The sequence below is a fragment of the Rhinoderma darwinii genome, chromosome 3, assembly GCF_050947455.1.
Source record: "Rhinoderma darwinii isolate aRhiDar2 chromosome 3, aRhiDar2.hap1, whole genome shotgun sequence".
In the NCBI taxonomy this organism is placed as follows: Eukaryota; Metazoa; Chordata; class Amphibia; order Anura; family Rhinodermatidae; genus Rhinoderma; species Rhinoderma darwinii.
In genome coordinates this window covers 314,513,780-314,657,958 of record NC_134689.1, presented here as the reverse complement: position 1 = coordinate 314,657,958, position 144,179 = coordinate 314,513,780, and the positions used below count along the sequence as shown (strand labels likewise).

At 42.4% G+C, this 144,179-nt stretch overlaps 1 long non-coding RNA gene across 1 annotated transcript; it reads left to right on the top strand.

Annotated features, from left to right (window-relative positions):
* The first annotated feature begins 39,944 nt into the window (after window positions 1-39,944).
* Window positions 39,945-136,213, top strand: LOC142748152 (uncharacterized). The gene is made up of 3 exons (XR_012882154.1): window positions 39,945-40,208; window positions 45,153-45,253; window positions 135,696-136,213. It is a non-coding gene; the product is annotated as an uncharacterized LOC142748152 (long non-coding RNA).
* The last annotated feature ends 7,966 nt before the right edge of the window (window positions 136,214-144,179 follow it).

Genomic DNA, 144,179 nt, shown 5'->3' with positions numbered 1-144,179 from the left:
GAGGCATTATACTGTGTAGCAGCTATGGAGGCATTATATTGTGTAGCAGCTATGGGGGCATTATACTGTGTTGCAGCTATGGAGGCATTATACTGTGTCGCAGCTATGGGGGTATTATACTGTGTCGCAGCTATGGGGGCATTATACTGTGTAGGGTCAGCTAAGGGGAAAATTATACTGTGTAGAGGCAGCTATGGAGGGCATTATACTGTATGGGGCAGCTATGGGTGGCAATATACTGTGGAGGCAGCTATGGGGACATTATACTGTATGGGGGCAGCTATGGGTGGCAATATACTGTGGGGGCAGCTATGGGGGACATCATATTGAGCAATTACAAGAGCTGCAGGTCCAAGGGGGGAGACGCTGTGTAGCACTATATACAAGGGGGGATTGTTGTATAGCACTATATAGAAGGGAGCGCTGTGTATCACTATATCTAAGGGGGATTGCTGTGTAGCACTATATACAAGAGGGGGAGGGCTATGTGACGCTATTTACAGAGGGAGAGGACTGTGTAGCGCTATTTACAGGGGTCAGTGTGTAGCGCTATCTACAGGGGGCCGTGTGTGGTGCTATCTAAAGTGTTTGACACAATTATGTGCCTCCCATATTCCCAAAGATAACAACATCTATCGGGAATTCACGTTCCAGGAACAAATGACAATTATCAACCTAGAGGAACTAACAGATAATACAGAGCCAAAGTCAATCACCAGACTGGAAGAATTCCCAACTTCCAATCGATCATACTATCCCATTCAATCGAGAACAGAGTCCATGGACAGATTCCAGGCTATCGTGGAAAGAGAACTTCAACAGTTACAGGAGTCCAACAGGAGGAGCTACAGCAAACAGAATATGTCTATTGCCCAGAAAAAAGCTATGAAATCACTCCAAGAGAATAGAGACATTGTAATTTGCATGTCTGAAAAGGGGGGTAGTGTTACAGTTCTAGATACAGATACATATGTAAAACAAATTATGGAGTTACTCACAGATACCGAAACATACCTAAAATTAGAGCATAATCCCACCCAAACCTATCGCTCAATTCTAAGAGATCTACTAAATACTGGTCTAGAGAGTGGCGTCCTATTCAAAAGAGAATATGATTACTTATTAATTGAATACCCTATTATCCCAATCTTTCATGCATTACCGAAAACCCACAAGGGCTTAGATCCACCGCCCATGCGCCCAATTCTCTCTGGTATTGGGTCTCTTACCGAGAGACTCTCAGAATGGCTGGATCTTTTGCTCCAACCATTGGTACAGAGGGTCCCTGGCCACCTCAGGGACACCAAAGATGTCCTCTGTATATTTCAAGACAAGATATGGGCAAACAATTTTCATGGCTCAGTTGTGACGTCATTGCACTGTATACGAGCATACCCCATACAGTAGCAGTTAAGGCCCTGGGATTTCATTTGCAGAAATATGGAAAATATGACCAAACGTTACAGAATTTCGCCACCGATGTTCTTATATTCCTCATGACCCATAACTATTTCAAGTTTAATGGCTGTTTCTATCTACAAAAACGGCGAGTATCAATGGGGGCTAAATTTTCTCCCTCATTGGCCAACTTGGTCATGGCCTGGTGGGAGGAAATCACCCTCTTTTTCAACACCAATCCCTTTGCAAATTATATACATTGGTATGGCAGATACATCGACGACCTCCTCTTTATATGGGAGGGAGATGTATCTGCCATACCTGATTTCCTCATTTATCTCAACAATAATGACTTCAACCTTAGATATACTTATATCAGTCAAGAGAGCAACATCAACTTTCTAGATTTAAAACTTACTGCCACAACAGACAAAATAATACATTCTGAAATTTACCAGAAACCAATATCTGGTAACACCATATTACATGCCAGTTCCAATCATCCAATACATACTATCGCATCAATTCTCATAGGAGAATTTACACGAGCAAAGAGGAATTGCAGCTCAAGCCAAAGCTTTGACAGGGAACAATCTAAAATGTGTAAAAAGTTAAATAAAAGGGGCTATAAGAATTGGATGCTCAACAGGGCTAAATCAATAGTAAATACTAAAGATAGACAGGATTTACTAACAGAGAAAAATACCAATAAAAAGACAAATACCGCAAATAACGACATTCCAACATTAAGTTTACAATTTAGTAACCAATTTTCTGCTATCAAAAATATGATTTATAGATACATCCCATTATTATATGAGGATACCAAACTAGAAAACATTCTGAAATCAGGGTGTAGGATAGTAGCACGCAGAGCACCGACGATAGGTAACATCTTATCTCCTTCACTACTGCCAACTAATACAACCAGTACTACCTGGCTTGAACAGCAAGGTTTTTTCAAGTGTGGATCTCACCCCTGTAAGGTGTGTAATTACACCAAAATAATTAGAAAATGTGAAGATTCCAATGGCCAACACAGTTTTCCTATTAAATCATATATTAATTGTAACAGTGAGTTCGTAGTTTACATCATAGAATGCACTAGTTGTGACTTAAAATATGTAGGCTGTACTACTAGAAAATTTAAAATCAGAATTCTAGAGCACTTGAGTTATGTCAGAAATCCCGCAATCACCAACATATCAAATGCCGCGCGGCATTTCATTACCTGTCATGATAGGAATATAACTTCTCTAAAAACCTATGCTATTGAAAAAATTAAAAGCTCTATCAGAGGAGGGGACCTCAAGAAAATGCTTCTAACTCGAGAAGCATTTTGGATATACAATTTGAAAACAAGGTTTCCACAGGGTTTAAATCTACGGAAAGAGCTCATGTTTCTATACTGAGCCATTCAGGCAATCCTATTTTCTCCTCACTCAGCTATCCAGACAACTAAATTCTCCTTCCTACATGATAAACTTGTTATGAATATATTATAACTGTATTACTTTCAATCTCTCCAAAAAGGATTTCTGTAACAAGTTGTAATCGGAGTCCAGATATATCTTACATTTGAATGACTAGTATACTTCGGTTTCCATATATCTGAAGCTGTAACATTAAATACTTTAAGCCATGTGCACATTTACCACCATTTCTGTATCTGATATATATATACCCAACGAAGTTGATATACGGAGATAGTTCTCTCCATATATACACCTATGTATAACAAAAGAATATACCAAACAACTATATACAATACTTTAGGAGTAAATGTTTCCACTCTAACCACACGAATACTCTTTGTTTTTATAAAACAACATAGAATTCATTATGTTGATACCTACGTCTACATTTGTTTTTAACATTTCTTCACGTTTTTTCATTGGGATTATTCATGTCCTCTTTAAAATTACCTTTTAAAATTCTTTCCATGTTTTCCAACTTGTTGCAATACCGGTATTTATCTATATTTCACTGATTCACAGACACACAAGTCCAAAATAGGTTTAAACTTTTCCTCAAATCGGCATGGTTAGTGCACCTTCACACTTGGTGCGGCCCAAACGCGATAACAGTCGATTTTTATATTATAGAACGGTATCAATCAATTCCACATTAATAAAAGACATACATTGGAGTTATGATGCATACCATTCTCAAGATATAAACAAAAATATACTCACAGATTGATCGATCTTGGTTAGTACCTCCCGTGCACACTCTCTGTGTTTCTAGAGGAGAGATAAAATTATTTAACCCATAAACAACAAAGGGTTAACAGTATACTCTATACTCCCAAGCAACACAGAAGTTGCCCTAACTAATTAATTAATTAAGAAACATTTCAAGCTCTACCCATGGAGCGGGTCTCAGTGAATGAATGATAGCCATGATTAAGAGCACTCGATGTGCTTGAAACGCGTAGGCTCACTATACCTACCTGTTGCTGCCTTGCCACCAAGTCTGCTTGTTATACTTTTTTAACATTTTCTGACTTTAATAAATTTGGGAATACGTTCCTTTTTAAAATACACTCCTGCAGCGCTGGATCAATCTTTCTATTTTTTCTAGGAAGAAAGACCTTAACCTAGTAAATATAATTCTTATCGGTTAGGCTGGGTTCACACTATGTGTTTTTGTTGCATTTTTTTTTTTAACATACTTTTTTGGGATTGGGGTTATAAACTTCCATAAAGGGACATAAAAGTTTAGCAACCAAAACAAAAAACACATGCTAAAAATGCAACAAAAACGTACAGTGTGAACCCAGTCTTAAATTTTTTGGATATGGATAACATACTAATTGCTGAAAATGTGCACTTTATTTTTGCATAATTTTCTTTCACCTTCCTAACGGATCATATTATTCAGTCTGTATAAAATGTTAAAGAGTGCTGCCACCTTGTGGATAGACAGAGAGAGGATCTTTTTTTTTTTTTTTCATTCCTCTCCTCTGTTGGCCGTTTATAAAGAAGAACCATGCTAAAAAAAAAGTGTCATGGAACATTAGGGGGGCTTCTGCAAGACAAAAGAGGTATGCTATCCTTAATTTAATTAGTAATTACCTTCCCGCCATTATATGTCTTCAGAAGACCCACTTGGTCCAAGATAAAAATATCAGCTTTTAGAGAGGCTAGATAGTCCAGTCTTACCATCCGGTATACACATCTTTTTCCAGGTGAGTTTCCATATTAATAAGTAGACGCTCAGATTTATGACACCCTTATCTATACAGAAGGAAGGTATATCATCTTTTATGGATATTTTGAATGGAGTAAACTGTGTTCTTGCAGTGGTATACACACTCCCCTTTTTCGTCATGTGTGATCAAGGTGGTCTTGCAATATTTGATATCGAAACCAAAATACCCCTTTTCAATAATTGGAGATTTCAATGAAGTCATGGATGTAGAGTTAGACCGATTTAGAAAAAATCCAATAATATCACATTGGTCAGCAACTTAGTTAATAGGTTTAACATCTGAATTGGGCTGGCTTGATATATAGCTATGAGGAACCCCCATGATAAAAGATTTTCATGCTTTACAAGTTCTAGGGAGGTGATGTCAAGAATTGATGTTACCTTATTAATGAACTAATGTTGAAGTATATAGAGAATGTGTCCTATGAACCACGTGGGGGTCTCAGACCACACACCTCTTATGGTCGAGCTTGATCTGAGCCCGAGACGGGTTAGTAAGCTATATAATTTTTCCAATGTTAGAGGTAGGCTTCCTGAATCTATGGAGGCCACAGAAATTATTGTGATTCCTAAGAAAGATAAGGACCCTCTATTGCCGGAATCGTACCGGTATATTGTTCCAAGGGGCCTTAGGATTTCCCTTATCCCGGTGGTGAGGGTTCGCTCCCCGGAGCTTCTTAAAAAGTGGGAGAAAGAATCAATCGAATCCTCGCTGAGGTTTATGGGAATCCTCTTGGAGGAAGAACAGAGTAGCCTGGCACGGAGTAGTCAAGAATTAAAAGAGTGTATTACTGCAGTTAAAAAATTTAACAACAATTCAGAATATGAAAGAAAAGAGGCGGTGTTACAACAAACAATAGAGAAGTTCACGTGTCACATAAAAGAAAGGAAGCATTTCCAATTTGTACGTGACACGGTGGACTTCAAAGAAGGAAGGATTTTTGACTACAGTGCCAGGTCTGGTGCATCTCATGAACCTGACACCGATCCTTCCTCATCTGAACAGGAACAATCAGACTCTGAGTTTGGTAGGATTCCACCCAGAAGAGGTCAGGGAGGGAATGAGACTGGTAGATACCAGACTCGTCAAAACTTTAGAGGCAGAAGCAGAGGAAAGGGTCAGCATCGGGGTGGTTTTTTAGCCAAGAACCACCCGATTTCAGACTACCTTCTGCGAGACAGAAGGGAGCTATAGGCACCTCATTGGGGAATAGTGACAGACTTCGGATAGTGAACCTCTCCACACGTAATCTGACAGTAGAAGAGGTGGAGGTGCTGAGTAGGGGTCTTTCATTTGTCCCGACCAATAAATGTAATCTCTTTACGTGGGTTAAGGACCTCAACCTCTTTGCCAAAAAACTCAAGTGGAAAAAGTTCTTTAAGATGCATAACAAGCGACAATGCCTGGAACTGGGTATCATGGAAGAGGATCTTCCACACTTCAGACTATTAGAGGATCTTTGGGAGGAGGGTCACAGGGAGGAGGGCAAGGGCCCATTCACTGAGTTAAGGGTCCCATCAACCAAATATGCACCCCTTAGTGACAATACCCCCATTGATGTTTTTGTGAAGGTAGTGGAGGATCAACTTAAATTGATCAATCATAAGGAGCACGGCTCCAACTTTTCCAGTAGAGAGATGGCAGCCCTGTTATCTCTAGAGAGGGATGATAATATTATTATTAAACCCTCGGATAAAGGGGGGAATATAGTGGTGCTAAATCGCTCACAATACAGCAAGATGTGCCATGACATCCTGGATGATCGAGACTGCTATGGGGTCCTGGCCAGCAACCCAATGATCATATTTAAGGAAAAATTAAAAAATATCCTTGGCCCAGCAAAATCGGATAACCTCATAAATGATAGGGAAATGAACTTCATGTTGAAAGAGTTCCCATTAACGGCAACATTTTACAGCTTACCCAAGGTACACAAGGGCTTGTACCCTCTCAAGGGTCGCCCCATAGTATCCGGGATTGACAGCCTCACCCAAAATGCGAGCGTATACCTTGATCAGGTCCTTAGGCCATTTGTGGTGTCCCTGCCATCATACGTGAGGGACACCATGGATGTGCTGAGAATTCTTGAGGGTATACGGTGTGATGGTCAGACACTATTGGCATCTCTTGATGTAGAGTCCTTATATAGCTCTATTCCACATAGTCAGGGGTGTAGAGCTATCGAACACTTTTTGATGGATAAAGGGGTACAATACCAGGCCCCCAATAAATTCGTGATTGAACTATTGAGGTTTGTCCTAGAACACAACTTCTTTTTATTTGATCAAAAGATCTACCACCAACTCAGAAGAGTGGCCATGGGCAGTCCATGTGCACGCACTTTTGCTAATCTATATCTGGGTTGGTGGGAAAAGGAAGTTGTGTTCAGTGAGCTCATGGACAAATGGTCATCATGTATTCTGCTCTGGATGAGATTCATAGATGATGTCCTCATCCTATGGACAGGGACCAGGGAGGAATTTAAGGAATTTGTGGAGATCTTGAATACCAATGAACTAGGCCTTTTTTTCACATCCGAAATTCAAGATACTAGAATCACCTTCCTGGACATCACGATATCCAAGACGGACACAGGGTTGTTAGAAACCAACATGTATCGCAAAGAAACGGCGACCAATAGCCTACTACAATGGGAAAGTTGGCACCCAATTAATCTTAAGAGAGGTATACCGAAGGGCCAATATCTCAGGGCACGGAGAAATTGTTCGACCATCACGGACTTTAGGATATCCGCACGTGACCTTGAGAATAGGTTCAGACATAGGGGTTACCCTAGGGAGGTGCTGAGAGGTGCATATCAGAATGCATTAGGTTGTAATAGAGACGACCTGCTCAACCCTAAACCAAAGGATATGCATGAAGAACCTATTAGAGTTATTGGTACTTTTGACTCGGCGAATAGAGAGGTGAGGGAGGTCCTCAAACGTTTTTGGGGCATCCTAAAGGCAGATCCTGATGTGGGGACCCTGGTTGGGGACGCCCCGCTCATTACCTATAGGAGGGGACGCAATCTCAGGGATCGATTGGTCCATAGCCACCTACAACCGGTTACACAATGTGGCACCTGGCTGGAGAATAGTGCTAGAGGGACATACAGATGTGGAACATGCAGGGCCTGTGTATCCATACTATGCAGTAAGAATTTTACGAGTACCCATACTGACAAAACCTTTGACAACAGGTCATTCATAAATTGTAAAACAAAGGGTATTGTCTATCTCATGACATGTAAATGTGGCCTACAATATGTGGGAAAGACCAAAAGGGAATTCAGGAGAAGGATACGGGACCACATTGGGGATGTCAGAAGGAAAGTGGATACCCCAGTAGCAAGACATGTGTGGTCCTGCCATGACGGGGATGCTACATCCCTGGTTTTCCAGGGTATAGAACATGTGAGACCCCTCCCTAGAGGGGGGGACCTGGATAGGAAAGTACTCCAAAAAGAGGCTGAATGGATATTCAGATTGCAGACTGTTAACCCGCATGGCATTAATGAACAAATCTCCTATTCGTGTTTCCTCTAACCGCACCACTTTACCTGATGTTTAGTCTGAGCAGTTATACAGTGTACCATATATTTCATTTTAACACACCTAGGCTTGCAATTTTCTATTAACACCTCTGTCCTCATGCACACCATGCGGTTCCCACCGCGTTTTTTGTGTCGCGTTTTTCATACAGGGTCTGTTGTTGGTCATTGACACTATATGATATATACCCCACTATCTTACATACGGCATAGGCATTATATTGTCTTATTTGCCAATAGTGTGCTATTGAACATTTGACCATTAATCGCGAACTCATCTGGCGTTGCGCCCTCCCTAGGTCTATTTACTACGGGATGGCCGCAATCTTTTTACCTACTCCTGCTTGTGATGCGGTGGGATACTACCCACTTTGATCTCGGACGGATATAGGTTGAATTAGGATACCTTTGGTATCATATTTTGGGAGTTAGTCTCGGAATGAGACGGTTCCCCCTACAAGTGAGCTCCTCCCCATGTATTGACACGGCCTTGTTTTCTTACAGGGCCGTATGTTACCATTATATCCACACGATGTATTTTTGTCTATTGACAACTCAGGAGCCGCGTCTAGCGTCCCCTAGTTACCATGGACGCTTTGGTCGTCCAGGAACCCCCATCGGTAGCCAGGTCCCCGGGACGCCGCCTCCGGCACGTCACTGGTTGCCGTGTAATATGCGGATTGGCGGCTCACTCAGGGGACTACCTTTGGAGGGCGGGCTCTCAGCCTTTTTAAGCCCTTAGTTTCTCCGGCGCGTGTACGGCCAATGCATCAGAGCCGTGCATGCGTATGGAGGCTATGAATCAGCACAAAAACAGTGCTATCCAGTGCTGTAACATTGTTATCACCTCACTACTTTTGAATTTAACGATATTTGAAACAAATCAAAATCTATCAATCCCTGAGGAAGCATCACATTACATGTGATGATGAAACGCGTAGGATTTAGATAGACAATTACCAATGGCAAAGATATAGCGTTATTATACCATAAACAGATAGGTGGTTTTTGGGTTAAGGGTATGTGCACATACACTAATTACGTCCGTAATTGACGGACGTATTTCGGCCGCAAGTAGTGGACCGAACTCAGTGCAGGGAGCCGGGCTCCTAGCATCATAGTTATATACGATGCTAGGAGTCCCTGCCTCTCCGTTGAACTACTGTCCCGTACTGAAAACATGATTACAGTACGGGACAGTTGTCCTGCAGCGAGGCAGGGACTCCTAGCATCGTACATAAGTATGATGCTAGGAGCCCGGCTCAATGCACTGTGTTCGGTCCGGGACTTGCGGCCGAAATACGTCCGTCAATTACGGACGTAATTAGTGTGTGTGCACATACCCTAAAGGAGACATCAATTACTCCACACCACCTGTCTTGTCACAAATCTCTTGCTTTAGCCTGGTCTGGCATCAACGGCTAGTAGAGCCACAATTTTATGAATTTAACCAATAAACTTATTTTTAATCGTTCTTCTAGGCGGTGAATCAATTCAATACTGAACGACATTCATTATCTAATTTCAGTGAATCTGAATTGGGCTGGCTTGATATATAGCTATGAGGAACCCCCATGATAAAAGATTTTCATGCTTTACAAGTTCTAGGGAGGTGATGTCAAGAATTGATGTTACCTTATTAATGAACTAATGTTGAAGTATATAGAGAATGTGTCCTATGAACCACGTGGGGGTCTCAGACCACGCACCTCTTATGGTCGAGCTTGATCTGAGCCCGAGACGGGTTAGTAAGCTATATAATTTTTCCAATGTTAGAGGTAGGCTTCCTGAATCTATGGAGGCCACAGAAATTATTGTGATTCCTAAGAAAGATAAGGACCCTCTATTGCCGGAATCGTACCGGTATATTTCACTGTTTACTGACGTCAAGCTGTTGGCCAAGGTTCTTTCCGGCAGACTGATGAAGGTAACGAATGGTATAATTTACCCGGACCAGACCGGGTTTATTCCGGGCAGGGTTAGGGTGAAGAACGTCCGCAGAGTCTTTGCTAATTTACAATATGGGAAACTGTACGCTAAGAAGGGTGCTATCCTCTCAATCGATGCTATGAAAGCTTTTGATACAGTTGAATGGCGTTTTCTTTTTAGGATTTTGGCTTGTTTTGGTATCGGGGAAAAATTCATAAATTGGATTAAATTACTGTATAGACAACTACAGGCCAGAGTAGGCATGAACGGTCAGAAATCAGCATACGTTAACTTGTCCTCTATCCCCTCTCTTATTTACTTTAGTAATTGAGGTTTTGGCAATGAAGATAAGAACCTCTAAGAATATAGTCGTTCTTCAAATGGGTAGTAAGGTCGATAAAATCTCGTTATACGCAGACGATGTTCTTCTGTTTATAGGGGATTTATCTACGGTCGACCATGTAATTCGGTTATACCAAGAGTTTGGTGAGCATGCTGACCTTCAAATTAATTGAACAGAAAAAGACTTTAGGGCTTGTTTAAAATGTGTTAGTAGTGGTTTGAGGAGTAATGTTTTTTTTTTCTTTCTCTCTCCCCTCCCCACGCAATATTTTCCAGGATTTTAGGGGGTGATTGTTGATTTTCCAGCATTGACTTTTTGGATAGTGCCTGTACTACATAAAATTTTTTTTTAAGATAATGTTAACTCTGAACATTTTCTTAGTTTTTTTGTTATGTGGTATGGAATATTTTGTTATATAATTGAATAACAATAAAAAATTATATAATAAAAAAAAAAAAAAAGAAGTTCAGCGTAATATGGTGGGCGCCTTGCTAGTACTTTTTTTTTTATAAAATGATGTGGTCACAGATTGTACTGCCTCCCACCCTCTCTCATGCTGCAGCCTCTCTTATTCATTCAAATAGCATAGCATAGAACAAACGGATAAATGGTAGACAGGTGGGCTCTGTGCGCAGCACCCCGGCTGTTTCCGTCAGCCCCATAGACTTTGAATGGAGCGGTATCACACATACCCAGCCTAGGCTCAATTCAAACTCTTACTAGCTGCTGTCTTGCCATCAATGGGGGTCCCATCAGTCGGACCCCTACCGACCTAGCATTTATCACCTATCCAGTGGATAGAGGAAAAATGCTATAAACTGTAAATCCCCCTTTAAGTCACACTAGTTTAAGAACAGATAATAGAAGTAAGAGTCTTAGAAAATATGACTTATAGGGAAAGGCTGTTTTGTTGACTCAGTTACACTACAAATACTGTAGGTGACTGGAGAGGGATTAAACATTGCTATTCATGATAATGTATTCTGACTGCAAGAGGTGATTTTACTTTTGGAGAACAGGAGCTTAGTCCTTGAAATTAAGATGAGTTTTGCAAGGAACAAAGCAATGTATTCGGTAAATTGTTTTAGTAGTCTAAGCAGTTCAGTAATGAAATCAGAGGAGGAAAATCAAAGGAAATAATGAGGAGCAGAGGAGCAAATAAAAAGCTATTAAAAAAATTATTTTAAAAAACACCCACTGTCCATATTCCCTACACTTTATCTGTAAGAGCAGCTCCCGTACAGGGAGACCTGACCCATCCATGAATTAAATGGCCGGTCAGGCCACTGCAGTGGACTTGTATAGCTAGACGTAGGTTTACCCGACAGTTTATCTTTTAAAAGGGGTTAATAATGTTGTCAACTATGAATTGGACCAACAGGCTGATGTAGAAGCCGAGGGGGTCCCCCTATGTCATCTATGGGGCACTGTTACAGGAGCTGGGCTGGGAGGAAGTGTGGAGGATTACAAATCCCCAGAGATTGGTATTTTCTTGTCATTCTAGAACTCATGAATGTCTGTCAAGAATAGATCTAGCAGTATCAAAGCTAAAAAAGATTGTGAAGGTCTCATATGAAACAAGGGGCATTTCTGATCACTCTCCTTTTCTTGTGGAAATTATGGACAATAGAAAGCGAAGTATAAGACCCTTTAAAATCAATTCTCAATAGATTAAAATCCTGATGGGGATGGATAAATTAGAACTAGAAATGCTGTTCTTTTTTTTTAAAGAAAATAACTATACAGCTCCCAATGAAGTGGTCTGGGATTCGGCAAAAGCATTCTCCGGGGACTATTTATTAAAGGCATAGCTATTCTTAACTCTAGTAAAAAAAATTTAGAGAACAGGAATTGAATTTATCTCTTAGTAAGTTGGAAACTGAACTAATTAATAACAAAAATCAAATGTTATACTAACAATTGAGCGACGCTCAAGATCAATATGCCGACTTTTTATATTTAAAAACCCCTCAGGAATATGATCTTTTAAACCAGACAAAATCATATGCAGAGTCTGGCAAACCGGGTTCCTGTGTCGCTAAAATTATTAGGGACCAAAATCCACTTTTTTATGTTGCGTCACTATATTCTTCAAAAGGATCAATTTGTGATCCAGAACTCATAATATTAGAATTTAAGAATTTTCTTCAGAACTTGTATACTTCTAGATCTATTGGAAACACAGATTCCTTAAACAAATTTTTGGATAAAATTAATTTCCCTACTTTAAACATAGATCAATCTGATATCCTGGCAGCACCAATACAACTATCGGAATTAGAAAATGCTTTAAAAAAAGTTTCTAACAAAAAATCCCCAGGCCCAGATGGGATCCCTAATGAAGTATATATATCCATGAGAGAGACTCTGCTCCCAAATTTACTTGATACATATAAACATGTCTTTTGAAACAGGTATTCCACCTATATCCTGGACAGAGGCACTTATCACCTTGATTTTAAAATCGGGGAAGGACCCTGCACTAGTTGAATCATACCGACCCATGTCCTTGATTAATTGTAATGCAAAATTGCTGGCGAAAATACTGGCCGATCGACTTTCTTCTGTAATTCTGTCATTAATCAATGAAAACCAGACTGGCTTCATGCCAGGTAAAAATACTTCCAGTAATCTTGGTAGATTATTCTCTAATCTCCAGGATTTGGGGGAGGGAGGTAGACTAGGGTCTGTTCACATACAAGCTGCACTATTCTTTTCGTCAGTACTACGTAAACCTTGACAGAACCCCAACAGACTCCATTGTAAAGTAATGGGGCCGTTGAGGCATCATGTAGCGCCGGTGGCCACGGGTCTCACTCATCCCAGCAGCCGCCAGCCTCCCTGTCCTCTGCGCCGGCGTCCCTCTTCTCTGGGATGCCGGCACGCTCTGCTCTCTCCACCCCTTGTGCCCGTAGGGAGCACACGCGCCCGTCCCTGTTTTTATAGGGCCAGTGCGCGCACCAGGAATATTGCTCTCAACCTATCCCAGCACATCCTAGACTTTTTAAGGAACTCTGCCCACTTCCTCAGTGCCTGAGCAATGTTGCTGCTAACCTAGTTTTAGTCTGCAAACGTTCCATAGTCTCTTCCTGATTTCAGTATCCGTGTCCGGTGTCCGTGTCAAGTCCAGTCTCCGTGGCAACTTCAGTATCTGTGTCCGTATCAAGTCTAGTGTCCGTGACGACTTCAATATCCAAGTCCGGTGTGCCCCCCCTGTAGATAGTACCCCCACCTCCCCCTCTGATCATGGTGTCCAGTTCACATCCAAATTCCAGATAGGTCTGTGTAAACTCCTGGACATAAAACAGGATTTCGCATATGTGTGCTATCCGCAGTCCAACGGTCAAATTGAACGATTTAACCAAGTACTCAAAAACTATTTCCACCATTTTGTATCGGCTCAACATGACGACTGGGCACGTCTACTCCCGTGGGCCGAATTTTCATATAATAATCATACGAGTGAATCCACGGCTACTTCACAGTTTTTTTTATAGTTAACAGCCAACATCCTCATGTGCCTCTCCCGGTGTCTGCAACCTCCGAAGTTCCTGCAACTAATGTTTTCTATAGAAGTTTCCTTCAGGGCTGGCAACAAACCAAGTCAGCGATCTTGCAGGCGGTGACAGGAAGAGAAGGCTGTCTCATCAATTCTCTACTGGAGTTAAAGTCGGGTTATCATCTAAACATATTCATCTAAAAAATCCCTTCCTACAAATTCACTCCCAGATTTCATGGTCCCCTTGAAATCTTACGACAAATCAATCCTGTGTCTTACAAACTGTCTCCTACTCTCAAGATTCCCAACTCCTTCCATTTTCCTCCCAACCTATCCCAGCACATTCTGGACTTTATAAGGAACACTACCCACTTCCTCAGTGCCTTAGCAATGTTGTCGCTAACCTAGTGTTATTCTGCAAGGGTTCCGTAGTCTGTTCCTGCTTTCAATAGCCATGTACGGTGTCCTTGTCAAGTCCAGTTTCCGTGTCAAGTACAATGTCCGTGACGACTTCAATATCGGTGTCCGTGTCAAGTCTATTATCTGCGTCCAGTGTCTGAGACCAGTTCTGTTTCCGATAATCCAGCACAAACCAGCTTCCAATAATCCAGCACAGACCAGCTACCGATAATCCAGCACAAACCAGCTTCTCATAATCCAGCACCAGCATTCCATCCAGGTAACACCAACCAGTGACTGTCCTATATTGTTTGACCAGCTGCTACTCTGTTACAGCGGAGTGGCCCAGTGAGTCCACAACCCCGGTGGAAATTGCAGTTTGCTCACGTCATGGATCCTGCTGGTCAACCCAAGATGGCAGTTCAATCCATACAAGTGGACATGCGATCTCTCCGATCACGCCAGGATCAGCTGCTGCAGGCTGTCAATTCCATCGCCAGTCGCCTCGATATCGCTCTTGTTTCTACTATGGCAGCTCCACAAGTGGTAGCCCCAGCTACTCCTCAGCCTTCAATTGCCACTTCCACCCCGCTATGATGGGGACCCAAAAACCTGTCGAGACTTCCTCAATCTATGTAAGATCCACTTTCACTGGCATTCCAATCTGTTTCTGTTTTACCAGACGAAAATAGCCTTCATCATCACCCTGTTGTCTGGCAAGGCCTTGGCATGGGCGAATCCCCTCTGGATACGTGAAGGACCGGTGTCCACTAATCTGCAGTGCTTCCTGGACATCTTCCGCAACGTCTTCAAGGAACCAGGCCATACATCTTCTGTTGCCTCTTCCCTTCTGTCCCCTCGTCAAGGAGGTTCAACGGTAGGAGAATATGCCATGCAATTTCAGACTCTTGCAGTGGAACTTGCTTGTAACAACGAGGCCCTAGTAGCAACCCTCTGGCAAGGAATAGCCAGTAGGATTAAAGATGAGCTGGCAGGTTGTGATCTCCCTTCCACTCTGGATGCCCTGATTCACTAAGCTACCTGCATAGACCTGAGGTTCCAGGAACGCTCTCAGGAAGCCCTCTGAGAGAGAAAGCCCCGTAGACCGGCGCTTAATTTTCAGAGACCCCTGCTTTTTCCTGCTGCTACTATCTCTAAAGAACCGATGCAGTTTGATCAGGTCAGATTATCTGGTCAAGTGCGGCAGCATAGACTTGCATCTTACCTATGCCTGTACTGTGGAAGAAAGGGTCATTTTGTGTGGCAGTGTCCTCTGAAGCCAAGAAACTCCTGCATGTAGTGTTTATAGGAGAGACTACCCTAGGTGAACCTATGCATTCTGTCAAATTCTCTCCTAAAATCTCGATTATGGTCTCTATATTCGCTGGTGAGGCCTCACATTCTGTCCCAGCCTATTTGGATTCTGGAGCGGCTGGGAACTTCATACACCAGGCCTTACTAGACCATCTCCACTTGCCCACGACTCCTGTAAAGAAACCTCTAACATTGTCTTCCGTAAATGGTCATCCGTTGCCAGATCCAATCCTGTTCATCACTGACTATTGAAGTTACAAGTGGGTGCTCTGCACTCAGAACAAATGGCCTTCTACGTCTTGCCCGTGGCTATTGTTCAGGAAGTTATGGCTCAAAATACATTAGACTGAAATTTTAAACGAGCGCTCCAACAGACACTCCGGGAATTTATCTAGATTCAGACCATATACTATATACAGTATATATATATATATATATATATATATATACATATATATATATATATATATATATATATATATATTGAAGAGAAGTAAGAGACACGTACATTGCTAGTATGCTCAAAAATACTCCTCTGAGATTTATTGTCAAAAACAATTACAATAATATCTTTCGAAAGAGGAATAGGCTTGATTTCAGCTAATCATTTACAATATGACAATAACTCTGATTCAGCCAATAGCATACTATCACAATCTAGTGGTATGTGGACCCACTAGGCCACCATGAAGCGGAGGGGCAGCTGGCCAAATCACAGTCTATACAAAGTCTATGCAAAGTCCTTAGCACAAGGGTACCTGAGTCCAGACAGTAGCAGAGGCTTTGGCACAGATGGAACTTGACGTGGCAAGTGGCGCCAGACCTGGCGGATGATACCAGGAGTGACAGATGACACCAGATATGGTGTATGACAGAAGGGATAGCAAATGACACCAGACGTGGTATATGACAGTAGGCGTGGCAGATGGCACAACACGACTCCAACACTAGATAAGGCTCAGGAACAAACACAGCACGGGGTACATGATACAGGTAGCAGAGCACAGGAACACTGGGAGCAGGATACAGCTAAGGGACCATTTGCAATACGAACATGGGTAGACAACAACGCTCAGGCAAGGAATGAAAGGGCAGGGCCCTTCTTATAGTCCAGGGTGAACTGGGGCTAATTAGACATAATTTGCATGTGCGCGCGCTTGTCCTTTAAGTGGTAGTCCGGGGATTGAGACGTCGGCCAGAAGACAGGAGTCCGCGGTCTCGACCACCAGGAGGTAAGAAGAGGTGTACGCTCCATTACCCCTCCCTTACGCCCCCTCTTCTTGGATCCAGAGCGTAGGAGGACGTTTTTTAAGGAGAGTAGGGGCATTAAGGTTCTCTCCTGGCTACCAGGACCTCTCCTCAGGAACAAACCCTCTCCAGTCCACCAAATAGAACATTCTTCCTCCTACTTTTTTATAGTCAAGGATCTCCTTCACCTCGAACACATCTGAAGAACCACTGGGAGTAACTGCAGAACTAAGGGCTTTACTGTAGCAGTTCAGAACCACAGATTTAACCCCTTTCCGACATTTGACTTATGGCTACGTCATGGCCGGGTAGGGGAAGTATGGAGCGGGCTCGCTCCATACAATGCGGGTGTCGGCTGTATGTTACAGCCGACACTTCACAGTAACGACCGGGATTGTTATGACGAAAGACGAAGATAATTCTCTAAAATTTGATTGGTCCCCTCCACTTGACCATTGGACTGTGGGTGGTAGGAAGAAGAGAAGTCCAGCTTTACGTCTAGCAGGTTGCACAGGGTTCTCCAGAACTTGGATGTAAACGAAACACCCCGGTCTGAGACAATATGCATAGGAAGTCCGTGCAGACGGAAGAGGTGCAGATTAAACAGATTTGCCAGACGAGGAACAGATGGGAGCCCGGTCAACGGAATATAATGTGCCATTTTAGAGAAACAATCCACTTCTACCCAGATTGTAGTACATCCAGCTGAGGGGGGAAGGTCAGTAATAAAGTCCATAGCTATATGCTGCCAAGGAGTATCAGGGACAGGCATGGGTAGTACCAGCAGGTTTGGAGTGGGTAAACTTGTTCTAGGCACAGTTCATGCATGAGGAGACATAGTCCGCAACATCTGTAGGCAGAGTGGGCCACCAATAGTGAAGAGCGATCAAGTCCTGTGTCTTACGGATACCAGAGTGCCCAGCCAGTTTATTGTTGTGTCCCCAGCGGAGAATTATCTTCCCGTCTGCAAGACGAACAAAAGTTTTCCCAGGAGGAATGTCTCTAATTTGCATAGGGTTAACGGCAATAATCCTAGAAGGATCTATGATATATTGAGGAGTTTCATCAGAGTCATTGGTTTCAAACTAGCGAGACAGAGCATCAGCCTTCACATTCTTGACTGCAGGACGGAAGTGAAGCAAAAATTGAAATCGGGCGAAGAACAGCGACCATCTGGCTTGGCGAGGATTTAGTCGTTGTGCCAACTGTAGGTATGTGAGGTTCTTGTGATCTGTATAGATAATAGGATGGATAGCACCCTCCAGCAAGTGCAAGTGTCTCCACTCCTCTAAGCCCAACTTGACGGCCAGCAACTCCCGATCCCTGATGGAATATGTAGTTGCGTTCCGCTGGAGAGAATTATTTTGAAAAGAAGCCGCAAGCCACCATCTTGCCTTTAGAGTTCTTTTGGCATAGTAGTGCTCCAGCACCAAAGGAAGATGCGTCCACCTCCAGAAAGAATTGCCGAGAAGCATCAGGGTGACGGAGAATGGAGGCTGAAGTGAAAGCGCTCTTGAGGCTAGTAAACGCTGATTCTGCGTCTGGAGACCAAACTTTGACGATCACCCCTTCTTGGTGAGGGCTGAGATTGTAGCAGTCAGAGACGAGAATTTTGGGATAAATTGCCAATAGAAGTTTGCGAATCACAGAAATCCCAGTCTATACAAAGGCTATTAGCACAAGGGTACCTGCGAGAGTTCAGACAGTAGCAGAAGCTTTTGAACAGATGGAACTAGACGTGGCAGGTGGCACCAGGTGTGGTGGATGATACCAGGAGTGGCAGATGACACCAGACTGCAGGATCAGCTAGTAAACGCTGATTCTGCGTCTGGAGACCAAACTTTGACGATCACCCCTTCTTGGTGAGGGCTGAGATTGTAGCAGTCAGAGACGAGAATTTTGGGATAAATTGCCAATAGAAGTTTGCGAATCACAGAAATCCCAGTCTATACAAAGTCCTTAGCACAAGGGTACCTGCGAGAGTTCAGACAGTAGCAGAAGCTTTTGAACAGATGGAACTAGACGTGGCAGGTGGCACCAGGTGTGGTGGATGATACCAGGAGTGGCAGATGACACCAGACGTGGTGTATGACAGCAGGCGTGGCAGATGACACCAGACATGGTGTATGACAGTAGACATGACAGATGGCACAACATTATTCCAACACTAGATAAGGCTCAGGAACAAACACAGCACGGGATACAGGTAGCAGGGCACGGGAACACTGGGAGCAGGATACAACTAAGGGACCATTTGCAAAACGAACATTGGTAGGCAACAACGTTCAGGCAAGGAATGAAAGGGCAGGGCCCTTCTTATAGTCCAGGATGAACTGGGGCTATAATAGATCAGTTCTGCTTCCAATAATCCACCCCAGACGAAGGCATCTGCCGAAACGCGCATCGGGTCTTGGCGTCTTCCTTCAGCAGGAGTATGAACCCTGGTATGTACATCTCCTTGTACATGTGTATGGTGTTTATTTTTTAGGTTTGTGGACACCATTGTTTGTGTCTCTTTACCTTGTACCTCGCTGCATGTGCTCTACAAAATTCTCTTTACCTATGCACATTGCAGTGGCTGACATTTTTTCAACATGTCTTTCTACCTGTATCTAGCACTTTACATTATATTGCCATTGGCATATTACATGTATTAATTTCACATAATCCAGACACAGCGAGTGTCGTTACTATACATATACTAGGGTGACCCTAGCAGTTGGCAGATATGTATTAGATATAGAGAGAACCAAATGTGCCTGAGGCACACTGAAAATCGATTTCCCAACTGCTAATCAGTGTAATTAAAATATAACTTTTAATATTTTTGCCATTAAAAATGTCCAAGAGGACATAACATTCAGCACGAACAGTTAAAATTAGTAGCCAGTATTGCTCTAGCACACGCTTGTTTCCACTCGATCTGCATGTGTTGCCAGACGGAGTGTAAGGTACTCAGATTGCAGAGTATCAGGTCGGCGGCTGCAGACTGCCGAGCTTTAGTGGATAGGATATGGTATGGTATGCGTGCTTAGAATTGCCACGCAAGCTAGGCTTTTTAAAATTGTAAATTTAGCCCCCCCGACATGTTTCGCTGTCAACACAGCGTCCTCAGGGGATCAAAACGGGGCTAGCCGTTGGGAAATCGATTTTCAGTGTGCCTCAGGCACATTTGGTTCTCTCTATATCGTTACTATACATGTGTCATACATAAGCGCACACATCCATATTTATGGGTGTTCATGCCCTGGTCATATGTTATCTTATCCTGAACAGGTTGACGCATCTCTTCATTGTGTGGCTCATCTTTTTTTAATGTGTTTGTTTCGATTAATTAATAAAATATATATTTTTTATATTCATTATCTTTGTGCTAGTATTGATCTTTTTTTTGTTTAGGTCATACTTGGTTTAATATGGGGGATGTCTCTAAGTGATATAGATGTGGAATAATTGGGTTTTGAACATGTATTTTTATATTATATAATACACTATATCACTATATACACATACAGCCATTCCCTGTAGCCCCTCATGTGTACAATTGGTTATGTTCCAATAATCCAGCACAAGCAAGCTACCGATAATCCAGCACAAGCCATAGGATACATAGATGTATAGAAGAATTTTAAAAGTCTTTGTATGATCAACAGTAAATTAACAATTCTTTTCCACCCACTACATCTATAAAAAAATGTTTTGCCGTTTGTTGTTGTCATGGTTTTCGTTTTCAGCATTATCTGCATTATACAGTTGTACAGAAATGTCTTGTGATTGACCGCTAGAGCTGATTCAGGGGTGGACAACTTGTGGCCCCTGTAGGAACTTGTGAAGAAGAAGGAGGGAGCAGAAGAAAGCCAGGAAGAGGAGGAGATTAGTGGTAAGTATTCCCAATGTGAAAGGGGGACATGTGACTGACTTTGCAATGTAGATAGAAGGCAAATTGTTGGCTTGCCACTATATAAAGGAAGCATTTGGCTAGCTTGAAACTGTGTATAAAAAGCATGTATCTGTCTAGCACTGTATATAGGAGGCATGTTGCTGCACTGTGTATTTCCTCATAATATAGATTTGTTATTTGGGCTATAAAGTAGAGTTGTTTGGATGCTGCATAGTGTTGTTACTTTTTTACTTTATGGTAGTTTTTCGAAAGATAATTGTTGAGGATGTCCTGCTGTTTATAAACTATTTCTATATTGCAGCTGCAGAATTTTCATCTGTAGCCTGGCTTCCCTGAACTAGTCTTACTGACAAAAAAGTAAATGGGCCTCGGCACCATATTTATTTTACTTGTATGCCTAATAAAGTTGATTAATTGAAAAAATGTGTGACAAAATATGTTTATTTATTTATAACTTTGATTTTTGTTTGCTTTTTTTCTTAAATCTCTTTTTATTGAAAGGAGCAATATACTACATATTACAACAAAGTGTAGCATGCAATGTGCAGTTGTTAATAAACAAAGGCTGGTACATAGGCCTTAGAAATTATATATAGGTAGCAAGTACATTTAGATTCTAGTATTTTTGTCAAAACTGGAAAAGATAAGATTAGACACCTACTGTATTAAAGAGGGTGCTATATAAATTTTAGTTAATAATTAATTAACCGGACCTGTCTAAGGCTATGTTGACACAGAGGAATTTTTGCGACGGATTCCGCCTCAAAATTCAGCCTCTCATTCACTTCAATGGGAGGCAGACACTTCTTTTTCCTGCTAGTTGATTTTTTTCAAACAAAATAAGCGCTCTGCTTGATTTTCGGGCAGATTCCACCCAAACCTCCCATTGAAGTACATGGGAGTAGGAATTTTCCTGCTGACGGCAGGAATAATTTTGTGGCGGATTTTGCGGTGGGACCTGCCAAGCAAAATCCGTCATGTGAACATAGCCTAATAGTGGAATTTTCACTTACTTCGTTCCTGCGGCTCCCTCGGTCTCCAGAACTTCGAGAGTTACTAGCTCGGGCGTACCCGGCCTGGCAGACTGAGGCAGTCTGCAGCCAATAGGAGCTCAGGAGCATCAGGCCAATAAAAGCATGGCTGATGTTCCTGAGCTCCCACCCTCTCCTTATTTAGTTCAGCCTGGGGTAGTAGGCCTTTGCCTGTAATTAGAGTTGTCTAGCCTGGTGCTTTCGCTTGTTTCAGACTCCCCTGAGTGATTTGCATTTTGACTCCTTTGTGACCCCTGACCCCGGCTGGACTCATGACTTTTCTTTGCCTTCTGACGTTTTGTTTTTCCGCACTCTCCCGGTTTTGACCCTGCCTGACTCCGCCTTTTGCGCCCGGACTTGTCCGTGGTGCAATTGCCCTGCCTCTCCCTCCGTGTACTTCCCAGGTGAGCGTTTGTTATTTCATACTGTCTCTGTCTTGTCCGTTTGTCAGTTTCACTTGTACTAGTATAAATAACGCCTCCCAGTTGTGCGCCGTCGCTTAGGTCGGGTTGTACAAGTAGGTAGGGACAGAGGTTTGGGAAGAACAGGGACTTCACTGTTTACAGTGTATTTGTTCGTGACAGAATTACGGGCCCTTTACCTGCTCTTCCTTTTTATCTGGCTTTGTTTGCCATGGACCCCTTGGTAGGGTCAACAGAGCAAATGCAGGGTCTCACCCAATTGGTGCAGGATCTGGCCCAGAGAGTCTAACAGCATGAGCATGCGCCGCAGGTGGCCGTCCCTGTGTTACCCGTGGCAGCCTACCCTCCCGCACCTGTGCTGGAACCCTAAATCCAGTTACCCGATCGTTTCTCTGGCAATCAAAGACCTGCGTGCTTTATTTTTAGTTACGGCCCCATTCTTCTGTCTCGGAGTCTCAACGTGTGGGGATCATCATATCCCATCTGCTGGGGGATCCCCAGGATTGGCCATTTTCCTTATCTCCCACTAGACCCCAACGCTCCTCTGTTGATGCTTTTTTTTTCTCCCTGGGATATGTCTATGACGAACCTGACAGGACAGCGTTTGCTGAAACTCAGTTAGGGGGACTTCGTCAGGGTAGGAGGCCGGTAGAGGAGTACTGCTCTGAGTTTAGGAAGTGGTCAGTGGAATCTACCTGGGGTGACTCAGCCCTGAAGTACCACTTCAGGCTAGGACTGACTGACAGCCTGAAAGACCTGCTAGTAAGTTACCCCCGACTCCCTAGATCAGCTCATGAATCTCGCTGTCCGTCTCGACCGACGCATCCGGAAGCGTCGGCAGGAACGGTCCAGTCCTCCTACTCCAGTAGCTCCTCTTAGGTCTCGAGCTGTCCCAGTGTCATCTTCTTCAGCTGACTGCCAGGAGGAACAGATGGAGATAGGGATCACAGGCGATCCAAAAGTTCGCAGGGAGTTGTGCCAAAAAATGCCTTTAACACCCCCGAAGGGCACTTTGAGTACCTGGTTATGCCCTTCGGTCTATGTAATGCGCCAGCTGTGTTCCAGACTTTCGTAAATTATATTTTTAGAGACTATCTGGGGCTCTTCTTGGTGGTATACTTGGATGACATTTTGGTGTTTTCCAAAGACTTGGACTCGCATGTCAAACATGTCAGGACTGTCCTCCACATTCCCAGGGAGAATAATTTGTTCGCTAAATTTGAAAAATTTATTTTTGGTACTCAAGAGATGCCTTTCTTAGGACAAATCCTTACCCCTGAGGATTTCCGCATGGATTCTGCCAAGGTCCAGGCGTATCTGAATGGGTCCGGCCTGCTTCCATGAAAGCCCTCCAAAGGTTTTTAGGGTTTGAAAATTACTACAGACGTTTTATCCAAAATTTTTCAGTAATCGCCAAACCCCTTACCGACCTCACCCGCAAAGGTGCGGATCTCCTCCACTGATCTCTGGAGGCGGTCCGAGCCTTCGAGCTCCTTAAGGGGCGCTTTTCCTCTGCCCCGGTACTAATCCAACCGGATCAAACTAAACCCTTTATTGTGGAGGTGGATGCTTCCGAGGTGGGTGTGGGAGCAGTATTGTCTCAGGGTCCCACTTCTCACACTCACCTCCGACCCTGTGCCTTCTTTTCCCATAAGTTCTCTCCCACTGAGCAAAATTAGGATGTGGGTAATCGGAAACTGCTGGCCATCAAATGGGCTTTGGAGGAATGGCACAATTTTCTCAAAGGGGCAAGACATCGGGTCACGGTCCTCACTGACCATAAAAATTTGGTCTTTTTAGAATCAGCCAGGAGACTCAACTCTAGACAGGCTAGATGGGCTCTATTTTTTACCAGGTTCAATTTTGTTGTTACCTACAGGCCTGGTTCAAAGAATATTAAAGCAGATGCTCTGTCCAGTAGTTTTCTGGCCACCCCTACACCTGAGACCAAACCCGAAGGAGTATTGCTTCCTGGTGCGGTAGTGGCAACCGTAGACTCTGACCTGACCGTCGCCCGGCCTGGCAGACTGAGGCAGTCTGCAGCCAATAGGAGCTCAGGAGCATCAGGCCAATCAAAGCTTGGCTGATGTTCCTGAGCTCCTGCCCTCTCATTATTTAGTTCAGCCTGGGGTAGTAGGCCTTTGCCTGTAATTAGAGTTACCTAGTCTGGTGCTTTCCCTTGTTTCAGACTCCCCTGAACGACTTGCAGTTTGACTCCTTTGTGACCCCTGACCCTGGCTGGACTCATGGACTTTTCTTTGCCTTCTGACTTTTTGTTTTTCCGCACTTTCCTGGTTTTGACCCTGCCTGACTCCGCCTTTTGCGCCTGGACTTGTCCGTGGCGCAATTGCCCTGCCTCTCCCTCCGTGTACTTCCCAGGTGACCCTTTGTTATTTCATACTGTCTCTGTCTTATCCGTTTGTCAGTTTCACTTGTACTAGTATAGGGAATGCCGCCCAGTTGTGTGCTGTCGTTTAGGTTGGGTCGTTTAAGTAGGTAGGGACAGAGGTTTGGGAAGAACAGGGACCTCACTGTTTACCGTGTATTTGTTCGTGACAGGAATTCTGTACTTATTTTAAGTATCACACCGTGTTTTCCATAAAATGCAATGTTGTTTTGTTTACTGTAGCAAAATAATTAGTTGTACAATGAAGTCAATATAATGGTCTAACTGTAAGCTTTCCACATCTCTGAAACATACACTGACATTCTAATGTTGCGTGTAATCAGGATAATTATGTAGTGTACTAATAAATTCAGGGTAAGTCTTGTAAAACAGGTTTAAGAACCAATGTCAAAAGAATGTTCAGTATCAAACCATGAAAATAATAAGAATTGTCACAACTGCCAGCTAAGATAAATGTAATCATCATGTATTCACATGCATGGCATACCTAAATAACAGATCATCATGATATAACTGATGAGTAAAATGGAAAGACAGAAGACTATGTAATGAATGTGGGTTTTAATGATGGCTTAACATATACAGATGATAATAACCCAAAATTACATTTTTAAAGATTATTAGGTAAGACTAGACATAAAGTTTGTCTGAACTTTGTTCTAGATTTTCTTCACCCAGGGGGCACCCAATGCCTTAAATTTTAAAGAATTTTGCCTCTTTACTGAGAGATCCGTTATAGTTCTTATTCACATTAGGTCTCTTTCAATGTGTTCTGCCATAATCATATGTGTATATGGATTGCTGAAACACCAAAGATTCTGCACTGCGGAAAATAAATCATACAATGCATTCTGAAAGTCTTTAGACCCTTTAAATCTTTTTACATTTTGTTATGTAGAGTCCTTGTACTAAAATAAAAGAAAAAAATCAAGTTTTTCCCCATTATTCTGAACTCAATACCCCATAATGACAAAGTGTAAACAGTATGTTAGTAATCTTTGCTAATTTATTGAAAAGGAAAAACTAAAATATTGCATTACATAAGTTTTCAGACCCTTTACTCAGTACTTAGTTGAAACACCTTTGGCCGTGCTAACAGTCTCCAGTCATCTTGGGTATGGTGCCACAAGATTTGCACACCTGGATTTAGGGATTTTCTGCCATTCTTCTCTGCAGATCCTCTCAAGCACTGTCAGGATCGATAGGGAACAGTCGGTGGACAGACATTTTCAGGTCTCTCCAGAGATGTTCGATTGGGTTCAAGTCAGGGCTTTGGCTGGGTGACTCACAGACATTCACAGAGTTGTCCCTAAGCCACTCCTGTGTTGTCTTGGCTGTGTGCTTAGGGTCATTGTTGTGTTGGAAGGTGACCCTTCAGCCCAGTCTGAGGTCCAGACCACTCTGGATCAGGTTTTCATTAAGAATATCTCTGTACTTTGTTCCATTCATCCTTCCCACAACCCTGACCAGTCTCCCGGTCCCAGTCGCTGAAAAACACCCCCATAATCATGATGCTGCCACCACCATGCATCACTTTAGGGATCGTATTGGGCAGGTTAAGAGCAGTACCTGGTTTCCTCCAGACATGATGATTAGAATTGAGGCCAAAAAGTTCAATCTTTGTTTCATCACACAACAGAATCTTGTTTCTCACAGTTTGAAAGTCCTTTAAGAGCTTTTTTGCAAACTCCAGGTGGGTTTTCATAGGTCTTTTACTGAGGAGAGGTTTCATTCTAGCCACTGTGCCATAAAGCCCAGTTTGGTGGAGTGCTGCAGTGATGGTTGACCTTCTGTAAGTTTCTCCCATCTGCACACAGGATCTTTGGAGCTCAGCCAGAGTAACCATTGGGTTCTTGGTCACCTCTCTTACCAAGGCCCTTCTCCCCCAATTATTTAGTTTGGTGGGGCGGCCAGCTCTAGGAAGAGTCCTCGTTGTTCCAAACTTCTTCCATTTAAGAAATATGGAGGCCACTGTGCTCTTGGGAACTTTCAGTGCAGCAGAATTTTTTTGTACCATTCTCTAAATCTGTGCCTCCACACAATCCTGTCTCTGAGCTCTACAGGCAGTTCTTTCCTCCTCATGGCTTGGTTTTTGCTCTGATATGCATTGTCAGCTGTGAGACCTTATATAGACAGGGGTGTGTCTTTCCAAATCATGTCCAATCAAATAAATTTACTACAAGTAGACTCCAATCAAGATGTAGAAACATTTCAAAGATGATCTAGAGAAATGGGAGGCTCCCAGAGATAAATTTCAAGTGTCATAGCAAAGGGTCTGAATTCTTATGTCCATGCAAAATTAGATTTTTAATACATTTACAAACATTTCTAAAATTCTGTTTTCACTGTTTCTCATTATGGGATATTGAGTGCAGAATGATGGGGAAAAACTAGATTTTTTTAATTTTAGTACAGGGCTTCAACATAACAAAATGTGAAAAAAGTAAGAGGATCTCAAGACTTTCCGAATGTACTGTAGGTTGAAGTCTACCTTCCTGATTTAATTATATTGCCCAAAGACAAGTGGTGCTTTTGGAGAAAATTAATAAATGGTGACACCAAAGTAACAAAAGATTATTGTCTACAGCCATTGGTCTAGCATAGTGGAAGTTAGGGCAAGTTGGGAAAGTACAAACAAATTTTAATACATCATGCAATATTCTCTAGAAAATGTTTGATTGGGGGAATTCTATAGCATATTAAAAATATTTAAAGTAAAAAATGTGAAGGTATTTTAGGGCTGAACTGTAAAACTTTATAGCAGAAAATAAGACTTGTATTACCTGAATATATAGTGCTGTACAAAAGTTTTAGGCAGTTGTGGAAAAATGCTGCAAAGTAAGAATGTGTTAATAGATTTTTTTAATCAATTAACAAAATACAAAGTGAATGAACAGAAGAGAAATCTAAATCAAATCAATATTTGGTGTGACCAACATTTGCCTGAAAAAAAAAGAATCAATTATTTTAGGTACACTTGCACAAAGTCATGGATTTTGTAGGTGTAATAGCCGCGGTCATGGACCACATACCCCTCTCATCCTGCCGACATCTCCCTCCCCGGAGACGCCAGCACATGTGGCTGTCCAGCTCGGCAGTGACCACTAGGGTGCGCGCGCGAGCTCATTCCCGGCCTTAAAGGGCCTGCGCGCACACATGTAAAGAATTTACTAATTACTTCCAGATCACCCTGGACTATAAAAAGGACCCTGCCCTTTCACTCCTTGCCTGAGCGTTGTTTGTATTCCTATGTTAGTCTTGCAAATAGTCCCTTAGTCGTATCCTGTTCCCAGTGTTCCCGTGCCCTGATACCTGTATCCTGTAATCCGTTTTGTATTTGTTCCTGTGCCCTTTCTAGTGTTGGAGTCGTGTTGTGCGGTCTGCTATGCCTGAGGTCATACACCACATCTGGTGTCATTTGCCACGCCTGGTACCTCCAGGCAACATTTTCCATCTTCAGCCGTCAAAGTGTGTCATCTGTGCCTAGCCTTGCTACTGTCTGAACTATTACAGGTACCCTTGTGCTTGGACTTTGTAGAGACTTGGTACACTGTTGTTTGACCAGCTGCTACTCCGCTACGGTGGTGCGGCCTAGTGGGTCCACACACCCACAGATCGTGACAGTAGGATTATAGTCAGGTGTATGATTAACAAATTATCCAAACATGTGCTACAGATCATCATTTTCATATCAGATTAAAACCCAGTCATCAACTGTAACAAAAACAGCTGTGTAGGAGGCTTAAAACTGGGTGAGAAACAGCCAAACTCTGCTACAAAGGTGAGGTTGTGGAAGATAGTTTCATGTCACAGGTCCACTATGGCAAGTCTGAGCGCAGCAACAAGACACAAGGTAGTTATACTGCATCAGCAAGGTCTCTGCCAGTCAAAGACTTCAAAGCAAACTGGGGTTTCAAGATGTGCTGTTCAAACTCTTTTGATAAAGCACAAAGAAATGGGCAATGTTGAGGGTCGTAGATGCAGTGGTCGGCCAAGGAAACTTAGGACAGTAGATTAAAGACAAGTCATGCTTACTTCCCTTCTAAATCATAAGATGTCCAGCAGTGCCATCAGCTCAGAACTGGCAGAAACCAGTGGGACCCAGTTACACCCATCTACTGTTTGGAGAAGTCTGGCCAGAAGTGGTCTGCATGGAAAAATTGTGGCCAAAAAGCCATACTTTTGATGTGGAAACAAGGCCAAGCGACTCAATTGTGCACAAAAACATAGGAACTGGTGTGCAGAAAATAGCAGCAGGTGCTCTGGAAGGATGAGTCAAAATTTTAGAGCAGTACAGTGTCTGGAGGAAATAGTGGATCGTCTCTACCATGCTTCACTGTTTCCTGTAGATACTTATTACTGTACAGCTCTCCATCCCTTAGGCAAACAAAGTGTTTGTTTCTTGCAAATTTGGGGCTGCATTTTAGCAAGTAAAGTTGGGGATTTGGTCAGGAGTAATGGTGTCCTCATTGCTGAAAGAAACACGCAGATACTTGTCCGTCATGCAATACCATCAGGGAGACATTTGATTGGCTCCAAATTTATTCTGCAGCAGGACAATGACCCCAAACATACAGCAATTGTCATTAAAAACTATCTTCAGCTTAAAGAAGAACAACGAGCCCCGGAAGTGATTATATGGCCCCCACAGAGCCCTGATCTCAACATCATTGAGTCTGTCTGGTATTACATGAAGAAACAGAAGGATTTGAGGAAGCCTACATCCACAGAAGATCTGTGGTTAGTTCTTCAAGATGTTTGAAACAACCTCTATGCCGAGTTCCTTCAAAAACTATGTGCAAGTGTACCTAGAAGAACTGATGCTGTTTTGAAGGCAAAGGGTGATGACATCAAATATTAATTTGATTTAGATTTCTCTTCTGTTCATTCACTTTGTATTTTGTTAATTGCTTAAAAAAACTATTAACATTTCTAATTTTGAAAGCATTCTTACTTTGCAGCATTTTTCCACAACTGCCTAAAAGTTTTGCACAGTACTGTATATATACAACAAAATCCTCCACAAAATGCTAATAAATACTGCCATGCAGTGCCCAGACAATACTCCCAGTCAGTGCCTAAATAATACAGCAAAACAGTAATTGAATAATACTACTATAGAGTTCCCACATTTTACTACCTTACATTACCCAAATAATACTATCATATAGTGCCCATACATACTCCTATGCAGTATCCATATACTGTAATACTGCCATAAGCAGCACAGATAGTGCAGCCATACAGCATTCATATGGCAATAAAGTAAGAAAATAAAGCTACTATATAGTGCCAATCTAGTATTTCCATATTTTGCCCAAATAATATGCAGTACCCAAGCAATTCTTTCATAAAGCACATTAATTATTCCAAGGACTGTGCAGCAGACTACAGGGCATTCTTTACGAGTAAAGGAAACAGGGTTTTTTTTTCTTATTAATTTAGGATTGTGTTATTTACAGTTTGAGTAATACAATAAAAGCCTTTGTGCATTTTACAGGAACTAGACATTTATCACACAACTAATGGTGAGTAATAGTTAACAATAATGTTTAAATTGATCCAGAGAAATTATCCGACTGACTTGTGGGGTCAGGAAGAATTTTTTTTTCTAAATTGGCTACAATAGCGCAGCGAGTGAGAGCAGCAAGATCATTGGTTAAAATTGATGAACATGTGTCTTCTTTTCAACCTATGTATGTAACTGAGATAATGACCCCAATGGCACACATTGCTGTGAAGATCAAGAATTACTTATCATACAATGAATCTGCTGGTGTTATCAGAATCAGTCACTGACCACCCCAGTGGCCACCCCTTAATATCATTGAATGTGTTTAGGATTTCCATAATTTTGAGAAGCAGTCCCAATGTGCATTGACACTGAAAGTATGTATGTAATAATCAAACGGGTCTTATGCCAGGACTTTTTGCTCATAAAATTTGATGTTGTCACATGTTGTTTTGGCACTTATGTATAATATATAAGTCACATTTTTCTCATTGTGGTCTCCCTCTGGCTTCATAACAGCTTGATATCTTTGTGAGTCAGATTAAAAAAAATGTTAGCCAGTTATTATATGAGCCAATATAGTTATGATAATAAATCGTGGAGAAAGAAATACTTAAAGGAGTTTTCCCGATAGCTATAATTTTTTTTTTTTAACCTTGCACCTATTATTATTTTCTATATTAAAACCCCCTGAATATAGTTTTTGAAATATTTTTAATTTTCTTTTAGTATTACTCTTCTTTCTTTACATTCAGAGGTTTATTTACCTCTGTGTGTTTTTTCTGGTCATTCTGCTCCCGGAATGCACTGCTTGTCTACCACAAATAGAAGCTAGGGGCTGTGCATGCGCAATGTATTTTCATTTAGTGTGCATGCCTGATTCAATACACCTTTTTGAAAACGCGCATGAGTTGGCTTACTAAAAAGACATTCAGCCCAATACAAGATCCTCACTGATGACGCGCCGTTCGTGGAGAAGACCGGAAGAGGAGCTCGTCCAGAAGTGAAGAAAATAGAAGACCGGTTGGCACATTAGCGGAAGAGAAAACTTGAGATGCTTGCAGAGTCACGTGACACTACTCGCGAATAGAAGACATCAATGTCTTTGCATCGATGAGTATATTAGAAAGTTAATTTAATACGTATTTAAAATGTTTTGTAACATAGTTTTACAAAGGTGGGAAACCCCTTTAACATAAATAAAAGACTGTGGTTAAATCATCTTAATTCAAAATGATGGGGTGTCTGTGGAGGAAATGGAGGTTTAACAAAATGGTAGAATCGATTTGGGAGATTGGAGATCTGAAATATTCGTATTTTGAAAAATCAATAAAGATGAGACTTTTTAACGATACAACAGTTTTACAAATGAAGATTTCAGTCACATTTCAGTCTTCATAAACTACCAATAAGGTTCAAACATATCTGCTCTGCACAGTTTTTCTCATTACAAACCAAAATAAACTCCTATTTCTTAGAATTAAGGTTATTGCTTTGATCTAAACTGTCAGCCAGACAAACTATTTTACTTCTACGCACTGCACATTGATTTGATATTTAGGCAAGGTTTGATACGTCATTTAATGTGGTTTTCAAAGAGATCCATTTTCTTGGTGCAGGCATATATGGCAGTGGATTTTTCACAATGATTGGAAAGCAAAGATGTTATGTCTTGCCTTGATATCATGGATTTATCTTACACTGTTAGTCAACTAAATTAAAAATAAGTGTGAAAATTGTCCTTACATGAGGATCATTTCTTAATGAGCTAACACACCTCGATATCATGTACAAATCACATCTAGTAATGGGTAAAAATAATGCAGCAGATAATTTTTGTGTATTTTGATCCTTCTAGACATGTTTATTCTGCAAAGAACGTTTAAAGACTATGGACACATTTGTACTGATTTTTTTTTTTTATGTCCATTTGCTTCCTAAATGCAAAATAAAGCAACTTTCTAAATAGTCTTCATTAAAAAATCCATACCATATTGCTGTAGTGTCTGTATAACTCCTGCACATTGTGGGTTTTCCAGAAAATTTGAATATAAATTCAACATCACACTGCTTCCGGAGCTGATGTCATATCCTCCCTCGGCTCTCCCCTCTCTTTTTTAACATAGCAGCAGGGAGGGGAGGAGATTGGTGATCAGAATGTAGAGTGGGAGGAAAGCATCTAAGTGTTCAGGGAAGGCAGGTCACACAGGCTGAATTGTATCAAAGTGAAGATTGGGAGGAAAGCAAAGGGAAGGGGTCAATCACATAGTCTATCAGTGTAGAGAAAAAAAGACAGAACCCATGGCAGTCTGCAGCGGGGGGAGGATCACACATAGCTCAGTATCAGTTTCTGTCAGGACAAAAGAAAAGAGATCCTCATGGACTGTAGAAGGAGAAAGCAGTACAGGAATAAACATGTGTTAGTGCATAAGAGCTAGTGATGGCAGCAGCATCCTGATGTCACAAACTTCACATTCAGCATGTATTACTGGGAGGGACATGCCCACTTAAGAGAAGACTGAAACTAGGAGCTGGATGTAAACTGAACATTAGGGGGTCTCTAAATGAATGAATGATTGGAGACTGCAGCCTGCAATTTTTTTTACTTTCAGGTAACCATACTCTAGGTGTTCACAGTGTTATATATATATATATATATATATATATATATATATATATATATATATATATTGTAAAGGATCTGCCAGGCACAGCTTCTGTGTCAACGCCCATAGGTAATCAGTCTGCACCTGCTTCTATGTCTGTGAGACTGACTCCATCTTCCACCACTCAGGATGGCAGGCTTAGGAGTGGGAGAGCCTATCACAGCTTGGCCAGACGGAGCTAGCTCCCGCCCTCTGTCTATTTATACCTGCCTTTCCTGTTCCTCCTTGCTTGTGATTCTTCTCGTTTGGTTTCCTGGCCCTGCTGCAGCTTCTTGAACTATTTGTCCCTGCTTCATACTGACCCTGGCTTACTGACTACTCTCCTGCTCTGCGTTTGGTACCTCGTACACTCCTGGTTTGACCCGGCTCGTTCACCTCTCTTGTTGCTCACGGTGTTGCCGTGGGCAACTGCCCCATTTACCTTAGCTTCTGTGTCCCTTGTCTGTTTGTCTGTCGTGCACTTATTGAGCGTAGGGACCGTCGCCCAGTTGTACCCCGTCGCCTAGGGCGGGTCGTTGCAAGTAGGCAGGGACTGAGTGGCGGGTAGATTAGGGCTCACTTGTCTGTTTCCCTACCCCCATCATTACATAATCACAAGCCCATATGCCTAGTCTACCCTGGTCCCTGACTCTACTATGGACCCCCTTGAGACCCTGGCTCAGCAAATGCAGGGTCTCTCCCTACAGGTCCAGGCCCTGGCTCAGAGGGACAACCAGCCTGATGCTACCATGGTAGTGCCCCTCACCTCACCTCTTGAACCCCACCTCAAGTTGCCTGACCGGTTCTCAGGGGACCGGAAGACTTTTCTCTCCTTTTAGGAGAGTTGTAGGCTCTATTTTCGCTTAAAGCTCCACTCCTCAGGTTCTGAGAGCCAGCGGGTGGGTATAATTATGTCCCGGCTCCAGGAAGGGCCCCAAGAATGGGCCTTCTCCTTGGCTCCTGACGCCCCTGAACTTTCCTCCGTTGATCTTTTCTTTTCTGCTCTCGGACTCATTTATGACGAGACTGACAAGACTGCCTTTGCCGAGACTCAGCTGGTGACCTTACGTCAGGGTAAGAGACCTGTTGAGGAGTATTGTTCTGACTTTAGGAAGTGGTGCGTAGCTTCTCGGTGGAATGACCCTGCCTTAAGGTGCCAGTTTAGGTTGGGCCTGTCGAACGCCCTGATAGACCTGCTAGTTAGCTATCCCTCTTCTGACTCCCTAGACCAGGTTATGGCTTTAGCGGTACGACTTGACCGACGTCTCAGGGAACGACAACTTGAACGTTTTTGTGTTTTCTCCTCTGACTCCCCCATGATGCCTCCCGAGGTTCTGTTGCTTCGTTGTTCCACGGAAGACTCGGAGGTACCTATGCAACTCGGGACCTCCGTGTCCCCCCAACAACGTAGAGAGTTCCGCAGGAAGAATGGTCTTTGCTTCTATTGTGGGGATGACAAGCATCAAGTGAACACCTGTCCTAGGCGTAAGAATAAGCAGCCGGAAAATTTCTGCGCCTAAGTGATCATCGGGGAGGTCACTTAGGCGCACAGGTATTTCCCGTAAATATGAAACGTAATAAAATCTTGCTTCCCTTTCAGGTCTCTTTTGGTGGTAGGTCTGCTACTGGCAGTGCCTTCGTGGATTCAGGGTCTTCTGCTAATATCATGTCTGTGGAATTTGCTATGTCTCTATCTATGCCTTTGATTGATTTAACTAAACCTGTCCCGGTAGTGGGTATCGACTCCACTCCTCTTGCTAATGGTTATTTTACACAGCATACCCCTGTTTTTTAACTCCTTGTTGGCTCCATGCATTTGGAGCAGAGCTCTGTACTGTTGATGCAGGGATTATCGTCGGATTTGGTTTTAGGCCTTCCCTGGTTGCAGTTGCATAATCCCACGTTTGACTGGAATACTGGGGATCTTACCAAATGGGGTAATGAACACATGACGTCATGTTTTTCTGTTAATTCTATTTCTCCCCCTGAGGAGGTGAACACGCTACCTGAGTTTGTTCAGGACTTCGCTGATGTTTTTTCTAAGGAGGCCTCCGAAGTGTTACCTCCTCATAGAGAATACGATTGCGCTATCGATTTGGTACCAGGAGCTAAGCTCCCTAAGGGTAGGATATTTAATCTCTCTTGTCCCGAACTTGAAGCCATGAGAGAGTATATCCAGGAATGCTTGGCCAAGGATTACATTTGCCCCTCTACTTCTCCGGTAGGTACTGGCTTCTTCTTCGTAGGGAAGAAGGATGGTGGTCTTAGGCCATTCATCGACTACCGTAACTTGAATAAGGTCACTGTAAGGAACCAGTATCCCCTTCCTTTGATTCCTGATCTCTTTAATCAGGTTCAGGGGGCCCAATGGTTCTCTAAGTTTGATCTACGGGGGGCGTATAACCTTATCCGCATCAAAGAGGGTGATGAGTGGAAGACTGCGTTTAACACGCCCGAAGGTCATTTCGAATACCTCGTCATGCCCTTTGGGTTGTGTAATGCTCCCGCGGTCTTCCAGAATTTCATAAATGAGATTTTAAGAGATTACCTGGGGGTATTTCTTGTAGTGTACCTTGATGACATACTTGTGTTTTCCAAGGACTGGTCCTCCCACATTGAGCATGTCAGGAAGGTGCTCCAGGTCCTTCGGGAAAACAAACTGTTTGCGAAGACCGAAAAATGTGTGTTTGGGGTGCAGGAGATACAATTTTTGGGTCAAATCCTCACTCCTCATGAATTCCGCATGGACCCCGCCAAGGTCCAGGCTGTGGCGGAATGGGTCCAACCTGCCTCCCTGAAGGCGTTACAGTGCTTCCTGGGGTTCGCTAATTATTACAGGAGATTTATCGCTAACTTCTCGGTCATCGCTAAGCCTCTTACGGATCTCACTCGCAAAGGTGCTGATCTCCTCCACTGGCCTCCTGAGGCTGTCCAGGCTTTTGAGATCCTTAAGAAGTGCTTTATCTCGGCCCCGGTGTTGGTTCAGCCCAACCAAATGGAGTCATTTATCGTGGAGGTTGACGCGTCCGAGGTGGAAGTGGGGGCTGTCTTGTCCCAGGGTACCAGGTCCCTCACCCATCTCCGTCCCTGTGCCTACTTCTCCAGGAAGTTTTCGCCCACTGAGAGTAACTATGATATTGGCAACCGCAAACTCTTAGCCATTAAATGGGCATTTGAAGAGTGGTGCCACTTCCTGGAGGGGGCTAGGCACCAGGTAACGGTCCTTACCGACCACAAGAATCTGGTTTTCCTAGAATCTGCCCGGAGGCTAAACCCGAGACAAGCTCGATGGGCGTTATTTTTTACCAGATTCAACTTTTTGGTTACCTATAGGGCTGGGTCTAAAAATGTTAAGGCTGATGCACTGTCGCGTAGCTTCATGGCCAGCCCTCCTTCGGAGGAAGATCCTGCTTGTATTTTGCCTCCAGGTATAATCATTTCCTCTATTGATTCTGATTTAGTCTCTGAAATTGCGGCTGATCAAGGTTCAGCTCCCGGGAACCTTCCTGAGAACAAGCTGTTCACCTCATTGCCAGAAACTATTGGTGGCCTGGGTTGCCTAAAGACATTAAGGCCTACGTCGCCACTTGTGAAGTTTGTGCTAGGTCCAAGACTCCCAGGTCCTGACCAGTGGGCTTACTATGTTCTTTGCCCATTCCCCAGAGACCTTGGACCCATATCTCCATGGATTTTATCACCGATTTGCCTCCATCTCAAGGCAAGTCGGTGGTGTGGGTTGTAGTAGACCGCTTCAGTAAGATGTGCCACTTTGTGCCCCTCAAGAAACTACCCAATGCTAAGACGTTAGCTACCTTGTTTGTCAAACACATCCTGCGTCTCCATGGGGTCCCTGTCAATATTGTTTCTGACAGAGGGGTGCAATTTGTTTCATTGTTTTGGAGAGCCTTCTGTAAAAAGTTGGAGATTGATCTGTCCTTCTCCTCTGCCTTCCATCCTGAAACTAATGGCAAAACTGAGAGGACTAATCAGTCTCTAGAACAATATTTAAGGTGTTTTATCTCTTACTGTCAATATGATTGGGTCTCCTTCATTCCCCTCGCCGAATTTTCCCTTAATAACCGGGTCAGTAACTCGTCAGGGGTCTCCCCCTTTTTCTGTAATTTTGGGTTTAATCCACGGTTCTCCTCCGTTTCACCTGGTAGTTCCAACAATCCCGAGGTAGAGGTCGTTCATCGGGAACTGTGCACAGTCTGGGCCCAGGTTCAGAAGACCCTAGAGGCGTCCCAGAGCATACAAAAAAACTCAGGCAGATAGAAGACGTTCTGCTAACCCCTTGTTTATGGTCGGCGATCTGGTGTGGCTATCGTCTAAGAACTTGCGCCTTAAAGTCCCGTCCAAGAAGTTTGCTCCCCGGTTTATAGGGCCATACAAGGTCATTGAAGTCCTCAATCCTGTCTCCTTCCGACTGGAGTTGCCCCCATCTTTTCGAGTACACGACGTGTTTCATGCCTCCCTCCTTAAACGCTGCTCCCCGTCCTTTGCTCCCTCGAGGAAACCTCCTGTCCCCGTTCTCACCCCTGAGGGGGTAGAATTTGAGGTGGCCAAGATTGTGGACAGCAAGATGGTCCAAGGCTCCCTCCAGTACCTGGTCCATTGGAGAGGATACGGGCCTGAGGAGAGGACTTGGGTACCCGCCCGGGATGTTCACGCTGGGGTATTGGTCAGGAGGTTCCACCTTAGTTTCCCCAATAAACCAGGTCCACCTAGAAAGGGTCCGGTGGCCCCTCATAAAAGGGGGGGTACTGTAAAGGATCTGCCAGGCACAGCTTCTGTGTCAACGCCCATAGGTAATCGGTCTGCACCTGCTTCTATGTCTGTGAGACTGACTCCATCTTCCACCACTCAGGATGGCAGGCTTAGGAGTGGGAGAGTCTATCACAGCCTGGCCTGACGGAGCTAGCTCCCGCCCTCTGTCTATTTATACCTGCCTTTCCTGTTCCTCCTTGCTTGTGATTCTTCTTGTTTGGTTTCCTGGCCCTGCTGCAGCTTCTTGAACTATTTGTCCCTGCTTCATACTGACCCTGGCTTACTGACTACTCTCCTGCTCTGCGTTTGGTACCTCGTACACTCCTGGTTTGACTCGGCTCGTTCACCTCTCTTGTTGCTCACGGTGTTGCCGTGGGCAACTGCCCCATTTACCTTAGCTTCTGTGTCCCTTGTCTGTTTGTCTGTCGTGCACTTATTGAGCGTAGGGACCGTCGCCCAGTTGTACCCCGTCGCCTAGGGCGGGTCGTTGCAAGTAGGCAAGGACTGAGTGGCGGGTAGATTAGGGCTCACTTGTCTGTTTCCCTACCCCCATCATTACATATATATATATATATATATATATATATACATACACACACACACACTCCTCAACATTGAAATTGCAGCACCAAGAACGAAAAGTTTTGGAATTGTAGAAATCACAGGATTGCTAGACATGTTAATGATATACAAATGATAAAAAAACGGGAACAAAATGTTGATTTATTCAGTATCGATTATGAGCGCCACGCGCAGAAATACACGCACTTACGCACTTTGGCATGTTGCCAATGAGGTTATTAATGGTTGTCTGAGGAATGTTATGCCACGCTGAATGCACGTGGGCACGCAAATCATCAATATTGGCGGCTGGCAGCTCCCTTTGCATTTGCCGACCAATGACTTCCCAGATGTGCTTGACAGGAGACAAGTCCGGAGATGCTGCAGGCCATAGTAGCACGTTTAGGCCACACAGGCTGCTCACCGTAGCACAAGCAACATGCAGTCTGACATTGACCTGTTGAAAAATGGCTTCTGGGACACTTTGGAGAAATGATCATACCACTGGTTCCACAACCAAATCAATGTAACGCTAAGCTGTTAGTGTACCTGAACTGAAGACTGGAAGGGTCCGACTACTGTACAATATGCCACCCCACACTATAATCTTGTGAAGGCCTCTACATTGCGTTGCCTTTGTTTGTCTCCAGACCAATCTCCAGCTATCATTGCGTCCAAGTCAAAAGCGGGACTGATTGCTGAAGGGGATAGACCTCCATTCCAGCCCCCATTGCCTTCTTGCTGTGCATCATGATAGTCTTTAGAGCTGTGGCGTGTGGTCAATAGACATCTTGCTCGTAGCTCGTAAAAAGGAAAGTGAGGCAGCACTACCAGATTTGTGAAAATAATGATCCGTTTATTCCACTCGTGTGCGACGTTTCACCTCAGTGTGAGCCTTTCTCAAGCATGTAGATGTTGTTCGTAGCTCAATGTTGTGCAAATGCATTCTGATGGATTATGTTGACACTGGTTGCCGCCCTAGGCTTGGGGTGTGACATCCAATTTCAGTACCGAATGGATCACACCGCCCTATTCTTTCAATCAGATGATCCGTTCGTGCAGAGGTTCGTCTCCAAACACATCTTGTTGTCATTCCCGTTCGTTGCTGTTCCCCCAACCTCCGGGACACGCAGTGCAGAACAGTGCTGAAATGTCGGCCTAGTCCCGTAGCAATCTGCCGCAGTGATAAACCAAGGTCTCTCAGTTCAAAGATTCTGTCCCTCTCAGTTTGCGATAAGTAGCAATAACTGGCTTGTCGAGGAACAGAAGGTATCGCACAATCATCCTACACAACTTGATCCGATTTTTGGGGTTTCATGTGGCTAAAAAACTTTGCTTTCAATCTGGGTCTAATGCCTGTGCCACATGCCACAGATTTTATGAATAAAAAAGCTCTGTGGCATCTTGCCTATCTTCAAAAGTTGTGAGGAGTGTGTGTATATTTATGCATGTGTGCTTGCTTAAAGAGAACCTTTCACCTCCCCATACATGTGCAGCTGAGTGCAGCATGTAATGGGGAGGGCTGAACAAACCCTGGGGCACTTTACATTTTTTTCCTACCTCGCTCCGTTATTTAGATATCGGTGCCGTTATATTTGGCGCCCAATATTTAAATAACCCCCTGAACAGTCAAAGGGGCGTGTACTGGCAAGGGGGCGTGTTACTATGGCTGTGACACTGTTCAATCAGATATGGACAGTGTTACAGCAAGAGCGAGGAATGAGAGTGTGTGTGCGCGCACACGCTCTCACTCTTCAGCTTTCAAGATTAGTCTTCTGCCAAACTGGCAAGGGGGCATGTCACTGCTATGGACAGTGCAAGAGCTGTGGAGAGGAGAGCGCGCTCAGTGCCGAACCTGCCATGAGGCCAGGTGAGCCGACGGCCTCAGGCGGCACCACCTACCCAAACGGGGGGGGGCGGCATTTTCAGCCCGGGACTGGACCGGCCATGCAGACTCGCCGAACGTCTGTAATACTCCTCCTCCTCTCTGACGCTGTACACAGTACATACAGCCAGAGAGGAGCAAGTCTGCAGGAGGAGCGACGAGCAGCACCAGCACCACGAGGTAAGTGCCTGCCTTGCTGGGACCGGGACGTGAGTATACTGCAGGGTAGGCATTTTACCGACAGCAGAGGGCTCTATGGGGCTGGAATGATCCACCCCATAGAGCCCTCACATCACTATAATGGAACGATTAGTGTGGGTGGGGGAGGGTCTGAGCGTCTGACTGTCTGACTTACTGCAGAGAGCTCTATAGGGGGGATTCTGCCCCCACTTTAGAGCAGTCAGTCAGATGCTCAGACCCCCCTAACCTTCCAGTATAGTAACTAGTCAGGGCTCTATGGTGGGGGGATAATTCCCCCCTATAGAGCCCTCTGCTGTCAGTAAAACGACCCCCCCCCCTGCAGTATACTCCTGGCTTTGTAGCTTTCCTGTGCTTAATCAGCGTGGGAAAGCTACAATCAGGGCAGTGACTGGTGAGCCTCACAGTCACTCACAGTGAAGACTGCATGCAGCAGCTGCGGCAGCCAGTCTGACTGTGAGTCTCTGACCAGTCACCACCCACACGCAGCAGAGAGACAGGATAGAGTGATAGTGCCTGTCATTCAATAAACCCTCAAGTACTACAGTTTCACAGGCATTGACTGCAGCTTTCTATAGTGTACTGGTTAGCTTGTCTGCCTTACATATGGAGGTTGCTGGTTCAAATCCCAGTTGGGTTTTTTTTTTTAAATTTATTTATTTATTAATATCTTACTTGTATTGGGCTTTGTTCACACTAGCATTAATATACATTTACCTCTCTTCCGTCAGAGGAAGAGAGGATCAATACGTTAAACGGAAAGCAACGGCTCCATTAGAATTACCATTGCTTTCAATGGTAATTCTTTTGTATCCGTTGCTTTCCGTTTATCTCCATTCGCTAGGTTTCCGTTCTTTTGAACGGAAATAAAAGTTCTGCAGACTTCACTTTTGTTTCCTTTAAAAAAAACGGAAACTTAGCGAACGGAGGCAAACGGAAAGCAACTGATACAAAAGAATTACCATTGAAAGCAATGGTAATTCTAATGGAGCCGTTGCTTTCCGTTTAACGTATTGATCCTCTCTTCCTCTGACGGAAGAGAGGTAAACGTATATTAATGCTAGTGTGAAAGAAGCCTTAGGGCCTGTTCACATCAGCGTTGGCTTTCCGTTCTGGGGTTCCGTCGGAGGTAACCCCGCAACGGAAAGTCAAACTGAAACCACAGCTTCAGTTTCCGTCACCATTAGCGCAGTCGACTGCGCTATTGATTCCGTCACAAAAACTGAAACCTGCCGGAATGGTGATGAACGGAAACCATTAGCAATGTTTCCGTCACCATTGATTTCAATTGTGACTGAAACGGAAGCTGTGGTTTCAGTTTGACTTTCCGTTGCAGGGGGTTCACCCGACGGAAACCTCCCACGGAACCCCGGAACGGAAAGCCAACGCTGATGTGAACAGGCACTAATCCTTCCCCATAAAGCTGCCCCCGCTAATTAAAATAAATATATTATATAATGTATATAGCGCTGTATCCCGTATCCGTCAGGTCAGCGGGACTGACTGATTCAGAATCAGCGAGTCCTGCAGGATCAAGCTGTTACCGATCACATCTAAGTTCATAACTTAGATGTCATCGGTAATGGGCGACCTAATGGATTCAGGTCTCAGCGCAATATACAGCTGCTCTGTATACAGGATACAAAGCAGCTGTATCTCAAAAAGTGCAAATCATTTTCAATAAAAAGTAATTAAAGCTTGCACCAATCGCAGTAATAGATATCTTTATATATCATAGTGACATGTCCGAAGTTTTCATCGGTGGGGGACTGAGCACTGAGGCCCCCACCGATCGCTAAAATGAAGCAGCAGAAGTGCTCGGGTGAGCGCTGTGCCGCTTCATTTATGATCGACTTTCAGCCGAGTGAGCGGTGTACGGACTCCTAGACTTTCTATTGAGCCTGTACACTGCTCCAAGGTAAGCCAAACAGAATTGAAGCGGCACACGCTCACCCGAGCACTTCTGCTGCTTAGTTTTAGCGACTAGTGGAGGTGTCTCAGTGCTCGGCCCCCACTGATCAAAACTTCTGACATGTCAACATTTTTTAAAAAAGTTGTTACACTTTAAAGAGAATCTTTCACCTGCCCACAGATTTGCATTTGAGTGCAGCATGTAATGGTCAGGGCTGCACAAACTCTGGGGCACTTTACATTTTTTTTCCTACCCTCTTTCCATACTTAGATATCGGTGCTGTAATATTTGGCGCCCGATATTTAAATAACCCCATGAACTGCCAATGGGGCGGTAATTGGCAAGGGGACGTGTAACATCGCTGTGACACTGCCCAATCCGCTGCGGACAATGTCAACAGCAAGAGCTGGAGAGAGGAGATCATGTGCACACGCACGCTCTCACTCTTCAGCTCTCGGCAGGCAAGTACAAGACTGTGATCTCAGGTGAGAGATCAGTCTTGTCGTCCTTGTCTGCCGAGAGCTAAAGAGTGAGAGCGTGCGTGCGCGCACAGCTCCGATGCCATGAAACAGAAGAAGAAGAATTCACACTCTTCTTCTCCTCTTGTGTTCCTTAGTGGTGGCGGAGCTGCGCGCACGCGCTCTCTCTCCAGCTCTTGCTGTAACGCTGACCGTAGCTGATTGGACAGTGTCACAGCGATGTTACACGCCCCCTTGCCAATTGCCTCCCCATTGACAGTTCAGGGGGTTATTTAAATATCGGGCGCCAAATATTACAGCACCGATATCTAAATAACGAAGGAGGCCAGGAAAAAAATGTAAAGTGCCCCAGAGTTTGTGCAGCCCTCCCCATTACATGCTGCACTCAGCTGCACATGGATGGGGAGGTGAAAGGTTCTCTTTAAAAGAAAGGTGTTATAATTTTTTATTTTTTTATTTGATATGTTTTATTTTATTGGCCTAATTTTTCTAAGTATTTTAATATGTTTCCGAAGGTAGCTATTTATTCATATGTTTGTACGTCTGTGGGGGCAGCCAGCTTTATGTTTATTTTTCATACTGCTAATTTTTGTTTTGCAGGTTCCGCTGGACCATTTGGACTACGTCGTAGATTCGTTGGACTACTTCGCTGATTTAAGCTTTATTTCTTTTTTTAAATAAAATGGTTAAAGTGGATTGTGTGGAAGAGTTGTCATTTCAATAAAATAAATGTCTTTATGTCTCTGTTTTTAATACTTCATTACCGCCTTAGTAATGGCAGCTGTCTGATTGAGAGCGTCCATTACTAAGAAGGGGCTTAGTGTTAGCCAGTAATAAGGCTATCTATCACTAACCCCTATTATTACCCCGGTACCCACCGCCACCAGGAGTACCGGGAAGAGCTGGGTACGATCCAGCACCCGACCGTCTGAAGAGAAGGGCGGGTACTGGGGTGGCCGCAGGCTGGGAATGGCCAAAAACCATGGCCCTTCCCACCCTGGTAATGCTAGGCTGCTGCTGCTTTATTGTATCTGGCTGGTTATGAAAAATGGAGGGGATCTCACGTAATTTTTTTCTATTATTTTTTTTTTTTAAAAGACCCCACGTTCCTGCTATTTTTCATAACCAGCCAGATACAATGAAGCAGCAGCAGCCTAGCATCACCAGCGTGGGAAGGGCCACGTTTTTTTATCCCTTCCCAGCCTGTGACCGCCCTGCTGCCTTACCGTCGCTTCAGATGGTCGGGTACTGGATCGTACTCCTCTCGCGGCAGTGAGAACTGGGGTAATAATAGGGGTTAGTGATAGCCTTTTTACTGGCTAACACTAAGCCCCTTAGTAATGGACGCTCTCAATCAGACAGCAGCCATTACTAAGGCCATAATAAAGTATTAAAAATAACAGACATAAGAAAAACTTTTTTATTGAAATCTAAACTCCCCCATGCAACCCTCTTTCACCATTTTTTTTTTTTTTTAAAACTAGATCATCAAAGTAGTCCAATGAATCTACGACGTAGTCCAAACGCTCTTGCGGAACCTACCAAAAAAAAGCAGTATAAAAATTTTAAAAACTTACATTTGCCACAATAGAAACTAGAGGTCAAGGAAAAATAATTCCCCTTCATGTAACTCTGCTTCCTGTCAACTGAAAAGTCATCCGCCAGCGGGAAATATGTTTCCCCATGGCGGAGTACAAAAAAGTCTAATTCCCAGGTGAGGCTTTCTTGTACTCCGCTATCAAGAAACATTTTTCCTACTGGCGGATGATTTTTCTGTTGACAGGTAGCAGAGTTCTTCCGCAGCCTTGTTAGGAGGGCAAACTCGCCAATTGCCCAGTGCCCCCAGAATGGGCCGCTACTCTTGGGCCAGTGCTGTGTGCTTGCCCCGCAGACTAAAATTTGCCAGCCAACCCCTGGCCATTGGCTCCCTGCTCCGCCGATTGCTCTTGTAGGCCACAGCCTGGATTAGACCTGAGGCCTACAAGAGATCGGGAGCATGCTGATGACGTCAACTGCCCGGCACGATGACATCACTGCATCATGCCATCCACGCCGGGCCACGGAACTCAGTTAAAATTCATAAGTCTATTAGGTAATAAAAAGGGGGCATAAAAAGTGGCATACAAAAGGGGGCATCCTTATTGTGGGGTCATAAAGCAGGCATTTGAGTGTGGCAGAAAAAGTAGCATTAGTACTGAATGGGGGCATAAAAGGCTGCATTACTACTGAGTGGAGACATTATTTCTGTGGGGACATAAAGGGGTATTAGTACTGAGTGGGAATTCTATTACTGGGTGAGGGCCCTAAAAGTGGCTCTATCACTGAGTAAGTTATAAAGGGGACACTAACACTGTGTAGGGGAACAAAAGTAGCACTTACTGTGTGGGGCCTTTGGGGGAACAAAAGGGTGTGTGTACTATTACTGTATGGGGCACCTAGTATAGTATGTATAGGGAGTTTGTGTAGAGGTAGGGAATAGTTAGGGAGTGCGCTAGAAAAGCAAGGAGTCAAAGATATCTGTGTCATATTCTGCAGGGCTTAGGAAATCGTGTACGGGAGAAGTTGTCATTGCGGTCTTGGCTGGATAAAGAAGAAAAGGTGAAAGTGAGCGACTTCAATCTGAGAAGAGGTTACCTGTGAGTCACTCGATATAACTATACTGTAAACACTTATATGGTCTGCAGATATCTTGTGTATAACTGGCATCTACCGCTATAAGGTCACTGTATGGTGGTAATATTGGTCTATATATAGTGTTTTATTCACTAACAGTATGGTGGGTATTTTCTGACACTATGTTGTAGTAATATGTGATCATGGTTTGGTAGTTTTATTCAGTAACAGTATGGGGGTATTATTCAGTAACTGTATGGGGGTATTATTCAGTAACAGTATGGGGGGTATTATTCAGTAACAGTATGGGGATATTATTCAGTAACAGTATGGGGGTAGTATTCAGTGACAGTATGGGGGTATTATTCAGTAACTGTATGGAGGTATTATTCAGTAACAGTATGGGATATTATTCAGTAACAGTATGGGGGTATTATTCAGTAACAGTATGGGGGTATTATTCAGTAACTGTATGGAGGTATTATTCAGTAACAGTATGGGATATTATTCAGTAACAGTATGGGGGTATTATTCAGTAACAGTATGGGGGTATTATTCAGTAACAGTATGGGGTATTATTCAGTTACAGTATGGGGGTATTATTCAGTAACAGTATGAGGTATTATTCAGTAACAGTATGGAGGTATTATTCAGTAACAGTATGGAGGTATTATTCAGTAACAGTATGGGGGTATTATTTGTAATGTTGGTTTTACAATCTATGTAAATTACTGTGGTGTGGGCTGTGGGGAAGTGAGTGTGGCAGCAGATGATCAGGCTAAGAGACAGTCTGCAGCGTGGCATGTGATGCACTTTGACATGTAGGTGATACTTACGTGTGGTATGTGGGCCCATAACTTGTGTACAACCCAGGGCCAAAGATCATATGAATCCACCACTGGCATCAAGTCATCACAGGCAGACCACTACAATACAGCAGGTAGAGCAAAGAAACCAGCCCAGGACGTGCCGCTTCAAAACAGTGCTAAGCGCGATCTGTCCTGGACTGGCCTGAATGTAATTGCAGAGAGTGATGCCACAAATGAGACTGGCTGCCGAGGAGAGATATGGGGCCGTGCAGGGCAGACTGTACTATTTGCACTGCACTGATTGCCAGTAAGAATAAGGGTATGTTCACACGAGGGCGTCCGTAACGGCTGAAATTACGGGGATGTTTCAGCCTGAAAACATCCCCATAATTTCAGCCGTAACGGCATGTGCTGGCGCTTGAACGCCGCGTCCATTACGGACGTAATTGGCGCTGCTATTCATTGAAGTCAATGAATAACGGCTCCAATTACGGCCAAAGAAGTGACAGGTCACTTCTTTGACGCGGGCGTCTATTTACGCGCCGTCATTTGACAGCGGCGCGTAAATTACGCCTCGTGTGAACAGACAAACGTCTGCCCATTGCTTTCAATGGGCAGATGTTTGTCAGCGCTATTGAGGCGCTATTTTCAGACGTAATTCGGGGCAAAAACGCCCGATTTACGTCCGTAAATAGGCCGTGTGAACATACCCTAAATCTTTAAATATTTTCCATACTTCAAACAGCACTTTAAGGCTGTGTTCACACTGAGTTTTTTGCAGGAGGAAAATTCTGCCTCAAAATTCTGTTTGGGATTTCGAGGCAAATTTTGTCCTTCCTGCACGTCGTTTGCCGCGATTTTCACTGCGTTTTTCGCTCGCGGCCATTGAGTGCTACGGGCAAAAAACTCAGTGAAATACACTTTCTCTTCCTCCCATTGATGTCAATGGGAGGTCAGAGGCGTAAACGCGCGAAGATATGGCATGTCCCTTCTTTCTCGGGAGGCATTTTCGGCTGGTATTTGGGTAGCGGTTTCCGCGCCCAAAAAATCGTCAAAATACTCCATGTGAACAGGGCCTAACAAATAAACATCAAATGCTTTCCTATTTAAAAAATGTATATATTGCGTGTTCGATGTGTAAAGCTAGGAATGAGAAAACTCCGATAGATTTGGGGGGGGGGGCGCCTTTTTATAGTTCGCCTCAGGCGGCAGACAGGCTAGGTTCACCCCTGAGCGCGCTCTCATCTCTTTAGCTCTTGCGAGAGATCAGTCTTGTATTGTCTGCCGAACTGGTCTGGTCTGCTACGGACGGTGTAAGCGCTCTCCTCTCCACAGCACTATCCATAGCAGAGACACGCCCCCTTGCCAATCTTGAAAGCTGAAGAGTGAGAGCGTGTGCATGTGCACACACTCTCATTCCTCGCTCTTGCTGTAACACTGTCCATATCTGATTGGACAGTGTCACAGCCATAGTAACACGCCCCCTTGCCAGTACACGCCCCGTTCACTGTTCAGGGGGTTATTTAAATATCGGGCGCCAAATATAACGGCACCGATATCTAAATAACGGAGCGAGGTAGAATATTTTTTAAAGTGCCCCAGGGTTTGTGCAGCCCTCCCCATTACATGCTGCACTCAACTGTACATGTATTGGGAGGTGAAAGGTTCTCTGTAAGTATATTTGGATAAATATTAGCTTATTTATATTACTGAATTTGCAATATGTGTTCCCTCCATATGTGTTTTGGCAAAAACAACAGATCTCGGAAAACCTGTTTTAGGAAAGTTTTTTTTTGCCTTTCAGATCTGAATTATAATATAGACTGTAACTAATTAATAAAAAGTACTTAAAACGGATAAATTGATTAATTCTTTGTAATAAAAAAAAGTGTTCAAAGGTAGACGTATACTTTAATACAGGACTTCTTAAACTTTTTTTTGCTTGGACCTCACGAGCCAATCCATGATGATGCCGGGGCTGCACAGCACCGATATTATCCCCTAGCAGCACTAAACACCAGAGTGCAGCGCCATACAAACATCACAGTGCAGCACAAAACACCTACCAAGCAGTGCCAAACAAATACCACAGTGCAGCACAACATACCTCCCCAGCAGTGCCAAACAAATACCACAGATCTTTTCCACCTGTCCTTGTCCTGTCTGTAGTTATGGTGAGTAAGATTTAACCACATTTATGAAGGTTTAAAGTTTGTTTTTATCTCAAATATTTTGCGCAAATTATACCTTAACCTATTTGGTTTAAACTGAGACCATCACATATTTGGTTTAAACTGAGACCATCACATAAGATGGTGTTCTGACGCAGGTTGGCACATTTACCAATACGCTAAAATTATATACTCCCGTGCGCCAAATGAATGACTTATTCAAAAATAAAATCACAGAATTAGCAAGCTTTAAAAAAAGACAGAAATTGTAAATCTGCCCTATTTTATTTTGTTTCTGACTACGTCATTTGCATGGTGTCCACCAGAGGGCACAATAGGATCATACAAATGTAAATAAGATATGACCAGTCTCTATGTAAACTTGTGTGTGGTGCCTTATAAAATTGAGTTAATACACAACTCAAAACATACATTCTGCAGCAATTCCGTTGAAAGTAGCAGATTTTCTGCTGTGTCAAAAACGCACCACTTCCTGCGTTTTTAATTTCAGAAAATGGTGCGAATTTTGCGGCGTTTTTCAAACTGCTGGTAGATGGTAACATCTCCTCTGAAAAATGCAGCAATTCAGTCCACTTTGCGCCGCAGGAATTGACATGCCGCGGTCTGAATAATACGCACTGCAGGTCAATTTGTGCTCGGAATATTTACGCAGCATGTGGATGAGATTTGTTAAATCTCACCCACTTTGCTGCTTCTGTATTCTGCAGCGTATTTTCCATCCGCAATTCCGGACGGAAAATACGCAGCAATTTCTGCTACGTGTGGATGAGCTCTAACTGATGAGCTGATTTATCAACTGTTTGCAATGACAACCAGCAGAACTGTGAATGCAGCTCTGGAGTATGATACAGGATGCAAGGGTTAAGTGCCTATTACTAGAAATCGGCAGCAGAAGATAGAAATTAGGAGTAGAGATGAGCGAATTGATTCTATACAAATCAAATCAAAAGATTTGGATATGTGAAATCGTAAACTTTTGCGGTTCACGGTGCACGAATTGCGGCAAAATGGCTGCCACAATAATACTGTCTTACCGTTAAAGCAGTTTTCCCACTTTATTTTCACTAATGTGCAGGTATCAGCATTATGTGCCACTAACTAATACATAGTTATTAGAAGATCAGTGCCAATGTCTGCCTCTGGGAATCACCACCTCTTGGTAGTACAGCCTTCTCTACATACTGTAAGGTGCCCCCTATCTGAGCATAGCACATAATGGAAGTAATTTAGTAAGTGGCACATAATGCTGTTTCTCACACATTAGTGAAAACAGGAGTGGCCAACCCCTTCAGTCCTAGAACACATCAGAAAGTCAGACATGGGGAATGTGGGCACTTGAGATTTGAAGCAAATTTATTTGGACCGAATCAAATCGGACCATTGATTAAAATGGTTCGGACTTCAAATTAATTTCAGGAAATTCGCTCGTTTCTAGTAAGGAAAGTGCCACAGCTTGTAGGCAACACTCTCCACGGGTCTGCTCTGGCAGGATGTCCGCAGGTGTGGAGCCCAGTTGAGATTGCTACCTCTGTAACCGCTACTCCACATGTGAACCTACAATTTGTATTAAATGCAACTAAGACTCAAATGCAAGTTTCCTATCCATAAACTATAAATGTCCATATTGACTGTATATCTTTAGTTCTCTTTAGCTGATTTTGCTTTCCTTGCTATTGATCTATTTATGAGCCTTTGAGGATGCTTCAGTCATCAAACTCATGTTTGATACGTCCAATAGAACTACACTTATTTACCATCAAACACATAAATACGATCATGTATCAAGTCTGCCCGTCTGACAGCCCAGACGGGCAGACTTGATACATGATCGTATTTATGTGTTTGATGGTAAATAAGTGTAGTTCTATTGGACGTATCAAACATGAGTTTGTTTTGTGTCTCAGAGACTTTTCCCAATGGGCAATGCGGAAACTGATTTGGTTTACTAGTATAGATGAAGCTCACCACAGCATTACAAATAGAGATGAGCGAACTTATGAAAAGTTTGGTTCGGCTGATTCGCCGAATTTCACGAAAAAGTTCGATTCGGACCGAACTAGTTCTGACCGAACCTGTAATTTCCGTGCGCCGAGCATGGTACTGTCCAGGGTGCTGAAAGTGTTAATGGGCTGCACTAACTCTTTCAGCAACCTTGACAGTACCATGCTCGGCGCGCGGAAAATAAAATTTTAATGTAATAAAAAAAACTTACATTCCTCTTGTCCGGCCTCCAGCGATGACATTTCATCCATGTCGCCTCTGTAGCCAATCACAGGCTGCCGCGGCCGCTGCAGCCAATCACAGGCTGCCGCGGCCGCTGCAGCCAATCACAGGAGGAGGAGAGGTAACAGACTGAGAGCTGCGTAATGGTAAGAGCAGAGTTCACAGCAGCACAGAATATTTCAGGAGAGGAGCGTGCAGATGTTGAGGAGTGTATGACGCTGACTGGTCACTGATTGATCAGCGTCATACACATAAACACGCCCAGTTAAAAACACAATACACGCCCAGTTGGACATAACGAAAAAAAAACGCCCAGTTGTCCATTTCAAAGCTCATCTGCATATATGCACACGACCGTAAAAACTCCAGTTATTACGGGTCGTATTTACGACCCGTAATAACAGGCTCATAGACTTCTATTGGCCACGGGTACCTTCCCGTTTTCTTACGGGAAGGTGCCCGTGCCGTTGAAAAAGATAGAACATGTCCGGCACGGGCAGCCCATAGAAGTCTATGGAGCTGCCGTAATGACGGGTGGCTACATGTGTGCACCCGTCATTACGGCAGCGTTGCTAGGCGACGTCAGTAAATAGTCACTGTCCAGGGTGCTGAAAGAGTTAACTGATCGGCAGTAACTGTTTCAGCACCCTGGACAGTGAATTCCGATCAGAATATAGAGTAACCTGTAAAAAAAAAAAGACGCTCATACTTACCGAGAACTTCCTGCTTCCTCCAGTCCGGTCTCCCGGCCATTGCCTTGGTGACGCGTCCCTCTCAACATCCGGCCCGACATTCCTGGATGACGATTCAGTCCATGTGACCGCTGCAGCCAATCACAGGCCAATCACAGGCTGCAGCCAATCACAGGCCAGCGGTCTGTGATTGGCTGCAGCGGTCACTTGGACTGAATCATCATCCCGGGAGGTCGGACTGGATGTCAAGAGGGGGACGCGTCACCAAGGCAACGGTGACGCGTCCCTCTCTTGACATCCAGCCTGATTGTGATTGGCTGCAGCCTGATATGAAGGTAACCTGTAATAGTACACGGAGTGCCTATAGCTACATAGTACAGAGGTACAAGGACGATGTCTGCCTCTGTATAGGCTCAATGCTCATGGCGGAGCTGTGTGCAGTAAGACATTTTTAACAATGACTGACAAATGTTTAGCTTGTGTATAGACACATGTAAAATAAAGCTGTTAACAATAAGGTGTTTTCATGGTTGCACCACGAGAAGTAATTACGGTTTTATCCTTCAATTTTCTGTTTTACTATTACTTCTGTTATTGCCTTTTCTCATTATGCTTTTATTAACTTATTCTAAAGAATTGGAGGGACATTGCAGCGGTTTCATTGTCAGGTGGTTGACCTCAATATCTCACAAGAAGGTCATCTGTTTCTGCAGCCAATCACAATCGGGCTGGATGTCAAGAGAGGGACGCGTCACCGTTGCCTTGGTGACGCGTCCCTCTCGACATCCAGTCCGACCTCCCCGGATGACGCGGCAGTCCATGTGACCGCTGCAACCTTGGATTGGCCTGTGATTGGCTGCAGCAGTCACTTGGACTGAATCGTCATCCCGGGAGGTCGGACTGGAGGAAGAAGCAGGGAGTTATCGGTAAGTAGGAACTTCTATTTTTTTTACACGTTGATGTATATTGTGATCGTAAGTCCCTGTCCAGGGTACTGAAACAGTTACTGCCGATCGTTTAACTCTTTCAGCACCCTGGACAGTGACTATATCCGCCGGGTTCGGTCAAAACGTTTTCGGCCGAACCCGGTGAAGTTCGGATTCGCTGCGAACCGAACTTTTCCCGATGTTCGGACCGAAACCGGGTTCGGTTGTCCCGGTTTGCTCATCTCTAATTACAAATACTGAATTATCTTCAGAAAATAACGGTGCAGTTTTATGACTTTTATAGATTTTTTTTATTAGCAGAATTTTGAAAGAATAACTCACACAAACTTTAAGGCTTATCCTCATAGTTATATTACAGCGCATACAAGTTTCAAGCTGTGTGGAGGTATAATAAGGTGCTCATAGAATTCTAAGGGGCTATGCTCTACTTCCTTATGCCTGCGATTTTATACAGAGGTATATGGACATTTATATGTTAGATTCATAAAGAACCCTGAAAAAATAAAATCAAGTCTTGTTCTATTGGATGCTATGTTATGAAGGTTTTCTTCCCTAGAAGCATTGCTTCTAGAGGAGATTATCTCCGGAATATGGTGCCGTCCCGTCCCCCCCCGGACTGCCATACAGCGGTACATTGAGTGCCGACTAATCTGTAGTAAGAAGCCATAGGGACTCGCTTGGAGTCATATAAGCTCCATGCACACTGGTCTGCTAAATATAAGAACATGAGTGAAAGTTTTGAGAGTCGATGCAATATTGGATGCAGGAAAGACCTTCGCCTATTTAGTAAATCTGCTTTTGGACATCAAAGGAAAAATTACATTTGTACCCAGTTAGTTAGCAGATAGAAAAGATGAAATTTGAGAGTCCTCAGTACTTGATACCTTTTATAGATTTATGTAATTCTACATTACTTAAGGAATGTGCCCGTCAGGTCTTGTTGGGGCATCACAACCATGGACCAGAGCTCAGAGGACAATACAACTTTCACACTCCAGTCCTTATCTATGAGCATCTTCAACTATTTTCAGGGACAACTGTTTACTCACCAACCAACAGTATATAGATGGTTCTGCTTTATATCATTTGTCTCATTTATCACACAATTTCTCTGTCCGTTTGTGTATATATATGTGACTTCAGATTTTGTGATAAACCATTTCTAATGAAGAGACCTATGTAGTCAGCAAAGCTTGCTATGTGTCATTATATTTTCAGATAGCCATTAAAAAGTATTAACTACTGAGGACCTTTCAATTTTAATGATTTTTTGTATTAGAAAGTTGAATTCTCTCATATATACTTACCCCCTTCCCACCGCAGCCAGTTTTTATTTTCATTTTTTTTAATACTCGCCTTCCAAGCGCCATAACTTTTTTATTTTTCTGTGGACAGCCATATGAGGGCTTGTTTTTTGCGAGACTAATTTTATTTTTCAGTTGCACCATATATTGTACTATATAATGTACGGAAACACTTTAAAAGAAATATGTTCTGTAGAATAGAAAATGACAAAAACGACAATTCGATCATTGATTTTTTAGGTTTTGATTTTATGTGTTTTTATTTTATTTTTTCATGTTTTACTATGTTTACAAATAAAAAAAACTTGTGGTACCATTTTGGGGTGCATATGGCTTTTTGATCACTTTTTATTCCATGTTTTTGGGAGGCAAGATGACTAAAAAAACAGCAATTCCAACATTTTTTCTTTCTTACAGCCTTCACCATGTAGGGTTTAATACCGTTACAATTTTATAGTTCGTATCGCTATAGACACAGCAATATTACAAAATGGAAAAAGATCATTGTTCTACTTTTAATGTTTAAATGTATATATATATATATATATATATATATATATATATATATATATATATATATATATATATATATATAATCTTCCAAAACATGAGACAGCACTCCTTGGTTTGTGAAAAATAGGGGTTTATTCACCACATGCAATGTTTCAGACCTACTCCATGGGGCCTTTCTCAAGCATAACAATCAGTGAACAGTGCACATATAAATACACAGACCATAATGATCCACAATCAAGTGATTAAGTTCGATGACTTTAGAAGAGCAATCGTGATCTGCCCAAAATATGGGATATTAAATGTATAAATTAATGAACATTTGCAAGTATGTATGTTGAATAAATGTTTGGGATCGTCCCACCACTCCTGGTAGTCTCAAACAAGGAAACCATATACCTGAATAGGGGACATCGGAATCCCACATTTAATATATCCCCCTCCTATAAAATAGGTCACGATTGCTCTTCTAAAGTTATCGAAAATACTATAAATAATAAAACCCTATAGATATTGAATATTACTTATCAGGTTTGGAGTAATAGTCTACTGAGCATGTGCCAGATGAATCGTAGTACAATGGACGTGTGGGTCATGCCGTGCGTTCCACGACTCAGTTGCATAGCGGAGTTTCAAACAGACATGCGCAGAACTTTTGAGTCCCCGCATGCGCTGTAAAGAATAATAGATGCCGAGGGTGAGAAAAACGTGTAAAAAATATGAGGGTATCCGAAATCGGTGAGTCTATTTCCGATGTGATATAATTATGATTTTAAACACCTGCACTTTATTTATATGTATTTAGCACCTGATTAAATATATACAGCCAATGGTTGACAACTTATGATATTTGTCCAAAAGAATATAAAGTCTGTATATTCATGTAATGCACTTTTGTCTACTTTTCACTGTTAACTATTGATATCAAAAGTTATTTGAAAATGTTTGTTAATTAATCACTTGATTGTGGATCATTATGGTCTTTGTATTTATATGTGCACGGTTCACTGATTGTTATTCTTGAGAAAGGCCCCACGGAGTAGGGCTGAAACGTGGCATCTGGTGAATAAACCCCCATTTTTCACAAACCAAGGAGTTCTGTCTCGTGTTTGGGAGGATTTGATTAATTTCTAGGGACACTGGTCACGTGCCCCGATGAGAATATTGCACCCAGACTTTACGGATTTGGAAGAACTGTGAAGGTTAGTATATGTATATACTGTATATATATGATTTAAAATTTGATCCAACTTTTTTAATTTGATCGCTTAGATAATATACTGCAATACTTCTGTATTGCAGAGTATTGTCCTTTTAGATTTCTCCTAAGATGGCAGACCTTGGCCCCTGGCTGCTGTGACACCCCAATGGAACCCCAGTATCGCATTGCTTGGGGGCCGATAGAGTGACAGAGTGGGCTTAGATGCTGTTGTCGCTATTAACTGCGGCATTTAAGTTTTTCAACAGATGGGATCAGAGCAGGGAGTCTGCTTTAATATGCAACAAAAACCCACTGTGTATGGAGCGTGCCAACTCCCTAACCCCCATTATGTAGATGTACATCAAATATTGGGAAGGGGTTAATGTCAAAATGTATTACACTGTAAGCAAAACTAATTAACATAATAGAGCAGGAAAGCTGTTGAAAAATAAATTCCCCCGCCATTGTCTTGGTAGTCCATAAGTAGTACTGTATATAGGCAACTATTTACTGTGTAAAACAACCAGTGTCTACTGAATGTAGGGTCAAGTAAGGATAGCCTAAATGTTATAATATCTTTATGTCACCTTAGCCTGACACTTGTAGATGTGTTAATGCAAAAAGCTACCCATTTCAACATCACTTAATTCCTCCAAGCATTGTCTAGAAATCTGCACACTGTATAACAGTCCTTCTAGTCTTTAATGCCACTCTCGCAAGCACACAGCCCATAGAATATACACCTTTATTACATCCAATTGCCAAAGAAAGCACTGGATCAGTTTAGCACCTATGAATTGGCCCTTGACAAATGTGCCTCAAAGTCTAGTGGCTTTGGAACTTGATAAGAATTAAATATTTTTCTTGCAAAATCTAGAATTTAGGAATGCATCATACTTCTTTGGGTGACTATGTCAACTGACAGTCTGGTGAGTGGATATGACATATTTACTGCCACACTGGCTTCCGTTCCCAGTGATGCTCTTGTATAGCCATTAGGTTTGGCCAGTAGGAAGCTGAGAAAGAAAAATGTCACAGCTTTCCCTATAATTCTAACAGACAGTTTTACAACCTTCAGATTAAACTGTGAGCAGCAAAGTTTTAATGTTTATTTTCTGTAGACTTTAGGAAAAAGTCATTTTAGAAGTATTTTTGTTTCTGGCTGGCATGGCTATGCATAGACATATTACATCACAATACAAACTTTGTTTGGCCAACTTGATTTCTGTGCTGTGCCTTGTGTTACACACCCAAAAACTACAAGATATATGACCAAAGAGGCTCCAAGGATGGGTCATGGATAGTGAAGACTGTCTGCCTGGGTATGTCCTTTACTGTATATGTCCTTAGTGCCACTTCTGGTAATCTATAGAATTTGTCATCAAAAGATCGAAAATGCTCCACTGTCTTCTGCTGAACCATTAACCAAGAAGAAGTTGTCCCATCTGCAGAGCTGAAATCCCTACCGATCAGCTAATATTGCTGGGGAAGTCGCTAGCAGCTGCACATTTATCATGCATTCAAATGAAGTTCTGCGGTTCTCTGACTTACATATGGTATGCCATATGTACAGGGGTCACATAAATACTTGACTGGTGGCTTTATGATTTAGGAGAACTGTGGTATTTTATGTCCATTTTTCAGGAAAGATCAACAAGTAATAAAAAATAGTTACTGAAAAATTCTTGTCATCTTCCTTTGTGTGTTATTGTGTAGCCACGTATAAATAATTTTGTGGCACATTATGAAATATAGCACAGTGATTGAAGTGCTATTAGTTCCCCTATGATATTTCAAATGGCCCTCAGGCTGAACTCATATATACAGAGGGCAAGAAGCATTACGTATATGGATTAAATACTTAGAGAATAAGTGTTATCTTGCAGAGTTCCAACAGACAATTTGTACCCAATGATGTGCATTCAAAAATGCCTGGATTTGAGATTTAGAAGGGTTGTTGAGGATTTGAAGAACATGGTTGTTTCCTTGCCAAAAGTAGTTCACAGGTTGAGTGTGGTATTGCAACTCAGCTTCATTCATTTCAATAGAGCTAAGCTGCAATGCCAGACACAACCCATGGACAGGAGTTGTGCTATTTTGGGTAAAAAGTAGCCATGTTTGTCTAATCTTGGACAACCCCGTTAAAGACTAGGCAGTCCATAGAAGAAAAGTAAAGTTGTAGCCATTAAAGGTCTAAATCTGGCCTCCAACAACTTTAAGGTAATCCCTTGCTGTTGAAAGATGCCCTTTTTGGTATAAGGGTATGTGCACACACACTAATTACGTCCGTAAATGACGGACGTATTTCGGCCGCAAGTAGTGGACCGAACACAGTGCAGGGAGCCGGGCTCCTAGCATCATAGTGATGTACGATGCTAGGAGTCCCTGCCTCTCTGCAGGACAACTGTCCCGTACTGTAATCATGTTTTAAGTACGTGACAGTGGTCCTGCAGCGAGGCAGGGACTCCTAGCATCGTACATAAGTATGATGCTAGGAGCCCGGCTCCCTGCACTGTGTTTGGTCCGGGACTTGCGGCCGAAATACGTCCGTCAATTACGGACGTAATTAGTGTGTGTGCACATACCCTTAGAGGAAATTGAAATTGCCTGAAGCACATTTTTCATGACATTACACCGCCATCACCAACTAGAAATGTTGACACTACACAGGAAGACTTCAAAGACTTCATGGTCCTTGTAGGGTCCATTTTTCTAGCAGAACTTATTAAGAAGTAACTGGGATTCATTAGACCAGTGAACCTTATCCTTTTTTTTCAACGGTCCAGTATTGCTATTCACATTCACTCTGAAGTCATATTTTCTTGTCTTTGCTTAACAACACCTGAATATCATAAAGTAAGAACCAAGATTTGTACATTTAAAATTGTATCCAAGGCATCTTTATACCGTATTATAAGCATTACCAATGAACCGCCAAGGATGAATGACGAAGAAGGTAACAACACTAAAATATAGTTCTCCCCCCTACATGTCTCCATATGGTTTACTACATAAAAAAAGAGAGTAAATATTTTATTATTTATCTCCTGTTGCTTTTATGTAATCTCTCACACCAGTCCCTGTCCACAGCTGGACTCACCATGTAATTTTTCTATCTCGTACATACGCATACAAACAATGGTCAGTTTAATAGGAAGCCAATTAACCTATCAGTATGGTATTGGAGTACACCAATGCAAACATTGGTAGAATATGCATAGTTCATGCAGATGTTGCCCATGGTCAGATTTGTCATTGTTTTATTGAGTATAGCCAAGGATACAATTAAATACTGTATATGGACCCAATAAAAACCATAATAGCACATGTTATTCAGCAGCGCACAGGAATGGAACCGAGCCCAATTGCTCACATTGTATTTATTCAGCACATACCATAATTCATATTTAAATAATTATTCTCCCTCCCAAAGATGATGAACATGTGCGGTGATCTTGATTCCGCAGTATTACGACAGGACCTGCTTTAAATACTTCAAGACCCTTTAGTTGCCATGTGATATGAGATCATACATTGCCTCTCCACTATACGTGATTTATAGACATGATTCATATAAAACTCCCAATTGTTTTTGCAAATTAAAAATAAAAATTGCTAAAAAATGTCTATTAGATTGTAATTTGTAAGCCAGCAGGCAGGACTGGGAGCAAGCTGTTAATTTATTTCCCTGGAGATTTGTCACTTACAACAATTTGTAATGAAATTACCAGCACATAGATCTTCAGTGCAGGGTGTGGTGCAAGAACGTTTTCTAACCGTAGGACATTCAGTCTCATTATTGGGCTCCCTGAGAGATGTTGAACGTGAACATATGAGTTCATCCAGTTTTTCTTGTTCCTTGTGGCTGGAGAGTGGATAGTATAGGGCCAGCTTTACACACAGCCTTTTGTAGCATTTTCAGTGGTCTTTCTCACTGTATTTTTTTTTGGTGGTCTACAATGCGCCGGCCAGATGTTAGTTTAAAGTCTCTAATAAAATATGAAAATGTCTATATAACACAGCCATTTGCTTTTTGTCATTCTTGTAGCGTTTTTGTGGGTAATAGCATTTCTTTTTGTGGTTAATAGCGTTTCTTTCAAAAAGTATTTTTCCCAGATTTTTTTCTCCATAGGATTTTCTATAGAACTGAAAAAAACGCATGTTCAAAATGAAACGTAGAAAAAAATGCCATTCAAAAACTTTTTAAACACAAATAAAAAGTGTGTGTGAAGGAGGCCTAAACGAAGCAGGGAAGAGTCCATTACAAAGATATATTGTATTCTTCATAAAATTATTTGCTTCAGGGGACATAGTGTCAACATAAGTCGCTGTTAAAATAGGTAATTTTCTAACCTGCACTGGAACATGACCTGGAAATGGGTGAAAAAAGTTTATAGTGGAGACATCTGATTGAACTCAAGTTGCATTTTTCTTGTTACGTCTGTCTTCTTGCTACTTTATTATTTTTTAATATTCAATTGAATTTTCATCAGAAATACTGCACTACAGTCTGGCCATATTTTTTCTTTTTTTACAAATGACATTTCATATTGTGAAATAATATAGATAGCACCAACATATTCTGCAGCACAGTACAGAGATTGTCACCATTCATATCAGTTCTGGTCCCCAATGGGGCTCACAGTCTTATTTTCCCTTTTCAGACAAACTTAGGCTAATTTCATAGGAAACCAATTAACCTGTTTTTGAAGGATTGGAGAAAACCAGAGTGGACAGAGCCATGCAAATGTGGAGAACACACAAACCCCATGCAGATGTTGTCCTTGGTTAGATTTAAACCCAGATCCCCAGTGCTGTAGGCCAACAGTGCTAACTACTGAGCCACCATGCTGCTTTTGGGGACACATATTTTTTAATATTATTGTTATAATAGTCATTTTTAAAAAAAAATCATTGTGTGTAAATAAATTCTGCATAAATGTACTCATTCGGACATTGGAGCATCCCAGTTAACAATGGTGATGGATTGCGGGCTAAAAAGACAGAGGGTTAAGTATGCTGCTCTCGAGTTGCATTGCCACTCTTCAAATATATTCCTCTCCTCCTCTAATGATTTATCGTCCTCTGGCTTTCTCATTGTGCCAATACTCTCTTCTATCGCAACTCCCTTCAATTCACAGGCATTTGTAGTAATTGATTTGTCGCTTTCCCATCATCTTCTCAAAATAGTTATCCACTCCCAAGTGGCTTCGGGACCTTTTTGAGAGATGTTATGTGATATATAATTACACTTAACAATGACTTTATAGTATAAACTTAACTTCACTCTTTCATCTATTACCCCACTGACTGACCTCAACTGGGACACATTAGGAGGGTAAACATTTTGTGAGAATTACTAACTACAGACCGTGTCCAATATAGTGAAGAATTCTTCAGGAGGAATATAATGCCTCATTTAAAAGTGAATTAAGTTCCGTAAGGCCTCATGTACACGGCCATGTCACAGCTCTGTATCATTATAATATGGCTCCTATAGAAGTCTATGGGGACATACTGTACTTTCATGTGCCTCCAACTTAATATGTAGGCATACAGAGTTTTCTTTCTGTTGGATCCCATATGAAAATAAAATTTGGCCTGTTCTAGAAGATGCTGCATTATTGAGGTATTTACACGAAGAATCATTGCTATGTATGAATATATCCCTACATGGTGCCATACAGAGGCACCATATGGCACCGCATGGAGTGCCTATGGCTCATAGTACGGAACTGTAGGAACTCTGTAGACCACTGTTCAAGTTCTGTGCTCTCAGCCCTATTATGACCATGGGCCCTCATGGACAGCCAATCTGGCAAACATAACTTTACAATTTATAAATGTAACCATGCCCGTACGGCTGTTGCTAACTTGCTATGGAAATTTTTGACATCATGGAGAGCTAAAACATTTTATTACAAATAATGCTTTGAGTAGTTGATGGAAAATCAACGATACATATGCTCTACATTTTTGTATCCCAGATTAGAAGAGCTCAATAGGCTCATGTGGTGCTTGGGCTGTGATATGTCTGATGGTCGAAGAAATTTAAACTTGACTAATCTGACAGTCTCTTATAATTGATATATATATATATATATATATATATATAAAAACGAAAAAGATCCAGCAGCACCGGTTGTAAAAGGATGTGGGTGCAGGCCCCAGGGAGCAGACCAAGCTCTCAATAGCAACAGAGATCCAAAAAAATAGGCAGCACACCATAGAATTTAGTGAAAAAGAGGGTACTTTATTAACCCCAAGTGCGACGTTTCAGCTCTATCCACTAGAGCCTTTCTCAAGCAAATGACAAGTGAAACAACAGTGGTATAAAACAGGATACCAATTAAAAAGTCAATAACAGCAATCAAGTACAAATCTAGGTATACTGTACAGAAGTGTAAGTACAATGTGAAACATATCTTCAATGGTGATATATCAGTACAAGTGCAAACAGAATACAATAGTACAAAAAGTGTTAAAGAATACACTTACAGGTTAATTCATCCGGTCAGTGTAAATTATGATAATACATACACATGTGTATACACTCGTGAAATCAAAACAGTGTTTAGGTTAAAACGGATATCACCTGGGGATGTCAGATCATGCAGCCGCAATGGCGGCGTCCACGAGGCGCAACTGCGCATGCGCGGACGTATGGCTGAGAGCAAAGGTCACCCAGGCGTGTGACGTAATAGGCGCATGCGTACTGCGCATCTGAGGATACGAACGCCATCTTAGGTACTGGCTACAGAAAGGTAAAGGAAATATTGCAGGCATAGTGCCCATAAATAAAACAGACATTAGTTGACCGAGAATAGATCAGGGTGGCAGACATGGAAGCCCAAGAATACCACAGACCCCGACATTAAATAGCTCTAATCCAGTGAAGGGGAAACAACGCTCAAACAGTGCTAAAGGGACGGCAGGAGGTCATAGATCCGCAACCAGCAGATCCGTGTCACTCACATATAGGGAAAGCACCGTCACACCGTCTAGGTCCGAAGGTGATTGGTGGAGGCTACAGGCATATATGGCTCCATGTGACTATGACCCGTCTCTGACACGAGTGCTCTCCAGTTTTGTTCTCTGTACGTGCCTTACGATGCAAGTGGGGAGGTTTGGGACTGCACGTTGTCACATGTGTGTGTTATTTACGCATACATGTGACGGTGCTTTCCCTATATGTGAGTGACACGGATCTTCTGGTTGCGGATCTATGACCTCCTGCCGTCCCTTTAGCACTGTTTGGGCGTTGTTTCCCCTTCACTGGATTAAAGCTATTTAATGTCGGGGTCTGTGGTATTCTTGGGCTTCCATGTCTGCCACCCTGATCTATTCTCGGTCAACTAATGTCTGTTTTATTTATGGGCACTATGCCTGCAATATTTCCTTTACCTTTCTGTAGCCAGTACCTAAGATGGCGTTCGTATCCACAGATGCGCAGTACGCATGCGCCTATTACGTCACACGCCTGGGTGACCTTTGCTCTCAGCCATACGTCCGCGCATGCGCAGTTGCGCCTCGTGGACGCCGCCTTTGCGGCTGCATGATCTGACATCCCCAGGTGATATCCGTTTTAACCTAAACACTGTTTTGATTTCACGAGTGTATACACATGTGTATGTATTATCATAATTTACACTGACCGGATGAATTAACCTGTAAGTGTATTCTTTAACACTTTTTGTACTATTGTATTCTGTTTGCACTTGTACTGATATATCACCATTGAAGATATGTTTCACATTGTACTTACACTTCTGTACAGTATACCTAGATTTGTACTTGATTGCTGTTATTGACTTTTTAATTGGTATCCTGTTTTATACCACTGTTGTTTCACTTGTCATTTGCTTGAGAAAGGCTCTAGTGGATAGAGCTGAAACGTCGCACTTGGGGTTAATAAAGTACACTCTTTTTCACTAAATTCTATGGTGTGCTGCCTATTTTTTTGGATCTCTATATATATATATATATATATATATATATATATATATATATATATACACACACACACACATGAGAGAGAATCATATTTATTATCATCACCAAGAATCTTCAGAAGAGGTCAAATAAATATGGAAGAGCTCATCTTCATAGCTCTGTACATTCCTGCTTGTAATGTGCATATATATATATATATATATATATATATATATATATATATATATGTATATATATATGCCATCTCTTTTGCTGTGGTCTGTAACAACCTCCCCAAGCACCATCTCTGCTGTAATTTCAATAAATTGTAACCACCTGTAAAAGCTAATGTGAAGTTTCATTTCCCAGGCCAGACAAGCAAACCACAACTGGCTTCATTGGAGTTTGCATTCTAAACATGTTTCTGGAAGATGTGCTATCACTCCATGCTCCAGACATCTCCCTAAACACAATGAAACGGATGCCTTTTCCAACCTCTCTGCAGCTGCTATCCGTAAATTCATTTTACTGCAGTCGCTTTTAATTTTAAGTCAGCGCAATAGAAAAAAAAAACATAACACGCTTTGGGTTGTTATAAGTCTGTCCACCCCCGCTCTATCATAGAGAGTCTGATGAAACCTGCAGCCCTTGGGCATTATATCCCATTTCTTCTTGGTCTGAAGTTAATTTGAGCAGAATAGCATGGAACGAGAAAACCAAGCAGCCAGAAAAAGTGACTTCCAGCACTTTAGGCCAAATTCTTAAATCTTTAGTAATAAATATATAAACTATAAACTGAACAGTCAGGATGTCCTCCAGCTGAATAGTGCAGTGTTAAGAATGTTTGGAGGTAATAAAACATCACCTTTTGGGAGGCAACAATTTAAGTTTCCAAAGAAAAAAGGCAGTAATATAGAACATAAGTAGGCTACCTTACGAGGGAGTATGGACCAAAGACAGCCCATTCGACTACTATGGGGGGCTGATTTAAAGTTGGTATTGTTCCTATTTTAATGGGTGGTGAGAGCCTGCACAGTGATGTGGGTTCCTCAGATGCTGTGATGTCAGCAAACAAGGAAATGGTAAATAAAAATGGGATCGGGGCATCAGGACTTCCATTTGCTGGTGAGTAGGAGTGTGGCGGTGTCAACTAGCACCTGAAGGGGACTTAATTCTTTATCTTTGCTATGGAGTCCCCTATCCTCTTTCTACCCAGGGCCCCCACTGTCCTATTTTAGGTCATCTTTACACATTCAAAAACCCACCATAAATACTGCACCAACATATGCAACATGGATTACATCTATTACAGCTAGTGTTTAACCCCTTAACGACCAAGGACGAAAATGAACGTCATGGTCGGGTGCTAGTTCCCGCACCAGGACGTGCATTTTCGTCCGCATTTCAAACTGTCACTCTGTGTAAACACAGAGTGACAGACCCGCGCTGACAGTTGTCCCCGACAGCTGAGACATCAGTCTCGCCGGACAGCGGACCATCGCCGCTGATTTCGGCAGTTAACCCCTTAAGTGCGGCGACGGATTGCCGTCGCCGCATTTAAGTGGTTTGAAGCACATCAGCAGCCCCCACGAAGTGATCGTGGGGGCTACCGATGCTTGTCACGGCAATCGGAGGTCAGATAATGACCTCCGGGTTGCCATGCACGGAAGCCTCGGAGGAACAGCCTCCGGCCGTTCCTCCTCTGCTTCCTGTCAGTGTGACAGTCACGTCACAATGACAGTTAGAGTACATTACACTACGTGTGTAGTGTAATGTACTCTAGCAGCGATCAAAGCTGCAAGACTAAGTGTCCCCTAGTGGGACAAGTTAAAAAAGTAAAAAAAAGTAATAAAAATGTTTTAAAAAAAGTGTAAAAATAAAAGTTAGAAGTTCTATAAACACTAAATGCTTTTTTTCCTATAATAAGACTTTTATTATAGAAAAAAAATTAACACGTTAAAAAAGTACACATATTTGGTATCACCGCGTTCGTAACGACCCCAACTATAAAACTATAATGTTATTTTTCCCGCACGATGAACACCCCCAAAAAAATCAATAAAAAACTACGACAGAATCGCAATTTTTTGGGTCACCACCGCTCCCTAAATAAAGAATAAAAAGTGATCAAAAAGTTGCATATACCCGAAAATAGTACCAATAAAAACTTCTATCTGTCCCGCAAAAAACAAGCCCTTACACAGCTTTTTTGACTAAAAAATTAAAAAATTACGGCTCTCAGAATATGGTGACACAGAAATTTTTTTTTTTATAAATAAGTCATTTTATTGCGCAAACGCAAAAAAAAAGGACCAAACCTATATACATCTGGTATCGCCGTAATCATACCGACCCGCAGAATAAAGAAAAAATGTCATTTATAGCGTACGGTGAGCGCCGCAAAAAAAAAAACTAAAAAACTGTGTCAGAATTCCTGTTTTTTGCTCAGGATTGCAAAAATTTTTTATAAAAAGTGATAAAAAAAAAATCGCATGTACCCCAAAATGGTACCAATGAAAACTACAGATTGTCCCGCAACAAATAAGCCTTCACACCACTCTATTGATGGAAAAATAAAAAAGTTATGGCTCTTGGAAAGCGGGGAGTGAAAATCTAAAATATGAAAGCAAAAAATGGATCAGTCCTGAAAGGGTTAATTCATTTCTAATGAAAAAACGTATGACCCCATGTTGGGTATTTCCGTACTCGGGAGAAATTGCTTTATAAAAAAAATGGTTGTTTTTTTCCTCCTTTATCCCTTGTGAAAATGAGAAAATGCAACATTTTAGTGGAAAAAATGTTGATATTAATTTTTGTGCCCTAATTCCAATAAACTCTGCAAAAGATCCGTGGGGTGTAAATGCTCACTATACCTCTAGAAAAATTCCTTGAAGGTTTTTCCAAAATGGGGTCACTTTTGGTGAGTTTCCACTGTTTTGGTCCCTCCAGTGCATTGCAAATGCGACATGGCACCGAAAACCCTTCCAGCAAAATCATAAATCCAAATGGCGCTCCTTCCCTTCTGAGCCCTGCTGTGGGTCCAAACAGCAGTTTATTACCACATATGGGGTATTGTCGTAATCGGGAGACATTGCTTTACAAATGTTGGGGTGCATTTTCTTCGTTATTCCTTGTAAATAATAAAAATTTCTATGTTGTTTCAGAAAAAAAGTACATTTTAATTCTTACAGACTAATTTCAATATATTTAGCGAAAAACCTGTGTGGTCAAAATGCTAACTATACCCCTAGATAAATACCTTAAGGGGTCTAGTTTTCGAAATGGGGTAGTTTATGGGGAGTTTCTATCGTTCTGGCAGCTCAAAGCTTCTCCAAATGTACAGTGGGGCCTAAAACATTTTCAAGCAAAATATGAGTCCTGAAAGCCTCCGGGTGTTCCCTTCCTTTGGGGCCCTGCCGTGTGTCCAAACAACACATTAGGGCCACAATGTGGGTATTTTTGAAAACAGGAGAAAGAGGGTGATAGATTTTGGGGTGTGTTTCTTCATTTTCATGGTCGCTTTACAAAGAAATCGGTCTTCAAACAAATACTTTTATGAAAAAAGTGAAATTATTATTTTTTTCACCTGATATGCATTAAATTTAGCAAAGAACTGTGGGGTCAAAATAATTACTATACCCCTAAATAAATACCTTATGGGGTCTAGTTTTCTAAATGGGGTCGTTTATGGGGAGTTTCTATCGTTCTGGCAGCTCAAAGCCTCTCCAAATGTACAGTGGGGCCTAAAACATTTTCAACCAAAATATTGGTCCTGAAAGCCTCCGGGTGCTCCCTCCCTTTTGGGTCCTGCCGTGTGTCCAGGCAGCGCATTAGGACCACAATGTTGGTATTTTTGAAAACAGGAGAAACAGGGTGATAGATTTTGTGGTGTGTTTCTTCATTCTCATGGTCGCTTTACAAAAAAAATTGGTCTTCAAACTGATACTTTTATGAAAAAAAGTGAAATTATTTTTTTTTTCACCTGCTATGTATTCAATTTAGCAAAAAACTGTGGGGTCAAAATACTTACTATACCCTTAGGTAAATACCTTAAGGGGTCTAGTTTTCTAAATGGGGTCATTTGTGGGGGTTTCCACCATTCTGACACCTATGAGCCTCTGAAAACCTGGCTTGGTGCAGGAAAACAAAATGTACTTCAAAATGTATAAAATTATTATTCAATTTGTAAGTCCTCTAAATTGCTGAAAATTTATTTAATTTTTTAAAAAGTGCTGCCAAAATGGAGTAAAGCGATAGAAATAAATATTGAATTAAAAAAATTGTACAGTATGTGTGTACATATGTGACATATTGCAGTTAAAAATAGGGGAAAATGGTAATTTTTACAAAATTTCTTCCATTTTTCTATTTTTTAATTAATTTCCGCAAATCGTATCAGTCTACTTTTACCACTAAAATAAAGTACAACATGTGACGAAAAAACAATGTCAGAATTACTTGGATATTCAAAACTTTCACAGAGTTATTCTCTGATAAAGTCAGACATACCAGATTTGACAAATCTGGCTTGGTCATTAAGGTACAAACATGCCCGGTCATTAAGGGGTTAAATTGAAAAACACTTTAGGCCAAAAACAATAAAAAGCTACAAATGAAAACATGTTGCGAGAGATATACTACGCTTATACATCGTATGAATGATGCACTAGTCTCTTCCCCAGTGCAGTGTGAGCTAAATATATCAGGGAACACGGACTCTTATAAAATCTTCTCTAGTTTTAAGACAATTTCAAATCTGACTCCAGAACATTGATAAATTAGTTGCTTTAGTCGTGACTCTGAATCCCTATTTTTCAAATTATTATAACACGATCATATCTTTTGGATAAATTGCTGCAGGTGCATCATAAATAATGCCATGAAAACTTGACCTAAGTGCTCTGTGGGAATCTAGCCTTTCGACTCACGCACATGGGGAATTGCAGCTTTGTACATCCTCCAAGTTGAGTTGTACGGCGTCTTAATATGGCATCTATAGACGTATTTGGGACTCTACTCCATTAGCCTATGCTTACAATGGATGTAGTGGTGCAGAGACATTCTCCCCTAGTAAGGACATAAACCCTCTGCCGTGTACATAAGGTCTAATTGAGAAATTCGGAGGTAAGATGTATCTATTGCAAGTCTTATTGATGTTGTTGGCTTCCAATAGATTGCAAGTGTCTGCTACCACACTCAAGTATCTGAACTGCAGGTTATATCATTGTGACTGTCACACTTTCCAGTCCTGTTAATACAGTATGAGCATAATTGCATATGGCATGTAATCATTTTGAGTTAACTCTCCGCTACAGCAGCTGTCTCATGAATGCTGTTGGGGAAACATAACCTTTCAAAGACACCCAGGTATACAGGGTAATAGACCAAGAGGAGTTAAAGAAGCATAACTGTCAGGGATAGATCACCACTCGGCTGAGACCCAAACACCAAATACTCATTTATCCTTCCTTCTTTCTAGAAAGAAAACACTGGCCATAGCAGCCAAACTTTATTAAATACACCAAAATATAACTCTGAACAGTAAAATACTTTTAAAGAGCCTTAACTATATATACATCCATATAGCAATCTATACATCACAAGTATACTCAGGGTTAAAAGGAGTGTTTTGTAGGCAATACCTGTTTAACATGAACTACCGTACACTGAAGGGGTTTTCCGAGTTAACACTTTTATGTGTCGGTGCTTTTAACCACTTCCTGACCAGGAGCTTTACCCCCCTTCCTGACCAGGCCCATTTTCAAGTTTTAGCCATGTGCCAATTTAAAAGCAAATTGTTCTTCTATTACTCTTCCAATCTACATGTATTTGGTCTTTTTTTCAGAACATATTGGGCTTCCATATTGTGTAAAAAAATAATAGATATATTTTACTTTTTTTAAAAATATGGAAGAAAAAATGGAAAATAAAGTTTAAAAAAATGTGAATGTGTGATTTTAGATGATGTTTATTTTACATCTGGTGCATGCCACTGGGTAAACGCACCTGAATACATATTTGGCAACTTCTACCGACTTCAACGATACCAAATATGTGTGTATGTCTTACACGCTGGGCGCAATGTGGCGCAAACTGGGTTTTAGATAAAAAAATTCCAAAGCTGGTTCGCTGACACCATACGACCATTACAGATGTTGTGACGTTCCCAGTCCACAAAAACTGATAGCCTATCCTCAGGATAGACCATCAATATCTGATCAGTCAGGGACTGACACCCGGCACCCCCGTCGAACGGCTGTTTTGAAGGGACCACAGAGCTTATACGAGCACTGCTTCCCCTTCATTTCCTTTACTGCTCACACTGTGAATCGCGGACACACTTGTAGTGGCAGTTCACGGTATTACAGCCTTCTACCACTCAAGTGTATACTGTAATACAATGAACCGCCGCTACAAGTGTGTCCGCGATTCACAGTGTCTTTTATTAGATGCAATGTAGGCTACGGGACATAGCGATCTTTGGCAGGTCGACCTGTGTCGTGCATGGCCAAAGTCACCGTGTTGCAGATAAACGAATTTATTGATAGAGAAAAATTTTATTGAAAAAAAAAAAAGCGTGTGTGTTTTTTTTTTTTTTACATTACATTATTCTTCTTCTCTGGCAGTCTGCCAGAGAGGGAGAAGATTCAACTGGTGATTGTTGTGACAGGCTATCACAGCGATCACCTGACCAGAGACCACTTCTAAGCTCGGTGATACAGCTGTCTAGACAGCTGTATCATGGAGCTCCTTACCGTCAGCATGGATGTGATCGCTGTGACAATCTGTTACAGCGTTCACATAGCTGAGTACCTTACCGTTTGTGCACAAGTGCAGCTGGGAGGAGCAATGTGATCGCTATGACTCGCTGTCACAGCGATCATATGACCGGAGACCAAACTGAGTGGTCTCTGGGTGAAAGCTCCGTGATATCAGCTGTCTTTAGACAGCTGTATCACGGAGCTCCTCACAGTCGGCACATAAGCGCTGCTGTTAGGAGCAATGCGATCGTTGTGACAGGTTGTCACAACGATCACATGACCAGAGACCACGCTGAGTGGTCTCTGGCTAAAGTTCTATGATACAGCTATCTAGAGACAGCTGTATCACGGAGCTAAAGGCCGCCGGGGAGCGGCAAACAAGCTAACTCTGCAGGATGTTCTGGAATGGCCCTGCAGAGTTAATTGCGGAGTGCCTGGACGTTTATAGTCTATGGGCGGTCCGGAAGTGGTTAACCTCTGAATGTAATTTCATTTGTTATGCACTTATTGTATCTAAATTGTCCCAATTTCCCGATGCTGCCATGCGGCACATGACTGGTGACATCACTCTCTTTGCCCCCTCTGTTTACGAGCCGTATACCTACTGTCACGAAGTGGGGTGTGGACCCACTGGTCCGTACCGCGTAGCGGGATGGCAGCTGGCCAAGCAGGTAAAGTACAGAGTACAATAGTTCAGTGAGGATACCTGATGCAACGTAGACAGTAGTGAGGCAGGCACGTCCAGGACCAGGCGGCAGGAAGACGTCAGGTAAGGCATAGCAAAGCAAGCGTAGACTGTAGCACAGCACGGCAACAGCTTAGCATGGCACTAGAACAGGATAGCACGGAAACAGGATATGGGATACAGGAACAAGGTACACTGGGAAACTGGAAGACACTGGGAGACCATTAGCATGACAAACTATGGGTAACAAACAACATTCTGGCAAAGAGCAAGGGGGCAGAGCCCCTTTTATAGCCCAGGGCATCCTGACCTAGATTGCAGACTTCCTGCAAAATTCGCGCACTGGCCCTTTAAGACCGTGCACACACGGGCGCCCTACGGAGACAGACCCGAAGTCCGGAAGAGAGTGCCGGCGCCTCACAGGAGGACGACGCTGCACAGAGGTAAGATGGCCACGGCCGTCAAGGTTTAAGTCAGAACGACGAGCCGCGGCAATAGACGTTACACCTATCACGTGGTCAAACAGTTAAAAGTATCTGCCTGCTATACGGCTTGTCACTATTGACGTGACGTGACGTGTGGGCTGTTCTGTTATACAGCCAGGAAGGCGCATGCGCTATCCCTGCTGTTCTCTCGCTTCTACGCATGCGCCCTAGCTTTGACTGTTGTATATCTAAGACAGAAAAACACCATGGGATACAATGTTGGTGTCTGGGCATCAGGAGAAGTACCAGAGGGGTCGAGGAGCAGAGCAGCAGACACAGCTTCTTCTTAGAAGGTGGTCAGAGAGCGGAGGAAAAGACAGAGGGAGAAGCTACACCACGGTCTGCAGTCTGCAAAGACTCATGGGAAATATAGTAAAAGCATATTATGAAACGCCCAAGTAATGATGTAAACAAACGGCGAACGACGGGTTAAGTGAAATCGGGAAAAATGTGTTTTATTTTTACAAGTAATAGTAATTTTTATACAGTGCAATACAGGAATCACTTTGTCTGCGTATTTTTCTATAATAACTCAGAAACCCCATTTAATATTCCGTACAATTCGTGTTGATTTCACTCTGATTAAATATTATCCACTCTGATAACCATGCACAACACTTCCATCAAGCACCCTTTTAGAATGTAATACAGAATATTTAGCAATTTTTGCCTCGAAAATATTCTTTTAACCCGGCAAGCTATTATAACAAACAATAATGCAACCTAAAACCATGAACCACTTAATTCACCTCTGGCACCACTGACTTACTAAGGTCCACCCCTTCCTGTTAATTACCTATATTCCTTAAATATCCCCCTTAAAAGTGCACCACTTCCAACACCTAACCCTTTCCCACCTCCACTTGTAACAAACCTTACCTCCCCTTATTCGCCTTGCTCCTTCTACACCAATCAAGTCACTCTCCACTACAGCAATGACCCACCCCACGTGAAGAAAGTGTTTTATTGTTTTAATTTTTTTACTCATGAACATATGCACAAAGGTACTACAACGCTATAGACAATATGTGTGCCACCATATGGGGCTCCTTATGGCACCACATTTTGGAATTATTCTCCCCTAGAAGCAATGCTACCTCTGATGGAACATGACATCATTTTTTTTCTTGGTGGTTCTTGGTGGTTTTATGGAGTTGTAATATGAATACATGAGTTTCCAAAATAACCAGCATTCTTAAGCATCAAATTCTTGAAATTCTGCCATTGTAGCATAAAGTATCAATAAATGGCACTATTATCAATAGACAGCACATTTGTGGAGTGAATGGAAACTATTTATATCCCTACATTTGGATTGCTGGCAGAGTGCATGCAACCAATAATCTGATTTGAAAAATGAGAATGTTTATACATCATTCAGATAGCGTATGTGTTGTGGTGATTTCTGTGCCTGGCATTAGTGCCATGTGTCTGTTATTGAGCTGTGAATTGTAAAGAACAAATCTGGCTTAAAACATTACTCTGGGTATAAAAGAATAAGGACACTAATTCTGGATTATTCTTCCCCCTGAGACATTATTCATGTCAGGCTGCGAAAATCTAAAGGAGGATAATCTCTAAAAACGGTAAAATCTAACATAAAGGCTAATCTACTGGAAATAATTGACTGTTCTCTACCAGTGTCAATGTCAATCAACAAACTGATTCTCTCTGAAGTCATAAAACCCTAGGATAACTAAATTTGTTATTCATTAAAGTCATGTAAAGCGTAGCCCAGTTTTATATAGAAAGAAATTATGTAAAGCTTAAATGTACTGTATGTAAATTAAGTATATCTGCAACATACTTGGTTGTACTTCTTTATTCTTTAACAAATAGATGCAGTGCTTTGGTTCTGAGCCCAAACTGATTTAAAATCTTTCATGCACCCATATTTTTATTTAAAGTGTAGCTAAACGTTTGACAAATTTCGGACATGTCATAGTGACATGTCAGAAGTTTGGATTGGTGGGGGTGTGAGCACTGAGACCCCCACCAATCGCTAGAACGAAGGAGCTGAAGCCTCTAGTGTGAGTGCTCAGCCGCTTCGTGTCTGTTCGGCTTTTTCCGGAAAGCCGATGTATCGGAGTACGGGCTCATAGACTTTCTATTGAGTCCGTACACTATACATTTATTTCTGGAAAAAGCCGAACCGACACAAAGCGGCTGAGCGCTCACACGAGTGCTTCAGCTGCTTCATTCTAGCGATTGGTGGGGGTCTCAGGGCTCAGACCCCCGCCAATCCAAACGTCTGACATGTCACTATGACATGTCAGATGTTTGTCAAACGTTTAGCTATACTTTAAGAGTATTACAAAATAACATATTGTTAGCTTACTTGATTTATTTATTTTTTTAAACTTTTTATTTTGTTTTAACAATTTTTCCAATATAACATTGGCGAAAGGGGAAGGGAAGGGGAACAATATCAGGGGAATAAGATACATGTCAGCATAAACATCAAGCCTTGTATAGCGGATATGCAATCAGAATTCTTAGTACATTCGGTAAAGAAAGTGAAACACATCTCAAACAAGTACAGTATAATGATCGGTTATGGCGTACATAAGTCTAGAATATCAGCAAGATATGGGTGAGCATTGTATATCATTAAGACATGTAACAATCATGAGGTAGGGGGGAGAAAAGGAAGAGATAGTGTATGAGAAGGAAGATGCGCAAGTCACTAGATGTGAGCGAGAGAGCTCAAAAAGCAGAGTAACGTATTGGAGTTGACAACACAACCAAGCGTTAGAAAGTGATTGGTGGAGCACAAGGTGGTATACTGGAAACATGTATTGAGTTCTTGTTTTATCCTAGGCAGTAACGTGTCAATAAACGATTCCCACAAGGAAAAATATTTTTTTACTTTAATTTCCTTATACAGGGTAGCCTCCCCAAATCTATCCTGAAAATATGGGAACGTTTTTCTAAGAACAATTTCAAGGATGGGGGCTGAGGTGATAACCATTCTTGTAGGATAGCCTTACGTGCTGCACTAGAAATGATAAAGAGGTTTTTTTTTTGCATTTGAAGCGCACGGAGGAGCATCTAAGTTTAAAACACCAAAAACTGCCCAAACAGGAGATGTCGGAACAAAGTTAACTAAGTATTTCAAAGCAATGGCCTCAACTCTCTTCCAAAACTGGTGAATAACAGAGCAACCCCAAAAGCAATGATAGAGGTCAGCATTTAATGCTGTTCATTTTGGACAGGCTGATGTGGGAATACTGCCTATAAGGTAATTCCTCGGAGATATGTAAGCCCTATGGGTAATTTTCAGAGCCATTTCCCTGTAAGAGGCAGATGGGAGAAATGGTGAAGCAGCATATAGGCTGTGCATAATATCTTTGAAGAACAAAGTGGGAAAATTCTGTAACCGAGAGTTTGCTCCCGTTGGAGGGTCAGTGTAGTCAATAGGAGATCTCAGGAAATTATAATGCAGCGATATCTTTCTGAGTTTTTTGTTTTAAGCAGTAAATTGTCTACCAGATCTTGAATGTGATTAGGTGATATTCGATGAGTGATTTTACTCACGTAGCTAGAAGCATGCAGAAAGGAGAATAGAGCTTGGGAGGAAAGGTGGAATTTATCCTGAAATTCTCTGAATATGAGTGGACGAGTATTGTCCGACAACATAAGATCAGAGATGCATCTCACACCGCCTCCCCCCACTGGTCAGATATTCTGTTTTTTTTTTAAAATTAAGTGGGAAGAACGCTTTAATTATATTGCAAGTGAAAATATTCTTTGGCTCTGTTCACAGGGATGCAGATTTGCTGCAAAAAATATCTGAACACAAATCCATGATGAAATCCACATAAAAAAATCAGCAACATACTCAATATAGATTTTGAAGTGAATTCGATCATGGATGTCATCCTTTGTTATGGCAAGTGTGAAATCCGTGTCAAAATCCGCCAACCTCTCTGCAGCACAATAGGGCAACTGAAAATTTTAAAGCGAGCCATAAAATCCAGGCAGATTTTTTCCACAATATGTGAGTGAGGTTTTAAAACCCCTTTCAGTGACATTGCACTGTAGTTTGCTGCAAATTTTCGGTGTTGGATTTGCCCAGAAAAATCTTAGCAAATCCACCCATCGTGAACATAGCCTAAAGGTTCCCCATGTTAAGAAAAAAACCCACTTGACTTTTCTATTAGAATGCCTGTCTTATTGAGAGTGGATCCCATCACTCTCTTTGGTTCTGGTCATTTTTGTCCATGTCAGAAAAGCTGTCCCTGTGCTTGGTCACTCAGCACCCATCATTTAGACACTCAGTAATATGCTTTCTAGTAAGGACCTGTTCACATATGCGTTGGAGGCTCCATCAGAGACCTCCATCACAGATCCAGACAAAAATACTGCATGTTGCGCTATCGTTTCTGGTAAAATTACAGACACCCTGAAAGAAACCCGATGGAACCCATTAAAGTCAATGGGTTCCAGCAGGCGCCGCTGGTGTCCATCGTTCAACGGAATTGGCGCTTTGGAAACAGATGCGATCAAGGCCTAAAACAGAAAACTAAAATAAGTTTTACGTATGAAAAGTTCTTGGTAGGTACTAAGAAAACTCTCATGTGCGACATAATTGTCCTTTCTTTTCATAGGCAATGCCAACAGGTCTAACACAGGGTAAACGCCCATATAACATAGTCTCCTATGACATTGGTCTCTTTCAGCAGCAAATTATTTTGTGGCGATTGGAACAAGCTATGCACTTGCAAGGTGAAGACTGGACCGCTCCTTGTTTCCTTTTCCTTTGCTGTAATTTATAGTTTTGATTCACAACCCAAACAGTGCTGAGAGGGAATAGCGGTTTTATCTCAAGTAGTAGTAAGTTATGGCTGCCTGGGCTTCTGCTGGGATTGCAGCCAAATCCACAGAAATATAGTTCTAGAGTAACAAGTGGCATTGATTGTACAAATAAAGCTCTTGCCATCTGTACACATTCTCTGCTGGGTTTCTCCCTGTACATCGCCTTTTCTGCTGTATTCCTACACTTGTCTGTGTTATCTGTTAATAAAATCAGCTTCATTGCGTGACTAATCTTTAGAGAGCATTAAAAAAAGATTTAAAGGTCTCCAATAATTACAGATACATTGCATTTCCCTCTAATGCGCTGCCGCATCCCAGGGTAATTGTGTTTTCCTGTCCTATGACTCAGATAACAACATTGAGCTGATGAGTTTATACAGAAGTGATTAATACTGCATTATTCTGCGCTAAATAAGAACGCCCAAGTATTGAGGGGGGATGATATTGATGATTTGATTTTAACCTGTATAAATATTTATTAGATAAAAGATTTTATATTTGACGTAGTGTATATGCCAGATATCCTTAGCCTGTATACAATCATCAGGGGGCTGTGAATATGAAATTAAATACCTATTGACCTATACACATCAGAGACAGAATGCCTGAGCATACATTTTATCAGTTCATTAGGAACCAGTAGGGCAAATGAGGCAATTGCCACACATTTTGATATCTGTGGGACAGGTCCAGTTTGATATCTGTAGGACATTTAAATACATAGAAATGCCTGCCGGCAAAAGAAAGCCCTGTTTTCCAACTATCACTGAACAAAATAACAAAGTCTTTATTAAATATGCAACAAGGAACAGACTACACAAAAGTTAAAAGTTCAGGTCCATTGCTGACAAGGATCAGCATAGTGCAAAGTATGAAGACTCTATCGTGGGAATATAGAGTGCCGACGGCTGCAGAACGCAACACTCAACCCACAGTTAAAGAGGCTCTGTCACCAGATTTTGCAACCCCTATCTGCTATTGCAGCAGATCGGCGCTGCAATGTAGATAACAGTAACGTTTTTATTTTTAAAAAACGAGCATTTTTGGCCAAGTTATGACCATTTTCGTATTTATGCAAATGAGGCTTGCAAAAGTACAACTGGGCGTGTTGAAAAGTAAAAGTACAACTGGGCGTGTATTATGTGCGTACATCGGGGCGTGTTTACTACTTTTACTAGCTGGGCGTTCTGATGAAAAGTATCATCCACTTCTCTTCAGAACGCCCAGCTTCTGGCAGTGCAGACAGCGTGTTCTCGAGAGATCACGCTGTGACGTCACTCACAGGTCCTGCATCGTGTCAGACGAGCGAGGACACATCGGCACCAGAGGCTACAGATGATTCTGCAGCAGCATTGGCGTTTGCAGGTAAGTCGATGTAGCTACTTACCTGCAAATGCTGATGCTGCTGCAGAATCAACTGTAGCCTCTGGTGCCGATGTGGCCGACACGATGCAGGACCTGTGAGTGACGTCACAGATCTGCACTGCCAGAAGCTGGGCGTTCTGAAGAGAAGTGGATGATACTTCTCATCAGAACGCCCAGCTAGTAAAAGTAGTAAACACGCCCCGATGTACGCACATAATACACGCCCAGTTGTACTTTTGCAAGCCTCATTTGCATAAATACGAAAATGGTCATAACTTGGCCAAAAATGCTCGTTTTTTAAAAATAAAAACGTTACTGTAATCTACATTGCAGCGCCTATCTGCTGCAATAGCAGATAGGGGTTGCAAAATCTGATGACAGAGCCTCTTTAAATTCTAAAGAGTCAGCAGGACATGTATTAAAATTCAGGTAGAAGTCCCCCCGACATGTTTCACTACGAATGTAGCCTCTCATGGGTATCGGGGCCAATGACAACACGCGGCGGAATTCCCATAGCTATATACACACAGAAAAGTGGCTTCACGTGTCCCCTCAATTAGTTACCAACCAATCATAAGCGGGATAGAGGGCCGTGCCTCCACCCCGTTGATAGACAGGCAGTGCCGCAAATCATGGACTCTGCACGAGCCGCCAATGAACGCACACCTAAGCGCGCAGGCGCAGTAAGGTGGATCAAGGAGACAGAAATAATTCACTACGTTCAAATTGAGGTGAGCAATGGCGCATGCGCAATGCAGCGAGCAAGAACGTCAATAGAGCCCAATGTAAACGCTGGGTGACAGGGTCAGTCACATAAACCAGCGACACACAAGGACACCATAAAGGGGACATATGTAAATAGTATCATAATAGAAAAACCACTGTGCAGGTCAGGCTCCATAGGAACCCATGGAATGTTTACAGCGCCACCAACAGGATGGTGCTGACAATGATAATAAATCAAACTGCAATAGGTTTTAAATAGCTAAGGTAATAATGGAACCGCCGCGCTAGTCACCAGATAGTAGTCCGAACAGGTACATAACACAAATAATAAGTACAGTTTTATAACAAGTATATTTCGAAAGAAGTGGCAGAGTAGATTAATTAGAGTCAATATAATTTTAATATTGAAGTATCTTGCAGAGTGATGCGCTAACTTACAAGAGCACATCAATATAACTCCAGCATACTAATAGTAAGACACCGTCATCAAATATGAATCAATGACAGTGTAATATCTCTAATAAGGTTCACAGAAATGCAGCAAAAGTGAACCCCTCATTAAGGCCCCCTGGAATGAGAGATCCCAAACGATGGATCCAGCGTGCCTCCTCCTGTAACAGTTTGCGGTCCAAATTTCCTGCTCTTGGGCCAAGTTTAATCTGCGTCATGCCCCAAAATTGTAATGAGCGAACATCCCCACCATGTACAGAGCGCACATGCCTAGATAGCGGCGTGTCCTCTTTATGATTTATAGTGCTCAGATGTTTAGAAATTCTCCTCCTTAATTCTTGTATGGTCTTGCCCACATACAACTTGGGACAAGGACACCTGGCTACATAGATAACACCCTTACTCTGGCAGTTGATAAATTGTCTAACCTGGTAAGATCTATTGTCAAGTGGGTTGGTAAATAGTTTGACAGTAGGCATCAGATAGCAAAAGGAACATCGGCCACATGGATGGGAGCCAATAACCGATGTAGGGGGGACAACACCCTGGAGGTCAGGGTCGGCCAAAAGAATTGGCCAGTGTCGATATAGAATTTCGCGAACCAGTTGAGAACCGGTATCAAAAGTACCAATGCATCTAATATTGGCAGATCCACCAGGTTTAGTGGTAATCGCCGATTGTTGGCCAATCACAGATTTCCGTTCACATAATAGCTCTTTTCTATCCGTGGCCCTCGCCCTGGCATACGCTTTGTGTAGCCATTTTCTGGGGTACCCTCGTGCTACAAATTTGGAGAAAAGGCCGTTACATTCCAATTCGAAAGACCGCTCATCAGAGCAGTTCCTTTTAGCACGAAGGTATTGTTCAATGGGAATTCCCTTCTTTAGGGCAGGAGGGTGGTAACTTTCCCAATGTAACAGACTATTAGTAGATGTAGATTTTCGTGAAATATCAGTATGGACACCACCAACAGGGTCCAGGGAGATTTTGAGATCCAGAAAAGTAATCTCTTTTTCATGTATAATGTGGGTAAATTTCCTACCCACCTGGTTAGTATTGAGCGTATCCATAAAGTCGTGAAATGTGTTTAGGTCACCGTCCCACAGGAGGAGAATATCATCGATATATCTCCACCAGAACAAGATGTGACAGGTGTAAGAAGCTAACGTGTCCGTGAAAACCAAAGTATCCTCCCACCATCCCAGAAATAGAGTCGCATATGTAGGTGCACAGATGGTACCCATGGCCGTTCCTTTGATCTGCTGATAGAATTTTTGATCGAATAAAAAATAATTATGAGTGAGAAGAAATCGAAGTAGTGACAATAGAAATTTATTGTGTGCATGAAATTGAATTCCTTGGTACCCAAAAAATGTGCAATTGCTGTGAGGCCAAATTTGTGCTGAATGTTGGTGTAGAGCAGGGGTCTCAAACTCGGCAGGGTAAGTGGGCCGCATATAGAAAAAATGGGAAGTTGACGGGCCGCATTACTTTCAAATTTGATACAATACAAAATTATTGTTAATCAATTAGTTACTTGAACTACTATAATAACACTACATTCCTATAATACTAATACTATATTACTATAATAATACCGCTAGGTTTAAAATTTGAGAGAATTCTCCTCGTGCTTATTTCAACAATCCAGCTTTCCAGTTTAAGTGTAGCTAAATGCAGTCCGGTGCTTCAGTTGGCAGCGTTTGGCAGACACACATGTCAAGATTGGGCAGCCCCGTTTTAGATAGTGCCACAGAGCCCTCGGTGGATGCTTCCGCAGTGCCCTCTGTAGATGCTGCCGCAGTGCCCTCTGTAGATGCTGCCGCAGTGCCCTCTGTAAATGCTGCCGCAGTGCCCTCTGTAGATAATGCAACACACCCCTAGATACTGCCACTGTGCCCTCTGTAGATGCTGCCACAGTGCCCTCTGTTGATGCTGCCACAGTGCCCTCTGTTGATGCTGCCACAGTGCCCTCTGTTGTTGCTGCCACAGTGCCCTCCGCAGATGCTGCCACAGTGCCCTTCGCAGATGCTGCCACAGTGATGTCAGGGGCTTGCCCAGAGCTGGAGTCCCGGAGCAGAGCCGCTTCTGGCACTCTGCCTGGGATTCCAGCTCTGCTCCTGACATCACTGTCCATATATGGACAGAGATGTCAGGGGCAACACCAGAGCTGAAGTCCCAGGCAGAGCACTAGTAGGCTCTTCCTGGGACTCCAGCTGTGCTCCTGACATCACTTGGACTCCTGCTCTGGGGAAGCCCCTGACATCATTGTCGATGTATGGACAGCGATGTCAGAGGCTTCCCCAGAGTCCCGGAGCAGAGCCGATACTAGCGCTCTGCCCGGGACTCTGCTCTGGGGAAGACCCTGACACACTGTCCATATATGGGCAGCGATGTCAGGGAATTTCACAGAGTCCCGGAGCAGAGCCTGTACTAACGCTCTGCCCAGGACTCCGACTCTGAGGAAGCCCCAGACATCGCTGTTCATATGTGGGCAGCGATGTCAGGGAATTCCACAGAGTCCCGGAGCAGAGCCTGTACTAGCGCTCTGCCCGGGACTCCGCTCTGGGGAAGACCCTGACACACTGTCCATATATGGGCAGCGATGTCAAGGAATTCCACAGAGTCCCGGAGCAGAGCCGATACTAGCGCTCTGCCCGGGACTCCGCTCTGGGGAAGACCATGACACACTGCCCATATATGGGCAGCAATGTCAGGGAATTCCACAGAGTCCCAGAGCAGAGCCTGTACTAGCGCTCTGCCCGGGTCTCCGGCTCTGAGGAAGCCCCAGACATCGCTGTTAATATGTGGACAGCGATGTCAGGGAATTCCAGAGTCTCGGAGCAGAGCCGATACTAGCGGTTCTGTGTCCCGCGGGCCGCGTGCTTGAGACCCCTGGTGTAGAGTGACTCCACATCAATACTGGCAATAAATGTAGAGGGAGTTACATGGATCTCCTGGATCCTGTTGATGGTGTCCTTGGTATCCCTCAGAAATGATGGCAAGGAGGTGACAAGGGGCGAAAGAATCTCGTCCAGGTACATACTAATGCCTTGAGTAAGGCTGTCATTACCAGACACGATGGGCCTGCCTGGTACTGGACGAGATATCTTATGGATCTTAGGCAGAGCATAAAAAGTCGCTAGCGTAGGGGTAGGGTTGTAGATCCGTTTGAATTCCTCACTGGTAATCATGCTCTGTGTCTTGGCTTCATCAAGTAGCGTATACAGTTCATTAAGAAACAAATCAGTGGGATTTTTATCTAGGATGATGTAGGTTGTAGTATCATCCAATAATCTCTGGGCCATGGCAAAATAATCATCCTGATTCATGACCACAATGTTACCCCCTTTGTCAGAGGGTTTTATAGTGATATGATCATTGTGGCAAAGTTCGTCTAATGCTGTTCTTTCCAGTTCGCTAAGATTGGAGAGTGCCCTCGTTCTATCTGGTCTGATTTTTTTCAGGTCTGCACACACCAACTTAACAAAAACATCTATGTGAGCATATTGCGAAAATGGTGGAGTGATCCAGGAGACCCATGTCACTCCCTCTACATTTATTGCCAGTATTGATGTGGAATCACTCTGCACCAACATTCAGCACAAATTTGGCCTCACAGCAGTTGCACATTTTTTGGGTACCAAGGGAATTTAATTTCATGCACACAATACATTTCTATTGTCACTACTTCAATTTCTTCTCACTCATAATTATTTTTTATTCGATCAAAAATTCTATCAGCAGATCAAAGGAACGGCTATGGGTACCATCTGTGCACCTACATATGCGAATCTATTTCTGGGATGGTGGGAGGATGCCTTGGTTTTCACGGACACGTTAGCTTCTTACACCTGTCACATCTTGTTCTGGTGGAGATATATCGATGATATTCTCCTCCTGTCGGACGGTGACCTAAACACGTTTCACGACTTTATGGATGCGCTCAATACTAACCAGGTGGGTATGAAATTTACCCACGTTATACATGAAAAAGAGATTACTTTTCTGGATCTCAAAATCTCCCTGGACCCTGTTGGTGGTGTCCATACTGATATTTCACGAAAATCTACATCTACTAATAGTCTGTTACATTGGGAATGTTACCACCCTCCTGCCCTAAAGAAGGGAATTCCCATTGGACAATACCTTCGTGCTAAAAGGAACCGCTCTGATGAGCGGTCTTTCGAATTGGATTGTAACGGCCTTTTCTCCAAATTTGTAGCACGAGGGTACCCCAGAAAATGGCTACACAAAGCGTATGCCAGGGCGAGGGCCACGGATAGAAAAGAGCTATTATGTGAACGGAAATCTGTGATTGGCCAACAATCGGCGATTACCACTAAACCTGGTGGATCTGCCAATATTAGATGCATTGGTACTTTTGATACCGGTTCTCAACAGGTTCGCGAAATTCTATATCGACACTGGCCAATTCTTTTGGCTGACCCTGACCTCCAGGGTGTTGTCCCCCCTGCTCCCAACATTACCTGTCGTAGAGGTAGGAATCTGCGTGACTACTTGGTGCATAGCCATCACTCTGGATCTACCACTATGTCTAAATGCTGGCTGAAAACATCGGTTATAGGCTCCCATCCATGTGGCCGATGTTCCTTTTGCTATCTGATGCCTACTGTCAAACAATTTACCAACCCACTTGACAATAGATCTTACCAGGTTAGACAATTTATCAACTGCCAGAGTAAGGGTGTTATTTATGTGGCCAGGTGTCCTTGTCCCAAGTTGTATGTGGGCAAGACCATACAAGAATTAAGGAGGAGAATTTCTAAACATCTGAGCACTATAAATCATAAAGAGGACACGCCGCTATCTAGGCATGTGCGCTCTGTACATGGTGGGGATGTTCGCTCATTACAATTTTGGGGCATCACGCAGATTAAACTTGGCCCAAGAGCAGGAAATTTGGACCGCAAACTGTTACAGGAGGAGGCACGCTGGATCCATCGTTTGGGATCTCTCATTCCAGGGGGCCTTAACGAGGGGTTCACTTTTGCTGCATTTCTGTGAACCTTATTAGAGATATTACACTGTCATTGATTCATATTTGATGGCGGTGTCTTACTATTAGTATGCTGGAGTTATATTGATGTGCTCTTGTAAGTTAGCGCATCACTCTGCAAGATACTTCAATATTAAAATTATATTGACTCTAATTAATCTACTCTGCCACTTCTTTCTAAATATACTTGTTAGAAAACTGTACTTATTATTTGTGTTATGTACCTGTTCGGACTACTATCTGGTGACTAGCGCGGCGGTTCCATTATTACCTTAGCTATTTAAAACCTATTGCAGTTTGATTTATTATCATTGTCAGCGCCATCCTGTTGGTGGCGCTCTAAACATTCCATGGGTTCCTATGGAGCCTGACCTGCACAGTGGTTTTTCTATTATGATACTATTTACATATGTCCCCTTTATGGTGTCCTTGTGTGTCGCTGGTTTATGTGACTGACCCTGTCACCCAGCGTTTACATTGGGCTCTATTGACGTTCTTGCTCGCTGCATTGCGCATGCGCCATTGCTCACCTCCCTTTGAACGTAGTGAATTATTTCTGTCTCCTTGATCCACCTTACTGTGCCTGCGCGCTTAGGTGTGCGTTCATTGGCGGCTCGTGCAGAGTCCATGATTTGCGGCACTGCCTGTCTATCAACAGGGTGGAGGCACGGCCCTCTATCCTGCTTATGATTTGTTGGTAACTGATTGAGGGGACACGTGAAGCCACTTTTCTGTGTGTATATAGCTATGGGAATTCCGCCGCGCGTTGTCATTGGCCCCGATACCCCTGAAGATGCTACATTCGTAGCGAAACATGTCGGGGGGGGACATCTACCTGAATTTTAATACATGTCCTGCTGACTCTTTAGAATTTAACTGTGGGTTGAGTGTTGCGTTCTGCAGCCGTCGGCACTCTATATTCCCACGATAGAGTCTTCATACTTTGCACTATGCTGATCCTTGTCAGCAATGGACCTGAACTTTTAACTTTTGTGTAGTCTGTTCCTTGTTGCATAGTTAATAAAGACTGTTATTTTGTTCAGTGATAGTTGGAAAACAGGGCTTTCTTTTGCCGACAGGCATTTCTTTGTATTTAATTGTATTGTGCCCACCAACTATTGGGGTCCTTCCCTTTGGTTCTTGCTTATATCTGTAGGACAGGCCCGGTTTGATATCTGTAGGACAGGCCCAGTTTGATATCTGTACGACAGGCCCGGTTTTATATCTGTAGGACAGGCCCGGTTTGATATCTGTAGGAAAGGCTCGGTTTGATATCTGTAGGACAGACCCGGTTTCATATCTGTAGGACAGACCCTGTTTGATATCTGTAGGACAGGCTCAGTTTGATATCTGTAGGAGAGACCCAGTTTGATATCTCTAGGACAGGCCCGGTTTGAAATCTGTAGGACTGGCTCGGTTTGATATCTGTAGGACAGGCCCGGTTATAATATCTGTAGGACATGCCTAGTTTGAAATCTGTAGGACAGGCTTGGTTTGATATCTGTCAGACAGGCCTGGTTTGATATCTGTAGAACAGGCTCGATTTGATATCTGTAGGACAAGCCCGGTTTGATATCTGTAGGAAAGGCCCGGTTTGATATCTGTAGGACAGGCCCGGTTTGATATCTGTAGGACAGGCCTGGTTTAATATTTGGGACAGGCCCTGGTTTGATATCTGTAGGACAAACCCGGTTTGATATCTGTAGGACAGGCTCAGTTTGATATTTGTAGGAGAGGCCCAGTTTGATATCTCTAGGACAGGCCCGGTTTGAAATCTGTTGGACTGGCTCGGTTTGATATCTGTAGGACAGGCCCGGTTTGATATCTGTAGAACAGGCTTGATTTGATATCTGTAGGACAAGCCTGGTTTAATATCTGTAGGACAGGCCTGGTTTAATATCTGTAGGACAGGCCCGGGTTTGATATCTGTAGGACAAACCCGGTTTGATATCTGTAGGACAGGCTCGGTTTGGTATCTGTAGGACAGGCCCGGTTTAATATCTGTAGGACAGGCCCGGTTTAATATTTAGGACAGGCCCGGTTTGATATCTGTAGGACAGACCCGGTTTGATATCTGTAGGACAGACCCGGTTTAATATCTGTAGGACAGGCTCGGTTTGGTATCTGTAGGACAGACCCGGTTTAATATCTGTAGGAAAGGCCCAGTTTAATATTTAGGACAGGCCCAGTTTGATATCTGTTGGACAGGCCCGGTTTGATATCTGTAGGACATAGAAATGTCACAAATTTTGATGCATGCCATATTTACTGTACTCTAAAATTTGTGACTTTTTACTCCTCTAGCCACTGGCGAGAAAAGCCAGTAGTGTTAGTCAGGAGGGGGTGGGGCCACAATTGGCTGACACATATTGGCATATATTATAGCACAAATCTACGCCTGCTTATAGCAGGTGTAGATTTCAATTTCATGTGTACACTCAGCCAAAGATCAGCCAAATTGATTATTTGCGCCTCTAAATAAATTTGCCGCATTTTACTCCCAGCTGATCATTGTGGAAGAAGTAAAGGCTAAATTCACACCACATTAAGTTTGGCGGGATCCCTCTGCACATATGGCCAGACTTATGCAACTATATGCCTATACAGTACATACACTATATGGACAAAAGTATACCTACACATTACACCTACCAGAGCTTTTATGACATCCCATTCTAAATCCATAGGCATTAATATGGCGTTGGGCCCCCCCCCCCCTTTGCAGCTTTAACAGCTTCCAATGGGCACTGGGATTAAACTAACAGTTGAATTCAATGATTAAGAGGTGTGTCCTAATACTTTTGGCCATATAGTGTATGTCGACCATTGACTGTGTTAACGTTTACTATGTTTTGTATGATGTATTATAAGAATCCTGTGAATGCCCCAGTTTGTGGAATAACTCTGCTGGTTGTATTCATGTATACTTGGTAGTTGTTAGCGGACGCAATAAAGCCTTTACTTGTCATTAAAGTCTATGGGCATGTTGGAGTATACGTCGAGAGATTTTCCTGGAATATACATTGACAGTACACCACAGACGGGGTGTAAATCGGCCTTAGTTAACTGGCTAGCATTCATGGGGACTCTGAGGCTGGAATTTATGAACAAGGCATTACCTTTTCTGGTGTAGCAGTTTCCATGGGTCCCAATATCACTATTAAATGAGCATCAGAGGAGAGAGAGCGTAAATTGTTGCTGGAGATGTCAAGTACCTGAAGGTATAGTGAAAATTAAAGACAGAGAGCAGGAAAAGGAGAGAAAAAGGAACATGCTATGAACAGAGATGGGAAACTATGTGGAAGAAGCTAAAGATGCAAGAAGGTGGTGGAAGGTGCCCTAAAAGAAACGTCCCTATTATTTATGTGTTAAAGGGGTTGTCCAGGAATACATTTCATTTCAATTTTAACTTAATTAGCCATTAGCCATCACGTGACCGCACCCAGGATACATTTTTTATTTCCTGTGAAGTACCGTGTCTTTGCTCAGCCAGCACTTCCGGCTGAGAAAGGCACGGCGCGTCATCAACTACATTTCCAGGCAGTGGGCCGGGCGGATGTTTCATGAGCTCTTCAGAGCTCCGCCTCCTCTGGTCCCGCCGCCTGTAGATGTAGTTGATAACGCGCCGTGTCTTTACACAGCAGGAAGTGCTGGCTGAGCAAAGACACGGAGTGTCATCAATCTTAGTACACGCCCCATCCTCCTCCTGTCTTCGTCGTTCACACCTCCTCCTCCTCCTTCTTCACTCTTGGAGCTCCCGCACTGAAGTGCATGTGAGAAGGAGGAGGAGGAGCGGACAGTGAAGTTAGGGACTGTTCCTAAAGCGGAATCCCCGGCCACAGCAGCCGACGATGTGGCCGGGGATTCCGCTCCAGAAGTACCTGCCTTCACTGTCCATATATGGACACAGTGACGTCATGGACTTCTGAAGCGGAATTCCCACTGCTGTGGCTGGGGATTCCGCTCTAGGAGAAGTCCCTGCCTTCAGTGTCCAAATATGGACACAGTGGCATCAGGGACTTCTGAAGCAAAATCCACACCGCTGTGGCCGGGCATTCCGATCCAGGAGAATTCATACATGGACAGTGAAGTGACGGACTTCTCCTGGAGCCATGCCCTAAAGGAAGGGGTGACTATGTACAAGGGGGCTGTGTGGCATTACCTACAGGGGGGGCCGTGTGGCTTTACTTACAGGGGGGGCTGTGTGGCATTACCTACTGGGGGGGCCGTGTGGCATTATCTACAGGGGGGGCCGTGTGGCATTACCTACAGGGGGGCCGTGTGGCATTACCTACAGGGGGGCCGTGTGGCATTACCTACATGGGGGCTGTGTGGCATTGCTTACCGGGGGCTGTGTGGCATTACCTACAGGGGGGCTGTGTGGCACTACCTACAGTGGGGCTGTGTGGCACTACCTACAGGGGGGCTGTGTGGCACTACCTACAGGGGGGGCTGTGTGGCATTACTTACAGGGGGCTGTGGCAGTATCTATAGAAGGTAGTGTGTGGCATTATCTACAGAGGGCAGTGTGTGGCATTATCTACAGAGGGCAGTGTGTGGCAGTATCTACAGAGGGCAGTGTGTGGCAGAAAATTTACAAATGAAATTGAAACAGAGGCAAAACGGCCGAGAAAAACGGACCAAAACCGCAGTTTTTATCGGTCGACACTCGGACCCTGTCGTGTGAATAGAGCCTAAAGTTACTGGATGACGCGCCGTGTCTCTACACAGTCATCAATCATAGAGCACTCCCCCTCCTCCTATCTCATCGTCCACATCTCCTCCTCCTTCACTCTAGGATTTTCTGCGCTGCCTAGCCGCCTTGTCTCTCCTCTAACACACCCCCTCCTATGCCTATGTGTGTGTATGTATGTATGTATGTATGTATGCATATATACACACACACACACACACACACACACACACACACACACACACACATATACTTGCATACATATCAATAACAGGATGTGCTTATATTGCCGGATCTGTGTGTATATATATATATATATATATACATAGTTAATAATAGTGAGAGACACTTCCATACATTTATAGTAAATTATGATTTTGATCTGCCTGCACGCCGTTTGCTACGTTTTTCACTCAGCGAAAAATGCTTTCTCTGCTTCCCATGTCAATGGGAGGTCAAAGGAGTAAACGCCCGAAGATAGGGCATCTCGCTTCTTTTTCCCATGAGCCTGTTTTACCGCTCGCGGGAAAAACGTGAGGCATGTTCGGCCATGTTTTTACACGTTTTGGCGCGGAAACCGCATCGAAAATCGCGCCAATAAAGGTCCGAAAATGCCTCCTATTGATTTAAATGGGAGGCGGAGGCGTTTTTTTTCCTGTGAGCGGTAAAACCGATTCGCAGGAAAAAGAAGCGACATGCCCCATCTTCGGGCATTTACATCTCTGATGTCCCATTGACATCAATGGGAGGCAGAGAAAGCGTTTTTCGTGGCGTTTTTGCCCGTGGCACTCAATGGCCGTGGACAAAAAATGCGGCAAGTGGCATGCAGGCTGGTCAAAATCTGCCTCAAAATTCAAGACAGAATTTTGAGGTAGAATTTTCTGCCAGCAAATAAACTCAGTGTGAACAGGGCCTAAGGCCCTGTTCACACTGAGTTTTTTGACGAGTTTTTTTGACGCGGAAACCGCGCCGCAAAACTCCTCAAAAACTGCCCAAAAATGCCTCCCATTGATTTCAATGGGAGTTGGACGAGTTTTTTTACAGCGAGTAAAAAAAACGCGTCGCGGTAAAAAGAAGCGACATGACCTATCTTGAGGTGGTTTCCGCCTCCAAAACCCCATTTCAATCAGTCAGAAAGAGGAAAAAAACGCCTCGACGAGTGTTTTGACGAGTTTTTGTCAAACCACTGTGCAAAAACCGTCTGGAGCAGTTTTTGCAGGAGGAATTTTCCTCCTGCAAAAAAACTCCCGTGTGAACACAGCCTAATACAGGATCTCCTGGAACAGATCCAGCAGCAGGTGAGGAAAATGTGCTGACTAGATTGTGTGTACCAATATGTCTGACATAGGTGGAGTGGGCAGAATTACATTTATCAGGCTGTGACAGGGGTGGGGAGGGAGATGGGTGCCTGTACTTAGATCATGTGTAGATGGAGGCACAAAGGATAATGATGATTATTAGTGTATAAGACGGTGTGCAGGGAGGGAGCTGCCTGTAATTAGTAATTAGAGCAGGGAAGGACCCTGTGAACATAGAGGGACGTGGCAGTATGCAAATAGCTGAGATGCTTTGGAGGAAGGGGGGGGGGGGTGCAAGCTGTCTCCTAAGGCCCTGTTCACACAAAGTTTTTTGACAAGTTTTTTGGCGCAGAAACCGCTCTGCAAAACTCGTCAAAAACCGCCCGAAAATGCCTCCCATTGATTTCAATGGGAGGCAGACGAGTTTTTTTGCTGCGAGCGGAAACCCGCGTCGCGGTAAAAAGAAGCGACATGACCCATCTTATGGCGGTTTCTGCCTCCAAAACCCCATTTCAATCAGTCAGAAATGGGAAAAAAATGCCTTGACGAGTGTTTTGACGAGTTTTTGTCAAACCACTGTGCAAAAAAACGTCTGGAGCAGTTTTTGCAGGAGGAATTTTCCTCCTGCAAAAAAACTCAGTGTGAACACAGCCTTAGATGCAGCAGGGGATCATGGGTATGGTGGGTTACAAGACAAGAAACAGACAGCAAGGGATATAAACAAACAGAAAGAGCAGCAGTGACGATGGAGATCAAACAGAAACTGGTTAGAAGGGAAGGCAAACCAAGGCTGGGGGACATTTTTGTAGATTTTTTTTTTCCTGGACAACCCCTTTAAATGATCATTTAATATATTAACAAGGAACTGGTGATTACCACTGTAATCCTATAGTCATGTGTCCTGCCCTGATAATGCAAGGGGGATTATACATTAGTTGGGTATATATAGGAATTGACAGGGACATATGTGGGGTACATAGCCAGCTGAAGGCCTTAATTCAGTATTGCAGTAATATCACAGGTCAGACTCAGAGCATTCGTGATATGACTAACAGGTGAAGCAGGTTTGAAATGGTAATTTAACTCTTTATGGCTCCATTATTTATGCACTATGTAGTACAGTTTTAAGATAATTCAGTAGATTTATCTGCAGCCCTATATAATATTACAGTTAACACACTGCATGTCACCATGTCAAAACTCAGCTGTGCTACATCTGAAAAAATCTTCTGTACTATACCTGTGATTATTACCTCATGGGCATGGGAAGAGTTAACAGTCATTCGACAAAGTAGAGGTCTTTAGTGAGCGCAGGGAATACAAAGACTAAGTTTGATCACGGCACTTTTGTCTTCGTTCATCCTGTTGAGCTTTGACTTTTCAATACTTGCACTTATTTATCATCTGGCCATGCAGAATCTTTGTGAGCCTATCAGTATTCACTGCAAAACTCACAAAGCTAATTGAAGCGAGCGGTAAAAAAAACACGTGTTCAATAAATGATTATAATGCCAGACATAGTTTACCCAACATGCATACAGATTGCGGGATCGCCAAACCAAGAGGTGATGTGGGGAATATTGGAGCACTACTGAAATGCTAAACAGATTTTGCTCAGGAGGGCATTACTACCTGGTGTTTTACATAAATATGCATACAGTGGATCTATCAATCTCATGCAGCTTCTGTTCTGTATATTTAGAAAGCTGTTATTTCTGTGTAACTGTGTGTGAAAATTGTGATGAGTTTGCATGTATTCCTTTAGAAATTAATCATATTTATTTGCATTTATAGCAATTCCTTTATATAATTTCTATTACTGGAAAATGCACCATTTATGGACAGAAGGTTAGTAAAACACAGGACACTGTTTACAGCAGCCTGTACTCTGCCTATGGCAAGGCAGATGTAGAGTGTTGTAAATTTACATATGTCTGTTGACAGCATGGGTAATCAAAAAGATCCAGAATTATCAGGTACAAAAAACAAGTCAGCAATACCTCTTATTTTAAATGTAACAGAGCGTACTGCTCGACTTGGTGGACACATAAAGCTGCATCTACAAGACGTATTAAAATGCACCATGCTTCCCTGGTTAGGAAACAATAAGCTAGTTGTTCAACTGGACATAGCAACTAGCAAATCACAACGCTTATATATATATATATATATATATATATATATATATATATATATATATATATATATATATATATATATATATATATATATATCTCACAAATATTTGCCAACAGGTTGAAATCCCACTATAGCTACAACCCTATTTAAAGCCACTCTGTCATTTGTCTAGATAGATAGATAGCCACGGGCCGCAGACTGCATTTTCGTGCCCCGTGCTCCTACACAAAGTATGGGAGCATGGCCTGTAGAAAACGAAAAGTAGGACATGCTCCATAATTCCCGGCATGGTTCTACGGCACAGACACCCTTCTGTATCGATACGGAAAGGTGTCCGCTACCAATAGAACCGGGCGGGTCCGTAATTGCGGACCGTATTGCGGTCCGCAATTACAGAGATTTTTCACGGTGCATGGGGCCTAAGAGACAGACTTGTGTGTGGTGTCAGAGATGAGGCGCTTCAGAGGAAATTACTAGCCAAGCCAATCTTAACCTTCGCTATAGCTCAGGAGGAGGCACTGGCTTATGAGGCAGCATTTTTTTCATTCAAGAGATATACAGACATCTTCTGATAATGTACATAATCCAAATGTAAAAATGCTGCGTAATAGAGGGCGCAATGCTACTGTCACGACTGTCAGAACAAATATAAATGAGTATGTGTTTCTAAACCACCAGATCATTTTCTTCAAAGTTTCTATGCACATTTAATGCATTTATTTATTTACTTTCCACTCTGTGCTTATTGTGTTCTGTTTGATGGATTTCCAATAATACTATTTTTTTTCCCACTGAATTGAATTTGGTATAATTGATTAAACTACATAAGACAATGAAAGATTTAGATAGATAGATAGATAGATAGATAGATAGATAGATAGATAGATAGATAGATAGATAGATAGAATAGATAGATAGATAGATAGATAGATAGATAGATAGATAGATAGATAGATAGATAGATAGATAGATGTAGGTTGAACACTTTAAAACCTTATGGATTATAAATTGGCAATATTGACTTAGGTGGGGGCTTGCCCTTCAGTATTTCTTTGGGGCTCTAATTTAAATCCTAATATGTATAGGTTTGAGATAACAATGTTCGTCTCTTTTTATCGATCCATGGATTGTTTATTTGAAAGATTTTGTAAACCTTCGTTTTTATATGATCTATTGATATTCCTCTTTTTCTCCATTCCTTTTATGGGCAAGAATTCCTTATATAAAAATTACATATTCCAAGTTTTGAATGAAATGAATATAATGGAAATCTGCCTTATGGAGCTCCACGCATATCACAGTCACCCTGTTGAAAGAAATGTATTCTTGGTTTATGGCCTTTTTTATTTTTTTTTATTTTGTGTGTATGTCCACACTAATTTTTGGATCTTTCCCCCAATATATAGAAGCTGCCATTCCCGTTTCTTTTGGCAAATGAGAAGACGTATTGCCCTTGGAAGAGGGACTAGTCAACTCAATGTAGGACGACATGAGAATGGAGTCTTTGCTATGCCCTCATAGAGGCTATTAAAATAATGAGCACTCACTTTGTGTAGCTTGAACGCAGATACAATATCTGTTATAATATAATATATGTTCTTGTACGGGATAAGACATGTGCCTTTTGCCCTCTCTTAAAATGGCCGCAGCATCAGCGGGGTCTCTCTTGCGCATGCACACCTGCTTGTGACGCGCACGCATCAGCAGGAACGGACATTGGCTGTCTGTTAACGATTCACTGTGGGGAATGATCACTCAAACAAAACCACCTGTGTTGACATGTGCGGTGCTTTCAGCTAGATGCCGTTTTTCGGCTTTGAATATACAGGGCACTCTTGATAATGCTGGATCTCCAGGCAGTGAGTTATTTAATATATTATTTAGGAACATGTGTTTATATGGATTTATAATTAACTAATTGTTCATAAAATAGGGATTATACAGTTGTTTTTTTTTTTTAAATATGATGTTATGTACATTGACCAATATGCACTTTAAACTTTTTTGTACTGGTAGTCACGATTTTATGCAATATATATTCTTGATAATATATATATTTATATTCTTCTCACTTTTATGATTATAATTATGTCATTACATATCATATGCTATATAAATCACATGATGCACATTGTCATTACTGCTTGAGAAAGACCCATGCTGGGGCTGAAACGTTGCACTGTCTATAGGTGAATAAAATGCATTTTTTCACTTGTAGTTGCTTAGTGTGGAATGCTGCCTTCCTTTGCTTTTCTACATGTTTGGAACCGGAGGTCGGGGTCCTGAGGCTTGCACCCTATAAATCATTACTAATGTGCCTGTATGTGCTGCTCTCATTTGTATTTTGTAGGTACCTGTGGCAGCTCAGACAGCAGCAGGGCAGGCTTGGCTAGGACTAGGCAGAAAGTAGACGTCAGGCGAGGTTAAGCAGGTCAGACGTGGATACAGCACAACACGACTTTGGCACAGCACAGCGCTAGATCAGGATGGTATGGAATGCAAGGAACAGGAACAGGTACAGGTACAGGAAACACACATAGACAAACTAGGAAACATCAACAACACTCAGGCATAGAAGCAGCGTGCTGGACCCCTCATAGTCCAGGGTACTCACAGGTCAAAGTTCATCAAAAGGTCCGGCACGCGCGCTGCTCCTTTCAGAGCAGGCACGCGCGTGAGCGCGCGCACTATGGGATCCGGCTGAGGTGAGTGGACGCGAGCGCTGGCGTCTCCTGAGGAGGGGGCTGGGGTCAGCGCTTGCCGACGCGTGGCTGCGCCTGTCAGGAGGGGATTGGAGCTGTCAGCCCGCAGCCACGGACATTACAATCTATCTATCCATCGCATATCTATCTATCTATCTATCTATCTATCTATCTATCTATCTATCTATCTATCTATCTATCTATCACCTTACAGTGGACGCCTTGTCGTGGCAGGTGGGCAAACACTTTTTGATCAAAACGTGCGCTAAGAACCTCCCTATTAGAAGTAGATTTAGCAGTAATGCATATTTATTTATATTTAGTGGCTTAGGTGACATTAGTGTTCACAGTGTGCTGTTGCCATTTCTTTTTCTGCTGTATATTTTCACTCACAGGTTTTCTTGCACCTGCATACACGTTTTGTATCATTTTGTTGGAATGTGCTGTTCAAACTTTTGTTGTGTTTATGTGATCCATATATGTGGGGTTAGTGACTGCCTCCATTTTTTGTTCTTGCACTCCTCCCATTCTGCCCAGGGTGATTTTAATTAGTTTAATGCTGGTTCCTACCATCCCCAGATATATATGTAGGCTTAGTCCCAGTTCTGGGTGTATGTGCAGAGTAGGTCCCCACCTTACAGAGGTCGCCTTGTCGTGGCAGGTGGGCAAACACTTTTTGGTCAAAATGTGCACTAAGAACCTCCCTATTTGTAAGTAGATTTAGCAGTAATGCATATTTATATTTAGTGGCTTAGGTGGCATTAGTGTTCGCAGTGTGCTGTCACCATTTCTTTGTCTGCTATCTATCTGTCTGTCTGTCTGTCTATCGATAATAGATATATGGATGGATGGATAGATGATATATTGATATATGATAGATTAGGTAGATAGATAAATGATAGATAGATAGATAGATAGATAGATAGATAGATAGATAGATAGATAGATAGATAGATAGATAGATAGATAGATAGATAGCATGCTGTTTGATATTACAGTGAATAACCTAACATTTTTCATTCAAGTGGTCATTTTAGACAAGGACATAGTTTAATTTAATGGTTAGAAACCTGGTTCATAGAAATTACACTTTAACAGCAACCCTTACATCACCTTGTTATGCTTTACTGGCATTAAATGCCCATTTGTATCCATTGCCAGCAACTGGAGCTGTGAGGTCTACCAGCCAATAATGGCAAACCGGTTTAAAATCACTTAATACAAGTATCCATTCTTTGCTGTACTTGTGCAGTGTTTGCTTTCTCATTCTATATTAAACAGCAAATTGGCTGTATATATTTCATTTCCAGGATATTTCTGTGAATATTATTTGATCAAATATTTACTATTTCAGAAAATTCAATAAAATATTTGTTATGTAGGAAAAAAAGCGCAGACTGTGTGTGGTAACAAATTATACACTGTTTGACTAGAATACAAGGGGGGCAAAGTGGGTTTCTACGAGAGCAACTTATTTTAGTGCCATCTGTTCACCCAACATATGCTTTAGTAGTATGTAGAGGGATTTTCGTAGTATTTATACAGAACGTGTAGACTATGGTGTTATGGCTCTGAGTTTTGATTTAAGTAGGAGCCGTTCCTGCTCGCACAGTCTGTACTAAAGTTTAGAAGAACCAGCCTGCTCCTATTAAATAAACAAAAGTTCATATAAATTCCTTTGGAAGGTCTGCACTTTCATAATATTTAGGGAAGGAATAGAGATGCTCTGTTTGAACATAGTACAGAACTTGAGGTGTCACCTATGTGGCTTCTGGGAAGAGGAGCCAATTAAACAGTGTACAGTGTCCAAGTTCCCATCCGCTAGAAATCCATCACCTAGAAACTGCAAATGTTCGCTTAACAACCTTTTACATTGAAGGCAGTGAAAAGTTTTTGGCTGACAGCATTAACTATTGAAAAGGTTGGTGAGTTTTGTGGGTGATTCTTCATATGATTGGTAAATACTTCAATGTCATCAACTTTTGTGATAGGGCCATAAAAAAATTAAAGCTGTAAGGTCAGTCTCATAACCACTACCAGATTTACATCTCAGGAGCCTGTAGACTCAGATTGTTGTTTCAGAAGCGCCCGGGCCCAGCGACTCAGCAGCCGCCTTGCTGCCCTGGAGCTTCTTCTCTCAGTGGCGTCACTACCACTGTAGAAGCAATAGCGGCGACACCGGACATGAGGGTGCCCGTGCCGCCCGTCGAGACGGCTCATGGCCGGCGCCGCAAGCAGCCGATGTGGCTGCTACAGCAGTAGTGACACCACTATAGCAGAGCAGGGAGGTATCTCCCTGCTGTGCTATCTCCTAGCGCCACTGTAGCTCCCTGAAGGTGCGGAATTCCCATGTGGCCTGGACGGAGCACTAAATGCCTCTGTCCATATATGAACAGTGACATCAGGGGCAACTCCTGAAGTGGAAACCCCGTCCACAGTGTTGCCGACTCTGTGACCGGGGATTCCACTGCCCTTGACGTCACATAAATGGACAGAGACATCAGGGGCTTTTCCTGGAGTGGAATCTCTGATGCTGTGACCGGGGATTCCACTCCAGGAGAAGCCAGTGACGTCACTGTCCATAAATGGACACAGACGGCAGGGGCTTCTCCTGGAGTGGAATCTCCGGTCACAGTTTCGGCAACGCTGTGGACAGACACATCAAGCTCTCAATTAGCGGAATCCCACAGAGGGATTCTGCTCCTTCAGGGAGCTACAGTGGTGCTATCTAAAGGAAGGAAGGGGGGTAGCACTAACAATAAGGGGGCTGTGTGGCACTACCTAACAGGGGGCTGTGTGGCACTACCTACAAGGGGGCTGTGTGACACTACCTATAAGGGGGCTATGTGGCACTACCTATAAGGGGGCTGTGTGGCACTACCTACAGTGGGCTGTGTGGCACTACATACAGGGGGCTGTGTGGCACTACCTACAAGGGGCTGTGCGTCACTATTTACAGTGGCACTACCTACAAGGAGGCTGTGTGGCACTACCTACAGGGGCTGTGTGGCACTACCTACAGCTGCTGTGTGGCACTACCTACAAGGGGCTGTGTGGCACTACCTACAGGGGACTGTGTGGCACTACCTACAGGGGGCTGTGTGGCACTACCTACAAGGGGGCTGTGTGGCACTATCTACAGGTTGAATCAGTAAGTGGCAGGCTGATGGTTATTTTACTGTAAGTGGGGGGGCTGATGGTCATTTTACTGTGAGTGGCAGGCTGATGGTTATTTTACTGTGAGTGGGGGGGCTAATGGTCATTTTACTGGGAGTGGCGGGCTGATGGTCATTTTACTGTGACTGGGGGCTGATGGTTATTTTACTGTGAGTGGGGGGCTGATGGTTATTTTACTGTGAGTGAGGGGCTGATGGTCATTTTACTGTGAGTGGTGGGCTTATGGTCATTTTACTATTAGTGGGGGGCTGATGGTTATTTTACTGTGAGTGGGGGGCTGATGGTCTTCAAGTGGTTTCCATCTCTGAGCTCCAATTGAAATTAATAGGAGGCAGAAAATATTTGCGGCACTCGTTTTTTGCTTTTTTTGCCTGCGTCTTTTGCATAAGCTTCAACGGCTTAAAAAAAATGCAAAAAAAAAAGGTCAATGGTGTCAATTCAAAATCTGCTTCAAAATTCCTGAAGGAATTTTGAGGCAGATTTTTTTTGCCTTACAAAAAACGCTGTGTGAACATACCGTAAGTGTGAAGTGCTTGTTTTTATCCATTTTCTGTCTTTTTCAAAACAATTTTTGGTAGGGGTTCCCTGAGGAAATTTTATATTTCCAGTGGTACCCGAGTCCGGAAAGGTTTGGAAACTCTGTACTAGGCTACAGGATCACACTGTCCTATGCAAGGATCCCGTCGTGGACCAGCTCAGTTTGTTGTAGGAACGGGGCCTAGGTGAGTACAATTTATTTTCCGTTTGGGGGCACTGTCTACAAGGGTGGGTGGGGGCTGTATGGCACTGTCTACAGGGAGGCTGTATGGCACAATCTACAGGGGGACACTATCTACAAGGGGGGGTTGTGTGTGGCAGCCAGGAGATCGGGGCATTATACTGTGTGGGTGCCACTAAGCGGACATTATACTGTGTAGGGGTACTACAGGGGGCAATATACTGTATGTGGCACTTAGGGGGCATAATACTGTGTGGGCACAGTTAGAGGACAATATACTGTGTCCTTGAAGGGGTTATAATATATTATATTATTAATTATTATTATACTGTATAGGGGTACTAAAGGGGCATTATACTGTATGGGAGCACTATATAGGGCATTATACTGTGGGGGGCATTATATTTTTTTGATGGGGCATTTTTTTTATGATGGGTTGGGGCGCCGAGAGTTAATTTTGCATGGGGCTCCATCTATCCTAAGGCCGATCCTGCTCAGATTATCTGATACCTTAGGCTCTGCCCATCAAGTAGGCCACACCTACAATTATATATAGCTTTAAAGAACATTGCGGTTAACGTCTCAAGTGTCATAGAACGGATTATTAATCTGGCTTAACGTTAAAGCAAAATAAACAATGAAGGCTAAATCTGGTATTATTGTCATTTGTAACAGGTGCATATTGGCGTTTCTGATAAAATAAGCAATATATAAAATGAAGAGTTAAATGGTCAAACTCATTGAAACTTGTAGTGAAGCAGCTTACACAAAGAATATCCCTCAGTCATTGGTATCATTGATCCAAATGACTAATTGTCTCTCCTGTTTTGATGGATAGCACTTCATGTACTAGGATAGCCACTAATTCCCAAATGTCATTGCTTAAATTATTCAGGTGTCAGGCTGATTCCACTGATCATTGATTCCGAAACTTAATTTATATTATCTATGTTGGGCTGACAGTGACATTGGTGCATATTTTTTAATACTGTTGCACCATCGAGCGGTTTGGTTGTCCTAAAACAAGGTCTTATAATGTCATAGTTCACTGCCACTTTTTGGAGGGCACTTAAATAAGTTACACTGCATATGACTTTAGCCACATCCCCTTTTCCTGACACTACACAAGTGTTTGCAAACAGGGTTAGGCTGAGTAAATATGGCGTGCGGTGTGGACAACATACTTTTCAGCGCAACTATTACAGAAAACTGGTGCAATTGCATTGATAAATTTCCCCTGTTGTGTTCTTATGTAGACAACAAGTTCAGTTTAGTGTTACAGCGTTTCTGCTTTCTGTGTAGGTCGCCATTGTTCTTCCATTTATATTGCAGTGATATTTAACTGGATGATTATTGTAAGGACCTAAATCAGAAAATTTTGAGACAAATCAGACAGGTGACGTTGGAAGATCTACATGTTTAGTCCCAAAGCACAGTGTCTGCATGGCAGGCATAAAATAAGTTACATACAGTGCAAACAAGGCATAGCAATGGTGAGGAATGTGTAAATCCTAGAAAATTTACAAACTAAAGTTTCCAGACAACTTAAAAACACTGATACCGTATGCTGTATAAGCATTTCGTAAATAGAACGATACTTCATCATGTTTATTTAGCAAGACCCAATGCCCCTCCCCAGAAATTTACATTTATTATCATTAAACCAATACATTGTAGAAATGTAGTTTAGAAAAGGAAATGTCCAAATAAAGCTGGTCATGATATCTTTTTGTGTGGACAAAATATAAATTTCCACAAAGAAATGATGGGAATGGATTTTACAGGCTGGTGATCTTTATTTTCCTTTCTTTACTTGATGGTATGGACATTTTTTAAATAAAGATTTAGCAAAATTAACTTATTTTAATACAGTAAAACTCTCTAATTTCAGGACAAGATGTTAGATATTGGCTGTAAATTGTAAACTGACTGAAATTGAAAATAATTTTATCAAGGTTTTTATGAATTGTCTCATTACTACACCAGCTTTTCCCACCACTGACCCATGACCTCTAACCGCCCTCCTGATGCTTTCTCATTCCGAACGCCAGAATCCTGGACTGCAAACAGATTCCTTTTAATACTGGGTTATGTGTCTTTTATTTTAAATTCCTGACCATATTGTTCTGGATTAAATTATTTCTACTGTAGAAACCATCACCAACCAAGAATAAAATACATACAATGAAAATGTCTATGTGTGAAAGTAAAGAAATTAAAATACATCCAAAATTTGTTGTTTATTTGTTTTCCATCAATTAACTCCTGAAGTTTCTAGCTACATTACCTGCAGCCACAATGAAGGCTGGGTTATAGGGATGGCAAATGGTTACACTATGTGGGGGCCTCCACCACTAAGTTGCCTCCCATAGCCCCACATCTGTTCAAAGCCAGGTGAGGTCAGGTAAAACAGACTCTCCAACGTCCCTGCTTTTCCACCATTCACTGAACACTGAGAATGTTTTTGCTGCGTCTTGTCTAAGCTGCCAGTAAACTAATGTTGTCATAGGGACACTGTGCAGATCCAAATAAACATCCAACATTGGTTCTGCATGGAGTTTGTATGTTCTCCCTGTGTGGATTTCCTTCGGGTATTCCGGTATCCTCCCATATAGAGATGAGCGAACCGGGACAACCGAACCCGGTTTCGGTCCGAACATCGTGAAAAGTTCGGTTCGCAGCGAATCCGAACTTCACCGGGTACGGCCGAACACGTTTTGACCGAACCCGGCTACATTTTGGCGCCTGCCACATGTTAGATCTAAAATGGAGGATTTCAAAATATCACCTGACATCAGGCTACCCCATAATGCCTTGCAAACGGCTCTCCCAGCCAATCGGGAGGCAGCATAGGGGCGGGCTCAAGCCTGCAATAATAATCTATGCACGGAGCTCAGCGGCCATTTTAGAGACAGGAGCTGTAGGGATAGCATCTCTGTGCAGTAAGGGAAAGCTTTAGGAATCTAAAAGCCAGGAATCCAGCAATCGAAGGGGCTCATCCACTACAGCGGGAGTCTACTCTCAACATCCAAATTGCAATACAAATTCTCCATTTGCCAAGCCAGTGTGTGAATATGCTTTTATAAGGGGCTCATCCCCGTTGCATGGGTTAACATCCAACTTGCAATACAGGCAGGCAGCTGTAGTACTACAACACCCAGCATTCCCTGAGTGCACAGTGGCTGATAGAAATTCTCATTCATTGCCGTTTGCCAAGCCAGTGTGTGAATAAGCTTTTATAAGGGGCTCATCCCCGTTGCATGGGTTAACATCCAACTTGCAATACAGGCAGGCAGCTGTAGTACTACAACGCCCAGCATTCCCTGAGTGCACAGTGGCTGATAGAAATTCTCATTCATTGCCATTTGCCAAGCCAGTGTGTGAATAAGCTTTTATAAGGGGCTCATCCCTGTTGCATGGGTTAACATCCAACTTGCAATATAGGCAGCCTTTGTAGTACTACAACACCCAGCATTCCCTGACTGACTGGCACCTTATGAGTCACTGATTTTCCGCCAGTCCGAATAACAATTTAAAAGGGCCTCATTTCTGTCTAAGGGTTTAATTCAACGTGCTAATTAAGTACAGCCGGTGCCTTTGGTGCTATTATACAAGTCACAGCATACACTGACTGCCACCTATTCACAGTCACTCATTTTCAGCCAGTCCCAATAATATTTTATAAGGGCCTCATTCCTCTAGTAGGGGAAGGGGTTTTGATTCAACTTGCTGCACTCCAGCAGTGAAATGTCTGGTAAAAAAAAAGTTCTGAAAGTACGGTGTAGAGGAAAAAACACCCATGCCATGTCCTCTTCCAGTCCAAATGTTGGATCTGTTGGTGCCAGTACCAGCATTTGTGGCACAAGACATGTGCCCAGTTCTACTAGTAGCAGCAGCCATGTGCCTGCTGGTAGTAGTGGGCAGTATCAGGAAGCCAGAGTTGTCCATCTCCTCCGGAGGGCGGGTTATTTCAGACAATACGGCCATTGTGGACTGGTTGGCTGGCTCGCGGTCATCTCAGCAGGAAGACTCTGACGATCTGGCTTCAAGCCAGGTTTCGTTGGATTCCAGATCCTCTACAGTTCCTTACAGTAGTAATATGAGTATTTCTAGCGTTTCCATTCAATTATCTATGTCTTCACTCCCCCTTCCTAGCGGGAAGCCATCTTTCCTGAGAGTCCTAAGAGACATCTCCTCGGGTGCGAAGGAAGATACTGAACAACATAGTGATGATGATTTGTTTTCCGCGAGTCAGCCAACGGAGTGTGTTGCGGCAGTGGAGGTGGAAGCGGTGTCCGAGACGCATAGCTGTGGTAGTGGGGGCGTTGGTGGTAGCCGTGGTGGCAGATGCAGTAATGAGGGGGGGGGGCATGGAGCCCGTCATGATGTCACATCACAACACAGTGACAGAAGTGGCGGGGATGATGAGGAGGGCTATGATGATGTTGTTTTAGACAGGACGTGGGAACCAGTTGACGAGGTGATGACGGCGTCAGAGGAGGAGGGTAGTAGTGGCGGCATTGGCAGTGGTAAACAGCCAAGCCGATTTAGGGGCAGAAATAAATCTGCAAAACGTTGCAGCGGTAGGGTCAGCTCAGGAGCCGGTGACGGCGACACTGCTGCTACTGGTGGAGGCTCCCGAAAAAAGCCTGCCAGACAAGCGGCAAGCTCGGGTGGTGGTGGTGGTGGACGTGGTACTACCTCTTTACGGTACTCTGTCATGTGGCAATTTTTCTGTAGCTTCCCGGAGCACGAAAACATGGCACGGTGCCGTATCTGCAAGCAGAAAGTAAGGCGTGGGCAGGGCAGCAATGTAGGAACTACCGCTCTACGTAAACACATGGAGCGGTATCACAAGGCCATGTGGGACCAGAGACATGCCCCACCATCATGTACATCTAATAAAGACCCCTCTGCTGCTCCTAGTCCCTGTCATCTAAGTAGTAGCCAGGCCTTATCCACCATCTCGTTGTCATCATCATCATCACTGTCATCTAGTGCTCCTCCTACGTCCCGTCAGTTATCCATTACGGAATCGTTGTCCAATAAGCAACAATATATACCCAGTCATCCACTTGTCATGCGGCTTAATTCACACCTGGCTAAGTTGTTGGTGGTGCAGTCGCTGCTGTACCACCTGGTCGACTCTGCCGGCTTCAAGCAATTGATGGCGTGCGCTCAGCCTAGGTGGCGAAAACCTAGCCGCCATTACTTCTCCAAAGCAGCTGTCCCTGCCTTGCACAAGCACGTGGAGGAAAAGGTGGGCCAGTCCTTGCAATTATCCGTGTGCAGCAGGGTACATTACACCGTCGACACGTGGAGCAGCAACTATGGGCAGGGACAGTACATGTCACGGCCCACTGGGTCAATATTTTGCATTCCGATGCACCACCGCAGCAATGCCAGGCATTACCACCTCCACGCTTGTATCTTTCTGGTTCAACTCCGGACACCAGGAGCCTACCATCCTCCTACTCCTCCTCCTTGCCCTCCTCAATGGAGGTCTTCCCGTCCCCGACAGGACACAGCGTATCTTCCACTCCTCCTCCCTCCTCTTTTCATAGGTGCAAGTTGAAACGCCACAATGCTGTCTTAGACCTGCTGAGCCTGGGCGAGTAAAGCCACACATGGCAGGAGCTGCTGCTGTGCATCAAGGAGGAAATCGCACGCTGGCTGACTCCTCTGAAACTCACACTGGGCAATGTTGTCTCTGATAACGGGAAGAACGTCGTGGCTGCACTGCGTCTAGGTCACCTGACACACGCTCCTTGCATGGCACATGTGATCAATGTGGTCATAACACGCTTCTTAAAATCATATGTTGGTTTGAAGGGTGTGCTGGCCATGTCCAGGAGGGTTTGCGTTTGCTTTAGACGTTCGTATGCATTTAAGCACGCCCTCCTGGACTTGCAGCGTCAAAACAATCTCCCAGAACACAGCCTGATTTGCGACGTTCCAACACGCTGGAATTCCACCCTGCACATGTTGGATCGTCTGTACGAACAGCGGAAAGCCGTGAATGATTTCCTGATGCAGCAGACGGGCAGCGTTTGGAGCCAGTGTAATTTCGAGCTCAGGCACTGGCAGCTGGTTAGAGACGCATGTCGCGTTTTGAGGCCCTTTGAAGAGGCCACACGATTTGTGAGCCGTGACGCTAGCGGAATGAACGATGTTATGCCGCTGATATTCATTCTGGAGCAAACGCTCACAGTGATGATTCAGCAAAGGATGGAGGAAGGATCACATCTGGCTATGGATGTTGAGGAGGAGGAGGAGGAGGATGAGGATGAGGAAACAGGACCTGAAGAGGAGCTGGATTTGGAGATAGAATCACAGGAAGGGATAGGGGACGAGGCAGCCGCACAACATGACAGTGATGATGATTGTGACGACGACCTTGATGATGGACAACCATGGCAGTATGGAACCAACCGGGCCCTCTGAAACGCTGGCCAGGATGGCGAGCTGTATGCCTCGTTACTTGCGCACTGACTGTCGTATTGTTAGCATGAAGCAAAGAGATGAGTACTGGATAGCCACACTTTTAGACCCTCGGTATAAAGCCAGAATGGGGGAGTTTTTTGCGCCTTCCTAGAGGGAGGCAAAATTGGCTTATTATCGAGAGAAGCTATGCAGCCAGCTTGTCACGGCTTTCAAACGGCAAACACCTGCTGCAAGCATGTCTGACCGGGGGGCCACTCTCCGCTCCTCACTGTCTCATCGTCCCACCGCCTCTGGCAGAGCTACCTCTGCAATAGGCGGCAGCAGCGGCAGCAGCAGCAGCAGCCAATTCAGTTTGGAAAATATGATGACAACATTTTTACATCCAATATCCTGACCTGACACACATCGTAGTCACCAAAGGGATGTTCACCATCACCAGCACCTAAACAACCAGGTTCACTCGTACCTGGACTGTGCCCTTTCTCCGTCAGAAATCCTGATCCCAGACCCCATGGACTTCTGGGTCAGCAGATTGGATCATTGGCAAGAACTGGCCCAGTTTGCCATGGGTGTACTGTCTTGTCCACCCTCCAGTGTAGTGTCAGAGAGGGTATTCAGCGCGGCAGGGGGCTTTGTCACCCCTAAGCGAACAAGATTGTCCGCCAACTGCTTGGAAAATCTCACGTTTCTGAAAATGAATCAAGCGTGGATCGGTGAGCATTTTAAAACCCCTGTGCCTGATGCCACTGATTAGATCTGACATTGCTGCTGCTGCTGCCGCTGCTGCCTGCTACTGCCGCCTGCTACTACGGGATTCTGTCCTGTCCACTCTTTTTTTAATGTTTCACTGTTGGTGCTGCTACTGTCAGGTCCGTATTTCACACCGAATAACCACCTCTGTAAATTCAAAGCTGAAGGCATGCCTGGAGAGAAGTACACCACACAGAGATGTTTGGTACAGCTTCCCTCTCTCAGCCAGGAGGAAGACTGAAAACTTTTTATTCAGAACAAAGAAACACAGAAAGAGACACATGCCTCCTCCCCAGAGATGTGGGAGTGCCCCAAGTTTCTCAGCTGTAACTTGTCAGACTCACTCTTCTTGCATTCCATGGAGCGGTGTCTTCCATAGGTGTGTCCGACATGAACAAAGAACTTGTTATATATATCAGTATATTACACAAAGAACTGAAATGTATATACATATGTGTGAGGATAATATTTTTCAAACAATATACATAGTAATGATCCCTGACAGTCCCCCCTAAAAATATTATTACTCTATCCCTGAGTCTTGCCTAGCAACCTACCACTGACCACTCAAACCAGGCGGGTAGGGGTTTTGGATTTCTTCACCAGCTTTAGACGAGCTACTCCTGATGAGTAACCCCCCTTTGTACCTGGACTTCCAAGGTGTCGGAGTGGTCCTAACTTTCCCTATTCTCCTCTGGATACAGGATGGTTGTCTTGATATAATCTACAAACCGCTGCTGGTTGTAATATATATATAATCCAGTTTACATTTTTATTAACAGTAATAATTGTCGCACTGTCACTTACTGTCCTAATGGGACTTTACCCCTGCAGATATGACAGGTCATGGGCAGCACAGTGACCTTCACCTCACACCTTCACATAAAACTCCTCAGATTGTAATTTGCAGCACCGTGGCATATTTACACACATTATAATTATAAACCTCAGACATTATAAACAATAGGGCCTCAAATAATAACATAATGCTAACACCAATCTCATGCTATCACCCTCAGGTTTCGGGTCCCATCAGTTCATTGCCAGTCCTGTACACCATCGTCCCCTTCTTCTCCTGTCTTCTGATCTTCACTGACTGTCACCCTCAGGGTAACCCACACAATTGTGGAGTCAGACTACGTTGGTGTCCAGTGAAGGAGTTATTATTACCCCCTCTTAGCCACTTACTTATCAAAACACTTGATCCTGCTGATAGATTCACTCAGGTCTTTGGTCTTTACTTTGATCTTTGCTGATGTCATCAGGACTTGGTTTGGTCCTTCTCATCTGTCCGACACCGTCTCCTTTAGTTTACGTCATCAGGCTGTACATAGCACCTCATGCTGTGAGCCTGGGGTGAGATCCCACGTAGGCGGATTAGTGGAGTTGTATTGTGACTATCAAACCCTCCGCATCTGTACTCTTCCTCTGGCAAGTTACTTGTCTGGGCGGCCGCTTAGAATTGTGACACTGCCGTCAGTTCATGATAAACGCGTTGTAGTGGCTCAGGCTCTTAAATGACATCAAACACCTTTATATAAGGAAAAACTTCTCTGTTACAATGGACAGGGCACCTAGAAGATGTGTAATTTATTGGGTACATTTCATTTGCACTTGGTGATACCCTTTCAGCAGGATTTGTACCTTGATCTCAGCTGATTGCCTAGAACATCTCCACCTCACAGAAACATACACAGATTCCACATGTTTATCTGACAAGTGTCTTAAACCTATTTTTCTTACTCTAATCTGGTTCGTTCTACCTGGGAAGGCCTCTCAAAGTCGGTTCTCTTCGTGGGAGGCGGGTATTATAAGGTTGGCACCGGTCTGCCAGGACGGTTCTGTAGGCAAATCAAACAGCTCTAACAGAATTTAGCAGCATCAGCTGTAAAACCTGGGACATACCAATTAGATCTTACCACGTCGATCCTTGCAGTCTTGGGGAATATGTGAGGTCATACACCATCAATGCAAGTGCCATCAAGATTGCCTTGGGTGTTACCGGTTCACCTTCCCTTATCCGTCCACATTCTGTCAGAATCTGGTTCTCACGCCTTCCGCTCCCAGTTGGACTCTTCCTGTGGAGAACAAGCTTTTTCATTGTATAAACATTAATTGATCTTAATCAAATAATTAATTTGAAGAAAAACATTAACAAATAGCATCTTTACATCAAACGTTCACACTGGTCAGTAACTAAAACTTACAAACTGATTCTTCTTCTTTATATACATATGTTCCCCCGTCACTTAAACACAACATCTGCAGTGGGGAAGATACAGGCCAGGCTTCAGACCACCCTGAGAACAGGTCTACACACACGAGCACATTGTCATACACTTCTACCTCGGGTAGTTGTATGTTCTGCAGTCGCTGGGACTGTTAATCTGTCCGGGCTGCACTTTTCACAAGTACCTTTGCTGTTTTACCTATGTCATGCCGTGCGCACATAATGCCGGCTGCTACAAACCTAGTTGTGGCATTATTGTATCCAGGGACAAGCCAATTTACTGACACCTGGCTGCACATATCCTTGTTGTCAGGTCTGTTTTCTCTCGCTCTCTCAATTGGCTTACCCGATGATCCAATAAAGTTCCTACTACCAATGGGCCCATAATTGTGGGCGATGAAAAAAGCGTACCTAGAGTCAGTGTAAATGTCGGCCGTCTTACCTTTTGCCAGGTTACAAGCCTCAGCGAGCACCTCCAGCTCCGCTCCTTGAGATGAACAAGAAGGTGAGAGTGGTTTCTGGGTAATTTACCTGGTGCTTCGTATCCTGTCTTGTACATACTGTATAATAAAATCTCTTTATTACAAATTTACATTAGAAACCCATGTCACATATAGATAGAACATCTCAAAGGGGTGGCGTCTTCATCCTCTAAAATAAAACCAAATGTTATACACTTCTCCACACTCATCTGATAATCCAGAACACTTTGAGAATCTCACTTTTATCAGATTCTGCAAATACTTGATTAATACAAAAACAAAATAAAAAAATTCCTAAAAACTTTACATCAAATTAACAATGTCCAGACAATGTTGGTTTTTTCCTTCTCCCCCATCAAAATCTGTAAAGACCCATCTGCGAGTGACGTCACCTCCTGTGTAAATTTGCTGGAGGGGGATGGTCTCTTACACAATACCTCATATTGGGTGGAGACTACAGCACAGCATACCCAGTGCCATATTTACTGTTCTGGAAAGATCTGGAACCATCTACACAGAAAAACCTCAAAATTTAGGTTACTCTCATACACATTTAATCTGGATTACTCATTGGGGTCTCTTACACATTTTTAGATCTCCTGAAACCAAATTAATTAATTCAAAACAAACCAAAATTGTACCTGATCAGTTCCTTCACCATTCCCCCCTTTGTGGACTCTGCGAAAGTAATGTAGCAGGGTTCAAAACTACATCTCAACATAACAAAGTCGGGCACTAGTTGAACCCCCTGTAATGTACAACAGCCTGAAACAAAAATGACTTTTTCCTGACGAAAATACATTTTATCTTTACAATGACATAACTCATGTGTGAAATCAAAAACAAAACAATTGTAGTTAGTTATTCAATAAAACAGAAAATATTATATCTGATAACATTAATTACTGCAAACCAATAAACTGTATATAAAAATAGGGAACGGTGGGGGCACATACATTTTCAAAACCCCGTGTCTCACAGTATCTATAGTTTAATACATCTGAATTAACATCAAAACACATGAAATCTGATCACATCATAACACATAAATATCATAACTTTTATAAACAACAGCGCATGCGCAAAGAGAAGAAATTTATTTAGGTTTGTAGACATTACTGATACATATATATCTAGCAGTGCATATTAAAATCCCTTTGTCCCATCAGCCCTGCAGACTGCACCCAGTCAGCCCCCCCTCCTCCTCCCAAACACAGCACACTACAGGGGGGAGGGAGGGGGTCACACACTCATTTCTCATAGCTTCTAGTCTCACAATCTTAACACTTTCAATGCCGGCAAAACAACATACGTATCTGCAATCATTCATCACACCATTGTATAGGAATTATCTACGTTCAAAACATCAAACACATAATCTGTAACACTCCAAGCTGTCGGCCACCATCTCTATATTATGATGACGTGTTGCTTCATCAGTGAACAGTGTCCTGTACACTAGCATGGAACCTACAAATAGAGGACACTACAAATGACAAAATTAACAAGGCTATTATTTCATACTGATTTGGTTGGGCCGGGCGTGGCCACATCAGGGGCAGGGGGGGGGGGGCAGGCTCTCCCATTGGAAACAGTGTGCAGCTGTGAGGGGGGGTTACAATGGGGACACACTCAACATGAGGTACGGACACCATTACCGGGCGTCGGCTGGTCCTGTTTTCTAATACATACAATACCTTTCTTATTCCTAACTTCCTCTTCTGCAAATCCCTCTAAAGCACTTTCCATCAACTTACTACCTTCCAACTTCCCTTTGTTCTCCCGAATACCTTTTGCCCAATCTCCGGCTTGCAGCCGCCCTCCTCTATGGATTCCACACACTTCCATCAATTTCTTCATTTTACTCACATACTGCTTCCCTTCGCTTCACTAAATCATACGAATAGGACTGTCCGGAAACGGACGATCCTGGAGATTTGAATATGGACCGTAAACCATCCATTCTAACAGTCTATGTTATACATGTAATTTATATATCAATTTTTCAGTCTACAATGTATCCCTGTACATCTCACTGGAATATAGCAATATTTATCTAGACTCTCCGGCCTCGCTGGAAATATTAAAATCCCAGTCGATAGCTCTCCGGCCTATTATATAATTTTTATTTAGACTCTCCGGCCTCGCTGGAAATATTAAAATCCCAGTCGATAGCTCTCCGGCCTATTATATAATTTTTATTTAGACTCTCCGGCCTCGCTGGAAATATTAAAATTTCACAGTCTAGCTCTCCGGTCTTGTTATATAATCCTTTATTTAGACTCTAATTACCCAGAGGATGGTTAGTCGGGCGCGACTAAGGTCTCACAGGTTTTCAACCTCACAGCGGAAAATATCACCTCTGTCGCCTGAGATAATTCAGGAAATCAACAAAAGGGTTCTACAGATCGCCACAAGACTGTCCACTAACACAGATAAGACGAAGATTTATCAAATCAATTCGCTTACCGTGTTATTGCGGAGGTGATCAAATTCCTACAGTGGGCAACTTTGAGTCCCCTGTTTCACCCTGTGATTGTCGATTGTCCGGATTTTGATATTTCCTCGAGTGAGGCCCCACGTTCGGGCGCCAAATGTCAGGTCCGTATTTCACACCGAATAACCACCTCTGTAAATTGAAAGCTGAAGGCATGCCTGGAGAGAAGTACACCACACAGAGATGTTTGGTACAGCTTCCCTCTCTCAGCCAGGAGGAAGACTGAAAACGTTTTATTCAGAACAAAGAAACACAGAAAGAGACACATGCCTCCTCCCCAGAGATGTGGGAGTGCCCCAAGTTTATCAGCTGTAACTTGTCAGACTCACTCTTCTTGCATTCCAGGGGGCGGTGTCTTCCATAGGTGTGTCCGACATGAACAAAGAACTTGTTATTTATATCAGTATATTACACAAAGAACTGAAATGTATATACATATGTGTGAGGATAATATTTTTCAAACAATATACATAGTAATGATCCCTGACACTACTACTTCTACCACCACCCGTGCTGTCCGTTGGCTACCTCTACTACCACCAATACACCTCCACTGCCGTCTGCTACAAGCAGGCCTGAGGCCTGCCCCACCACAGGGCTTTGTCCTGTGACTGTCCAGTCTGTTTTAATGTGCTGCTACTACTACTACCACCCTTTCTGTCCGTTGGCTACCTCTACTACCACCAATACACCTCCACTGCCGTCTGCTACAAGCAGGCCTGCCCCACCACAGTCTTTTTTTAATGTCCTCTTTTTATCTTGGGGATTGTAAAATGTTGCCAAAGTTTAATTTCCACATGTTTTGTTCCAAAGGAAGTCTTGGCTTGATCTTCCATGTTGTCTGTGTCTGCCTAGTAACCGACGCCGGTCCTCATACACAGCACCATCCGCAGTACCTCTGACAAGTCTCAGAAAAACAACCACAGGGCTTTGTCTTGTCGACTCTTTTTTAATGTGCTGCTGTACTGTTGATGCAGCTGCTACTACTACCACCACCACCACCACCACCACCCGTGCTGTCAGTAGTCCACCACCACCACTACTACCAGTCAACCACCACCAGTCCACCTCCACTGCTCTCTGCTACAAGCTGGCCTACACAACCACCGGGATTCTGTCCTGTCCAGTCTGTTTTCATTTGCTGCTGTTAGATCTGCTACTACAACTTCTACCACCAATCCACCATCCCTCCTGCCATCTGATACTGCCAGATGATCCTAAAAAAGGAATAATTTTTGTTCTTTTATAGCTTCTTCACTTTCCAGATGCAAAACCTGTTGCTACTCCCAAAAAGGGTTAATTTTTTGAGGGCTTTGAAAAAGCAATGGCTAAGTAATGACTTCTTCTTTTACCACCATATATGTATGAACCCCGGCAGGCATCTGCCACCATAAAGGGTACATTTTTTGAGGGCTTGTGAAAAGCCATTGCTTGTTGTTGCTTTTACATCCATGTATGGATGAACCCCGGCAGGCATCTGCCAATAAAAAGGGTACATTTTTTGAGGGCTTGTGAAAAGCCATTGCTTGTTGCTTTTACATCCATGTATGGATGAACCCCGGCAGGCATCTGCCAATAAAAAGGGTACATTTTTGGAGGGCTTGTGAAAAGCCATTGCTTGTTGCTTTTACATCCATGTATGGATGAACCCCGGCAGGCATCTGCCACCATAAAGTGTACATTTTTTGAGGGCTTGTCAAAAGCCATTGCTTCTTCTTTTACCACCTTATATGTATGAACCCTGGCATGCATCTGCCGCCAAAAATGGTTAATTTTTGTACCTTTTTTAACAATGCATTAAGCATACAACATGCACAAGTGCAGTGGTTTCTGTTAGTTATCACCGTGTCCCATCCGTTTTCCTATAGCCATACATGTTGGCGTAACTTTGACACTAACTTTGCCTTAAACACAGCTCAAAAGTACTTGGATACACTCATGGGTGACCTAAGAGTGTTATACAGGGCTTCTAGGGCTTTTAAACAGTGTTATACACGATTTTTAGGGGCTTTCTTGAATTACAGGTTCGGTCAGAACTATTTCGATCCGAATCAAACTTTTTCATGAAATTCGGCGAACCAGCCGAACCAAACTTTTCATAAGTTCGCTCATCTCTACTCCCATACCCCAAGAACATACCATAAGGGAGTTTAGATTGTGAGTCCCAATGAGGACAGTAAGTAAGGACAACCACTGTTCAGTGCTGCAGAATTTGTTGGCGCTACATGTATAAGCAACAGAAATAAATAAATAATCTGAGCTATAAAATCCTCCGTTCAATGCCCCTATAATTTCGGCACTATATGGTTGGTATGTTACATTTTCTGAGCTATTCCTCGTTTCTCTTGTTCCAAGAAAAGGGAAAAGGACTGCCGCATAATGTTTTACTTTGGAGCCTCCAGAAACCTTGATCGTGTCATGGTTATAACATGGAATGGGGCTCCTGAACATCAACCCAACGTCTAATCGCTAATTGTTTAATAATGTCAGTCTCAGAAGGACTTAGCAATGGCTGAAGTACTGTCATGGGCCCCGCAAAGTCAGATAAGGGAAGAGTCAGCTGAAAGAGAATAGACCCATAATAATCTGAATAAAACGTTTAAAGTTGGGAGATCAATGCAAGTTCTACTCAAAACTGATTTGTTTTCACTGGAATTTAGCGGTAAGCCAAAACTCACTCAGTCTTTTATATATCTACTTTAAGAATTGTGTTTTAGATAATTGCATACATTTCACGGTTAGTTTCAAATGGCTTCACTCTCAATATCTTGCATATTTTCCTCTAGGCAACTGTCATTTTCTCAACCATCTCGTTTGATTGATATTCCCTCTGAGACATTGGGCATTTTACATGTGCCTACAAAGCAATATTGGGAACATCTGTCTAAATTTCTTGATTGCGTAGATTGCTAATTAGTAATCAGCGAGGATCCCCCGGAGATTTTATAGAAACAGTGGTCCAGAATATAAAATAGTCTATGAGAGCAATCAAAATATGAACAGTCACAGTAGAGAAGGTGAATGATACTATACTGTGACTGTCTAACGTTTGCTTTACAAAAGGACCATACAATGTAATGCACTAAATCGCAAAGAGTTATTTAATTTTAGCCTTCACAATGCACTTAGAACATGTTTCATACAATAAACAAAGTCATCAGTATTCATGTATTTACCATGTAACGATAGCAGCCGTTTATTCATGTAAGGGGTTCATGTTAATATGTTTAATAAGGAGGAGATAGCCAATCTTTAACCATGAAAAGGCTAGATGAGAGATATATGATCACACAGGAAAGGTTGCGTTTTCCCGAATAAAAAATTAGAATTGTAAGTAGTATCCCAGTTTGACTCAGATTTAACAAAAATTTGACAAAATATTTTATACTATAAGTTTCGTATTTTTACTGTGTTTGTATTTATTCTATATTGCAAAGTGTAATTCTGACACTCTACTGTAGCGAGGAGTAAAGGTGTTTTTATATTAAGCAGTTATGGGGCTGCCATAGAGGTCCTTATGGCATCTACTGTTCCATACAAATCAAACAGAAAAACATTTGTGGCGTACTTCATCGGACTCCTTATGTTTGTCTATATTCTCCTCTCACTGCTTCTACAAAGTCTGACGGAGCCTGCACTGCAGCACGCGCAGTCTGTATGTCTCCATACTTAGGAGACACACGACCTTCATTTACTACGTACAAGCTTTGTGCACAGGACTTGGCCGTGTACATGAGCTCTAATTATAGTTCAATAGACAACTTCCCACATTCCACATTTACACCTTGTATTGCTGAGATGACACTTTAGGAGAACTAGTGTTATCATCTTGAATCCAAAGCTGACATCCATGAATTTACTAAGCAGCCCTCGACAGCTTTAGATTTCTTTACAATGAATGTCTTTTCATGCTATGTTAGTGCAATGTGCTTTCCTGTTGCTTGTGTGATGACAGTAATGTACCTCCAATCAGGGCCGACCTTAGGTTGGATGGCACCCTGTGCGGGACTCTCTATTGCTTCCCTCCACAAACCAAAAATTAACCACATATATAGACAAGCAAATACTGGAACATAAATACTGTACAAACATAGAGTGTCATATTTAGACAAACAGGCAAATATATATACACACACATTCTGGAATATATATACATAAAGGTATATATATAGACATACATACACATACTGTATATGCAGACACACACACAGGCACATAAATACACAGACAGGAACATATACAAATACATAAAAGTCACACATATATATACAAGCACAAAGACAAATTCACATACGTACCCACATATACACAGTGCAGATAATGTAGTATATGTCACATGCAGTCCTATGTAACACCTTAGATAACACACAGTGATAACTCACTGAGTACAGATAATGTAGTATGTTGCCTGCAGTCCTATGTAACACCACAGATAACACACTGTGATAACTCTCTGAGAACAGACAACGTAGTAGATGCTACCTGTAGTCCTATGTAACCCCACAGATAACACAGTGAAAACTATCTGAGTACAGATAATGTAGTAGATGTCACCTGCAGTCCTATGTAACACCACAGATAACACACAGTGATAACTCTGAGTAAAGATAATGCAGTCAATGTTATCTGCAGTCCTAGATAACACACATTGATAACTCTCTGAGCACAGATAATGTAGTAGATGTTATCTGCATTCCTATGTACCACCACAGATATCACACTCTGATAATTATACCCACACATATATATAAACACACACACACACACACACACACACACACACACACACACACACACACACACATACATATATATATACACACTAACATAGAGACATATATACACAAAAATACTGGAACATACATACACAAACATAGACACTTACCATCTCTCCTTGCTGACAGGGTCACTGGCTTCTTGTAGGATGGGCTGTGGGCAGAGCTTCCTCCTCTGCTCTTGCCCCTTGGCTCTTGTTTCCTCCGTGTGTGTAATTGGGAGCAGAGAACAGAGCAGAGGAAAGAGCCCAGTGGCTTCCTCTACATACTGAAAGACCACATGGATTCTATGGGGCCTCTTAGCAAAGGGGGCCTTCAGGTGCTGAGAAGACCTATAAAACCAAGACATGTTATATCTATATTTAAATACCTAATGAGGTATTCAGTTTTTTACCAAACAAATGTTATTTTTTTGTGTAATGAACAGTTGTACCATTTTTTTTAATATACTTTCTATATCAATTCCTTGTAGATTCCAAAATATCTTCTTGTTGTCATTCAGTAACTTAATTATAATAATGATCTGTCCATAGTCAAGTGATGGACACACACGTGCACGGCTCTGATAAACATACTTTAACTGGAATAAGCCTAGCAATTGTGTGTCCATCACATGATCAGGACAGATTTTTATTCACTGGAAGTTATCAATGAAGGTTATTATTGAATGACAACAAGCAGGGATCTTGAAAACCATGAAGAATTAATGCAGAAAGTAAATGAGAAAACTTTTCATTATACAAAGAATAAAATGTATTTGCTGGAACCTGAAAATCCCTTTAATTTGTCTTTTAAAATGTATACACCTCATTTATAGATGAATATGTGGTAGGTTGCATAAGAAATAAGAAAAGTGATGTTACAGTTTCTATCCAGGTAAAATGTCTATGCAGTCAAGACTTCCTGTCTACAGAATTTTGACACTGTTGTACGAGTGCATAAAAGCCTGTTCTTTATGCTGATTTTGGGAAGAGGATCCACCTTAATGGAGGTGTTAATTAAACATTAAGACTTTAAACTATTACCAATATTTACCTGGATATAAGATTTCCTCACATTTTTTTTCCTTCTCAGGAAGTACACAGGGGACACTACTGTAACTACTGAGAACAGGTTGTGATTATGTCTTCCTTCACAGCCTTTCCTAATATTGACTTTTGGTGAATGATCGGTTTAATTTATATATTTTTAGACTTTCCCTTCAATACATAGCTGTTACCAGCGTGTGATTTTATGGTGTGGTCGCATTGGACACATGCATGCCCTTCAAATTTAAAGATCTCTGTTAATAATTTCACAACAGTCATTGACTACTCACAGTCCTTAATCATCCATGCACCTCACCCACAGGAAATAAGAACATTGCGTTTTTTTCTTCATCAGGGCTAGCAATGTACTTGAAGCATATCATGGGTACAGCTGCAGACCTGTAATGAGTAATGAACATTGTTAACCAGCTAAGTCATCCAGACCCGATTATGACTTTGACCACTTGTAAATCTGGCAGCATTCCACATGACTACCCTGAAATATTCCAATTTAATTAGTTTCAGGCCAGTAGATATGACTTTATATACAGTACATTTGTACTTGGCCAAACCAGGGTGCTGGAGAATTCTGCTGCAAGTGTGAAGAATGAGGAGTCTGAGGAAAGTGCTATAAAGATTCCTTCATGCTAATTACACGCTTCACATGAAATACAAGCACTGTATATTATAGTGGCAACAATCCACCTGCATGTCCTAAACTTAAAGCCAAGTGCCTGAGCACCACACATATGCATTGCTACCTCATTGCTTCATATGTCAAATTAGCCTAAGGCTGTGTTCACATCAGCGTTGTCCTTCCGTTAAGGGGTTATGTCTGAGGTTTCCGTTGGCCCTCAACGGAAAGGCAAAGGGAAACCTAAGCTTCCGTTTGCATCACCATTGATATTAATCAAAAAGAATTGAGGACAAGGAGTCACAATGCCACAAATAATAGAAACAAGTATAACATTTTATTTAATACAATATCATACACGGAAAAAACGATTAAAAACAATAGCGAAGATCTAAAATACAGTATATGTGTGGACCACTCGAATGTATTAATATTACCACGGGTATGCTGTGTAAAGCACACAATTAAAACGTGTGTGCACCAGGCAATAGCGAAAACCATAGGTCAGTGATATGTCACCGCAGTATCTCACCTGTGCTACAAGAATATATAGTCCACAGAAGTGAAATACAATGATAAGTAAAGCCCTAATATCAACAATTTGGGACAAAAAAGACACTAGGGGGAAATGTCACACCGAACATTGCTACTTAATTCATTATGCATAGGTCAAAAAGAAAAAATATCCTGGCATGTTCTATAATGTAAGTCAGAGCCTGCCTGGAATCACAAAGAACTTAGTAAAAAACAGTCTTACCCATGGAGGTGAAAAGAATAAGGTGGTCCACGAAGTGTAACCAAGTGTAATAACGCCCCGACGCGCGTTTCGCTGGTACAGCTTCTTCAGGGGGTATTGAATACTATATGTAGGTGTCCAGTTTATATATGTGTCCCCCAGTGATCAGTGGTTGTGTTCCGGTGTATCCCATCGTCCGGTCTCTGGCGCATGCGCGTGATTGTACCTGAAGCCGCAAGATCTCCGTCGCCTGTCATCACACCCCCACTGCGCCTGCGCGTCTCCGAGGAAGCATCTCTAGGGAGACAGCACAGGCGCAGTGCCCGTGTATAGATGAGAGGAGAACGGGGCGGGCCCTCAGTATCACCACAACATGCGCAACCCCGGGGAGAAGAATACTTCTGTAAGTACATATATGTCTGTGTAATTTAGTAGTGTAGTGAATTCTAAATCAAGTACGTGCCAAGGTAAATCCCCTGATTGTGTCCAAAATAGCATAATAAAAGCGTGATTACAAAAGAACATTGTGCATAGTTACCAATTGCATAAAAAACATATATCAAGAATAATACCAATATAAACTGGAAAAAGCTTTTATATCGATGATAACGTGTAATGATATCTACAAAAAGTGGAAAAAATTATTAAATATACATAGATCGCGAAAAAGTGAATAGTACAATAATTACAGACCAAACAAAAACTGCAAAAAATAATAATAAGGAGCAGAAAAAACATGAGTTAAGTACATGGATACCATGAAGAGAGGACGCGAATTATAAAAAAAACATATAAAGCCCACAAAAGTACAAAAATGTGTATTAGCCGTAGGAAATATGACAACCAGGGGAAAACAGTTGTCAAATTACACAGGATCGGACATGATGGTTACAATTAAGAAACATAATAAACAACGAGGAGAAAAATCTCTTGTTATGAAAATGTTGTTAGATGGTCAAAGAGCGTATCTGCTGATTCCTCATACTTAATGAGTCTTTGAGGAAACCCAAGAATCGGACACTATATATATCCTCTAACGAAATCTGGACATAAGTATAAAACAAACAATTAATAACACATACTAAAAATAGAAGACAGAGGAGCTTATAACCACTTATATTTCGGTAAAGGACAAAAAGGCAGCGAAATTTAATTTCTCATTAAGACCATGTGGAGTCATGGTTCCCAGGGTAACAATCCACCTACATTCCTTTTGTGCAAGCATCATCTTCGCATCTCCACCTCTGACACCACAATGTATCCTATCTATACCCCATGCCAAAAATGTTTTGGGGTCACACCCATGATATAATTTAAAGTGTTTAGGGATCGTCTTCAGTAATGTTAGATCATCTATCTCCTTTGCGGTGATTATGTCCCGTACATGTTCCCGAACACGCATTCTCAGTTGTCTAGAGGTTAGGCCTACGTAGACCTTTGGACATCCGCATGTCGCATAGTAAATGACATGAGTTGTGCTAAATGAAATGTAGTGCAAGATTTTAAACCGCCGTCCATTTTTAATGGAATCAAAGAAAGATATTCGTGATACATTAGGAAACGCCACGCAATCCCCCCAGGGGAAGCAGCCTTGAACTGGACCTCTGGTTGAGAAGGGGTTCGGCTGTTTTGATATGTAGTGGCTTTTAACTAGCATGTGCTTAAGATTTTTGCCCCTTCTCGCCGTCATCTGAGGGTTTGATGGTACAGCTGTCGTCAGGGTCGGTTCCGATTGTAAAATGGGCCAATGTATGAGAGAGGAGCATTTCGCCAGTTGAGAGACAAGGAGACATATCAGAAACTCACTCATAACCCGATATGCTCTTTCTCCTCTGAACTGGATAAGATTATAAATACAGCTTTGGACAAGGGGATAATTCCTAAAAAGTTGTTTGATGGCCTCACAGTAAAATACCCCAGAATCCCCACTTTTTATCTCCTTCCTAAGGTCCATAAAAGCCTGGTGGATCCACCAGGTCGACCGCTAGTGTCAGGGATTGGGGGGCTATGTGATCCGGTGTGTAGGTTCATTGATTTCTACTTGAAGCCTTTAGTTGAATGCTTACCCTCATACGTGAAAGACACCACCGATGTACTCACAAGAATAGATGGAATATCCCTGGAGACAGATATGTTCCTAGTTACAGCCGACGTGGAGTCATTATATACGACACCTGGATGGGGTTAATGCGATCCGCTTCTTCTTGGGAATGAGCATCCGGGACAGCCAGGTTTGTGATTTGGTTGTTGAACTCTTGGAATATATCCTCACTCACAACCTGTTTGTCTTCAAGGATGTTTTTTATGTTCAAAAGCAAGGCACTGCCATGGGTGTGGCGTGCGCGCCGTCATATGCTAACTTGTTCCTCGGTTTTTGGGAGAGACAGGTTGTGCATGCTGACAGCGCCTGCGCCGCTGACCATGTGCAGTGCTGGTTGCGCTATATTGATATGTGTTCATCATCTGGCAGGGCACAGAAACCCAACTTATTAGCTCCATGCAGGAACTAAATGTTAATGCCTTCTAAATGTTAATACCTTGAACATAAAAGTTACCTACATCCTTGATAGACAAAGGGTGGACTTTTTGGATGTGTCTATTCAGGCCGATAAGGATGGAATACTACAGACTGACGTCTTTAGGAAAGAGACGTCGGTCAATTCCCTCCTGCATGCGACCGCGGCACATGTATACTCCACTGTTAAGGCTGTCCCGGTTGGTCAATTTCTGAGGATGAAGCGGATCTGCTCCTCTGAGACAAAATTTGAGAACCAAGCACGAGACTTAAAACAAAGATTCAGAGAGAAGGGCTATAGTCAGAGATGCATCAAGCAGGGGTATAGTAGGGCCAAAAAAATGGAACGAAAACAACTATTGCACCCGATAGCAACTAAAAAGAAAGATGTGGCTAATAATAAGATCAGATTTATTTCCACTTATAATAACCAGTCGCAAATAATGAGAGCCATACTACAAAAACATTGGCCCATTTTACAATTGGAACCGACTCTGACGACAGCCCTACCATCAAACCCTCAGATGACGGCGAGAAGGAGCAAAAATCTTAAGGACATGCTAGTTAAAAGCCACTACATATCAAAACAGCCGAACCCCTTCTCAACCAGAGGTCCAGTTCAAGGCTGCTTTCCCTGTGGGGATTGCGTGGCGTGTCCTAATGTATCACGAACATCTTTCTTTGATTCCATTAAAAATGGATCGCGGTTTAATATCTTGCACTACATTTCATGTAGCACAACTCCTGTCATTTACTATGCGACATGCGGATGTCCAAAGGTCTACGTAGGCCTAACCTCTAGACAACTGAGAATGCGTGTTCAGGAAAATGTACGGGACATAATCGCCGCAAAGAAGATAGATGATCTAACATTACTGAAGACGATCCCTAAACACTTTAACCCCTTAGCGCACCAGGACGTACCGGTACGTCCTGCATTGAAGTGCTTTAAGGCACAGGGACGTACCGGTGCGTCCTGGCTAAAAACTGTCACCCTGTCAAAGGACAAGGTGACAGAACTGTGCCGTCAACTGTTTATGACAGTTGATCGGCACAGTAAGACGGCAGGGGACCATTCACAGCGGTCTCCTGCCGGCGATCGCTGTGATTGGTCAGTCAAAGCAGACTGACCAATCACAGCTCTATGACGTGTGTATGTGATGACGCTGGCTCAGAAGCTGAGCCAGCGTTATCACCGCCGGGAATCAGCTGCCCGACGCCCCTCTGCAACGGCCAGGACCGGAGCTAGGCTCCGATCCGGCCGATTAACCCCTTCGATGCATCGATAAACGTGATCGATGCATCGAAGTGGCTTGTAGCCCTGTCGGCAACCACGATGGTTGCCACGGGCGCGGGTGTCAGCTGTTTGTCACAGCTGACATCGTGCCCTAACGGCCAGGACCGGAGCAAGGCTCCGATCCGGCCGATTAACCCCTTAGATGCAGCTATCGCTGCATCTAAGTGATTAGATCGTACCCTATGGTTGCTAATAACAACCATCGGCACCCGCGAGTGTTCTGATGGTTGCTATGGCAACCATAGCCTAACAATCGCTTCCTAGTACGGAAGCCTATTAGGCCCCGCCGGGAGGCGAAGCCTAATAGGCTTGCTGTCAGTGAATAGCTGACAGCTCTAATACACTGCACTATGTAGGTAGTGCAGTGTATTAGAATAGCGATCAGGGCTTCATGCCTTCAAGTTCCCTAGTGGGACAAAAGTAAAAGTTAAAACAAGTTAATAAAAATGTTGTAAAAAAGTAAAAAAAAAAATAAGTTTCATGTTAAAAAACACTATAACAGCCTTTTTTCCTATAATAAGTCTTTTATTATAGGAAAAACCAAAAAACATAAATAAAAGTACACATATGTGGTATCCCCGCGTCCGTAACGACCCAAACTATAAAAATATCACGCTATTTTACCCGTACGGTGAACACCGTAAAAAAATTAAATAAAAAACTATTCCAGAATCGCTTTTTGTTAGTCACTACCCCTTGCAAAACAGAATAAAAAAAGGGATCTAAAAATTGCATGTACCCCAAAATTATACCATTAAAAAACGCAGCCCGTCCCGCAAAAAACAAGCCCTCCCGCAGCTTTTTTGACGGAAAAATAAAAATGTTATGGCTCTCAGAATCTGGTGACACCAAAAATAAATTATTTGAAACAAAAGTGATTTTATCGTGCAGACGCTGCAAAACTTAAGAAAAACTATATATATATGGTATCGCCGTAATCATACCGACCCGCAGAATAACGTAAAATTGTCATTCATAGCGCATGGCGAACGCCGTAAAAAAAATAATAATAAAAATCATCAGAATTGCAGGTTTTTGGTCACCTTGCTTGCCAAAAAAATTTAATACAAAGTGATCAAAAAATCGCATGTACCCCAAAATGGTGCCAATGAGATCTACAGATTGTCCCGCAACAAATAAGCCCTCACCCAGCTCCAGTGAAAAAAAATAAAGACGTTTTGGCTCTCAGAATATGGCGATGCAAAATGTGCAGAGTGTCCAAAAGCGGATAATATCGGGCGCCATTTATCAGTGCAACACCGGCCACGTCTGCGGATTATTATTTATTTACCGCATTATTATACTCTCTTATTATACCCCTGATGTTCTCCACACAGCTTACATATGCCCCCACATCATAAACTGAAATACCAGCAATACCCCAAACAAAACAACTATTGAGCAAAATCCACGCTCCAAAAGCCAAATGGTGCGCCCTGCAGCGTGCCAAAGCAGCAGTGTACGTCCACATATATGGCATCGCCATACCCGGGAGAACCCGCTTAACAGTTTGAGGTATTTGTCTTCAGTGGCACGAACTGGGCACAAAATATTGTGCACTAAAATGGCACATACCTGTGGAAATTTGCAATTTTCACTTTGCACCATCCAGTGAGCATTCATTTCTAATAGAAAAAAAAAAAACCTGTGTGGTCAAAATGCTCACTACACCCGTTAATAAAATGCCTTCAGGGGTGCAGTTTCCAAAATGGGGGTCACTACTTGGGGGTTTGTTTTACTATTTGACCCCAGAGCCCTGCCGTTGTGGGCTAATGCTGCGAAAATCACCAAAATTGGTCTCACATGCGCCTTTCACTCCTAAGCCGTCATATGTCCAGGCAAATGATAAATGCCTTGAGGGGTGTAGTTTACCAAATGGGGTCACTTTTGCCGGGTTTGCAGTATTTTGGCCCCTCAGTGGCTTTTCAAATGTGACATGGGGCCGCAAACCATTCCAGCAAAACTTGAGCTCCAAAAGTCAAATGGCGCTCCGTCCTTTCTAACTTCCGCCATGTGTCCAAACAGCAGTTTATTACCACATATGGGGTATTGCTGTGCTCAGAAGAGTTTGCTTTACAAATATTGGGGTGTGTTTTCTCCTTTATCTGTTGTAAAAATGAAAAAATCTGAGCTAAAACGACATTTTATTAGAAAAAATTTAGATTTTCAATTTCACGGCATAATTCCCATAGATTCAGCAAAAACCGTGTAGGGTCCAAATGCTAACTATACCCCAAGAAAAATTCCTTGAGGGGTGTAGTTTCAAAAATGGGGTCACTTTTGGGGAGTTTCCACTGTTATGGTCCCTTCAGGGCTTTGCAAACACGGCATGGCACCGAAAACCATTCCAGCAAAATCTGCGCTCCAAAATCCAAATGGCCCTCCTTCCCTTCTGAGCCCCGCTGTGGGTCCAAACAGCAGTTTATTACCACATATGGGGTATTGCCGTAATCGGGAGACATTGCTTTACAAATGTTGGGGTGCTTTTTCTCCTTTATTCCTTGTAAAATCTAAAACATTGTATGTTTTTCCAGAAAAAAAGTAGATTTTCATTTTCACAGACCAGTTCCAATAAATTTAGCAAAAAATCTGTGGGCTAAAAATGCTAAATATACCTCTTGAAAAAATCCTTGAGGGGTGTAGTTTCCAAAATGGGGTCACTTTTGGGGAGTTTCCACTGTTATGGTCCCTCCAGGGCTTTGCAAACACGACATGGCACCGAAAACCATTCCAGCAAAATCTGCGCTCCAAAATCCAAATGGCCCTAGTTCCCTTCTGAGCCCTGCCGTGGGTCCAAACAGCAGTTTATTACCACATATGGGGTATTGCCGTAATCGGGAGACATTGCTTTACAAATGTTGGGGTGCTTTTTCTCCTTTATTCCTTGTAAAAACGAAAACATCGTATGTTTTTTCAGAAAAAAAGTAGATTTTCATTTTCACAGACAAGTTCCAATAAATTTAGCAAAAAACCTGTGGGCTAAAAATGCTAACTATACCCCTAGAAAAATTCCTTCAGGGGTGTAGTTTCCAAAATCGGGTCACTTTTGGGGGGTTTCCGTTGTTTTGGCACCACAAGACCTCTTCAAACCTGACATGGTGCCTAAAATATATTCTAATAAAATAGAGGCCCCAAAATCCACCAGGTGCTCCTTTGCTTCTGAGGCCGGTGTTTCGGTCCTTTACCGCACTAGGACCACATGTGGGATATTTCTAAAAATTGCAGAATCTGGGCAATAAATATTGAGTTACATTTCTCGGGTAAAACCTTCTGTGTTACAGAAAAAACTGTATTACAAATGAATTTAGTAAAAAAAAATTGAAATTTGTAAATTTCACCTCTACTTTGCTTTATTTCTTGTGAAATGCCTAAAGGGTTCAAATAATTTCTGAATGCTGTTTTGAGTACTTTAAGGGGTGCAGTTTTTAAAATGGGGTGTTTTATAGGGGGTTTCTAATATATAAGGCCCTCAAAGCCACTTCAGAACTGAACTGGTCCCTGAAAAAATAGCCTTTTGAAATTTTCTTGAAAATGTGAGAAATTGCTGCTAAAGTTCTAAGCCTTGTAACGTCCTAGAAAAATAAAAGCACGTTCAAAAAACAATGCAAACATAAAGTAGACATATAGGAAATGTTAACTAGTAACTATTTTGTGTGGTATAACTATCTGTTTTACAAGCAGATACATTACAATTTAGAAAAATGCAGATTTTTGCAAATTTTCTCTAAATTTTGGTGTTTTTTACAAATAAATATTGAATTTAACGACAAAATTTTTTCAGTATCATAAAGTCCAATGTGTCACGAGAAAACAATCTCAGAATTGCTTGGCTAGGTAAAAGCATTCCGGAGTTATTACAACATAAAGTAACACATGTCAGATTTGAAAAAATAGGCTGTGTCCTTAAGGCCAAAACAGGCTGTGTCCTTAAGGGGTTAAATTATATCATGGGTGTGACCCCAAGACATTTTTGGCAGGTGATATAGATAGGATAAACTGTGGTGTCAGAGGTGGAGATGCGAAGATGATGCTTGCACAAAAGGAATGTAGGTGGATTGTTACCCTGGGAACCATGACTCCACATGGTTTCAATGAGAAATTAAGTTTTGCTGCCTTTTTATAGGGCTGCTTTTGTCCGAAATATAAGTGGTTATAAGCTCCTCTGTCTTCTATTTTTAGTATGTGTTATTAATTGTTTGTTTTATACTTATGTCCAGATTTCGTTAGAGGATTTATATAGTGTCCGATTCTTGGGTGTCCACGAAGACGCATTAGGTATGAGGAATCGTTGTTTATTATGTCACAATATGATGTATATATTGGACACAATCAGGGGATTTACCTTGGCACGTACTTGATTTAGAATTCACTACACTACTAAATTAAATAGACATATATATACTTACAGAAGTATTCTTCTCCCCGGGGTTGCGCATGTTGTGGTGAGACTGAGAGCCCGCCCCGTTCTCCTCTCGTCTATACACGGGCACTGCGCCTGCGCTGTCTCCCTAGAGACGCGTCCTCGGAGACGCGCAGGCGCAGTGGGGGAGTGACGACAGGCGACGGAGATCTCATGGCTTCAGGTACAATCACGCGCATGCGCCAGAGACCGGACGATGGGATACACCGGAACACACCCGCTGATCACTGGGGGACACATATATAAACTGGACACCTACATATAGTATTCAATACCCGCTGAAGAAGCTGTACCAGCGAAACGTGCGTCAGGGCGCTATTACACTTGGTTACACTTCGTGGACCACCTTATTCTTTTCACCTCCATGGGTAAGACTGTTTTTTACTAAGTTCTTTGTGATTCCAGGCAGGCTCTGACTTACATTATAGAACATGCCAGGATATTTTTTCTTTTTGACCTATGCATAATGAATTATGTAGCAATGTTCGGTGTGACATTTCCCCCTAGTGTCTTTTTTGTCCCAAATTGTTGATATTAGGGCTTTACTTATCATTGTATTTCACTTCTGTGGACTATATACTCTTATAGCACAGGTGAGACAGTGCGGTGACATATCACTGACCTATGGTTTTCGCTACTGCCTGGTGCACACACGTTTTAATTGTGTGCTTTACACAGCATACCCGTGGTAATATTAATACATTCGAGTGGTCCACACATATACTGTATTTTAGATCCTCGCTATTGTTTTTAATAGTTTTTTCCATGTATGATATTGTATTAAATAAAATTTTGTACTTGTGTCTATTATTTGTGGCATTGTGACTCCTTGTCCTCAATTCTTTTTGATTAAGATTTATTGGAGTTGTGCTATGTTGTGTATATACCTTGGAGGTGCCTCGACATTGTGTTGGCTGCACCTAACCAGTGATTCTGACCTGTGAGACGTTATTTGACCATTGATATTAATGGTGACGGAACGTTGCTAAAGGTTTCCGTTTGTCAACGTTGTAACAGGGTTCCGTTGCTTCTGACAGAGCACCTCAACAGAAGGGGAACGCCTTTGTGAACAGGCCCTAACATATGTTTTCAATGGGACTTTTAACGGATGCTTTTTTTTATCAGTTATTTTAATATAAAAACGGATCAGAGTAACGGATTATATTAAAATGAGCCCACTATTTTGTTGCCAAGTTTTGCTACCCAAGACAGTTAGGCCTGGTGTTTTTGTTTCCCCGTCTACACCCTTTTTATGACCCTTTTTCCTATTCCCTTGTTTTCTAACAATGCAGTTCCTCTGGAGAGGGGAGTACTGCTAGAACTCTTGTCACCGAGTAGCATAGGGATCAGGACAAACAGGGATGGACCCACTCTCTCCAAGGGTCTCATATCAGTCAAATGGTCTGCCTCCCTTAGTGCCACGAACAGGATCAGATCTTGACCTGGAAGTTCAGGAAACACTTTTTCCAAAGCATTTCTTTGGTAAAGGCTTTTCCAATCTCCCTTACATTCCCAAATTATGGCATCAAATATATGGCACATGCAAGGAGCTGTGAAATGACCATGTGCATGAGCTTTTAAAATGTATTTAGATTCTTTGAAATGAAATACCTCCTGGAGAGGAGCACATTTTTACAAATTCTATTGTCCATTTATTCTTCAAAATGCAAATCACCCTGCTGTGCACTGAATCTCGAACCTGGCAAATTGATTCTGCTATTTAATGCCATTTATCAAGTGTTAAAATTCTTTGTTCTTTGTATTGCTGGTTTCATTACTGAAAGACTGGACCTGAATCAAATATTTTGTAATTAATTGAAAAGAAACAGAACAATTAAATTGAACTTTATGTTACTGGAGAAATTGAGCAAGATAATTAGAAAAAGTGATATCCTCTAAGGGCTTATTCAGCGAACGTATAATACGATTTTCACGCGTGTCGCACGGACCTATGTTAGTCAATGGGGCCATTCACACTGTCCGTGATTTTCACGCAGCTCTGTCCGCTGCGTAAAACTCACGACATGTCCTATATTTGCCAGTTTTTCACGCATCACGCACCCATTGAAGTCAATGGGTGCGTGAAAACAGCGCATGGCACATGGACACACTTCCGTGTGCCGCGTGTGATGCGTGCTACAGTAGTCAAAACTATGAATGGAAACAGAAAAGCACCATGTGCTTTTCTGTTTACAAACATAAAAACAGAGTGTCATAATGATGACGGCTGTGCAAAAATCACGCAGCCACGCATCATATGCTGCTGACACACGGAGCTTTTATGGACCTTTTGCGCGTGCAAAACACCACGTTTTTTTGCGAGCGCAAAAGGCACACGCTCGTGTGAATCTGGCGTAATGGTCTGGAGTCCTGTTTACTGATATATTTTCCACATAAAAGATTTAAACATTTTCTTGTAATAGTCCATGTTCTATGCAGACATTGGAGTAAACAATTTAGTACTAAGGCACTGTTCACATCTGCGTCACAGGCTCCATCAGGAACCTCCAACACAGATTCCGTCATTTTAGCTTGGGTTGGTTTCCCATAGCAATAAATGGCAGTTACGGAAGCAGCATAGCATGCGAGCTACGCAGTTTCTGTAAGCACTATTCAGTTCTATGGGACTTAAGGAAACAGCTTAGCTCAGCGAGATATGCTATTTTCGTAACTCCCGACCATGCAACCTTTTTCAGGGTCAGAATTCAGCCGCAACACAGTGGCAGAACGGGGTTTAGGGGGGCCCGTTCTGAGATAGGTGTGGGTCCCAGTGGTGGGACACGCATCTATCTGACATTTATGACATATCTTGTGGATATGTCATAAATGTCTCTGATGGGAAAACCCCTTTAATCTGTTAGGTTAGTACATGGAAGGTACCGTAGTAAATATACCGGATATTTCGGTTCTGTGGGTATGTCATAAATGTCTCTCATGGGATAATCCCTTTAAGGTCTAAGTTCAGTGACAAAACACATGTGACTTATGTAATGGATACACCATGCTATGATTACAGTTATTTTCTGGAGTGATGCCCCCTTCTGCTTCAAATGATGTCCTGTCTGTATCTGTCAATCACATGATACTTCCTGTATCAGTGACCACACAGTCTAGTCTCCTCACCAGGGCCGATTCTAGGTTTTCTGCTGCCTGAGGCGAAAATTAAAATGGCGCCCCCCAAGATTTTGATTGAAATCCCCCTGGCTGTTTTACATCACTAATGGCCAATTCTTGTGGATGCGCCGTTGCCTTGTACTCCCCTGGCATGCACGGTGCAGCGATGAAGCCAGACAGAGTACACTTCGCTGCTCGTACGTGCCCAAGTACAAGGCAATAGCGCATCCGAGAAAGTTGGATCAATCAGGAGGATGTCAATCAAACATGGAAAGGTGGGTTTGGAGGCAGGACTATGTGACTCTTCAGGATAGCGGCACCAATAGCATGAGTAATTAGCATATAGTGTGTGCCGTTTTAAAAACAGATTTTACCAATTTTGCTGCATACATTTGGAAATATTGTCAGGTCATGTATTACCGCATGGTGGGGGTTCAAGTGGTTAAAACTACCAGACAGGATCCATTAAATATACAATGAATTGAAAATAATGCCATCTGCCCAGAAATGTTATTATAAATATATCCTATATAATTACAGCATCAGAACCAAGCTCTGACATATACGGCTCCAGAACCAAGCTCAATACATATATACAGCACCAGAACAAAGCTCAGCACATATATACAGCAACAGAACAAAGCTCAGTACATAAATACAGCACCAGAACAAAGCTCATTACATATATACAGCACCATAACAAATCTCAGTACATATATACAGCACCAGAACCAAGCTCAGTGCATATATACAGCCCCATAACCAACCTCATTACATATATACAGTACCTGTACAAAGCTCAGTACATATATACAGCACCAGAACAAAGCTCAGTACATATATACAGCACCAGAACCAAGCTCAGTACATATACACAGCCCCAGAACCAAGCTCATTACATATATACAGTACCAGAACCAAGCTCAGTACATAAATACAGCACCAGAACTAAGCTCAGTACATATATACAGCACAAATACAGCTCAATTTAGTGCAACTCCTGCCGTAATTTTTGTAATTGTTTTGTTAGGCTCCATGCACACGACCGTATTTTCATCTATCCCAAAATACTGTCTGCAAATACATTGTATTCCATCCGTATATACGGATCCGTGAAAAAAGGAAGGGTGCAAATGATGTCATCAACATGTTGAATAGCAACGCTTCCATAAATACGGACGGTATACAGATGCACATCCGTATACCATCCGTATTTACGGAAGCTCCCATAGAGTCCTTTCCGTAATTACGGACAAGAATAGAACAGGTTCTATAATTTGTTCAGCATGGACACCCATCGGTAAAAATACTGAAAGGTGTCCGTGGCCAATAGAAATGAATAGGTCTGTAATTACTGTCAGTAATTACTGTCCGTAATTACTGATGACAAATACGGTCGTGTGCATGGAGCCTTAGTTTGTAAAACAGACTGTATGTTTTTTTCTTTTTGTAACTTTTAGGTGATTTATTGGTTTCTCTGTGTTCTGTTGACTGTATAAAAAAAGAAAACAGCATTTGGCTGTATGAAAAGTATTTACCCTGAAATTGAACTACCCCCATTATGTGGTCAATGTCAGTTGTAAAAGTTTTACAGACAATCAAGTTCTCCTTTTTTAGTAGATTTCTTCACTATAATCTGGGACATAGGGAGCTGTGAACATTGCCTGTTTAGGCTTAACATGCTATAATTGGCAAGCTCGTTTTGGATAAGAATAAAAGATTTAATAATACAATGTTTGTGTGGAGGGTGCTGTTGTTTTGATACTACACAGACCTTTTTATGTTTAGTTTTTGGCATGTTGTGTGTTTTTGGCTGGCAGCCATATTGAAATATGTTTAGTTTTCAGTGACAGCTGTGGTCAACACTGCCCAGGTAGACTGTGTGCCTGACAAGATAGGGGTAGCATTGCATAGTCAGAAAGCATAAATCTTCATAAACTACTACTGCCTTTCTGTGTCTCTAAGTCCAAAAATAATCTCAATGTGTCAGTTTGTACTGCAACCTGCTATGTAACACGGTCCATTCTTTCTGCAAGAGATGAGCTACCCTCCTCTGAGAATTTGGAGAACTTGAAATTTGTAAACTAAATCAACATGTATGTGTAATCCTTCTTTTCCTCTTGTAGTAGATATGTGCTATAAAACTGTGAAAATTATTATAAAGATACGCAAATAAATGATTTATTTACTCTACAAGGGATGCATGTTTTATTCCTACAAGATGAATACACTTCCGCTGTCTCTGCCGCAGTGAATATATTGCAGTTTCTATTGTTCTGGATGTTACACATAAAGGCATTTATAGTCCCCTATGGCAGGACCCTTCCTAGGAGTAGATCTTTGTTGGTGGGCTTCTATGAAGTCAGATGGTCTGCTATAATACATTATGTTCACACTTGCTACCGTATGATGGTAATGCAACATTGTGAAATTGGGATTGAATAAGTAAACCTTAAAATTATATGAAACTTATTATACATAGTAATGGTACAGTAACTAACGATAGGTCATCAATGTGTGATTGGTGGGGGGTTTGAAGCACCCAGGACCGCCACCGAGCAGCAGTATGAAGGGTCCATTCAAATGAATAGGGCTGAGCTGCAGTAACATGCGGCACAGCTGCACGCTCAGGGACGCAGCCCATTTATTCTGCTGACCTGTGCGGATCCCAGGAGCTGGCACACCACCGGTCACATATTAATTGCCTATCCTAAGGACAAACTTCATATATGATATTTTCTTACGTGCAATAAATACTGTATGTTCTACAGTGAATTCAGTGTGTAAGGTGTTAAAGCCGTGTTTGTCAATGTTTATGAGCCAAATACCCCCTACCTAAATAAATAACATCAAGGTACCCCAAGGACTATTATCATACACTGTGCTGAACTTAGTAAAAGTAAAAGCATGAGGACAGTTTATAGGCCCATAAAAGACATGGCGTGTAGACCTTGGGTAGCACAAGTTGAGAACTTAGGTTCTAAAGGATGCGTGGAGATGGTGAGGTAATCCTTCTCAGTCAAACAGCAGAGAGACATGCGGTTTTGCATCTCTTATGACCCCATAATAGGGAGTTCAGGGTTGGTTCAGTGGGTGGTATTGCACCCAATAGCATAATGCCCGTAGCACATCAATAAAAGGGAGAATATAGTGAGGGATAGCGTATGCATTGTGTTGAAATTCTTTCGATTACCATGTAAATTCGGATTCTGTTAAAAAATGTAGTTTCCAAAATACAAAAGAACCTATATAAGTGAAGATACTCTACACTAAAAATCTACCAATAATATTATTCTTTATTTATACAGTATAGAGCCAAGATATTCCGCAGCGCTTATGGTTTCTTTATACTGTGAGATTCTCCATCTGCAAACGGTTAAACTTGGCTTTACTATTTCTGAATAATAAGCAAGTGTTAATATCTAGTCTCAGAGAAGAGTATTTTTATGGATACTTTATAACATGTGTTTTCTATAAATCAACAAGTTTTGAAAGTTAAATAAAAGCTTGGGAGGGAGGTTGACCTGAGTATGTTGGATATATTTTAAGCTATATTGGCCTTAATCTAAGACTGCTTGTGCCAAATAGAATTTGACCAGTACTCCCCAGTAATGCAAATTTAATTAAAAAAAGAATTAGTACAATTCCATGATAAAAAGAGGAGGAGGGATCAATCTTTATGGTTGCACATGTGAATGCGCTTCCCACTTGGTACTAAGCAAAGGAGGACATAACTCTGTGAGTTATTGTTTTCTAAAACAATTTCATATACAATCTGGCGTGTCCACACAATATTTTTTGAGAAAAGTTAAAGCGACTCTCCAGTCTCCACAAAAAAATAAACTAATGATAGTAGAACGATTTTGAACTTCTCTAGTGTCTATCCCTTTGGTTCTTTTCTCTCCGTTGCCTTGGTTCTTGGTCGTTGTCTTCGATTCAAGATGGCCACTTCTGACTCAGACTTGCATAGGGAGCGTAGTCTGCAAGTCTGAGACATTCCCTCTCCTCATCCTTCACTGCCCTCTGATGGACCAGTGCTGATGATCTCAGCGCTGGTCAATCGCTACTGACACTTCAGAGGGCAATGAAGGGGAGGGGGAATGTCTCAGACTTGCATTCTACGCTCCCTATGCAAGTCTGAGTGAGCAGAAAAGAACCAAAGGGATTGACACTAGGTAAGTTAAAAAAAATCATTCTACTATCGTTAGTTTATTTTTTTGTTGGGATTGGGGGGTCACTTTAAGGTTTTTTTTTCTTCTACGTCTGCTAACATAAAGTTTAGAGATTGAGAAGAACCTGTGGCTACATTCTTTTCTTTTTAACATCAAATGATTTTACTTGAATTTTCTAATATTTGATTTATTAACACCCATTTAAAACAGCCAACCTTTTGTAGAACACCTGAAACAAGTTTGCCTCATTACATCCAGAATTACTCTTAAAGGGAATGTGTTGCCAGAAAAACATGTTGTTTTTTTTTTAATTAAACATTTAGTGTGTAGGTGATTAAACATTGTTCAATTTTTTTTTTTCACGAGTCAGGAAATATTATAAATTAATTCTAATTTATAATATTTCCCATTGCTGGTCACTAGATGGAGCTATTCCCAAAATTGCAGCATTGCAAAATTGGGTAAAAAGCCCTCGCTCTAGTGAGCTCTCAGCATCCCCCCCTCCTTTATCCTGGCTAGTGCCGGGATAAACGAGGGGTTTGAATGGTCTAACCTCCTACACTGTGTGTCGCCATTTTTTGAGCTAACACACAGTGTAGTAGGTTTACATACAGTAGTAAACGTACACAAACACGAACATACATAGAAATCTCTTACCTGCTCCTGCCGCCGCGGCTCCCTCCGGCCCGTCCGCTCCGTCTGCTGCCGCTGGTCCAAGTGCACAAGTCCGGAAGCCGCGACCGGAAGTAGTAATCTTACTGTCCGGCCGCGACTTCCGGTCCACAGGAAAATGGCGCCGGACGGCGCGCATTTCAAATCGGACTGTGTGGGAGCGGCGCATGCGCAGTTCCCACACAGACGGCGTACATGTTAGTGGATGGAACGGGCCCCGTTCACAGTCCCTATGGGACTGTGGCTGCCGTATTCCATGTCTGTATGTGTCGTTAATCGACACATACAGAAATGGAAAAAAAAATGGCAGCCCCCATAGGGAAGAAAAAGTGTAAAAATAAGAAAAAGTAAAACACAAACACACAAATAAATATAAACGTTTTTAATAAAGCACTAACATCTTTAACATATTAAAAAAAAAATTGTGATGACACTGTTCCTTTAAAGGGACTCTGTCATTTTGAACACGCTGTCCAATCTGCAGTCCTCATGTTATAGAGTAGGTAGAGCTGAGCAGATTAATAGCTAGTTTTATGGGAAAACATTCACTATACCTTATGTTTGATTGATCTAAATCCCTGCTCATTCTAGGCTTAGGAGTCCAGTGGGTGGTCTTACTCAGTATTTGACACTCTATAACATGATCTTTACCACAATTAGGGCATTGAATATAGGTCAAAAAGTGATAACCACTATTGGTAGCCATTTTCAGACTCAGACATTAAAATAACATTAAGAGGGGCACTGTTTAATTTTGCAGCAGTAAAATAATAAATAAAGCAAAACTCTATATTTTAATCCACTATCCAGCATTGTGACTGGGCCACCATATTCAACACTTTGGTAGCCCATCCTCTTCTACCCAGAAGTAGAATAATAAGTAATTAGCACTTGTGTTCTATGAGAGTGACAACACACTGGATCTTCACAAGAGATTCTGTCTGCCACTGGCTGCATCAAGAGCATCAAGAGTGGTTCAACATGGCAATTCCGCCAATTATGACATATTCACAGGAATAGTGTTTTTCTGTTCGTGTAAACACCATAGACTTCAATGGATAAAACCCACATAGATAGCGAACCTCTCCACTTCATCTCTTCCTATATGTTACCGCTGCCTTGACTTGCCTAATGGTGGTCACTTGACCCATGTTCTTCCAATAGGTGGGACCCCCATCTGTCAGACATTTGTGTCATATATTTTTCTTTTGCATCCTCCATTGTTTCATCTGTGTGTCCTGTAAATAATGGTTTTATTGTAACTCCCAACGATAAGGCCATTTGTCCTACGTAAGTATTTATCACAGTTTTATCCAAACAGTTGTAAAAACTACTGCGAAGTAAAAGCAGCGAATGTTAAAGCATATTAGAAGTAGCCTGCAAAAGGTTTAACGCTTTCAGTTCTGAATGATGTACGTATAAGTTAGATGACAGTTTTTGAGCATCACGATCAGGCTAATGACTTCTAAATGATGTATAATGAATAGCCGTCCCAGCAGCTGAGAAGCCATCTGAGATATTACATCTTTGCATATTGTCCTCAGCAGGACACGGCAAATGTCTGGAAAATATAGCGGCTGCAGACCTTTATTTCTTATCCCTGCTGTTATCAGCCGGCAGCTGGTTTACATTATCACAGAGAGGATAGGACCATTTGAAAGAATTATGGCATAAATTGATTTGCAGACTGCAGGAATTAAGTGTCTGCACCTGGCCTAACACACAGATATTTCCACTCCACAGTCATAAGTACATAGGGCTTTTGTTGTGTCCTCTGTAGAATCCTGTCGCTTTGGCCTTACTGTTGTGGAAAATCCTTTAAGATATTTCTCCTTACATCTCCCCTCAGGCTATCTCTTTTTATAGAAGTCTGCAATGAAGAAGTGGTATGTATATCGATGGAAGGATGCTAGGACTGTTGCAATGGAAAATGCCCCCAGCCTTGTACTAGTACTTATAAAGGACATTTCTGCTGAAGAATTCCACAGCTGTCCCATAGATTAACAGGGATGACCGTCTGAACATATCTTGTGAAGTTAATCCGTGGCATAAGTATGTGGAGGGGAACATGTAACTAACTGACTATTTATATTTTATGTATATAAATACACCACCGTCTATAATGCTAATTTAGATTTCTGTGTGTAACTTATATCTGTACAATAATTTTGTCATCAGAATTCACCATTTATATAGAATCAGTAATGGATGATATTCTGTAGGGGATTACTCTCTGGTTTATCGACAGCTTCCAGAGCATTTCAATTGAGGCTCTACAGGGGCCCTGTAGGCAAGGGACCCACTTCCATCTTTGTAATATAACAATCACGTCTGTGCTGCACATTCGAAGTATACATTGACTTTAATGGACAAACTTATGCCAAGATACATCGGGATCCTGCAGCCCCAAGTGTATTGAAAAGTGCAGTCAACTATGCTTTTCAGTACCAAAATGAAAAAAAATAAAATAATTCAAATGTTTAAATCTAGTCTGTCAATGACTGCATTAAAGGGACCGCACTCATGTCTTCCATGGCTCACAATTACTAGTTAATTGCTATATGATATAACCGGTGTGATTATGGAGGTGTGGTTTATGTAACGTCCGTGGTCGCTGACCACGAACTCCTCCCATCCTGTCAACGCCCTTCTCTCCAGAGATGTCTGCACATTCGGCCCTCCTGTTCCGCAGTGACCACTTAAGGAGCCAAAGCGCACACATGTGTGAGATTGGGCGGATTGCTCCCAGATCACCCTGGACTATAAGAAGGGATCTGCCCCCTCTGCTGGATGCAGTACGGTTTGGGTGGGGGTGGACCGATTCTCAAAGATGGCTCAGTTTGTAAACTCCACGATATAAAGTTGGACTTTCTATCGTTGTTGAGTTCTCCTATAACAACCACACAAGTGAGTCCACCGCCTCCACACCGTTCTTCATAGTTTACGGCCAATATCCACGTATTCCTCTCCCTGCGTCTGTTGCGTCTCAAGTGCCTGCAGCTGACTCTGCATTCCGGGACATTTTACAGATCTGGCAGCAAACCCGGTCCTCTATTCTGCAGGCAGTCGACCGCATGAAGCGAAAGGCAGATGCGAGGAGAAGAGAGCTGCCTCAGTTTCTTCCGGGTACCATGGTCTGGCTGTCCTCAAGAAATATCTGACTAAGGGTGCCGTCATGCAAATTTGCTCCCATGTTCCTCTGACCCTTTGAGATCCTGCAGCGGATCAATCCGGTCTCTTATAAGCTTTGGCTGCCCGCTACCCTCCGGATCCCCAACTCCTTTCACGTTTCTCTCCTGAAACCTGTGGTTCAGAACCGCTACTCTAAGACTCCAAGCCCTGCAGTTGCCCCCAGCGGTTCTGCCGAGATATTTGAGGTTAGGGAGTTCCTGGACACCAAAAAAGTAAGAGGAAGAACCTTTTATTTAGTAGATTGGAGGGGGTTTGGTCCAGAAGAGAGGTCCTGGGAGCCAGATGAGAATCTCAATGCTCCTACCCTCATTTTAAATTTTCTCTCTCGTTCTGGTCCCAAGAGGAGGGGGCGTAATAGGGGGATACTGTAATGTCTGTGGTCGCTGTCCACGAACTCGTCCCATCCTGACGACGCCCTTTTCTCCAAAGATGTCTGCACATGTGAACGTCCTGTTCCGCTGTGACCACTAGGGTGCACTCTCGAGCTCAGTCCAGCCTTAAGGAGCCAGAGCGCACACATGTGCGAGATTGAGCTGGTTGCTCCCAGATCACCCTGGACTATAAGAAGGCTCTGCCCTTCCCTGCATTGCCTGAGCGTGTTTGTATCTACCCGTGTCTGTCTTTACAAATGGTTCCTTGAGTGTTTTCCAGTTCCAGTGTTGCCAAACCTGCAACCTGTATCCTGTTTCTCGTGCTATCGTGTTTTTGTGCTATACTGAGTTGGAGTCGTGTTGTGTCGCCTACTACACCCGCTCTGTTTCTCCGCACCTGTTGTCTACTGCCTACTGCCAGAGTTCCATCCGAGCCTAAACCATTGCTGCTGTCTGAATTGCCACAGGTACCTTTATCCGAACAATATACATAGACTTTGTACCCTGTTTGGCCAGCTGCTATACCGTAACGGCGGTACGGCCCAGTGGGTCCACATACCCACAGATCGTGACAGTTTATTTGTTGTTGGGTGTGAGATAAAGATTGAGAATTTTTTTTCAGGATATTCGCAAGTATGCTAATAATAGTTATAATACTAATTATATCTCACAATCCTCCATGTTCCATTTGGCACCTTCTAGTTCATTACCCACTTGACTAAAATTTTCACGCTCTCTTTTTCAAATTTTCTAATTTCCCTTCAACTTTTAGGTATGCTCTAGTGTCACCCCACTTCTCAAAAAGCCCATTATTGACCGCTCCTTCCCTGCTAACCTTCCTTTTGCTTCCAAACTTCTAGAATGTCTGGTGTGTACATGTTTTAACAATTTCTTCTCTACTAAGGATCCTATTAGACAGGCCAATATGGGACCTGAAAACGAGTGATGATCAATGAGACAGCTTGTTGATTGGCGCCTCTTTACTCCTTTCACAAGGAGAAATGATTGGTTATGCATGGTGACGAGCGATCGTTACTACGTTCGCTTGTCCCCATACATTTCCATCATGTCGGCAGCACATCTCCCTGTTTACACAGGGAGATGTACTGTCGATCAGCCGATGAAGGAAATTTTGCTTGTTCATTGGCTGATCATTGCCCTATTTACTAAGGGCAAGGATCGGGAATGAGCTTTCATATGAAATCTCATTTGCCCGATCATTGGCCCATGTAAAAGGGCCTTAAGTCTTTGATAGACCTCTTACAATATGGCTTCCGTGCTTTACATTCTACTGAAATTGCATTAACCAAAATATACAATGATCTCTAATCAACCAAATTTAATGGTCATTATTCCCGCTGAATCCTTACAGATTTATCTGCTGCATTTGACATAGAAGACCCAATACTTAACAATCTAAGCTCCTTTGGCTTAAAAAACAATGTTACTGATGAATGTGGTGATACTAATAAACATTATATTTATTATATTATATTTTTTAATATACATTTAAAATAATAACAATAATAGAGACAGTAATTTCTCTTAAATAGTATAAAGTGAGGCAGATATGTCACAAACAATTGAAATGTGGAAATGTCAGTGAAAACATGTTGAAAAGTTTTGGTTTAAATATTCTTATTCCCATGATATACTCTCTTCAAAGAAAACCACAAATTATAGAGTAGGCGGTCTGTAAGAACCACTTGGGAAACCATGTTTTCAAAGAAGCATATTAAATCTAACTTTGTGTTATTGTTACAAGTGTTTTGTGATGTTTTTCGGCAGCACACATTGCCAGACCTGTAATTACAGTAACCACTTAGCCTATTATCTGTATAATGATGGGTAAATACTAAATTCCATTTAACCTGTTAATAGATCTCGCAATAATAATGTTCCCAGTGGCATGGATCCTTCACACAAGTGCCACACTTTTTAGTTTATGTCTTTAATCATACTGATAATACATACTCTGCATATTACACGTCATGAATTGTCTATTATGCCTGATGCTTAGATGCATTTAAAGGATATATTTACCTTTCAAAACCATTTTACAATTAAACAAAGATATAACCTACATATAAGGTTGAGTCACATTGTAAACACTGCACATCACTTATCTAACATCTGCAATATACTCTTGAGCTGTATTCACAATTCTGCTGGTTGTTATTAGAAACAGTGGATTAACCTATTAGCTAAACTGAGCTTCTATAATACAGTTATTTTTTCCTTCATCAAATTACTGTACAATAACTGGTGTAAAGTCTATACTTCATAGAATGCAAATCACCAGGGCAGGCACAGTGCAGACATTGAGTCAGCAAGGCATGCTGTGAAAGTTTTAGCTCTGAAAAGCAGTGCAGACATTGAGTCAGCAAGGAATGCTGTGAAATTTCAGCTCTGAAACCTACAGAATTTGTAGAATTTATTTTAAAGCTTCATTTTAGATTAATTCAATATACAAGTTGAAAAATGGAATGAAAAGGTAAACATTTAAAACGGTTGTGCAGCACATCTCTCTTCTGACCAAACTGACATTTGGCGTTAAGAGACACTGCTGTAGCCGAGGCAGCTGTCCGACGCCTGGCAGATAACGTGCAGATGTATTTTTCTAATTAATAGGGCACTTGCACAATACCTGCCGAACATTAGACGGTTGCATCAGCAACTTTCCCGCCCGCCGTGTAGCAGCATCTCTCCATGCTCAATGTCAGATTGGGCGGAAGGGACAGGCGCTTCACAACCAAACGTTATTCCAGAAGGTCTACAGTTACTGGTGCAGAATTGCTTAAAGTAAGATAATTTTTTTCTGTATGATCCGTGAATTCCATTACTGTAGTATTTTTCTATTGCATTGTTCATCCTGGGCCTTCTGGTTCATGAATATACTGTCAGAACGACCATGACACATACTAAGCAAGTGCAACAGAAGAGACAGAAGAGTTGGTAATGGACAGTACTTATGCACGTATACGTTCTGCATTGAGTTTGTATGTTCTCCGTCTGTTTTGTGTGTGTTTCTTCCAGGTTCTCCGTTTTTATCCCACACTCCAAAAACATACTGATAGATTTGATACTGACTTCCTATGAAATTAGCCCTACTGTGTATGTTTAAATAGAAAGATTATATTTTGATGCCCATTGGGGACAGGAACTGAGGTACAGTGTTGTACACCGCTGTGGAATATATTGGTGCTTTTAATTTAACAGGAAATAAATAAATTAAACAACTGAATAAAACTTTAGGATTTCATGCAAAATAACAACTCAGGGACTTATATAATAATTTGTTTTTATTATAGGTAGAAATGTTCTGTAACACATATGTAATGTTTAATGAAAATATGAATTCATATTGTTGGTTAAAGAGGATTTTCACCCAAATTGCAAAAATGGTCATATATTAGTAAATGGAAGTTAGAGCAGAAGACATTATAAAATGTAATTCTAATTCAGAACCTCTTCATAAAGCTAGAAGTAATAATGAATTCTGCTGTTGTCAGTAGATGAGGAATTGTCCTTGATCCCTGCAACAGTCAAAATTATAAGTATAAATTATATTTTACACAACCATGAACAAATGGTAACGATTGGCCACGGAAAGGCCCACATTCTGAACATCTTGCAGTAAGGATTAATTATAAAAGAAAACCCCTTTAATCCCCGCCTCGTCGAGAACATGCGGCTGACAATCATAAATGAATCATTTTTTTCTCAGTGGTCATTTCTATTATCCTTTTACTTCCCCAGGGTCCTTTTATGACAATCACTTTAATTGTGGTCACACATTAGAAAGATTAATAGCGAAAATATTGAGGTGAAATTTAGATGATTCCAAACTATCCATATTAAATAATAATGGAAAGGAAGCTGAAAAGTTGTAGGAAAGTTCCTATTCTCTGAAGTTCCCAGGATGGAATTATTAAACTGGAATTAAATATTCTTCTCGGCTTCGGACTTCCAATTGACTATAAAACCATTAGAAAAAACAATAATCCCAGCTGCAAAATAAATGAGGCCATTTGTTAGTTGGATGACATACTTAATGCAAACCATTTGCCGGAGGAGAGACAGAGGCCTGTTTGGTCTGAGAAGAATTTTCGACACTCCTTAGAAGTGGATGAAAAAGTTGTTTCAGTCATATGTGGAGCAGCTGAGTTGTGTGGGGCTCCAGATGTGTCTCTGGTGAATTGCTCCCAAATGAATTGCATTAATCTCTGACAAATAATAAAACAGCACATGGGAATTCCACAAACAAGATTGAAGAAAACTACCCGTGAAATAATTCTGATTTGTGTCCAATTCCTTCCGGCAACCACAGATTGAGCTATTTGTTAATATGTGTCAAGGTTTTGTATTTCATGCAGTAATGGCTAATGTTGTTAGATCATAATCCGTTTGCTGTTTCCTCTCTGTCTCCTCTATTGTTTCTGCATCTTTACAGCGGCTACAAGAGACCACCTGGCTCAGGTCAGGCAAAATAAATCTCCACTTTATATCTCTCAGGCGAATAGATTTAAGTCTACATTAAGTTCTGTAGAGCAAAAAACAGCTTGCTGAACATGCCCTTAAAACTGTGGCCAAACCCAAATATTCTTAAAGGGAAACTCCAGTAAAAAAACAATTATTCTTTAAGAAGTATGTCAAACTTGTACTCGGTAAACAAAGGTTTTTGTAGCTGCCTAGTAACACAGGCTGCTGCCTTGTAAGTCACTCAAATAGAGCAAAACAGCTGGTGGTGCATATTGCATCATCCTTCAAGCATTGATTATTAGTCAAGTAATATTTTTAATCTTAGCTTTTGCTTTAATGAGGCTGAAGTATTCCCTTACAGGACTTGTGTGAGATTTGAAAAAAAGTCAACTTTTTTACCAAATTAGCACCACTCCTGATTTGCCTTCCCAGGCTTTGTCCATGAACATAAGTAGCACTGTCTCTGGAAAGAAAGCCAGTTAGTTGTTTCTAATCTTTTACAGCCCTTTACGGGGTATATCTTGTTATTTTTTTTTTTTTATAAATTACTTCTTTTTTATGAGGAGGTAGTATACTTAGTTTTTCTAAAGGAAATTTTTGGGTATAAGTGATCCCTATACCCTATGTGAAATTGGTCATCGGTACTTTGATCATTGATGTTAATTGAGCACATGAGATTATTTATCTTTTTAAAAGTCATAAAAGCTAAACTTTAGAAACAACAGTTCCTCATGGCAGTGACAGCTCTGATTTTGGCCTGATATTTGGTACCAGAACCAAGCTCAGTGCATAGATATGAAGATGATGATCAAAATCTGTGGCACTCTGCAAGTTCTTCTGGGTGATTTGGGTAGGGTTCCCACCCCGTAAATCTTAAAGAGGTTAACTCAAGCACTCCTTAGGTTGATTTGCAAAAGTGGTTTTATTTAGGATAAGGCAATAACTGTAACGTTTCGGCCACAATTCGGCCTTTGTCAAACACTTTTGCCGCTGGTCAATAGAAAAAAGTTTATGCTGGTATACAATGCTTTTGGTATGAGGTAACTAGTACCATGGGTATGCGTGATACGCATACCCATGGTACTAGGAAGCCAAAAAACAGGCAGCACACCGTAGTTGAAGTGTAAAAAAAGAGGGTACTTTATTGCCCCATGTGCGACGTTTCAGCTCTATCCTCTAGAGCCTTTATCAAGCAAAAGATATGTGAACACACAGAAGTATAAAACAAAGTGCCAATCAGCAAATACAAAATCAGTAATCAGGCAAATACAGTGTCAAAATACAAAGACAGTATAGCAAATTGCAATGTAGCAGATCAATGTGAATGACCGTACAGATACAATAGTGACTTTACAACAGTGAGTGTAACTGTACTCAGCATATGTGCAATATAGTTTAAAGTATTAATGAACATTAATACAAGCATCTGTGTAATGATGAAAAGGATAAAAAAACAATTGGATTAAAACCGATATCACCTGAGGAGACATGATCACCAAACAGCAATGGCGGCGTCCACGAAACGCTACTGCGCATGCGCGGAAGTATTATTCAATAGGTCGGTGTCCCGGATGTGAAGCGCTGATTCGCGCATGTGTACTGGGCATATGAATACTGCAGTCGCCATACTTATTACTGGCAAAGGGGTAAGTACAGCAGCGCAGTGATGCAAACACAATTGGATTAAAACCGATATCACCTGAGGAGACATGATGACCAAACCGCAATGGCGGCGTCCACGAAGGGCTACTGCGCATGCGCGGAAGTATTATTCAATAGGTCGGTGTCCCAGATGTGAAGCGCGGATTCGCGCATGCGCACTGGGCATATGAATACTGCAGTGGCCATACTTATTACTGCGCTACTGTACTTACCCCTTTGCCAGTAATAAGTATGGCGACCGCAGTATTCATATGCCCAGTACACTTGCGCGAATCCGCACTTCACATCCGGGAAACCGACCTATTGAATAATACTTCCGCGTATGCGCAGTAGCACTTCGTGGATGCCGCCATTGCGGTTTGGTGATCATGTCTCCTCAGGTGATATTGGTCTTAATCCAATTGTTTTTTTTTTATCCTTTTCACGATTACACAGATGCTTGTATTAATGTTCATTGATACTTTAAACTATATTGCACATATGCTGAGTACAGTTACACTCACTGTTGTAAAGTCACTATTGTATCCGTGCGGTCATTCACATTGATCTGCTACATTGCAATTTGCTATACTGTCTTTGTATTTTGACACTGTATTTGCCTGATTACTGATTTTGTATTTGCTGAT